The 134,055-nt window shown below is 42.0% G+C and overlaps 5 protein-coding genes across 10 annotated transcripts; 3 read left to right on the top strand and 2 right to left on the bottom strand.

Moving 5' to 3' along the window:
* Positions 1-6,291: 6,291 nt before the first annotated feature.
* On the bottom strand, positions 6,292-13,165 carry PDP2 (pyruvate dehydrogenase phosphatase catalytic subunit 2). 3 transcript variants are annotated; one of them, XM_090260201.1, is made up of 3 exons: positions 13,060-13,165; positions 9,020-10,689; positions 6,292-6,515 (listed from the first exon to the last, which is right to left on the bottom strand). In XM_090260201.1, the coding sequence occupies exon 2, from the start codon at positions 10,633-10,635 to the stop codon at positions 9,043-9,045; it is 1,593 nt and encodes a 530-aa protein (XP_090116327.1). In that variant the 5' UTR covers positions 10,636-10,689; positions 13,060-13,165; the 3' UTR covers positions 6,292-6,515; positions 9,020-9,042. The 3 variants fall into 3 exon arrangements, with proteins under 3 accessions (XP_090116327.1, XP_090116325.1, XP_090116326.1); XM_090260199.1 differs by lacking the exon at positions 6,292-6,515 and having other exon boundaries at positions 8,249-10,689; XM_090260200.1 differs by lacking the exons at positions 6,292-6,515; positions 13,060-13,165 and adding an exon at positions 12,570-12,846 and having other exon boundaries at positions 8,249-10,689.
* Positions 13,166-29,165: 16,000 nt separating this feature from the next.
* Positions 29,166-37,900, bottom strand: CA7 (carbonic anhydrase 7). Of its 2 annotated transcripts, none has more exons than XM_090260430.1 (7): positions 37,758-37,900; positions 34,984-35,181; positions 32,204-32,322; positions 31,318-31,413; positions 31,151-31,213; positions 30,458-30,613; positions 29,166-29,951 (listed from the first exon to the last, which is right to left on the bottom strand). In XM_090260430.1, the coding sequence occupies exons 1-7, from the start codon at positions 37,795-37,797 to the stop codon at positions 29,829-29,831; spliced, it is 795 nt and encodes a 264-aa protein (XP_090116556.1). In that variant the 5' UTR covers positions 37,798-37,900; the 3' UTR covers positions 29,166-29,828. The 2 variants fall into 2 exon arrangements, with proteins under 2 accessions (XP_090116556.1, XP_090116557.1); XM_090260431.1 differs by lacking the exon at positions 37,758-37,900 and adding an exon at positions 37,226-37,329 and having other exon boundaries at positions 34,984-35,108.
* A 6,784-nt stretch (positions 37,901-44,684) lies between these two features.
* NAE1 (NEDD8 activating enzyme E1 subunit 1) lies at positions 44,685-68,021 on the top strand. The gene is made up of 20 exons (XM_090260109.1): positions 44,685-44,808; positions 47,680-47,783; positions 47,872-47,932; positions 49,536-49,566; positions 50,282-50,353; positions 50,587-50,666; positions 51,235-51,344; positions 52,851-52,960; positions 53,814-53,876; positions 54,276-54,339; positions 54,656-54,747; positions 57,392-57,451; positions 57,548-57,681; positions 59,169-59,244; positions 59,548-59,587; positions 63,667-63,753; positions 64,236-64,328; positions 66,557-66,671; positions 66,757-66,806; positions 67,783-68,021. The coding sequence occupies exons 1-20, from the start codon at positions 44,756-44,758 to the stop codon at positions 67,890-67,892; spliced, it is 1,605 nt and encodes a 534-aa protein (XP_090116235.1). The 5' UTR covers positions 44,685-44,755; the 3' UTR covers positions 67,893-68,021.
* Positions 68,022-72,770: 4,749 nt separating this feature from the next.
* On the top strand, positions 72,771-97,713 carry TERB1 (telomere repeat binding bouquet formation protein 1). Its single transcript, XM_090260754.1, has 17 exons — positions 72,771-72,801; positions 74,495-74,605; positions 74,805-74,933; positions 76,647-76,778; positions 77,776-77,836; positions 77,935-78,050; positions 78,147-78,269; positions 80,892-81,044; positions 83,048-83,179; positions 84,150-84,275; positions 85,439-85,593; positions 87,039-87,388; positions 88,464-88,528; positions 88,826-88,921; positions 93,314-93,463; positions 93,761-93,826; positions 97,461-97,713. The coding sequence occupies exons 1-17, from the start codon at positions 72,771-72,773 to the stop codon at positions 97,685-97,687; spliced, it is 2,223 nt and encodes a 740-aa protein (XP_090116880.1). The 3' UTR covers positions 97,688-97,713.
* A 4,158-nt stretch (positions 97,714-101,871) lies between these two features.
* Positions 101,872-126,193, top strand: DYNC1LI2 (dynein cytoplasmic 1 light intermediate chain 2). Of its 3 annotated transcripts, XM_090259490.1 has the most exons (14): positions 101,872-102,025; positions 102,191-102,264; positions 104,161-104,277; positions 109,945-110,175; positions 114,570-114,739; positions 115,693-115,786; positions 116,717-116,852; positions 118,677-118,788; positions 119,590-119,649; positions 120,379-120,420; positions 120,805-120,922; positions 121,782-121,898; positions 123,269-123,336; positions 124,228-126,193. In XM_090259490.1, the coding sequence occupies exons 1-14, from the start codon at positions 101,919-101,921 to the stop codon at positions 124,252-124,254; spliced, it is 1,473 nt and encodes a 490-aa protein (XP_090115616.1). In that variant the 5' UTR covers positions 101,872-101,918; the 3' UTR covers positions 124,255-126,193. The 3 variants fall into 3 exon arrangements, with proteins under 3 accessions (XP_090115616.1, XP_090115617.1, XP_090115615.1); XM_090259491.1 differs by lacking the exon at positions 124,228-126,193 and having other exon boundaries at positions 110,059-110,175; positions 123,269-124,000; XM_090259489.1 differs by lacking the exon at positions 124,228-126,193 and having other exon boundaries at positions 101,873-102,025; positions 123,269-124,000.
* Positions 126,194-134,055: the final 7,862 nt, after the last annotated feature.

Here is a 134,055-nt window from a genome sequence, read left to right as displayed (position 1 = left end):
ATTTTCCTTCTGCCTTTCTGTTCTATTCCAGCCCTCAGTGGATTGGATGATGCCCACACACTTCTTTACTCAGTCTATTGATTCAAATGCTAATATTTTCCAGAAACATCCTCACAGCCACACCGAGAAATAATGTTTTACCAGCTCTCTAGGCATCCCTTAACCCTGGGAAATTAACGCATAAAACTAGCCATCACAACCCTCTATCAGGTTCACCAATTACCAAGGCTTTGCTACACATTAGCTTTGCCAATCCCTAGCGTCACTTGGTTATTGTATTATACTGGTTATAAGCAAATTGTTAAGCCCCCCCGCCCCCCAGATTCAAGAGGAGGGGAAATACTGATAGACAAGGCAAATACACCTTTTTAAAAAAGATTGTATTTATTTATTTTTAGGGAGAGGGGAAGGGAAGGAGAAAGAGAGGGAGAGAAACATTGATGTGAAAGAGATACACCAATTGGTTGTCTCTTGCATGACCCCAATTGAGGGCCTGGCCTGCAACCCAAGCATGTACCCTGGCTGGGAATCAAACCAGCGACACTTTGGTTCGCAGGCTCGCGCTCAATCCACTGAGCCACACCAGCCAGGGCTGGACCCCCCAACTCTTGATCAGAGGAGTATTTGTGATCCTCCTAGAAACCACAACAAGGAGCAAAAGGTGGAGGTTTCCAGGCTCCATCCTGGGGTGAACAGGGGCCCAGCCCAACTCTTAAAAGTGGTGACTCCAGTCTGTGGGGGAAGACAAGAGCTCTTTCTCTTTTGTCACTCTTTCATCCCTGTGTGACTATAGTACCCACACAGCCTGGGGAGGAGGGTTCTGAGCTTTCACCCCAGGGAGCCATGGAGGGATTCAGAGCAGAAGAGTGACATGCTCAGATCTAAGTCTGACCAAGATCACTCTGACTGCTGTGTAGTGGGTGGAACTGACTGGAGGGGCCAGTTGCTGTTTGGGGTGGAGAGGATAAAGGTGGTTTGGACCATTCTTGGGTCTGGGACAGGGGGCAGGCAGGAGGGAATGAACCCTAGAGTGGCTGGGAGGATGGCTAAGGGGACTGGCTGCAGGGAATGGAGAAGATAGGGATGGGAAAGGTTCAGAATTATGGGGCAGTTCACAGAGGGGGACACCCACACTGGGGGAGACTGGAAAAGGTGGCAGCCACTCCCCCACCACCTGCAGCACACCTTGGGACCCCAACAGTTCCTTCCTCACAAGGCAGGGCTGAGAGACCACAGGACAGGGTCCTTCCTCCCCACCACACCCCAAGGATGTCCAGGGTCTGGTGAGGCTTCCTGAGGGTGTTCCTCAGGGTTGCAGTCCCAGGGAGCCCCTGCTCCACCTAGGGGTGAGCTTCAGGGCCTCACCTTCTCAGGAACACTACTGCAGCTACCACTGTCACCAACATGGCCAGATGGCGACATCTAGAGGCACCCTCCTGCTTTGCGTTGCTTTACTACAGATTCCCACAGCAAAGGGCGGTGCCCGCCCAGGGTTCCCTGTTAGTCAGGTTATCCTTGGGTTTTGGTGACCAAGCCACCAGATAGAGCTTGGAAGAGGCCCCAACTCCTCCATCCCTTCATGCCAAAGCACAGTGCACGGTCAGCAAAACCCTGGGACTCCAAGTGAACCCATGGATACTCTCCTCTACAATAAGCCAAGGAGCATGTTGTCTTGTTGACAAAATTCCCTGTCCCCAGCCCACTGCACTGCTTTGTTTCAGAGGGACAGTCATCCCATCAGCTTAATCAACTTCTCACAGAGCCAACTCCTCGCCTCCACCTCACCATCCAGGCCTGTCCTGGGTCCTGCGTCCCAAGTAAGAATATCCAATGACCCCCACCTTTTTTACTGATCCTTTTTTTAGTTAATTGTTCATTTTCACCCATTCATGCCCATGATCTTTTCTCGTACCAGACACTCCTCACCCTCCTCCCCACTTCCACACCACCACTGACAGTTTCCCTTCCACTTCTCTGAACTCTCTTTTGATGGTTCCTTTTCATTTGTTCTCTCAATCATCTGTCCACCCATCCATCCACCCACCCATTGCTCCATCTGTGCCCCCATCCTTTCTCATTTATTCTACAATCAGGTGGACAGGGGGCTGAGCCTGATGTTACAGGGATGGAGGTAGGAGAAAAACAGGACAAATGCCCACCAGCACCTGCAAGGAAAGTGGGGGGATTAAGGTAGGACTTTCTGTGCTGACCCCACCCCACCACCACGCCAATGAAGAGCAGGACATGCCCATAATCCTTTCTGAGGTCACTGCATGGCCTTGCTCACTTCTTCATTCTTGGGGACCACCTGAGGGGCTTCTTCTTGCCCACCAGCCTTGTCTGGCTGGCTCCCGCTCAGCCTTCATCGCAACTCTCACCCCTGTGTCCACAATGTCCCCGGAGCCTGTCCCCAGACCCTCTGGTTGGGATTCACCCCTGTGCTCCTTTCCCTGGATGGGCCCCTCCGCATCCCCATTGTGTCCAGTGTCATGAACCTCTCAGCCCCAGCTGGACAGGGCCATCCCTGGCCAGCTCAGCCTGGCTGGGGCACGTAAAGTTTGTGTGGGGTGGACTGGATAGAGCAGCAGCTCCTGGCAGACATTTCTGTTCATCTGCTGCAGGGAGAATGGGGTTGGGCAAGTGAGGGCTTTCCAGAATCCTGGAAAGGGAGGGCGAGTTAAGATCTGAAACAGAGCCGTTCTGGAAAGTCCCTCTGCAAACTACGCTTCCAGGGGGTAGCGGTAAGTAACATGGCTGGACAACTTACTCCCTGGCCAGCGAGGGTCAGAACTGGAAAATCTGGCCCCTCACTCTCCACATGCTCCTCCCAGGCAGGCGATTTTCCACGCGCAACAGGTCAGGGCAGGGGCCAAAGGAGCCAAGGCTCTCTGACCCACAGAAGTCCATAAAGTTCAACCAATCCCAGTGGTAGCTGCCTGGAGTGCCAGCCACTCATGATTCAGAGGGTCACCAGCCTGGAAACTATTTAAGAGCATTTAGTAGCATCAAGTAAAATGAAAACAAAGCTCTAGAGGTGAAAAAAAAAACAGTAAGTTCCCCCTCCTCCAGTTAAAGAGCCCAAAGAGCTTAATTCTTAAAATTTAATTGTTTTCCCCTCTATTTTTATTATGTTCCAAAATGACAGGATATTGAAACATATATGTTAAGTATATCCAGCTTCTTTTTTTAAAGTATATTTTCTTGATTACGCTCTTACAGTCGTCCTAATATTTTCCCTTTTGTCCCCTTCTGTCTGGTACCTCCCTTCCCTCCAGCAACGCACCCCCACCCCCTAGTTCGTGTTCATGGGTCACGCATATAAGTTCTTTGGCTTCTCCATTTTCTTTACTATTCTTTTTAAAAAGATTTTATTTATTTATTTTTAGAGAAAGGGGAAGGGAGGGAGAAAGGAGAGAAACATCAATGTGTGGTTGCCTCTCGCACGTCCCGCAACCCAGGCAGGCATGTGCCCTGACTGGGAATTGAACTGGTAACCCTCCAGTTCGCAGGCCACTGCTCAATCCACTAAGCCACATCAGCCTCCTTTACTATTTTTAACATCCTCTTGTTTACTCTGTACCTACCCATATGTTTCTTGATCCCTGCAACTTTTCCCCCATTCTCCCTAACTTCTTTGCAGCACGTCTCTGCCCCATCTCCAACCACCCTGGACCAACATTGGGCAATAAGAGATGTTTTGTAAATTATTTCTTTCTGAGCGCCAGTACTGGGACAAGTGCAGGGCTGTAGACTTGCCTCAAGTTGGTCCTACCATGGTGTCAGGGGCAACTTTCTAAACCTCTGAGCCTGCTTTATGATGTTAAAAGAGGGAAACAGCTCCTCTAGTCATCCTGATCAGACCTCAGACACTCCCTTTTCCACAGTTCCATCCCCAAATCTGCTTCTCCTCAAGGTCCCATATATAACTACCCTAACCCACAATAGTGTTAATGATTAATGTTAATAACATTAAATTATAATGTATTTGCATTTTTATAAGCATCCATTGGAGCAGTCCTTATGAGCTGTATCCCTCTAGTGGGGGTGAGATGATGTGGGTTTTTTTGTTTGTTTTCTTAGAGAGGGGAGGGGAGAATGAGAGGAGGGAGAGAAACATCAATGTGAGATACATTGATTAGTTGCCTCTCATACATGCCCCAATTGGGAACCGAACCCTCAACCCAGGTATGTGTCCTGATTAGGAATCAAACCGGTGACCTTTCACTTTGTACAACGATGCCCAACCCACTGAGCCACACCAGTCAGGGCTGGAGTGGGGTCTTTTAACTCTTGGTAGCTGCCTAGACTTTTTCCCAAAGCTAGCTCTGCATTTAGGATTAACAAATAATTCAAGATTTAACAAGCTCATTTAAATAATATGAAATCCCAGCAGACAGGCCTCGGCATTGAGTGTACGGAAACCCTTACAACAAAAGCCTCCACTTCCTTTTTCCTCTTTTCAGGTCCCCACACACGGTTAACACTGAAGACTTCCTGTGTGGCCAGCAGCCACCAAAAATTTGCAGAGAAAACATGTCTTTTGGTATTCTTTTTTTTCCTAGTGGATTCTTGAACAGACTAAAATCTTCCACGACCAGATAAAGGTAATAAAGATAATGAAACCAAGACTGGCCTCACCTAGTGCCATAAAGACCTAAAAAAATTATTATCCAAATCAAAGAAAACCAAACTGCATTATCCCTTTTATTCACAAGTTTCATTTAAATATCTCTAATAGTTAGAAAATCAATGTCAAATACAAACACACATCTTAAAATACAAATGCCAGTAAATATGAAGAACATGGTTAAGAATCTTTCCAAGTACATGCTTGATTAAGAACTATTTTCCAGGAGGCAGGCTAGTTAGGTGCTCGAGGCATGAAGAACAGAGCTTCAGCCTGGTCGCACAGCAGTCCAAATGCTTTCTGCTCAGTGATGCACATGGCAGCTTGCAGGACAAGAGGTACTGCCAGCCTTTATACCCCAGCTCCAAAGCTACACTGGGGTCTTTTCATGGGAAAGTCACATTCTGGGAAAACTGAATCACTTTAAGATGAAATTATGATGGCTCAGTTCCAGGACATTGTGGTTTAACCTGGGAAGCTAAGGCTTCCCCAAACTATCTAATAAAAATAGGTCACCAAGGGCTGATGGACAACTCAAGCCAGACTCATTCTGAACACATTTTCTTGTTCCATACAATTAATTATTCTCTTCTTTAACCTGGTGCCAGCCAGATCAATTGTGTCTAACCTGAGCTTTATCCTGTGTGCCCAAGACCAGAGATCTTATAGGCCAATCATACTTCTGGGAGAAATGTTTTAATATTAACATACCTCAAAGTTTACATTTACTTATAATAAATTAGTTTTAGTATTACAATTAACATCTCAGAAAACTGAATCTAAGTAACTTGACCTAGCATACTAATTTGAATTTAGAACTATTATAATCTTCCTTATCCTATCCATTTTGACCAATCCCCAGAATCAGCAGACATATTTTATATACATATATAAAATACCTAAATTAGGTCAATTATTACCAAAGTTTCTTACCTAAAATAATAAATATGTAATTTAAAGCACCAATGCATACTTTTTTCTAGTACATTTTAGAAGTCTTGTTATAAAAGGAATGGCAAATGCTTTGGAAGACTTGACAAATACCACCAACACCCTCTCACCCTATGTCCTCAAGCAGTAGCACATATGCCACAGTAGAGCGCGGAAGGGAGAATGAGAAGGGGGAGGTGCGGACATCGATATGAGAGAGACATACTGATCAGCTGCATCTCATATGCGCCACAACTGGGCACCAAACCCTCAACCTAGGTATGTGCCCTGACTGGAAATCAAACCGGGGATCTTTCAGTTTGCACGACAGTTCTGCCAATGACAGCAGAACTGTGGTCAGAGAGACTCACACTGGGGTTTAACCAGGAGGTACTCCTTGGGGCATTCATGGAAGGAGCTGACGGAGCTCACAGTGGAAAAAGGCATACTAAACTGGCCTTTCTTCTCTCAATATACCAATTAGAAAGCAGGAATCTATTAGGCAGAGAAAAAACAGATACACTTAGAGTAGCTGGGAAGTCTGTATTCTCTTAGCTGTCCCACAAGTTACTGAATCAGATACATTTATGATCATGCTGGATGTAACACAGGATTCATAGTCTGCAAGTCAGGTAAGTGATCCGAGGGAGCGCCAGGGTTTAGCGGGCACAAAGAACAAAGATTGTCAGACAAGCAACCTCCCACTCTAGCAACAAACCTTCATGCAAGCAGAATGATAGTGATGCACGTTTTATTTCTGAGTTAAGATTGACAACAGAGGGAATATTAATGGCTTCAGAACCAAGGCTTGGTCCTGGCCAGGTAGCTCAGTTGGTTGGAGTATTGTCCCAATGTGCCAAGGTTGCAGGTTCTATTCCCGGTCAGGGCACATACAAAAATCAACCAATGAGTGCATAAATATGTGAAACAACAAACTGATGTTTCTCTCTCTCTCCCCCTAAAAAGAAAAAAAAAAGCAGCAAGGCTTAAGCACTTAAAAGAGAACTTCTTAGATGAAGCTGTATCACTAACTAGTTGCACTGGAAAATGTACCCAAGCTAGAAGTATCCCAACACTTAAATGACTGTCACTGGGACATGGACAAAAACGAGGTCAATCCTAGTTCTAGTTATTCACTTTTCCTTCAGCTGATGGCACGAGGGGGTGGATGAAGAGAGGGAGCAACTAATATAGTGCAGGAAGATAAAAATGTCAGTTTTTTGGGATTATATTTGTGTTCCCATTTAGAGACACATTTCCTGTTGTTTAAATGCCACCTAATTCATAACATGAAACTCATCTCCCAAAAAAGGATTCGCGTGGTTTAATTTCCCAACAGACACAAGTCTGTACAGCCCACGGAAGCCATTACAGGTTACATTTATTTTTGCTGCAACTCCTATACTATCTATGGCCCAGTTCCTGAGGATTAGCAATGTGATTTATTCCACATTCTAGAGGCAAGTGTCCCATCTGACAAATCTCTTTTCACTCTCCTTCCCAATGCCTCTCAGGATGAACACAGGGAGCCTTGGTTAGTGACTATTCTCAGGTCCTTCCTGTTTCACTACTCCAAATTCAGGCTACATCTTAAGTCTATAGTCCACTGCATAAGCCAGTCCTGCCTTGGCTTCAGAACCAAGGCTTGGTCCTGGCCAGGTAGCTCAGTTGGTTGGAGTATTGTCCCAATGTGCCAAGGTTGCAGGTTCTATTCCCGGTCAGGGCACATACAAAAATCAACCAATGAGTGCATATGACACAAAATGTGACACAAGATCACATTTTCTCCTTTCCTGCAGCTATGTGAAATGGAAGCATTTTCTTTGCAGTTAGAAGCAGTAGGATGAGAGAGTTCAGCATAGAAAAGGTGGGAATTAACAGTAATCAGAAAGGTTAAGTGCTATGACTAAACTCCCAGAGGCTTAAACCCTGGAGAAAATATTAATGCAGGAAAGACCAGGAGTTAAAGCTTAGACAGAAGTTACCTCCGCAGTTTAACAAACGGGAGAGCGGTCTTAGGGCCCTGGAGTTCGCCTTTACCCTGCCGATGAAAGTGAACCGGAGCCTGCTATAAGGAGGTTAAACTTTAACTTCTCACTTAGTGGTCTCTTTCCTTCAGCCTATGACTTCATTATGGATTAGTAGTTGTTCCCCCAACAATATGTATTTTGGGGGTAGAAGTGACATTGGTTAATACAAATAGGTTTCAAGTACAGTAGTCCCTCTCACACCTTTGTGGTTCCCACTCCCGCTCTTAAAAGCAGGTATCTCTTGAAGGTATGGAATTTGTAGGTGTTCGGTCCCAAGCCCCAAACTCAAAGATTATGCCCAAACTGATCTGTTTTTGAAAAAAAGTATTTTTCTATGTGTTTTCATTTTTCTCTCCTTTTCAGAATTTAGGGGCTGGCGGCACATCTCTGGCTGCCTCAGAGCAGTTGTGACGTCACCACTTGTTAACTTGGCCATGCTTTTTATTCTCCCATGACTTCCAGTTTTCTTGCATGGCAGAAATCTGCTCTCTGAAATGTTGAGGGGTTCTTTGCTTTCCCGTTCCTTTGATTTGTTTTACAGAATATTTCAGAATGGAAATACCATCAGTCACTAGGATTATGTACAGTAGGTTTGAAATGGGTTTTGTTTTACTTCCTGTGTTCTGTATAGCAAGTGGGCAATCCTCAAAGTGTTCTGTACTCGAACTAAACTTAAATTTTATTGAACATGCCAAAAACATTTTCCTCTATTTCTTGAACTAAAATACTAAGGGCAAATACAGAATTTGTTTCCTAAAAAAAAAAAAAAAGGACCAAAAGCTGAACAAGTAATTTCTGCTGCTCCAGAGGCCTAGCCCCTCTCACCCTTTGTTTAAAATCAAGACAGGTCATTACAAGCATGGACTCAGTTTTAAAATAAACTAAAATAGAACTAGAATGCAGCATTACAAAATATTTTCCCAAGTATAATCATAAAAACGGTTAAATTATTGCATAGAAAAGTAACCTGTATCTTTTGTAAACCTAGGTCTTAGTAATTCAAAAAACAAAACACCACCTGCTTTGATAATCTAGAAGTTTAGGATTGTGAATTGAGAATTATCAAGTTTGTAGATTTTGCAGCAAAACCTCAGAAGATCCAGAAGTTCTTCATATGCTTAGAATCATTATTAAATTTACCCTTTGGAGGCTCAGGCTGACAGTTTAATGTGTCTTTATAAAAGGACCTGGGCTACATGAGTCCAAGCCAATTCTGTGTTTCTATGTTTTGTCCTCTCTGCATAGAAGAGGTGACCAAAACACATAGGGACATGAAATCACTGCTATTGTTTTTAAACTTCGGCTGTTTTTGTTTTTCCCTCATATTAGTCTATTATTCAGCAAGCTATACCTGCCTGCCCTTTTAAGAGTAAGGTTTGACTAGCCCATTTAAGAATAAGTAAAAATGTCTTATAAGAACATTTAAGTTAACCTTGGAAATACGATGGGAGATTCTTAACCACCCTTGTAGTACGCATCAACTGAGTCTGAGTTAAAATACACCACAGTGACAGTGATATCATCCCTGTACATCCTTGCCAAGTCCTCTGGCAATGTCAGCATCGCAGTCAGCCGCTCTGGCTCCAGTTCTCCATACTCATTGCTCCCTATGGCATGTCTGATCAGACGTGTGGCTGCATTTTGGTCGGCAGCATGAAGCCCCTGGGCTTTCCTCTGCAGCAGCAGGTTTTGCATGAGTCCCAGGTTGGTGGGTCTCTGGGTCAGGTCTGGCTTGTGTCTACCTGCTTCACTTAGGTGTTCTACCACCAGTCTCACCACATCCTCATTGTCCAGTAAGTCCCATAGGCCGTCTGAGGCCAGCACAAGAAACTTATCCTGGGGCCTCAGCCTGTGGTATGTGACCTCAGGCTCAGCAGTCAGGTAGGGTGGAGTGTAATAGTGCTGGGGAGTGAACTGGTAAACGTTGAGGGCCTCAGTGTCAAAGCCCCTCTCCAGAACACTGCGCTGCAGCTCTTTACTCCACTTCAGCTGGACATCCCCAAATGACCTGCAGGGCATGAGGACGCCCAGTAGCCTGTCATCCACAATGATTGTCCTGTCTTCTGACTCAGGATGCTCTCTCTTTAGCCGTGACAGTTCTGCCTGGTTCCAGGCATTGTGGTCACAGGTAAGGGGCAGACAAGACCACATGCCATTGTTGTCCTGGACTCCAAGAATGGCCCGGCAGTCACCAGCATTTGCCACATGCAAGTGAACCCCATCAACATGGGCCATGCAAGCTGTTGCCCCAGAGAAAGCAACCTGGAGTGAAAGGTTCCTTGTCATCTCGTCTTCCAGAGGGGCCTGGATTTCCAGCGAGATGTCAGAATCCAGTCTCTGGAAGGAGTACATTAATGCTTCCTTAATGTTCAGTCCCATTTCCATGTGCAGGTCAAGCAGCTCCTGCCAGTAGACCCGGAGGTGATCAAGGTGCACTGATGTGACATCCTTATAGATACTGTCCCCTGGGTGCTTGAGCCACTGTAAAATGGGCAGCACGGGCTTCATGCTTTCCATTGCTCCCTCCATCTGCTCTAAGGTCTGCTGAGACATCAGTGACACCGCCACGTAGTAGAAGAGCCTCTCGCTTACTGCTTGAGCGCATGCATGGCCACCATGTCCATCAAAGATGCCAAACATCAGCCCATTGGTCTGAAGGCAGGAGGCAACACCTCGCCGGTCCTCCACTGGGGAATTGGCAGCCAGCTGGTTGCTCTCAAACCGCAACACTGAATTTGGGACTCCGCTGACAAGGTCAAGAATTTTGTGGGCTGACTCACCAGCTCGTAGCACTTCATTTACTTGCTCAGGGCTGAGTTGCAGGTGGAAGTCATCTTCCTCTGTTGATGTGTGTCTATAGGCTTTCGGCGGAGCAAAGCCACCACACAGGGCATTGCTTTTTAGGGTGCTTGGTGCCCAGGAAAAGGGTGTCCATTTTGATTTATTCCTACTTGGGGCACACCTTGAATATAAATGCCTGCCCCCTTGTAATGTGGCAAAGCTGTTCCTTGCAGAATTTAAGATCCAGTAGGACACAGTACTTGACATTCTGAAACTATACCAGCAAATGTGTTCCTTCAGCAAAAGGGTTTTTTCTTAAACCTGAAAATTAAAGTTTTAAAAAGTTTCAAATTTAATTTCTCGATAATGATTTCTGAAGACACTTAATTTGCTATTACCCTGAACAAAAGTGATTTAAGGTGAACTATTTAAAAGAGTTGACTAGACTCAAAATTATTAAGTACATCTCCCTACTTTCCATTAGAACACGTAAACATTCCCAGAAAATGTGAAAAACAGGGTTTGTATACACTCTCCACTCTTACAGAGCCACTGTGGGCATCCCCACAGAGCTCACTCATTCCTCATAGCTGACTCAGGGCCCCCTTTTCCTCTCCGTCTGAAATCCTTTCTGTTACTAGAGCCCAGTATCTAGCTCCCACGTCCACTCTTCCTAATGTAAGGGATAAAGAAGCCAGTGACTCTCATATCAGCAGGAGATAATTAACAGATAAATCATGGAAAAGGGGCAAGGAAATGACATTCTGGAGCTCCTCACACATATCTCTGGGATCAAAAGGAGAAAGATTGTCACCACCAAACACAGAGAAATGGGAAGATGTAGCTAGATAACTTTGAAAATAAGTTGGAGATAAACCTATAACTAGATTACCCTTAGTTAACCACACCATTAATTAAGTAGTTAATCACGTTAGATTGTGGACTTGGATTAACCAGTAATGGAGAAACGGGGGAGAAGGAGAGGGGAGGGGAAGCTAATTGCATTAGTATAAAACCAGTTTACTTTGTCTACTTTGAGCACAAGCACATGCCCCTGGCTGGCTTTACGGGCTGTGCGCCTGACTCTGCAGACTCGTGAATAAACACCTCGCTTTGCTGCTCAAGTCCTGTGTCCCGGTGTTTTATTGTGAGCATTTCTCACACTGGCAGACTGTAAGTGTTCTGCTTTCCCCCTAGTCTATAAGCTCCATAAATTCAGGAACCATAGCTGCCTTACCAGTGGCTCTCCAGGGCCCAGGCCCATACCTGGCACACAAGCCCTTAAATATTGGCTAAATGTGGATTTTTAAAGGCCCTATAGCATACTAGATATAACACTAGCTGTTTAGCATCAGACACTATGCCTGAGCTCCAGTTGTCTATCAGTGGGATGGGAATACTAGTCTTAAAATATTTTGTGAGGATTTAATAAAACACAATCCTTCTGTTAGAAAAAAAAGGTAGTTATTAGTTCTATAATTAGGTGTATTACCCTCTAGTCATTCTGTATACATTTTTATATAGTTGTAACCATAACCTTTAATCCAGCTTTCCTGTTATGAGCATTTTATTCATATTAATTTCTTGGATGTGTAATATCCCATTTTGGTATAAACAATCACAATCTACTTAACTATTCTTTATTGTTGAGGATATAAAGATCATTTCCACCGCAATTGATAAAACACCAACTGCACTGCCTTGTGCATCAACGTTTTCCCTACTTAGGTTTTATCCTCCAAAGGAGGAATTAGTAGGTCAAAGGGTGTAGATGAATTGCCAAACTAATTTCGAAAAGGTTCACATCTGCCTCAGCAAAGGCATGAAGCAGTTTCCTAGCACCTTCAACAGCCTTTGGTGGTATCTCTCCTTAGACAAAAAGAAAACAAAAACTTCTTTATTTCCTACTTCCTATTTTCTAGGGCGACCCCGGAGAAAGAGCGTTTCCCACGTGTTTTCGGATTTCGTTTATGAATCCTGCCCTCCCCAAGTTGCCTGTTGGAGTATCCGAGAGCTCCCAGAACCGACAGGACCGTCGCCCCCCACCTCACCCCGGCCCACCCCGTTAAACTTGGGGCAGGAGCAACAGGGTCAGGGTGAACAGAGAGCGCCTGCCCCCCACCCCCGCCTCGAACCCTGCAGAGAAGACGGCTCCACTCAAGGCGGTCCGCCGCAGCCGCGACCCAAACAATTTCGCATACCTAAAGGAAACAGGTCCGAAGTTCATGTCTCTGACCCACAGTCTCGTAGATAAGACGGCGGTCTCCTGAGTCCACCCAGCCGGGATCTCCCTCAAAACCGGGCGCGGCCACGTCCCTAAGCCCCAGCTTTCCAGCATTTAAAACAGGGGGATTCATTCAGTCGAAACACCGAGCTCTCCGAGCTACTCCCGGGGCTATAGTACCTAGCTTAGTGCCTCGGTACGCAGCTAGGGTCCTTGGCTAGTCGCGAGCCCACGTGGCGCATGGCGCGAGTGGGATGATCGTGGCTATGAGCCCAGCTCTTTCCAGCCGGCTGCGGACCCGCCCCCTCACCTCACCTTCACCCCACCTCACCTCATTTCACCCCACCTCCGCTCTCCACCCCATCACCTGAGCAGATGCCGCGAGTGTGGGAGGCCGAGACGCTGGCAAGGCCAGGTGGGGTTAAGAGCGTCCACTACCCGGGCACGTCCCCTTCCCCACCACGTACCTTCGCAAAGCTCTCACCAGCCTGCGCCTCTGCCGCTGGGCTCGGTCTCGGCCGTGCCACGCCTGCGTAGTGCTCCGCGCTGCCACCCCCCGACCTCACCTCTGTAAGCTTCTTGTGCAACTCAAGAAGGAAGCGCCCTCTTGCCAGCCCTTATTGGTTCATCTACGGAGGCGGGCCCTTGACGGACAATCGAATTGCCCAATGGATGGGGAGCGAGAGAGGGCGGGCAGAAGGGACGGACGCGGTGGGGCCAAATCCGGTTCCTCTCCATTACCCCTCCTCGGCCTGCCTGGCTTTGAACCAGAGTAGGTTGAGAACAGGGTTACGGGTCTTTTCAATCATATGTTCGATATGGCTGAACACCCCACTACGTGACCGCCCCAGCTCTGCACATCCGAAACCGGGTAACCTTTCCAATTCCTTACTCTTGTTTTTGATACCCTGCGGCTTCCTCTTCATTTCTGGGCGAACCAGTCCAGACCCCTCTCCCAAGCACCACACCCTTATATTCAACCACGTGGACACCTGTCGCTGGAGGCCCCCTTGTGCCTCAAACACAGCTTGCCCCAAACTCGCCAAATCAGCTCTTCCCCTCCTCCTCTAACCCAGTAATTGTCCCATTATCTACCTAAAAACCCAAACTGGAAGCCTGGGAGTCACCTCCACTTCTCCCTCTCCCTCACCCCCACCCCACTCCCCTGTCAGTTATCTGATACTGCTAGTTTTATTTCCTAGATATTTCTCCAGTCCAAACATTTGCCTGCATCTACTCTACCAACCTATTCCAAGCCTCCCATCAGGTCCGCAGCTCCTATTTCAATTTGGCTTTAGCCACCCTACCCCTACAGAGCAGGCAGTGACCCTTTTAAACCTCAAGTTCCTATTCTTTCTTTTTTAAAAATTATTTATTTATTTGTTTATTTTTAGAGAGAGGGGAAAGGAGAAAGTGAGGGAGAGAAATATCACTGTGTGGCTGCCTCTCACTCACACCAACTGGGGACCTGACATGCAACCTAGTCATGTGCCTTGACTGGGAATTGAACCAGCGACACTTGGCTCACAGGCCGATGCTCAATCCACTGAGCCACAGCAGCCAGGGCTTCAAGTTCCTATTCTAAAAGTCTTCCTTGGCTCTCCACTGATATTTGGACCTTGAACTGACAATTTACATTGCCCTAACCAGTGACAGTTCCCAGAAGTGGTTAGTGGTTGCTAGGTTGAGAAAGGCTAAGAACCATGACACCAGATACTTATTCCTTCAGTCCTTTCCATTGTGGGATTCCCATTTTTACCTTCTTCCTTATAAACTGCTTTAATAGAACTCTTTCACTAATTGTGTTTAAGTCAGGTGTAACCCTCCCCTGGAGGCAAAGGAAACTAAGAGATAACCAGAAAACGCCACTTAGAACCTTGAGAATGTGGTTTTCCAGAAGGAAGACACACTAGCTTACCTGGGAAGCCTGGCTAGCCCACCGGAACCCAAGGACATGCCAACCATAAAACTGCTCTCATTGGACTTGCCCCTGGTATAATATTTCTAGCACCCCTCATCCTTGGCCCTTTCTGGAAGTACTACCAGTAAGTCAGAATTTACAACATCTCTCTTCCTGGATCTGGAGAGGGCTGTTTCAGACTCAAACTAAAAATAACTAAGGGGTTCTAAATAAGTGGGAGTGTTAATGGAAGCATGCACAATCCTGTAGAGAATTTTAATGAATTTATCTGAGCCAATGCTGACAACATATGTCAGGGGACAAGATCTCAAATTATCCTGAAAATAACAGTTTTGCAATTTATTTTATGCATTTAAAATTAATGAAGGAATGTAAGGAAGAATGTAAGGGTGGGAGAAAGCAAGGATTAGATGATTATGTGCTTCAAGTGACCTGCCTAATTAGCAATTTATGATTTATTACAGCACCTCTTTTTGTCCACAGGTGCAAAATGTTTTTTGTATAGATAGTTCATTTGGGGTTTCAGAGGGTCGTCCTTAAGGACAGAGGCAGCACAGTTTAATTACTCAATCTGTGGGCATTTATGGGTACCTACAGTGTGTCAGGCCCAGAGCCAGCTACTAAGGACACACAGATGGCTGCCTCTCCCACACTTTCCTGAGAAAAATTACATCACTCCACTCAATCTGAAACTACAGAGTTTTCCTAAGTTACCACACACACACTACTTCCAAAGTAAAAATGCACCCTTGAGGGTTTTGTGTGTACTAGAACTTTTGTTTAAAGACTATAACCAGCTTAGTCACCCAATATATGATGGCCAACTCAAGAGCCCCCATCTGGTTTCTGGAGCCTTCTTAGAATCAAGCTCTCTCTCTTTTTTCTTTTAATTAAAGATTTTATTTTCAGAGAGAGGGGAAGGGAGAGAGAAAGAGAGACCGGGGATCAAACCAGCGACCTTTTGGTTCATAGGCCGGTGCTCAGTCCCCTGAGCCTCACCAGCCAGGGCTGAATCAAGCTCTTATAAGAAAAAAAATGAAGGAAAAGAACTTATTTCTCACTTGAGAAAGGGAAAGCAGCAGATAAGCTGCCATTTTTCTGAGAAAATATTTAAAAACGGTTAGCCTCACTCAAAACCAAGCAAATGTGAATTAAAATGGGTTGCTGATTTTTGTCGATTAACCTGACAAATATCAAGACATGCTTAATACTAAATGTTGGTGAGCGAGCATTGCCATCTTGGCAGGTGGGAGAATGAACTGAGGCTACTCAATGGACAGATCTTTTTATTTTTTTAATCCTCCCCTGAGGATATGTTTATTGATCTGAGAGAGAGAAAGAGAGAGACATGAGACATTGTAGAATAGAAACATCAATTGGTTGCTTCCATTATGAGCCCCAAATGGAGATTGAACCTGCACTTTAGGTATGTGCTCTGACTGGGAATTGAACCCTCAACCCTTTCGTTGTACAGGATGATGCTCCAATCAACTGAGCCACGCAGCCAGGGCCGGACAGATCTTTGATCCACTGATTCTACTTCTTTTAATTTAGCCTGAAGAGAAAGTCAGAAGTAAGCATTACAAATTTTCTACAGTAAACATACATGTACATTGCTCCATCTGGCATATCTTATATAATTAGAACCACTTGAAAAGGGCAGTTATGTGGGCCTTGTAGTTGTCATTTGTACCCCAAGTTGCCAATGACTCATATGTTTTCTTGAAAGTAAATCTGGAGGATATGTTACAGAAACAGGGGAGTCCAAAAACAAACCCCAGAGTTTGCGGCTGGGAGGTAGGGAAAAGGAAGCAGCTTTCAGGATGCCCTTGCATGCCTGGGACTAGTGGCTGGAAACATTGTTGCACAAAGATCCGCTTTACTTCCAAGGCTCAGGAAGATGGGAGGGATCTTGGACTGTGGGATAGTATGGAAGAAGCCTAGAGAGCCTGCGTAGGGTTCTGTGAATGGTCAGAACTGCTTGCAACACCCACTGGGTCAGAGGACGCAGTTAGGGAGAGATAAGCAGCTGCGGACATTTTAGCTCTCTCTCTTGGCCCTGGCTCTCGTGGGCTCCCTCCATGTGGCTTGGAGGAAGGGGTCTCCAGGCTGCTTTAAGAAGAGGCTCTCGCCATGCGGTTTTGAGAAGGAGAGGAGATCCATGCGGTTTACAGGAAGAAGGCAGTTTACAAGGAGGCTGGGAATCCAGGCGGCTTTGCATTAAGGGCTGGAGGGCACCACAGAAAGGATGTCCCCAATCAGAATTCAGTGATTGGCAGCTACAGGTAAAGCTGAACTGTGCCTAGGAAGTAGGGAAACGGTGTTTCTGACTTTCCTAAGACTGGCCAGGTCTGGGAGGGGGAGGCAGGACTGTGTGCAAATAAACAATTCCTTTTCTTTTCACCACACTCTGGTATTGAGAGTTATAATTCTGGCGGTGGGCAATCGGGCCCCTAACGAAACAGCCCATGGGTTCTGTTTCAATAGAAGCAGCGCAGGGGTTCTGTTACAGGTAGAACAGCTCTAGGGGTCTGGTGTAGGGAAGAGGAGGCAAGAGGAAGTTCGGAGGGAGCCCTGGAGCCCCCAGAAGTCTGGGCATATTGTAGGCTTGAGGAAAAAACAATGGCTATCATGGCACAGCCTGTGTTGCCCTGCGAATGTAGTTCTCCAGGAAATTTCAAGTGCCCAGTGGCCTCTCTGAATCCTTCCTGGGGAGGCCTCACTCCAGGTGCTTGGAGTGCCCTTTGCAGGCCCAGGAGCAACTCTGAGAGGGTACCTGCGGACACCCTGGGCTGGATTCAGGAGTTGGGGGGGTGAAGTGCCAGCACCTTGGCCTGAGTACCGGCCCCCAGCGCCTAACAGGCTGCTCAGTGTGGGGTTGAAAAGGCCCGGAAGGAGCTGCTGGCCAGGACAGAACATCAGATGGAAAAAACAGACTGAACAAAGAAGAGAAGGCCTTTTGATACTAACGACAATTATTTATTTGTGCATTTCTTCTTCTCCTTCCTTCCCTTTGTGCGTGCCTTTTTGCAAGCAAAGTTTAGTAGGACGTGTGCCAGCATTTAATAATGCTTCTCTCTGGGTCATGAAACTTTGTAGGAACTTTCCTTCTTTACCTTTCAATTTTCTTAAAAAAATTTTTTTAACATGCAGCATGTATTTAATAATCAGGAAAACTCCAGTAATGTCTGTCCTACACACTTTCACGTAGACCTGAGAAGGAAGAAGGCACGGCACTGTGGGCTGTGGACTGTTCTGGGGCAAGGGAGGCAGCTGGGAAGAGGGCAGGGCCTCCCGAGTACTATTTTATCTGGGAAATCAGGGAAGGCTCCCCTGATAAGGTAGGCTTTGGAGAGAGATCTGAAGGTAGTTAGGGTGTGACCCTGGTAATATCTGGGAGAGAGCATGTCACAAGAGAAAACACTGGGACAAAGGTTCTGACCTTGTGGACCAAGAGAAGGGCTTGGATTTTATGGCCAGGGCTGTCTGTCTGTCCCATCTCCAGTCCTTGGGCCAGAGCTGGAAAGGACAGGAGAGAGCACCTCACCCATGCTTCCCTAAAGTGTGCTCCGTGGAACATGATTCCAGAAGATGTTCTGAGAGAAAAGGGCACATCCCCACTACCCACCACTGGAAGAGGTTCACAATGAACAATGACTTAGTCAAGGCACTGAAAAATCATGCAGTGAAAGGAATTTGTCCAACTTTATTGCAGCAGTGCCAAACATTTCACCACGAACCTCCTTTTTGCTCTAAAATCTAGTCACATGTGTGAGAAACGCTCACAATAAAACACCGGGACACAGGACTTGAGCAGCAAAGCCAGGCGTTTATTCACGAGTCTGCAGGGTTGGGCGCACAGCCAGCCAGGGGCATGTGCTTGTGATGTAGACAAAGAAAACTGGTTTTCCGTGGGAGAAGGGGTGGGCTGGGTGGGGGTTAGCAATGAGAGAAAAAGTGGGACAATTGTAATAGAAAAACAATAAAAATAAAATAAAAATAAATTTAAAAAAAGGAAACTGGTTTTATGCTAATGCAAATAGCTCCCTTTCCCCTCTCCCCGGTTTCTCCAATACTGGTTAATACGGGTTCACAATCTAACGTGATTAACTACTTAACTAAGGGTGTGATTAATTAAGGGTAGTCTAGTTATAGGTCTATCTCCAACTTATTTGCAAAGTTATCTAGTTACATTTTCCCATTTCTCTGTGGTGATTACAATCTTCCCCCTTTTGATCCCAGAGATATGTGTGAGGAGCTGCCTAATGTATTTCCTCGCCCCTTTTCAATGATTCATCTGTTAATTATCTCCTGCTGGTGTGAGAGTCACTGGCTTCTTTTCCTTTCACATGTGGCAGAACCCATGCACTTTGTGAGATGCCTTTGAAGAGCAAAGTAAAATCTGGGAATCCGAATTGACTTCCCCAGGATCCCCGGGGCCCACTTTAAGCTTGTGGCTAAGAGGGGTCTGGACCCTGCTCTCTGGACTCTAAGCCAAGCCAAGGTCCAAGAAGCTTCTTATTCACATTTAATAGCCTGAAGCCTCAGCTTTGGTTTCTCCAAATCCAGAGGAAGAGCTCTGTACACTCCTCCAGGGAAGACAGGTACTTCCTCACCATACTGTGTTTTTGTTTAGCCATCTTTAAGTAAAGGCTGTAATTTAAATAGGACCTTCATCTCCATGGGGCTAACAATGTATGTATTTTTCTGAACCTAATCCCCCAGTGGGCATGCAGGGCCAGTGCATTTCAAACACACTCATGGAAAACCAAATACATTTTCATCAGCCAATAATGATACCCAGAGCCTCAACCTGAACACCTCACATCTCATAGAAACCTGTGAATCTATGGACTGAGTATTTTTTCTTTTTTGCTGAGGACCACCAGGGTGGCACTGTGGCTTTGGGGCTCATTTACAAAGTGCCAGGCCCCTGAGCATTTTTACACCTGTTTTTCCAAGACAAATGCCTCACCTGGCATAGGGCACCCATGTAATGTGGTGGTTTCAGAGGCTAGGCCTTGGGTCACACCGGCGCGAGAACCCTAACACTGCCATTTAATGAATATATTGAAACCGGAAAAGCCAGCGTTTGCGCTGCCTGTCACCTACCAGACCCAATAAGCAGAGACAGGGATTGAATATTTAGGGGCACTTTATTCAGATGTTCGGCAATCTGAGAAGACCATGGGTTTGTACCCTAACAGACCATCTTAAATTCTATTATAAACACACCCTTTTGATAAGGAGAAGAAACGTGTAGGCAAGGGTTTTGGAATTTGGGGAAAAAGTTAATCAGATAAAAGCTGCATCATTCTCTCAGCTGTGTCCTGCGGTGGTCTTCGTGCCCTGGGCAATGGTCTTTATCTGTGTCCTGGGTGCTGGTCATCTCACCCTGGAGTATAATGTCTCAGATACCATCCTGAATTGCTTACAGTCATCCTCAGGCACAAAGGTGGAACTGCTTATCGCGGCCTGGAGTCAAGGTAGGTCATACCTTCAGTTCCTGAAACAACTGCTTTTTATATACATTGATTACTAAGCTTATGGGCTATTACCTGAAACTAAAAATTTTCCAACATTTGAGTCCCTCATTGATGATTTGGGCAACGGTTCTCAGCCAAATTTAGAGCCTCTGTTTCTTCGTCTGCTGAATAGGGGCGGCCTTTCCCATGTATGTTGTCAGGACAGACGCCTCTCCCGGGCAGTGGAAAGTATGTGGGGGTTGTTAAGGCAAAGCTGTCCTCCTTTTCTTGACTCAGAAGCTATTTCTGTCTGAAGAATGGGGAGCTGTGGCTATAATCAGGGCACCGCCAATCCCCTGGCTATGGTGGAGACTGGGTCAAATTTAATTCCGTTTTTTTTTTTTTCATACTAACCTTCAGTTCCATATAACTACCTCCAAGCCTTTGCTCCTGCTGTTCCCCTGCCTGAAATGCCTTCCTCTGTCCTCTATACTTTGGCCTCGGCCCTCCATGCATGCCCTTTGCCCAGTGGTGCATGCCCTTTGCCCAGTGGTGCTCAGTGGCACTGACCAGCTGCCTGCTCTTCCCAGGGCTGGAGCCCTGAACAACAGAGGAAGCAAGAGTTTACTGTGCCAGCAAAGTAGGATCACAAACAACAACACAAATATTTAAATATTTTAACAATCAATAACTTGGGCAAATCCATTCTCAGTACAGCTGGGCTGTGCCCAAGCCGCTGGTGGACCGCTGGCTAAAATGGACCAGAGACCAAACTACAGCTTCACACATGGCCACGAGGGGGCGTAAACACACCACACTGCAAGAAGCGCCTGAGTACCTCACTTCCTAGAGTTGGTGGAGTGTGTGTGTGTGTTTCCCTCCACGGTGTTTAATAACACTAGAAACTAACACTGTCAGTGGAGGAGTGGGGAATAGGCCAAATAATACCTTTTAAGGGACTAGGAGAGTGGTGGCTTAGGCTTGGTTCTGAGGCAGGCCAGTCCTGGCCCAGGCAACTCCTGCTATGTAGCCTGGAACAAATGTTTTCATCGATCTGATCCTCCAAATCTCATCAACAGAATAGGGATAAGAATGGCACCCACTTCTAAGAAAAGGTCTTGGATCTAATAAAATGAGTCAATCAGTCCATGGATTGTGTTCGCTGGTAGGTCACCTCATAGGCACGTGGAAGGAAGCATGTTCTCGGGGGCACTAAAGGAAGGTGCTTTCAAATAATGTTATTTAATATTTTATTAAAATAAAATATAATGAAAAATTAGGACTATGTTTACCTTTTTATAGTTAGCTGTCAGTATCATTTTGTATTACTTTTATGTTTAATTACATGTGTGAGGGACCCATAATCCTTTTGATGTGTGGCTTAGGTGGGTTTTCAGTCCACAGAGGTTCCCCACAGGGGCTGTGGTTGACAGGACCCTCACTGCTATTGTTTACGCAGGAAAGTGTAGGTCCTGGTGACATCCTCTAGAGAGGAGCTGGGTGATGGGCAGCAAGGTCCAAATAAGGTCCCCAACCCTCTACCCTTAGATACCAGCCTGCTGTCCCAGGAGCTGACCACCAGGAGGCCCCACTTAGTGCTCTCACCTGGGACCCCACTTTCTTCAGGCTATGTTCAACCCTCTGCCCTGTGCGTTCCTCAAGTGCCCATCTCCTGTGGTTCTTTGAGTCCCCCAGACAGCCCCTCTTCTCATTCCCTTGACTTCTGGTACCACTGGAAGAGGATTTGGGGTATCTGGGGGTGCTTGTTGGTTGGGAAGTCCCAGGGGTGCTAGGAGTCCTACAGAGCAGTTTCACACAACAAAGGATTGTTTGAATTCTGCTCCACCTTCAGAGGTATAGAATCTGTTTATCTTCATTCAAACCTATAACCTAATCTGTTTAATTTGCAAACACAAAGTAATGCTTGCACAGTTTCAGTACATAGTAAATTATTGTACTTCTTGTTGTTTGAAATTTTACAAGTTGTTCACCATCTAGGAAAATCATACCATGAAGGCAACAATACTCACGTTCCTCTGCCTGAATGCCTTTGTGGTGGTCATGTTATGGGTGAGGCTTCCGTACAGCGTACAAACAGCAGAAAACCTCTCCCATCTTTAGTGTCCTGTGCTGCAGCACTTACAAAGTGACACATGTATTACTTTATTAAAAATTACCTATTCGTATCCATAAGTATATTTTATTATATAGTATAAATGATTGTCCTGTTATGTTATAACTAAGGCATTAAATTAATTTCTGAAAGTATGTATAGATGAGTTCTATTTTCTTTAATTTTCATTAAAGGCTCATAATGAGAGACATTGCATTGATTATAAAAAGTCAGCTCTGAGAGTCTTACAAACATAATATGAGCAAAACAACCAGACACTAAGGAGGTTTCTGAAATGAACGATTTCATTTATTTGAAGTTCAAAAGCACACAAATGTAATTTACACTATTAGAAGTCAGGATGATGGTTACTTTTGGGAGGTTGGAACCTATGAGAACATGGGGGTTTGGGAGTGGTACCAATATACTTTTGCTGATCTGGGTGCTGGTTCCACAGGTGTGTTCAGGTTGTGAAAGTTCACTGAATGTATGTACTGTTCTGTATATTTGTTATGCTTCAATTTTGAAACTCCAAAAATCATAATGGCAAAGTTAACAACACTAGCAATGGGACAAATCAATATTATGTGTCTGAAGACAATACAGGGTCATTTTTGTGATATTTCTACGAAAAGTTCATAACCTGAGTCTGTTCATGAGGAAATACCTGACAAATCCAGTTGAGAGACATTCTACTACCAACTGGCCTGTACTCTCCAACCAGGTCAATGTTGTGAAAGATAAAGATAGACTGGGGAACTGTCAGAGAAAAGGAGACTAAAGGGACGAGACAACTGAATGCAATGCCTGATATTGAAGACTATTGGGGTTACAAAAGGCATTATGGGGACAAATGGCCAAATCTTTATAAGGTATGCTGATTAGACAATAGTAATGCTACAATGTTAATTTCCTGATTTTGATTCTTGTACTGTTTATGTAAGAGAATATCCTTGTTTTCAAGAAAAGCCAACTGAAGTATTTAGAGGTAAAAAAAAAGCATCACGGCTGCAATTTATTCTCAAACAGTTAAAAAATACATGTATAGGTGAAGAGAGAAAGAGAGAGGGAATAAATGTGATAAAACAGGAAGTCCTGTGGGTATTCTTTTTTATTTTTTTTTCCAACTTTCCACATGTCTGAAACTAAGCTAAAGTAGAAAGGTTTTGGGGTGAGGGGCTCTGGGTCGGATAGTGGGACCCTAAATGTTGGCCATGCCTTCCTCTGTTTCCACAACCGTAAATGCAGTTCTCCTGAGTGTCAATGTGAACAGGGGCAGAAGAAGAAGGAGCCAAAGCCTGACATTTCCTGACATGGGTAGGTCTTGTGTGCCACGAGCGCTGAGGGTTCATCTCTAGGGGTCTTAGCTCATAGCAAGGGCTGTGAATTGGCTGCGGTGAGTGAGCTCCTGACTGCTGCCAAACACCTGAGTTTCTTTTTTCAGCATGACCTCTGACCTCAGAGGGCACTGGCATGGAGGCAGGCACCCCAATGACTATAAAGCTGGTTGCTGCTGCCCTGACCTCAGCCCCTAACTAAGTTGCAGGAGCCACCACTGGTGTCAGCTAAAGCAACCATCAGCCATCCACCCCAACCCGAGGTCAAAAGGACCCATATGAGCAGCTCTGTACCTAGCCAGCTGCTCAGGGTGAAGAGCCCCCCTCCAAGGCCCCTCTACTGTCCCCCGAAATCACAGGCTTCTAGATTTAGCCCTGGGGCCAGAGTTTCAAAGACTTGGCTGTCCCCAGAATATCTTTTCGGCTCACCCGATATTCTGGAAATATACCACTTGAGCTCGCTCTCCTAGGAGAGGAAGCATTTCCAGGCACTGACTTCTAAAGTACAGAGGTCATGGACTTGGTTATGCGAAACACAGGGAATGTCTTTATTTTCTGTAAGTCAGTTAAAACTAGCTCTGAGCCGCCATTATATCAGGATGGTAGAAAATTCAGCCCAGTTATTTTGTCACATTGAAGGGCAAAGGTTTGGGGGTCAGCAGGTTATTCTAGTCATCAGTAGGGACCAGCACCATGGCCTCTTTCAGTTTAGGAGACATCTAGGATAACCCACATCCTGAGATCCAGAGCTGTCTGTCCCCCAACTCTGTCACAGCCTGACTCTTCTTCTGGAAAACCTGCCTTCTCTCTCCCATCAAATCCTACCTTTGGCCCCCACAGACCCATTTTATAGATGGAGAGACAGAGGCCAAGAGAAGAGGTTATGTAGCAGACTGAAAAGGAGGTGACAAAATCATTCCCCCTTAAGGTGTGTGCCCCTCCCAGAAGAACTTGCATTTCATCAGGGGATCTTGTCTTAACTGAGCACTGAAGTTCAAAGGACAGGATTTCAGGTTTCATGATGGAATCATTCGGCATAGGGGTCTTTTTGATGATGTAAGTCCCTCCTGATGAGTGAAGAGCACTGAACCAGGAGTCATAAATTCTAGGTCTCCCACTAACTCACTTTGGCAGACTTTTTCCTCTTTGAGCCTCAGCTGGCCTATCTGTGGATTGGGGTCAGACCTAGAACTCTTTCAGCTTGGATGCTCCAGGATTCCTTGGAGAGCTGATTGATTGATCCCTGCTGCGGCTTCCTCTGGCTGAAATAGTTGTACCCCCCAAACCCTATTCCTGAACACTCAGGAGCAGCAGCACAAGCAAGGACCCACTCCCCAGCTTCCCAGGAGGCCTGGATAACTGGAGAGATGGGGCAGTACCCTCTGGAGGCATCCAGGCCAAAGTAACCAAGGGTTGTCATTCAGAGCAGGTGCTGAGAGAGGAGGAGAAAGAGCCCCTCTTGAAAACCTAAGGGACCCCTAGGAACCCAGCTGACCCTGGGGCCACTGTGCCTCCATGCCTGCCCCACAATGCCTGTCCCAAGACAGCAGCTCAGTGGCAATGAAGAGCCACCTGCTCACCCTCCCATACCCCTGAAGACGAAAGCATTTGGGTTGCAGCTGGAGGGATTTAGATTAGACTCACAGACTGCCAAACCAGGACATGCCAGGGCCTAAGCATGTGTCCCTACCGCAGGGCCAAGGAAGGGCTGCAGGAGGAGCTAATGAATTGCACCTGCCAGAATTTGCCTGTGTTGGAAGGTGTATTTGAGCCAAGTTATGCCTAGTGCTTTCTGAGCCTCAGAGAGCGTCCTCTCCTTCCAATCCAGCAGGCCCTTAGCCCCTGCCCTAGACTTCCCATGGCTCCCCATGAATCCTGGATGGATAGGCACACTTCTGCCTGGTATCTGAGGCCCCCAGTCACACATCCCCTCTTAGTTTCTATATGCTGGGGGAGAGTCGGGCCTTCCTCCTTCTGTCTGGTAAATATTCACAGGAGCTGCTGAGGCTCTTGTGCCTCTGCTGGGATGTCAGCTACAGTTGACCCTTGAACAACACAGGGTTAGGGATGCCAACTCCCCATGCAGTCAAAAATCCGTGTATAATTTTGATTCCCCCAAAACGTAACTACTAATAGCCTACCGTTAACCAGAAGCCTTACTGATAACATAAACAGTCGATTAGCACATATATTATATGTCATATGTATTTATTGTATTCTTACAATAAAGTAAGCTGGAGGAAAGAAAATGTTATTAAGGAAATCATAAGGAAAATACACTTACAATATTTATTGAAAAATATCTGTGTGTAAGTGGACCCATGCAGTTCAAATCCATGCTGTTCAAGGGTCAACTGTACTTTCTCTGGCTCCCTCTTCCAGGAAGCCCTCCCAGACTAATCAAGTCTCTTCAACCAAGTCAGGAAGCTTCTCAGGGATAATGTCACCTACCTCCAATCTTGACAGATTCTTGTGGTCAGTTCCTCGCTGAGGGTCTTGACCTTTCTTTTGGAGGAACAGCAAAGGTCTTGTTGGGTGGTTTGGGGCAGAGCCAGCCAGGCTGGAGTGAGGTGGGGATTCGGGAGGTTTCTTGGAGGAGAAATGAGAGTCAAGTTGGCATCAAATGTTCTGAGACTGCCCTTGTAGAGGACAGGGGTTTGGAGCAGATCTGACTCATTCCTGCTACCACCTTGCCTGGCTACAGGCCTACCCAGGGGCCCTGCTTGGACACCTTGCTGGCAGATGGCCGTGTACAAGGTGACTTCATTTTAGGCTGCCCTATCCAAAATGATAGCCACTGGGCACATGTGGTCTTGGGCACTAGAAATTTGGTTAATCTGAATCAAGATGTGTTGTAAGTATAAAATACGTACTGGATTCCAAAAACTTAATGTAAAAAATGTACCTCATTAATTTTTTTATTTTGATGATGTGTTAGAATGATAATATATTTTGGGTATAATTGAATTAAATAAGATATATTATTCAAATTAAATATACTTGTTCCTTTTTACCTTTTAAAGTAAAGTTACTAGCCCTGGCCAGTGTAGCTCAGTTGGTTGGAGTGTCGTCCTGTAAACCGAAAGGTCATGGGTTTGATTCCCTGTCAGGGCACATGCCTGGGTTGTGAGGTCAGTCCCCAGTTGCGGCCCATAAGAGGCAACCGATCAATGTTTCTTTCTCACACGGATGTTTGTCTCTCACATGGATGTTTCTCTCCTCTCGCTCCCTCCCTTCCCTTCTTTCTAGGTTCATTGAGCATGTCCGCGTGTGAGGATTAAAAAAAGAAAAATAGAGCATCTAGAAAGTTTTAAATTATATGTATTGTTCACACGACATCATTTCCATGTTACAGAGGAGACAAGCTTTGGAGGGCTTGTGTGAAATGTGGTGTAAAGGCCAGGTGTGAAGGCCAGTGCATCTGCCCTAGAGATTGTGAGCAGAGAAGACACCAAAAGGGATGAATTTTTCTCCAGACCCTGCCTCTGAGTACAGGACAAACACCAGAACCTTCCATGCTCAAAGACTCACATTTTCTACTCTCCTTGGAATCTTAATAAACCAACAGCACATGCTGCTTTTCAGGGTAGGCTTCGAGTTGATGCTGTGACCCGTGGATGTGGGAGGCTCCCCAAGATGTCCAGGCTGAGTAGATGCTGTTATTTGACCTCCCTTCCCACCCCCAGACCAGCTCCTGCTGCAACGAACCATCCCTGTCAGCTTGGGCACCAGTGTGGCCCCCTTCCAGACATCAACTCTTCAGCAACTCTATTAGGTTACCTTTCAGCCTTCACCTCAGACCCATCTCTGTCCCTGTCCCCATCCCTTGCTCAGGTCACAGACCACTCTCCCCACAGATGAGGGCTTTGCAGGTGGGTGTCCCTGGCCAGCCCTACAGGGAGCCCCCAGCCCAGGCCACTGTAGCAGTAGTGGCTGTAGAGGTAACCATAGGATGGGAGCAAGTGTTCGGCAGGCAAAAGCTCCGGGGGGCTGGGTCTTCACAGTCACCCCTTCTGAGGCCCACCCCAGAGAAGGAAGGCTCTTGCTCTGGGTCCAGGGCCTGGCTCCTCCAGGGGCAAATCCTGTGTCTCTAGCCTGGATACATACTGGGCATGCTGTAAACACTGACCAGTGCCCCCAACCCAGGTCCCTTTGAGAGCTACCCTGGCTTCCCAGAGATGGCCTCTCTGGAATCTTGGGAGCAAGCAGAGCCCATCTTGTCTTGGGTGCCCCAAAGCATCACTACCTGGAAGTAATCTTGCCTCGAATGAAGATTCAGTATCCAGTCCTGGGTCCCTTGAGGCCAGGCTTGCTGGAGACATTTGGGATCCAGCTGGGGCATCCCATTTGGATATAATAGGGTCAAATCTGGGGCTGTGATTATAACATAAAGAGGCCACTTTTGGTTTTAAAATAAATTTTAAAATGAATTACAGGAAAGGATTGAGGGAGTGAAGATTCTTGGCAGGCTTGAGATAATTATTATAAAACTGGCTCCCATTTCTCAAGTCCTTTGTGGTGCCAGGACTGTGGTGCCACCATCCCAGGTAGAGGCTGGCCAAAGTCTCTGGAAGGACCAGCAGCATCAGGCCTGTTATACCACCACCATGCCCATCCACCCATCTCTCCTTTGGACCCAGTTGCTCTGTCATAGAGCAGGAGAGTTATTGGACAGATCCAGGTTCGAGTCCTGTTCTACCACTTGCCTACCTAACCTCCCCCAGCCTTGTCATCCTCATCTGTTACAATTCCTGGATCATAGAGACAGTGAGACATCTGCCCCAGTCCCTTTGTCTGCCTTCAGAGGCAGCATTACTAGCATTACTTCTCCACTGCTGCCTGCCCTAAGCTGAGCGAACACCATCTTCCAGACACCACATTTCTCCTCAAACATGTAGAGAGAAAATGGCCCCTGTATCATACCAGGAGTGCCTGCATAGGCAAAGCAGTCCTCCAGCCATCCTGGGCCCCTCTCTTACCCACCACCTTGAATTAAGATGCTCTAAAGGAGCCCCCACCTTCCACCTCCCTCCTCAGCTCAGATTTCCACATGCCACTGCCTCCTTATTCTCCCCTCCAGGGGCCTGCAGATGCTGTGTGTCCACCCTGGTCCGCTCCTCCCCAGGGTTCCCAGTCCATGCGGAGGCCCCACTTTCTATATCCAGAGATGCAACCCAGAGTCCCGTCTCCCTCACAAATAGCCAAATGCTGCTTTGTAAGCTCTGCCTCCTAAATCTCTCTCATTCAGCCCCGTGCTTCCCACCCCCATCACCCCATCTCCTCTTTCTTGGCCCCTGGCCACCACCTGTGTCCTGACGCCATCCATTCCTGCCCCCCTATCCACAGTTCACAGGGATCTCCCCTCTTTGTACATCTGGCTCTGCCCCTCCTCTACTCCAGACCCTTTATGACCCACCAGTAGCCCTTGGATAGAGTCCCAGGCCCTCGCCCCAGGGCTCCAGCCTCCCAAACACTCTGGGCTTTCTTACCTCTGAGCTTGCACATCTGCTCTTCCCTTGGCTTCAAACACATTATTCTCTCTGCCTTGGAATTTAATTACTTCATCAGACGAGGTTAAGCTCCCCCTTCTCTCTGCCCCCGCAGTCTCTGCCCTGCCGTCTCTATAACCCTCACCTGCTCAGTACACACGTTCCCTCCCAACACACTGTGCTTGATTCACCACCATCGCCTCTCCAATGCCTAGAACAGAATTTGAAATAACACAGGTACTCAGGGGTACTTGTTGCGAGGATGAATGAATTTATTAATCATTACATGGATGGATTATCATGTAGGTGGCTTTGGTGGCTGGGTGGGGATGAGAGGAGGTACTACATAAGCTGTAGCTAGTACCTGCCCACAGCAGCAGGTAGCAGGAGGGAGAAGGCCACGTCACTTCAGCAGGCTGGGTGCTTTTTTTCATGGCCTGGCAGTGAGGTGCGTGCATGGCGAAGGCCTGCAGAAGAGGTAATGCTGAGAGGGCAGCTCTGCCCACCTCTAATTATTGCTTGAGTCTTCCTGACAATGCCAGCTGCCTGCCCCAGAGAGCTTGGTCTCATCCATCACAGTGTGAACTCAGGGTGGGGCTGCTGCCACTGCCAGTGGGGAAGAAGACAAGAGGAGGTTCCCAGGGACCTTTGGGTCTTGGAGAGCAGAGGATGCTCCAGGCTTGGAACATGCTCAGCTCCTGTCCTTCCTGTTCCCAGGGCAGCTGATGGGTATCCCATGACTCAAGGCTCCCATCAAGAAGTCTGTAGGGTGGCCAAGGAGCAAGCCAGCTGAAGAGGGGGCGGGGGGTCATAGCAGCCCCAGGTAGGGAGCCTCAGATGGTTTGGTATATGCTGACATGGAAGCCCTTGGGGAGATGGTGCCCTGGTGGCTGGCTGGGCAGCCGGGCTGCTCAGAACCGGAAGGAGGCCTTGACCAAACGACCCATCAGTGGCTGTGGTGGCCGAAAGTTGTTCACCATGTGGATCCTCTCATCGTCCTCTGAGGTGAAAAGCAGGCTCCGAAACTTCTCCATCTTGAGAAGGCAGAAGAGAAACTCAGGGCGGAATGGAGTGCTATTGTTCCCTCCGATCCCAGACCTGTCACCTGGCACATCCCGCCCAGCCAGCTCTGCCCCTTCCTCCTCTTGCCCCTAGGGCTTATCCCCAGTCCTCCCTATTCATTCTCTACTGAGACCCCAACCTCAGTTATTTACTCATTACAGGGCCTCTGAACCTGGACCTGCTCCTCCTAGTCCCAGTTCCAATCTCATCTCGCTAAGACATCAGAAATGCAGCATTCAGATTCTCACACAGTAGGCGTGATCCCAGGACCCAGGGATCTCCCCTACCAGCCTGTGTCTGGTCCTAATGACTATCAATCAAGCTAACTCCCATCTAAGAATCTAAACATTTATTAGCAAGAGATGGGAGCCCTGATGGTGGGACTACAGGCTGTGGATTGCTGATTGAGAGTCACACTGCCCGGGGTGGACCCTGAGTGCCACATCTCTCCACCTGATGCTCCACCTGGAGGACTCACCTGCCTTTCAGAGATACTGATGGGCTGTTGGAGCACAATCCAGGTGACGTTCTCACTTAGTGGGGGAGTCGTCAGGGATCCCGGGTAGGTCCAGAATTGTCGACAGACTGGCAGCAGACACTTGGGGTTGAAGCAGCTGAACTGGGCCTTGGTGCCCTGCAGCAGGGTAGGGAAACCCAGGAATCAGCATCGACCTCCCACCAGGACCAGACCAGCAGCCTCCCCACCCATTTCTGTCAGGGGATCTAGGCTTTTTCCTTGGCTCATTGATGCAAATTGTGGGCAAAGGTCTGTGATCCCAGATGCTATTTCCCAGCTGGGGCCAGGCCCTGTCCACCCATGCACATGTATGTAAAAGCTGCAGCTCCAGACGCTCTTTGGGCATCATGTCTTCTCCCTTGCCTTCAGGGCCCTTAGTGGTGCTGCCTGCTAGAAAACCATTAACAAACGTGACAAGTATCTTATCAATCCTATAACCACCAAAGCTGCATGCTGGGCACCCCATGGGGCCGCTGACCCTGGTGAAGAGGAGTCAGGTGCAGGATATTGCAGGTGCTAACCTGCCCCCTTCGTCTCAGTAAGGGTTTGCTGCCAAAATGGAAGAGTGAATGTGTCCACTCCAACATGTAGCCTCTTCCTTCCTCCCTCCTCACCATGCTTCTCCGGGTCAGAGACAGAGACCCCTGGTCTCACCTTAAACCGAACCATGTAGAGTGCATCTGTCAGACGGTTCATGCTGGGGTTCTCATCCCCCATCTGTCAGGGAGAGAGTAGCGTGAGCCCAGTACCACTATGTTCTAGAACTAGGGGCAGTACCAAGCCTCCCACACCCCTCCTGGTCCTGGGTAAACCCTCCTCACCTCCAAGAAGACACCGACCACAGCCAGGCCATCGGGTGCTGAGACCGCCTGCGCGAAGGTTCTGTACTTCCTGGCATTCCAGTGAACCAGGTGCAGCTACAGGGTTAACAACAGGCCAGACCAGGCCAGGGCTCAGCACCTCCCAGGGGTCATGGGAGCTCAGAGTCAGGCTTCCCCTACTCCTGTCAGACTCCAGGCCCCTCTGCAGGAGGGACAGGCTGTCAACCTCCCAGGCATAGCATCCTAAGTAGCCCCAAGAAATCTCCAAATGGCTGACATAGCATCCACCCTGCTCTGGGCCCAACCCTTCCCAGAGTTCCAGGGAACCAAAGAGGAATCTGTTTCAGGCCCTGCCCTCCATGAACTATGAAATAGATAATGGCCATCCAGTGTGACACTCCCTGAGGATGGCACCTGCACTAAGTCCAAAGAATAATTAGGAGGTGACCAGATGGAACCCTGGGGGAAAAGTACTCTAGGCAGAATACCTGGAGGTATGAAGGAGCCAGGTGTGGGCAGGGGATTCACCACCTGCAGGGCAGTGTGGGGAAAGGTTGGGGGAAGATGAGGCCATGCAAGGCCAGTTCATGCAGGGCCTTGAATGCTAAGCTCAGTCCTTGAAGGCTCGTTAGCAAAGGTGTGGTGGGACTGGATTTGTCCTTCAGAAAATTCCTCCTGGACACACAGACCAGAACAGCAGTGGGCAAAGTTCAGGTGGAAGACCCTATGCTTGGGGTAGGTGGAGGATTACTCTCCCAAAGGCCCCTGGGTGCTTCTCCGCACTTACTTCAGAGCCCCACACCAGGCACCCGCCAAACCCCTGACTATTCAGTCCCTCACTCCTTCCCCCAGTGAAAAAGGGATTCCTGTTGAGGAGGGCCCTTACCTCGCAGGGGAATGACTTGCCATCCACCGTGTGCTCTGAGCCCACGTTGTGCTTTCTGCCCCAGTGGAAATGGAACTGCTTGAGCCGGTAGGGCCCATCCAGGGGGCCCCCAGTCACCACTGTGGGTAGAAGTGGGGCTTATAGCAATTGGTGTGAGAGAGCCCAGACTGCCTAGCAGGAGCTAATGCCAGGATCAGGGCAGTGCCAAGGACGGGGAGTACATTTTTCATTTGAAAACTTGGTTGGGCTAATTCGTCTTGGGTCAGTCCCCACTCAAGCCCTTAGCTGGGGCAGGGCAGAAATCCTGGCAGTCTGTAGGTGGCAGAGATACTGGTACTGACAAAACACACCTCTCCACCTTAACCACTCCTACCCAATTTTGTATGGAAGCTGGAACCTTGCCTCTAAGTGCCCCCATTATAATTAACAATAGGCCTCCCATGTCTGGAGTTCTGACCCAGGGTTGAGTCAGAAGGATTATTTTGTTTAGTCTTTATAGTAGCTCATGAGGGACAGAACCTATTATCTTTATTTTATAAAGGCGGAAACCAAAGTACAGAGAGGGCAAGGCATTTGCCCAAGGTCACACAATAAGGCACTGAGCTAGGACATAAGCCTGCATTTATTTTGTAAGTCCAGAGTCCAAGCCACTGATCACTAGGCAATGCTACCTCCCTGGGACTTGGTGTTGTCCAGAGGCCAGCTCTGAGAGCCCCCGACTCTAGTGGCTAGGTCCGGGTACCTCCGAAGTACACCCCCCTGGCTTCTTTGGTGGGCCCCACTTGTGCTGGTTTTGTGACTTTCCCACCCTGATATCTGGTGAGCTGGGGCCAAGCATAAGGCCTCCTGGGACTGATTGAATTTCTACCTGAAAGGGATCTGGCAGTGGAGGGAGCCCCAGCCAGGCCTGAATGTGAGCCCCTGGATCAGGTAACGGCCCTGGACTCAGAGTTCCACTAAACCTCTTCAGGATGGGTGACCAGGGCAGGGCCTTGCCCCCTGTGGGCCCCTGAAGGGGGGCGGGGGGAGAAGACAAGACAATCCAGAGGCCTAACCCTCCTTGCTGTCTTCTGTCCTACAGGCTGAGCTCCCTGATATAGCCCACCCCCTTGAGCATGCCCTACCTGGGACCCCAGAATGTGATCTCTCAGAGAATGAACTCCTTCCCTAAACCCTTGAACTTGGCTCCCTTGGCCTCCTCCCTGTGTCCTGACCATAGAACACACTGCCATCCACTGTGTATTTACTATGTGTTCTGCACTCCATAGGTGTCAACCCCTACAGAGACCTTGAGGGGGGTACATTGTTATCCCTATTGGACAGATGTGGGACTAAGGTTCAGAAAAGTAGATACCCTGCCCAAGGTCACACAGCTGGTGAGTGGCAGAGTTCTCACTGTCTTGCTCCCAAGCCCACCTTCTTTCCACTTGTTCTCTGTACCTTCAGGTATGGGCATTCTGGTTGGGGAGGGAATCTCAGCCGGACATGAAAGGGAGCTCTTGGGTCAGTGGTCCAGAGCATGCCTCCTTGGGCCTCCCAATCCCACACCATACAGTGGCCTTTCACTGAGCTACTGATGTGTGAAATGAACCCTCGGTGCCCTCTGAAGGTTGTTTAGAAGATACAGCCACATGAAAACTGCTTGTCAAGAGCCCCATGTCCCTCCCCAAAGCTCAGCATGAGAGACTTTTCTCAGAATTCGGTACCAGGATATGCTGTCTTTCTTCTGAGGATCTGCTGGATTTGCTCCTTTCTGCAGCAAGAACTAGAACTGATCCTCTTCCCTTTTTTTCCTAGCCTACCAGGGAACTCAGGGCTAAGCAACTAAAATCACTCCTATCTGGCTTCCCTCCTCTTCTCTGTCCTTTGATTTTTTAATTGAAACTTAAGTTTCCGTGAGTGATTTTATTATGTGTGTGGAGTAGGGGTGGGAGAGGGGTGGGGTAGGCAGAGTTACTGTCACTTCCTTACACAGGAAACTCCAGCAAGTTTCCTCCTTGCCCCACCCCACACCTCACAGGCCTGGTCATAAAGACACAATTCCTTCACTGAAAAGCATCCTGAGGCCTCTGCCTAGGACTTTATAAAAGAACCTGGACTTTAATTCCAGGGCAAAGAGATCTTGGGAAGAGTGCCACAAGTTCCTGTTGGCCTCTCTTTGGCCCAAGATAGTTGCAGTCTTGAGGTATGTGGGCTGGAAAGAAGACCTTTGGAGTCAGACCAGATTGGTTTGGGCCCTCCCCAGCTCACTGAGTCTCTACTTGCCCATTTTAGAGGTGGGTTTTGTTTTTGTTTTTGTTTTTGTTAGAGGTGGGTTCTTGAGAGGAATAAAAGAGCTGCCTGTGACCTTATAGCAAGGGGCCTGGCACAGAGAACATTTTAGCTCCTTTCTTTCTCTGCTGGGCTTGGCCAGATCACACAGAGAAGAGGGTTTGGCCTTAGGCCACACAGCAGGTCAGTGATGGGGCAGAGAGCGAAGTGAAAACAAACCCAACCTAAAGCACTAAACAGAAGGAAAGTAGCATTTCTTGAGCTTCTGAGCATCTTCTGTATGCCAGCACTACAAATATCCCTTCAGTTTTTCATTTTTCTATGATCCTAGGGAGGAAAATAAGATCTTATTGCTCCCATTTTATGCCCAAGGAGACTGAGGCTCAGGCCACGGCTTCAGAGCTGGTAAAAGATGGAGTCTCCTTTCCCCACCACAGCAGGCTGCCCCTCCTGAGCCTGCCCCAAACAGGGTTATGGCCCCAGGTGGAGGGGTGCCAGGGTCCACTTACCAGATCGATCATCACTGTCATTGAAGTCCACCTGGACAGAGTGGCCATTGTTAGCAATGCTGAGGGATGTGCAGCCGTCATAGGAAAGCTCCAGTCTCTTCAGGCTGGGTGAGAACACAGCCTGGCTGGATACAATATTGATTGGTGATTGGCGGTATCCCCGGGCAATGGGATACAGCTTGTGCCACTGTGAGGGGCCTGCAGGTGGGGAAAGGGCAAGGACTCAGGCCAGCCCAGATCTCTGGGCTGCAGGCTGAGGGTACCTATGGGGGATGATCTCCCTGGTATCCTTTCAGACCTTTGCCCCTGCTTTGGATCTGTGCAGTCTGGAGCTCCAATCCCAGCTCCTTCACTTGCCCTCTATTTCCTTGCCTTTGAAATGACCTCTCTAAAACTCACCACCCAGAGCTGATAGGAGGTCCCTTAGGCATCTGAAGTTCCTGACCTGACCATATCAGGTGTCAGGCCTTTTCCAGTATCTTGGACATGTTCATGTTGTTGTTTGTGATAATAATAATAGAAGTTTCCATCATCCTGGCTTTGTGTCTATGATATGCATTTGTTCCTCACAACTTCCCTGTGAAGTAGGAACCAGAATGATCCTCACTTCACAGATGAGGGAACTGAGAGCCATTCAGGTATCTGCACATATACACACGGGCACTTGTATAAACATAGCACATGCATGAACTGCCCCCAGCTCTCCTCCCCAGGCATGTGCCTACAAGTCCATAGAGATGTTCATGTATGCACACATGTGCACAGTGACCAGAGTTCACTGGGTCTGAGTGGCCAGGCCCAGCAACACACATGTGTACAAACACACACACACACTGCCAGCTATATCTGACACATGCATATGCACCCTCACACAGGGGCCCCCTGTTGCAAACTAGATCTGCACTAAGAAACTACAGCAAAACACATGCAGGTACACACACACACATACACACACACCTGCATGCACACCCACGGGCACCCACCACCTGCCTCCCAGAGGATCCATCTGCAGCTAAGAGGCTCAGCATCTCCCTGGGAAACATCCTGAGATGCAGCCTATTTTTAGAGCTATTGCCGGCTGGTGCTTCTTCCTGTTTTTTGGTTTCTTAAGTTTTCCTGAGAAAATAGCAGCAGGTGCCAACAGAGCTGTGCCCCCAGTGGATGACTCAGAATCATGTCCCAGACTCATTGGGTTATTTTTGAAGTCTTGTGAGTATGCCGCCTGCTGGCACCTCTATCTTCTGTCCTTCTCTCCCTCAGCTCCCCCCCAGACTGGACCACTCAGGTCCGGCTGGGTGAGGGGCAGCAAGAAGTCTGAGGGTAGCTGACATCTCTATCCTCTGTCCTCTCCCTTAGCGCCTCTACACTGGACCACCCAGGTCTGGCTGGGTGAGGGGCAGCGAGCAGTCAGGGTGGCTGACCACAGGGCAGGTTTATAGGATAGTGGATGCTCAGAGCTGGTGAGCAGGACTAGAAAGAAGACTGCAGTTAGGGGACTCTGACTCTGGGAAGTACCCAGAGGCTGGCTTGGAGCAGGTGCTGGGGGGAAGATAATCTTCTACGGGTTGTCAACCTGCCCTTTTTCTGACTCTCTCCATCTCTGCTGGTCTCTGTTGCCTTTTTCTGAATGTCTCTTTCTAGCCTTTGCATGCCCAGATCTGGAGTTCGCCCCTCCAAAAGATGCTCCTGTGCCTTTGGGATACCAGATGGGGGCAGATATACCACAACATCTCTCTAACTCCCTCTGGCCCATTGCAACCTCCTGACCCCCAGACTGTAGCCCAGCAACCCGCACCCCCCAGAGGATCCATCTGCCTCTCTCCAGAGAAGTGAGAATGGGAAGTGTTCCTCCCACTAGCACTTCTTCTCCCTCCTCTCCCTCACCTGCCCTGCCGCAGGTCTCCTGGTAGCCTGGATCTTGGATCCTCATTGTTCACCTCAGGAAAAGGGGGAAACCCTCCCTTGCCCGCCCCGACAATCACCCCAGCTTGGTAAGAAACAGCCCAAAAGGGAACTGATCTGCCTCAGACCCACACTCAAGAACTCTGGCTTTCACCTTCTGCCTCTTCTCCCTTCCTCTGCATCCTAAGGAAACTGAGGCAGAACTGAGGAGCTATTTTCCAAGTCAGACCAGGAGGATGGTGTGGGCCACGTCTCACACCAGGACGTGTCCTGACACCCTGCTCCATGTAGACACCCAGACACATGCGTGCTCACGCAAATGCCCCATTCCCTCACGTACCTGCCAATAGGTAAGCGTAAACGCCCCTCAGGGAAACTCTGTCCTGGGGACACTGCGCCCTTGCCCATGTGGAGCTCGGCCCCGGGATGTTCCTGCACACACGACGTGCGCGCTCCGCATCCCGAATTCCGTATCCCGCACCCACGCACAGCGCTCTTCCCCGACTGCCCCCGCTGCTCTAGGCCACCTCTACCTCCAGGGCCCGCGAGAGGTGGGTGAGTGTCTGTCGGGGAGGGGGGGGGTCGGGAGCCCGGGTTCGCGTGAGTCCGGGTTCGCGTGAGTCCGGCGGTCCGGGGCTGCATGCAGGAGACGGCACAGCGCAGCTGGCGGCTGGGCCGGTTGGGGCACAGCGCAGACTTTGCGCCAGGCGCAGGGGAGCCAGGGCTCGGGCCGGGCAGGTGGGCCGGGTTCTGGGAGCTGAATGGGAGGCGGGGTCCCGATCTGGCCTGGACGGTGGGGGACTTGTGGGTCCGGGAAACCCGGCCGGGCTCGAGTTCGCAGAGGATCCCCGCCGGCCAAGGTCTGTGCCTACCGTTGTTCTGGCCGTAGCCCCAGCCGTGGTGGCCAGTCATGCCGCTGCCGTCCCCGCGGCCGTTTATCTGCCGACTAGGCTTAGTTCTGCTGGCTCAGGCTGCAGCTCGGGCCCGGTTCGCTACTGCGGAGCAGCCTCTTAAAGCTGTGACGGGAGGAGCAGCTCCCGGGAGACCCGCCCCGCCCCCCCCTCCGAGAGGCCGGCCAGGCACCGCCCCCGCCCGCAGGCCAGTTGGGCCCCAAGTGGAGATGTGGGGCTAGGGGGATCTGAACCTCCCCTCCCCTGCCATTCCACTCTTGTCCCGGCTTGATGACTCTCCCTCCTTTTCTCCAGCACGTGTACAGACTCTGGGACACGAGAAACCGCTCATGTTGAGGGCAGCCTCCATTTCTCCACATTCCCTCCCCTTCCCAGGCTTGTCCCTGAGCAGTAAATTCTACCACCAAGGACCTGGGCTCTGAGCCCTGAGTCCTCTGGGATTGGAGAGTCCCCTTTAAGTTCAAATTACACTGACCATTGTGTCGGGAACTGGAGCTTCTCCTGTTTGCCCGACACTGTGGCAGGTTCTGGGCCAAGCTTTGGGTCCTTCTTGTCCTCTAAACCTCTCAGTTTCCCTATAACATTGGGTGGTACTTCCATTAGCACCTTTTCGGAGTTGGAGACTGAGGGCTAGAGAGGAGAAGGGACTTGCCCTAGGTCATCCAGCCAGCTAGTGCGGAATTCACTTCCAGTTTGTGTCATTCTAGACTCTGCTCTTGACCACTTCCCCTGGGGTTGGGTGCAAGGGGGTCCTGTGGGTGTGGGGGCCTAGGAGCCCCGGTGGAGGGCAAGGGCAGGGCTAGGAGTCCAAATCCCTGGCCCAGGAAGACCCAGAGCCTTAAAGAGGGAGAGGGGAGTTTTGACACGAACCAGTGGCATGAGGACAGACCCATAGACACCAGCTGGCTAACCCCTGGAACCAAGTCTGGGGCCTGGCCTCCCACCCATCGCATCCTCTTCATTGCTTCCACCTTCTGTCCAAGACTCTTTGCCTGTCCCTGTGCAGCCCACTGTTTCTCCCTCCTTTCCTTGCTTCCCGTGACTTTTGGCACCCTTGCTGGGAGCTCACCCTGCACTCAACTTCATTGCTGGCCTCGGCCCAACATCTCCCCCCCTCTAGCCCTGATCCTTGCTGTGCCCTCTACCTGGTAATCTTTTGTCTTCCAACTACTAGTTCCAGTCGGCTCAATCTGATTCATCTTAGGATGTGGCTTTGTGCCAAGGCAAGGGCTAGTCTCTGGCTAGGCCTCAGCAGGCAGTCTTGGCAAGACAAACAGATGGGTGGATGGAAGGACAGGAAATGATCCCACAAAGGAGATTGTACCCAACAGGAGTTAAAGGGGCATTTGTGAAATGTGTGCTGGTCTGACCTTCACCAGAGGAGACTGTTTCAGACCCTGCTCTTGGCTGACCTTGTGAAGGATTCTGCCATTCTGTCTTCCTAACTCCCCTACATCTGTGTGGCTGTCTTAGTCAGATTCCCTCCTCTAGGCCCTGAACCTCAGTTCCCCAGGCAGAGTGGTAGAGATTAATTGGTAATTTTCAAGGCCAATCAAGTGATTTCTAAGCCCTGTTTAGATGCCCCTTTCTGACCCAGAGGCCCTCTGAAAGGGGCCTTTAATATAAACTTGACCCTAGAGCATGGACAGGGTTACCCCAAGACAAGTGAGTAACAGAGGATGCAACGTTGTCAAGGCCCCAGGTCTTCAAGCCAGAAACCCATCTTCAGACCAAGAAGACGAAGGCTTGTTTCCATGAGGCCTGTGGCCTCTATGTATCTTGAAGAGGAGCCTGCCACCCTTCTCCTGGGGTAGTTGCAACACCCTCAGGGCCTGGGGATGGGCCCAAATGTGTCTACTTCATTGACCCACTTCTGCCTCGCAGTGACCCAGGCTTTTTCCATATTTACTTATAGTATTAAAAAATAAAATGGGAATTATTTATATAGTTTTGTATCCAGTTTCATCTGCACAGCAGCCCTGGGGGGATTTTTACCCCATTTTACAGATGAGGAAAGCAAGTCTCAGAAAAGTTTAGTTGCAGTGCACAGTGACAAAGCAAGGATGAAAATCCAGGGCTGCTGAGTCCCTTATTCAACGTGTTTAAAATCACGGGGAGTGGGAGGAAGTGGATTTTAAATTTGATTGTCATTTGTGTATATATGCTTTGCATATATATGCAAGACTCTGGAAGGAATTAAGAGAAGCCAGGGAGAATATTTGCCTCCAAGGAGGAGACTGGAGACTAGAAGGGTGGGGAACGGTGAGAAATGGGGACGGGGCAGGCAGGGGCACTCTATACTGCTTACTCCTTTCAAAAGAATAAAAGTAGGTATAGTTGAATCTTGAACAACATGGGTTTGAACTGCACAGGTCCACTTACACAAGGATTTTTTTCAATAAATACTTAAAGTACTATAAATGTATTTTCTCTTTCTAAGTAACATTTTATTTTCTCTAATTTATTTTGTTGTAAGAATACAGTATGTAATACATATAACATACAAAATATGTGTTAATAGAGTAGATTATCAGTAAAGCTCTCTCTGGTCAACAGTAGGCTACTAGTAGTTAAGTTTTGGGGGAGTCAAAAGTTATATGTGCTGCCCTGGCCAGTGTGGCTCATTTGGTCGGAGTGTTGTCCTGTAGCCAAAAGGTTGTAGGTTTGACTCCTGGTCAGGGCTCATACCTAGTTTGCAGGTTCTATCCTTGGTCTAGGCATGTACAGGAGGCAACCAATCGATGCTTCTCTCTCACTTCAGTGTTTCTCTCTCTCCCCTCTTCTCTCCTTTCCTCTCTTTTTGAAAGCAATGAAAAAAAAAAGTGTCCTCGGGTGAGGATTAAAAAAAAAAGTTATATGTGTAATTTTGATTGCATGGGGGGCGGTTGGCATCCCTAACTTGGGCATTGTTCAAGAGTCAACTGTATTATCTCTCGTACAACCAAATAACAGTTGATCCAATTGTTTTCCTCCTGCAGCCTGTCTTCAGCAATTTCCTCCCAGTGCTGGGAACTCAAGAAGATGAGAGGAGCCAATGGAGTCTGACCGTCTCAGGTGAAGCCCCAGTTGCACCGGCAGCCCATTCAGGTCAACTTGGAAGAGCTTGTGCCCTCAGTCAGGCGCCTCCTGTCTCAATTACGTGCTGTCTTTAAAGCTGAATTGATTTCAGTGCTCTGGAGTTTACTCTTTGGTCTCACTGGCATCAGCGGCTCCTGGATTTCACTGTTTCTGGAGGAGGCAGAGCACAGGGATGTGAGGGCTACGGGGAAGGGCTTGGGAGGAGGGATGGAGCAGCTTGCATAGCCACATCTCATTCATCAAGCGTCTTTGACCTGATCTCACTTTCCCTGTTGAAGGTACAGTGTCTTTGCTCTGTGAGGTGATGACAAGCTCATCCCTCTACCACCCGCTTTACGGGCATCCCTGTGAGCATTGATTAAAAAAACAGATGTCCAATGCTGCACCAACAGACAGAATCATGCCTGCTCTTTATCGTATATTATACACAGGACAAACGGGCCAGGCTAGAAGCTCTATGGCCTAGAAATTCTAGGATCAGATTTATAGCTCCTTGTATTTTTAAAAAACATTTTCACTCCAAGTATGTGTGGGGATGCGTGCATGCAGTAGGATGGAATGAACCTGAGCTGTGGACTCAGACAGACCTGGGCTTGGCTTCCAGCATCACTGGCTGTGTGACCTGGGGAAAGTTGCTTCACCTCTCTGAGTCTGTTTTCTCATCTGTAAGGTGGGAATAGAGTCTAGAGGGCTCAACAGAGTCTAGGATGGCCAGATAAAGTGATGTCTTGAGATCCCTGTCACCAATGATGCACTCGCAGACCCTAAAACCTCTGCTCTTTCCCCTTTCCTTACTTTGTTGGGCACATGTAAAATGCCAAACATTCCTTTTCCAATTATAGTAGTGGCAACTATTCATTGAAGAAAATTGGGAAGAATCAGAAAAGCGTATAGAAGAAAATTTAAACTACTGGTCATGTGACTCAAGAATCAGCACTGTTAATATTTTAGTGATGATCCTACCCAGCTTTTTTGATAAGTATTTGTATTACTTAAAAAACAATCAGCCCTGGCTGCTGTGGCTCAGTGGATTGAGCGTCAGCCTGCGAGCCAAGTGTCGCTCCTTTGATTCCCAGTTAGGGCACATGACTAGGTTGCATTTCAGGTCCCCAGTTGGGGGCGCAAGTGAGAGGCAACCACACAGTGATGTTTCTCTCCCTCTCTTTCTCCTTTCCACTCTCTTTAAAAATAAACAAACAAACAAATAAATAAATTATAAAAAAAAATCAGAATCACATGTATGACTTTGTGACCATCCCCTCCCCCTCCCACCCCATCATTAGGTTAGCATTTTCCTGTTTGGTCAGCCTTGGAGAACTTGACACAATGCTTTAGTATATGGGTTATTTCCCATTTTCACCATTATACATAGCACTGCAGTGAACATCTATAGCTATGATTTCCTTGGGATAAACTGCTAGAAGTGGAATTACTATATCAGATGATACACACATTGCCAGTAAGGCATTTGAAAATGTGGAAAGCATGATGGAAGTAGTTTCAGAAATGTATTCTATCATTCAACAAGCATTTTTTGAAGACTTATTAGGTACCAAATGCTGGGCTTGGCATGGGTGATACATCTGTGATTATTACAGACCCACAGCTATCTCAAGGGAGGAGTGGGGAAGAGATGCAAATGACTGGCCAATGAGCACCAGGGTGAGGAGGGCTAGGATGGGCAAGGGCAGGCAGGGAGGGCTAGTTGCTGAGGCCTAGGAGAGTGTCCTGGGTTGTGACTGTTTCTTCCTGGTTGTTTTCCCATAGATTATAAGCTCTTCCAGGGCAGAGCTAGCCCCAAACTTCTGGGAGCTCAGTCTCCACTAGCTGGGACCAACAATGATGGGTAATAAAATAGACCTGAGCTAGGTCTGGCCAGATCTGTTGGAGTGTTTATTTCTAATCCCTACACCACTTCTTAATAGCTGTGAGACTTTGGAATTTTAGTCACCTCTCCAAGCCTCTGTTCTCTTGTCTGTGCACTGGGGTGAACGGCCGTGTCTGTTCATTGGGTAAGCACAAATGAGCACAAAATGAGGTGATGCACATCAAAGGCCTGCCTGGCATGTAAGTACTCAGTCATGTGGTTATGGGGTTCAGTTTTCCCATCTGTTCAGTGTGAGATTGGCCTAGATCAGAGGTTCTCAAACTTGAGCGTGCATCAGAATTTCTGATTCGGTAGGTCTGAGATGGGGCCTGAGAATTTGTATTTCTAATAAGTTCCCAGGTGATGTGGATGCTGCTGGTCCAGGACCCCACTTTGAAAACCAGTGATACCTGATTCTTTGTCTTCCACGACAGGAGAAACTCATTCATGGGCCTGAGTTCCCAGATGGCAGGGTTTGTGTCAGAGCAATCCCCACAGCCCCAGCACAGACACCTTTACACACTATTATGGGTTGAGTTGTATCCTTCAAAAGTTGTTGAAGTCCTAACCCCCGTATTTGTGAATGTGATCTTATTTAGAAATAGGGTTTTTGGAGATGTAATTAAGTTAAGAAGAGGTCATTAGGGTGAGCCCTGATCCAATGTGACTGGTGTTCTTATAAGAAGAAAAGGGCAGGCCTGGCTGTTGGCTCAGTTAGTTGGAGTGTTGTCCCATACACCAAAAGTTGTGGGTTTGATTCCTGATCAGGGCACATACCTAGGTTACAGGTTTGATCCTTAGTTGGGGAGTGTACGGGAGGCAACTGATTGATGTTTCTCCCTCGTATCGATGTTTCTCTCTCTCTCTCTCTTCCTCTTTCTCTAAAATCAATGAACAAAAACAAAAACAGTCCTGACTGGTGTGGCTCAGTGGTGTGGGCATCACCCCACAAACCAAAAATTTGGTGCATGCCTGGGTTGTGGGTTTGGTGCCCAGTTGGGGGCATGTGAGAGGCAGCCCACTAGTGTTTCTCTCACACTTTGTTTCTCTGCCTCTCTCCCCTTCTCTCTAAAGATAAATAAAATCTTTAAAAAATAACATACCCTCGGATGAGGATTAAAAAAAAAAGAAGAGAAGAGCACATAGGAACATGAGGGGGGAATGCCATGTGCCATTGGAGGCAGCAGTTGAAGTGCTGGATGCAGCTGTAAGCCAGGGATTACCAGCAAACCACCAGAAGCTAGAAGGCAAGGAAGGATTTGTCCCAGAAATGACATCTGCTGTTCCTTCTGCTTAAAATATTCTTCCTGGCTGATAGATGCCACATGAAACATTCCTGGAGAGGGGGAGTGAGTGGGGTTCCTCTGTATACTTCAGCTCCCCCCACTTCCCTCTAGCTAAAGGAAGGCTACATTGTCCTGTAAGTGCTTGTTTACTGTCCCTCTCCCCTCCAGGATGTGACTTCCCCAAGAACAGGGCCAAGAACAGGGCCGGGGTCTTTGAAACAGGGTCCCAGACCGGGCTTGTTGGCATGAAATGATGGGTAAAATCGGTAAATAATAATCATCATAATAATGAAAGTTATTATTTAGACAGGATTTTTTTGTGAGTCTGGCTCTGTATATTCAAAATCTCGTTTAATGCTAATAGAACACTGTGACGGAGACCCATTTATCCCCATTGCACAAATGCAAAAACGGAGGATTTGAGAGGTAAAGAGCGGATCTCACCACTAGTAAAGTGGTTAAGACCCAAATCGGCCTGATTCCAAAGCCGGGGTCCCCCCCAAATACTGCAGGGCTGACGGAAGGAGGGAAGACTTGATCCCCAAGTCCTGGCTGCCGTGGCTCAGGCCCGGGCGAACCGGCGACGCGTGCGCAGTGTAGTGGCGGCGCCCCCTGCGGGCGGCGCGCAGGAGGTCGCGGCTGCGGCGGGCACCAACTGCGCCTGCGCACTCGTGGAGGTTGTGGCGGTACTCCGCAGGGGATCGGCTCTCTGCGCCGCTGCCGCGGCCATGGCGCACCCGGGGAAGCTGCTCAAGGAGCAGAAGTATGACCGGCAGCTGAGGTGAGGCGAGGCGGGGCTCACCGAGTTGGGCGGGCGGGCCGGTGAACGCCTCTGCGTCCGTGCCGGGCCTAAGCGAGCAAGCGGCGCGGCCCGGCCTCTCTCAGGCCTCCCGCCGGGCGGGGCCGTGCGGGGCTCGGAAGCCGGCATGGGGACTTCGGCCGGAGGCCGGGGGTGTGCCTCCGGGGCCGACCTCCCCTTCCCGGCTCGGCGCGCTCACCTTCCAAGCAGTGTGCTGTTTGAGGTGCGGGGTCCCAGCGACATTGGTTGTCACCAGGCAGGCTGCCGGCCCCGCCTCGTTGTTCTCAGGCTCCTAGTTTTGCAGAATGGGGGAATCGCGACTGCCCCATCCCCGCGGCCCCTTAGGTATTGTTCCAAGCCAGCACGGCCCAATACAAGTATAATGCTGTCTCGTGAGCCACATCTGTCATTATACGTTTTCTAGTAGTCACCTTAAAAAAAAAAAGAAATAGGCAAAATTCTCATAATATAGTTTATTTAACCCAGTATATCCAAAATATTACCATTTCAATAGGTAATCAATATAGAGTTATTAGAGATATTTTACATTTTTTGCATATTGTCCTCCAAATCCGGCATTTTACACTGCATAGCACATCTCCATTCGGACAAGCCTCATGTCTGTGTTCAGGAGCCACATGAAGGTAATGGCTATCTTAATGGGCACTGCAGGTCTAGGCCGTCAGGCAAGTCCTTGGTTATTTCCTCTCCCTTGCTTTTTCTCTTTACCTTCCCCATTCCTTATTTATTCGCATCTTCCGTGTGTTAAGGCAGTGGGAGTAACACAAACGGTTGGCTCCCTTTCTTTCTGTAGCCTGGAAGCCAGAAGTTATAGTTTGTCCCTAGGGACTGGTACTCCCATTTGCACCTGCAACTGAATACTTACTGTCTTAGGGGCTTTCAGCACTCAATTCTGAGAGCAGCCTCGAAGGCAGACATTCTCTGTATTATAGATGGGGAAACCGAGTCTTGGAGAAGTTAGATAACTTGCTCAGTCTTGTGTGTTTGAGCCAGGGTGTAAGGTCAGGAGGCCCTGATGGTCTTTTCAGAGCTGGCCCTCAGTGGCATCACTCTGATCCCAAGCTTCTGGGGAAAGCAGCAAGGTGGCAGAGCCCTTGTAACCAACTCATGTTCTCATAAATTCTTGGAGTTCCTTGTGTTTTGTATGCAGATATAACCATACATTACATTTTTGGTTACTAAATAATTGAAACAAAAGAGTTTTTGCTGAGTTCGGTCCATTTAAGAACCAGAGTTTACCTTTTATAATAAGAAGTGGTTATTGATTTTGAAGTGTCATAGGGAAGCAGTTAAAAGCAAAGATGTACAGCCAGCCAGCAGTCAATAAGGCCCTGCTTTCCGTAGGCCAGTAAGAGTAGAGAGGATTGATTTCTTGTTTGGGCCCTTTCTTGAAACATGTTATCTAGAGATGCACCAGTGATCTCAGGCTCATTCTCAATTACCCAAACATCTGTCAACCAAAAATAGGTGTCTTCTGTGTGCTTACTTTCATAGGAAAACTTGATATTTTCAGGTCTCCTGTTTCTTCTAGGTTTTACCTCCATTCATCTGATAACCCTTCAGTGATCACTTACCCTGGACAAGGCATTGTACCAGGCATTGGGACTACAGTGGTGGATACAGATAGTGATCTGGGCCCTTATGGAGCTTACATGGAATGCAAAGATGGATGTTCAGCAAATAAAAAAACCAAACGAGGGAATTATAGTTCTCACATGTGCTGGAGGACATATTGGCTATATGATAAGGGAATCTGCTTTAGATCAGGTGACAGAGAAGGCACATTAAAGTCTGTCCGTCTTCCAGGCTATGGCATTTTTCTGATGGTTTGGGCTTTCCCTACACTACTTTTCCTTTTTTAAAAAGATTTTATTTATTCATTTTTAGAGAGGGAAGGGAGGGAGAAAGAAAGGGAGAGAAACATCAATGTGTGAGAGAAACATTAATTGGCTGCCTCTTGCACGCCCCCAATGGAGGTGGGGGACTTGGCCCATAACCCAGACATGTTCCGTGACCAGGAATCAAACTTGTGACCTTTCGGTGTGGGATGACATCCAACCTACTGAGCCAGACCAGTCAGAGCTCTCCCTATACTTATAGTGACAATAAAAGATATTGATAAATTAGTTAATAGGCTTTCTGGATAAAAACCCAGTTGACTCATATGCCAGTGATACATGTGTGGTTATGTACCTTGCCGTGTTAATGATATGCCTGTGTGAATCAGGCTATCACATGTATTTCTAATCCTTATTGCATCTTTGTGTTGATGCATTTATTAATCATACTATTAGAATGTTCATTAGGAATTATATTTTAAAGCCCTCCTATAGAAATCAAATGAGGCTTTTCAGGTGATAATTCAGTTTTCTTGGTAAAGCTTTTCTCTTACAGATATCACAGTGGTAAGTCCTATGTCAAGGTCTTAAATACACTAGATTCATGTAACTTAAGGAGAAATGAAATAGAGAGCAGAGTTGGTTTTAAATCTAAGGCACTTGTTTAATTTTAATGAATATTTTTAAAGATTTTCCGTTCTGTAGGTTATCTGGCTTCAAGAGAGTAATGGACAGGAAGCTGGAAGACCAAGATTCTAGTTCTGATTTGACCCTTCATCTAACCATGCAAGGCATCACCCTTAGTCTTAGTCTTATGTTACACAGATATATAATCCCCATAACATCTCCTGCTCTTCCTGTCTCACATATTTACCATGGTTATCACATCAGTTATTCTATGCAGGAACACTTTAAAGACCAAAGAGCTCCATTCAAATAAGAAAGTTGTATTGTGAAATTTTAAAAAATGTTGACTGTGTATCTTGTTTTGTAGGTTGTGGGGTGATCATGGGCAAGAGGCTTTAGAATCTGCTCATGTTTGCCTAATAAATGCAACGGCCACAGGAACTGAAATTCTTAAAAACTTGATACTACCAGGTAATATAGTTTTGTGGTTGTAAATTTACTTTTTTAAGGTTTTGAATTAGAAACATATATTCTTGACTGATTTTGTTTTGTCTCCCAGGTATTGGTTCATTTACAATTATTGATGGAAATCAGGTCAGCGGAGAAGATGCTGGAAATAAGTATGTTTTATTATTTTATTTTTAAGTGATTTTATTTATATTTAGAGATAGGGGAAGGGAGGGAGAAAGAGAGGGAGAGTAACATCAATGTGTGAGAGATGCATTGATTGGTTGCCTCTCGCATGCTCCCAGCTGGAGACCTGGCCTGCAACCTAGGCATGTGCCCTGCCTGGGAATTGGTCTGGAGACCTTTTGGTTTGCAGCCTGGCACTCAATCCACTGAGCCACACCAGCCAGGGTAGTATGTTCTGTTCTTTTCAAATATATGCATGTTAGAGAAGTCAGTGTACTGTCAAGGAGAGTGAGGCCTAGATCCCAGCTTCACCTCCTCAATCAAGTTGACTTGACTTTCAGTTGGATAGGAATCCTATATATAGTATTATGGCGAGGATGAAAGGAGTTAATATAGGTCAAGGGCTAGCACAGTGTCTGGCAAATAGCCATGCATAAAAGATATCCATTATTACTATCTTTATCGTTGTTATTAATGCAAAGGAGTAGTCATGACACCTTTATTTGTGAAATCTGAACACTTGCTAAGTTCTTGCATTGATTCCTAGATGTTAGTATATAATTAACAATAATTATATTTTTATATTATAAGAATAATAAAACCTACCTTTCATTTGTGGTGTCTCCTAAACTTAATCCAGGTATATCTCTCTATAAACTATACTGTCTCCATAAAAATGCTTTTTAAAGATGGCCTGTATATCACTCTTTAAAGATGATCATGTTTAGAAGTTCAGAGTATTTCAAGCTTGCCTTTTCAGGAACCTGGAGTCTAGGATTTCTCATCATATTGATATTAGTCAGTATACAGCAGCAATGAAAAAATACAAGGAAAATCAGAATTTGGTTCATATTGAGCTTTGATAGCTTTTCTTGGGATAATGGTATATCCATCCACAACACAGCCCGTTGGTGTCTGCAAAGAAAAAGTCCTATTACCTTTGTTTGCTTGTTTAGTTAGAGCAGAATGTGATAAGAATAAGGTTTCTTTTTGTTATGGAACCGCTGAGCTTGTGCTACAATATAGCACCCTGACTGATCAGCAGTCTCAGATCTGAGCCCTGGGATATGACAAGGGTATGTATGGGAAGAAACCTGAATAGATCTGTTATATTATAGTTACCTGCAAAAGCAAACAGTTTAATATAGCATTTTCCAAGTGTGATCTGTGGAGCATTAATTCTGGGGAATGTTAATATCTGCTAAATGGGCAAAGGGATTCTATGGTCACATGAAGTTGCACATTTCTTTAATATAAGACTTTAATATCATGTGTTTTAGAGAGAGAAATATAACACATGGTGTTTCCTAAACTTTTTAAAGCCAAGGGGCCCTTTTCTCTCAGAGCATCTTGTGAAATTCATATTTTGTGGTACACAGTTTGGGAAATATTGATTTATTAGCTTGCCTAACTATAAGTTTTATCCAGTTTTCTTCCTCCAGGAAGGCTATTACAACCTGTAATGAAAATATAGTTTGTTTTATAGTATAAATATAGTATAAATGAAGTATGTCTTGTATTTCCAATAACTTTTCCTTTCTATAGTCAAAGAAGCCCTTAATTTATTTTATTTTTTTTGGTCTATTTTAGTTTTTTCCTTCAAAGAAGCAGTATTGGCAAGGTAAACAATCAATTTGTTATGGGGCATACTTGAATTTAAGCATCTAATGATGCTACTGTATTTTGATTTCTTGAAAAGCTTTGACTTTAAAAGAGCTTATTATTTCTCTGAGAAAAAAGTTAAATTAGCTCATTTTTTTCCTGATCTTGTAGATCTTGATATGCTTGGTAGTTTTAAGAACATAGAAGTAATGTATCCTTTTTACACTGTATACTGTATTAAAGCTAAATTTTGAGTGATGTTAGTGTTCAGAGGGAAGAGTATTTTGGTTAACAAGATTTTTAACTAAAAGTCAGGATATCTTTTATTTTTGTATTTCATATTAAAAAAATCTTACAAAGCCATATACGAGTAAATCAACTTAGTACACTATTCTGAGTGGAAATGACTATTTCTTTAATGATTGACCTCTCATACAGTATTATACATTGATCTAGAATATCCCTGCATGATGCCCAGGGTTTTCTGGTCATTTGCTTAATCAGAAAAGTAGGGTGCAAATAATGTTAATTTAAGAACTCTGAATAATGATAGTTTAGCTCTTTTCTAAATAATATTCTGGTTTAGTCAGTTTAAACACTATGAAAAGCAGGGTTGTCATATCTATGCATGGAATTTAGGTAATTTTATAGTGTATTTGCTTGATCTGTTCATTGAAGAGTACATTTTAACCAAATCTTTTCTAATTCAAGTCAAATTCTTTGTTTTCAAAAAGAACCGAGCTCAAGCTGCCATGGAATTCTTACAAGAATTAAATAGCGATGTCTCTGGGAGTTTTGTGGAAGAGGTATATATGTATATACATATTATTTCTGTGCAGAAATTTTATTTTTTAATAGCTCAAAGCCCTAGGAATTTTTAATTTTTAATCTTTGTATAACTATGTTTAGTTGAGAGTTGAATTACTTTAATATTGGAGTCTAGCATGTTGCCTCATGGGTTCTAAGTAGCTTAACTGTTTTCTGCTGTGTTTAATATGATTGTGAACTTCTTGGATTTTTTTCCCCCTGTCCTATTTAGAGTCCAGAAAACCTTCTAGACAATGATCCTTCATTTTTCTGTAGGTTTACCATTGTGATTGCAACTCAGCTTCCTGAAAGGTAAATTTTTATGTTAATTTGTTTTTAATCGAATCTCTTATTAGATTTGCATAGTTTTGTTTTCTCTGCAGTCTATGGTTTTTAAAATCCCTAAACTCTATAGAAACCTTTAATTGGAAGTATTTATGAGTATCATTAAAAAGATAGAAAAGAGGAAATATTGGATGTGAAACTTTAAAATACATATACTCAGAGCATTTAAATTGAACATTGATTATTTTTAGTGAAAATAAAAAACTAGTTAGAATTAATTATAGGGAGTACTCTGGGATGTATGCAAGGATATATACCTTTTATAAATGTTTTCTTCTTTTTTATAGAAATGTTTAGGAAGAATCTTTCAATTAACATTCTCCCTAATAAAAAGTCGAGGCTTTCATATCCCTCATGTAAAAGATAATCTTCCTTTGAAACTGCAGACTTGTGGAATTGCTTGATCTGCTTATAATGCAATAGATATATTTTTGCATTTATAATTTAGTAAGAAAGTTGCTTTGATTTAAGGAGTTTTCATGTTTGGCATATGTCAATTTGTTTATATTTCTATTTATTGTGCCTTCCTTTACAGTACATTACTACGTTTAGCAGATGTCCTCTGGAATTCCCAAATCCCTCTTCTGATCTGTAGGACATATGGACTAATTGGTTATATGAGGATCATTATAGAAGAACATCCAGGTAGAATTGTTGTATATAAGGCTTGCTTTTGGTTGCTTTAGCTATGATTTTAGAAACTTGACAATTTAGAAAGTCAGTTTTCAATTTCAAAGTAAATTTGTAGCAGCACAACTGGGTTATAGGTTCAAAGTGTTAACCAGAATCAGTAGGCTTTAATCTAATATTTCTTTTACTTAACATTATAGGAGGATACAAAGCAGGAGACATAGTAGGTACAGCTTCTTCATCATATTAGGAAGCACAGCTGCTGTACAAGTACTTAGCTTTTTTTTTTTTCCTCTTAACCCACATAGGGTATGTGTGGCTGCTTACAGGCAAGAGCCAAGGTATATGGGTCACATTGACACCTAGAGATCACACCACCTTTTCCTCACAAATCTTTTATTCCATTCTTATACAGGTCTTAGACTCCCCTAGTTCAGGTACAATTTCACAGAGCAAGCAAGGTATTTAACTAGCTACTGTTCCAAGGAAAAAGTGTTATAGGGACCAAAGTCATTCATAGGCAGGCTTGCAACAGTTCAAGGCTGATGCTAGTCCTTTACTTAACAAAGTTTTAATCTTAAATCATTGTAACATTTTCATTGGTTACTTATACATTTTTCTGAGCTAGGTAGTGTGCTAGTGCAATGATAGCCACTGGCATTGATAGCAGCCCTGAGTAGTGGTATCTGCTTAGGCGGTTACATAGTAGTTTGTGAGGAAAAGCTTTTGGCAGGTGGTATTGGGCCATTTAAGAATTTTAAGTGGAAGAGTGACAGGGTAAAAATTTTAAGAGAGAGAGCGTGCCCCTGACTAAGAGTACATGTTATGAGGACAGGGAAGAGGGGGTAGATATTAATAAAGGTTAACATTACTAGCTTTGTCATATAATTTTTTTCTAAAATTCTTATAAGGTACATATTCTCTTATCTGCTTTTTACAAATGAGGATGCTGAAGCACAGAGAGATAAGTTACTTGCCTAAGGCCACACAGCTAGCAAGTAACAGAACTGAGCCTAGCTTTAAAGACTCTCTGGAATTACACACTTTTTTTATACTCCTCTGTATGGAGAGCAATATTTGAGGTGAGTTCAGGATGTGGGGAGTGACTGATGTTGGGCCAAGGAAGCGAGAAGTCAAGGATGACCATAAGGTTTCTAGGGAAGAGGCTTAGGTAGATGGTAATGCTGTCTGTTGCAGATGACAGGAGGAGTAAGGGTAGGTTGTTAGGTAGTATCTGAATGCACATTTTAACCAATTTTCATCTTTTCCAATTATAACAAGCCTCTGCTCTAAAAGAATCTTGGTTTTACTTTTATTAAAACTAGTCCACATGGGCTTTGTGCTTTTAGTAAAATGTATATGTAAGTATAAATTCATCTCAATAATGAACAAAACTATTGAAAAAAATCTATAGACCCTATGCCCATTTGAAAACTATAGATTTCCTGAATTCTTGTAATGTAGTGTATTGCCAGCAGTATTACTAAAGAAGTTTATCTTTTGGGGTTATTTATTTCACAGTAATAGAATCTCATCCAGACAATGCATTAGAGGATCTACGACTAGATAAGCCCTTTCCTGAACTGAGAGAACATTTTCAGTCTTACGATTTGGATCATATGGACAAAAAGGTTGGTAGTATGTGTGGCCTTCCATTTATAGATAGATTTAAAACATTTTTTTTAACCTAAGGTTTTTGAATTACATCCAAGTGAGAAAAGACTATAAACCTCCATAGTCCTGTCATCCAGATTGCATAGTAACAACATTGCATCTAATTTGTTTTAAATAAACCTTTTTCCTCCAAAATTTAAAAATCTTTTATTGAAGAAAAGTATATTAACTGAATATATCGGTGTAATCAACATTTAGGTCAAGAAATTGCATATTAACATATTCCTCTTCATGGCCCTTTCTTAAACAAATAGATGTGCTTTTTAAAATAGTTTGAATTTGGGAGGTTATTTATTGAAATTGATTCCTCTTGAAGCTTATCTTTAGTGTTTGAGAATTATCAAGGCAACTGCATATTTTGGCATGGAAGTAATGATATTTATAACATACTGTATAATATTAGGGATATATGTGTTTTTTTCCTACCTACATATTAATTAAAATGCAGGTATTTGGTTTATCAGAAAACATAGGGAAGATCTTTCATAGTCTAGGCTTAGTATCTGGAATCAAGAGATTTGAGCTTTATTTTTGGATGGCAGATCTCTGACACTGTTTTCTTGATGTAAAATAGGGACAATCATAGTATATACCTGCCATATTAGGGTCAAATTGGACACTAAAAAAAATTCGTAAAGCAACTTTTTAAATCCAGTTCATTTTCCTCCATTCATTATTTCATATATACTGGGGGATGATCATAAATATTTTTGAATTTGTTGAAAATGATACAGGGTAGTGAGGAATAAATATTAACTAATTAATATTAACTGATACTGATATTTTCTTTTATTTTTCTCTCATTTTTAGGACCATAGCCACACTCCATGGATTGTGATCATAGCTAAATATTTAGCACAGTGGTATAGTGAAGTATGTCCTTTTTAAAAAAAGAAATTCCATGAGTGACTATAGTTTCAATTTATTATAAAGGATTTCATTGGAGGTGGTGGGAGATTAATATTTTTCCTTGCATGGTTTAGCGTAGGTGGGTGCCTTTCCATTTAAATCTAGCAGTTTCTCTTTTGATAATGGTATTTTTATTAATAAATGAAATTTGAGTAAATATCATTTTGAAACTGGCAGTGGGGAATGAATGTAGAAAAATGACCCACAATTTCTGTTTTGTATCAAATCAGCCTCTGATTTTACTTGTGTGTATATTTACTGATGAAATCTCATGTGGATGGGAGAATGGGGGAAACTATGGACTCTCAGTTACCGTATTTTGAGTTTTTATAACTAAGTTTTTAAATTCTTTAACCAATTTAGACAAATGGACGAATACCTAAAACGTATAAAGAAAAAGAAGAGTTCAGAGATTTGATTAGACAAGGTAATATTATGGGATATGACTAAATGTTATATAAGGTTTGAAAAGCAAGTTGCCTGAAGCTAATGTTTGGATTTCTGTCAACATCTTTGTCAAATGATGCCATCATTAGCCCATATTTTCTTTTGCTTCGGGAGATTAAGGAACCATTCCTTATACAGTTTTAGGACTGACTAGTGATAAGCCATATTTCTTCTTAAGTTTCAATATATCTTATCCTCCCTTCAGAATTTGACAACATTATTTCCATAATGTTGGGGGGAGAGAAAGAGAGAGAAGAAAAGGGCTGTTGTTTGCTAACTCATTTCTATTTTAATAGGAATTCTAAAGAATGAAAATGGGGCTCCAGAAGATGAAGAGAATTTTGAAGAAGCCATTAAAAATGTGAACACAGCACTAAATACAACTCAGGTATTAAAAGAGTTGCTGGCCCCTCACCATGTAGCTCAGTTGGATGGGTTAGAGTGTCATCCCGATATGTCAAGGTTGTGGTTTCGATCCTGGGTCAGGGCATATTCAAAAATCAACCAGTGAATGCATAAAAACGTGGAACAACAAATTGATGTTTCTCTCCCCACCTCCCGCGTGCCCCTCTCTCTAAAATCAATAAATTAAAAATAAATAAATAAATAAATAAAAGAGTTGCTGAAGGATTCATTTAAGAAAGGTGTTTTCTGAAGTCCTTATGGTGAGATAGTTGATTTTAGATTTAAGTTAATATTTCCTAAATTGACTCTTGTTTTAATAATATTCTAGTGTCTTTAAAAAATGGCCATCAGTGTTTCAGTTGGTTGGATGTTGTCATGAAAAGTAAAAGGTTTGATTCCCGGTCAGGGCACATGCCTGGGTTGCAGGGGTCAGTCCTTGGTCGTGGCACATACAAGAGGCAAACAATTGATGTTTCTCACCCCCTCTTTCTCCCTCCCTTCCCCTACCTCTAGAATAAATAAATAAATTTAAAAATAAATTAATCGTTTGAAATACATGAATTGTGAATAGTAATAGTTTGGTGTAGGAATTACATACTGAAGGTGATATTTTGCTAGTCCAAAATAGTGTTGCCTAAAAAGTTAAATTTTACTCTTCATTTGCTTTTTTTTTTTTTAATTTTTATTTTCTGATTTTAGAGAGAAAGAGGAAGGGATAGACAGTGAGAGAGAGAGAGAAACATGGATTAACGTGGATTTGCTGTTCCACTTATTTATGCATTCATCAGTTTTTCCTGAATGTGCCCTAACCTGGGATCGAACCTGCAACCTTGGGGCATCAGGAAGGTACTCTAAAAAAACTGAGCTACCCAGCCAGGGCCTGCATTTGCTTTTGACAGTAATTATTTGGATATAAGCGATATGTTCTTAAATGACATTGATACCTTAAAAATTAGTTGGAGGATAACTCATTTTAGATGCGCTTTTGTTTTGTTGTTAAAGCCTGGCAAGTAAGATTTAGGGGGATCCTTGGAACCAACACAACTGGTAGTTTAAGTTAGAATTTTCTTATAATTTAAAACAGCAGAAAATGCTGCCTTTAAGTTAGAAAAGCACATGAGCTGTGTGATAAACTTTTTGGAGACAGAGATAGAGTTTCCACTAATTAAAAGTGTGTGCTTTGTGAATTAGTTTTTAGGGATGATGAAAATTTTCTATGTCTTAATTGGGGTGATGGTTAAAAAGTACATGTATAGTTATCAAAATGCATGGGATTGTACATTTAAGATTTGTTCATTTCACTGAATGTAAAATTTATACCAATTAAAAAAAAATACCAAGGTTCTCATGACTGGGAAACAGTGAACTAAGCAAAGAGATAAATGCAGCAGGTTCGGTGAACAATATTAGAGCAGAACAGAGAGCTAGCGTATGATGGGAAAGAGGGGATCTGGGATCCAGAGGGGGCCAAGGAGACTCAAAGAGATGTGTTTAAGCAGAGGCCTGAGTAAAGTGACATGTAGAGGTCTGGTGGAAGAGCTCTTCAGGCAGAGGAAGCACATGTGCAAAGAAAGGCCCAAAAGTGGGATGAAGCTTGGCATTTGTTCAAGGATCAGTAAGACTGCCAGGCTGATTGGAGTGAAGTGAACAAGGGGGAAAGTCATGGGAGGGATTTGAGTTTGGAGAAGCAGAAAGGGCCAGATCATAATAGCCTTGCAGGCCCATGAAGCATTTCGAGCAGGGGAGTGGAATGACCTGATTTATATCTAAAAACTTGTCTGGCTCTTGTGAGAAGAGACCGTAGTGGACTAGAAGTGAAAGCAGAGACCACTTAGGTTACCAGTAAGAAACTTCTTTTTTCCACACGACTGTAGAATCAAAGCCTATAATTTCTAAAGTTTTTATTAATGTATGATGATCTTGGTAGCATTAAAAGTTCTTAATTTAGCCCTGTCTGGTGTGTCTCGGTTGGGTGTTGTCTGGCAAAGCAAAAGGTTGCCAGTTTGATTCCTGGTCAGGGCACATGCCTGGGTTGCTGGTTCAGTCCCCAGTTGGTCAGGGTGAGTGCAAGAGACAAATGATCGATGTTTCTCCATCACATCAATGGTTCTCGCCTTCTCTTTCTGCCTCCCTTTTCCTCTCTCAGAAATCAATAAAAGGAAAAAAAAATTTTAAGTCCTTAATTTAACTACATAGTTTTTGTCAGCGTGGTGGTCTCTTTGAGCAGTTACTAATTAGGGTGTAAGGGTTTCAAATTTTTGACAAGATGGAAAAACATGAAGGACTACAACTCTAGCTTGACATTAATGTCTGTAATCTTTGTTATATTTTCAAATGTAAATATATAAAAAGATTTACTTCGGCTTCTTCTTTATTCCGTTTATGATGGAAGAGAACAGGTTAGTTTTTAATATTAACAACAGTGGGTAAGATGGGACATTCTTCCATTCTCTTTTTTCCTCATCAAATTTCCATCTGGTACCAATGCTAAATAAAAATATAAGCAAATCAGAAATTTGTATTTGGTTACAATTTGAAAATACAAATAACTTGTTTAGAGAAATAGCGGTGAAAATAAAGGTGGGCAAATTCTTAGTATAAGTAAATGTTTCATATTCCTTTGGTAGATCCCAAGCAACATTGAAGATATATTTAATGATGATCACTGCATAAATATCACCAAACAGGTAACAACAACAAAAAGTAAAAATAGTGCCACCTTAAGCTTTAGGTCAAATTCAAATACCACTTAATAATAATTTTTTTTTTGTTTTAACTCTTAGACTCCATCATTTTGGATTTTAGCTCGTGCCTTAAAGGAGTTTGTAGCCAAAGAAGGTCAAGGAAATTTACCTGTCCGAGGCACAATTCCTGACATGATTGCAGATTCTGCCAAATATATAAAGCTGCAAAATGTGTAAGTCACTGTTTTTAAATTGTGTAACAGAAGAATTAATTTGTTTATATTAGAGATGAACATATTTTACTAGTCTATCAGAAATCAAATGAAAGCCTGTTATAATCTAATTTCTTTATAAATAAGCTAAAGAAATTAGGGGGCAGATTTTTTTTTTTAACAGATTTTATTTTTATTTATTTATTTATTTTCCTGTGTGGTTGCCTCTCACTTGCACCCCCAACTGGGGACCTGACGTGCAACCTAGTAATGTGCCCTGACTGGGAATTGAACCAGCGACAGTTGGCTCGGAGGCTGACGCTCAATCCACTGAGCCACAGCAGCCAGGGCTTAGATTTTATTTTTAGAGTAGATTTAGGTTCATGGCAAAATTAAGTGGAAAGTACAGTGTTCTCCTATAGCCCCCTAGGAGCCAGATTTTTTTCTTCTTTTATGATAAAACCTAATATTTGAGCACTTAACTCTGTGCTTTGAACTGTTGTATGTATTAACTAATTTAATATTTACCACAACCCTATGCGAGAGATACTATTATTGTCCCAGTTTTATAGATGAGGAAACGGAGGCCTAGAAAAGGTAATTTATTCAGGTTCAGACAGCTGGTAAATAGCAGAACCAGGATATGAATCCATGAAACCCATCTCCATACTCTTAACCAGGGCCCTATACTGTCCTTTATTTGTAACTTAAAACTTTGAAGTCTTCAGTTTGGATGAATTTTTTATTAGTAATGTTTCATAATTTAAAGAGTTCATGGCTACAGGAAGACACTTACTATCTAGGTATCACTAGCCTGAACCCAGATAGATTATCATAAGGATGGTTCTCAACGGATATTACACAATGTAGTTTGGGCATGATGCTGATGAACGCAGGACCACTGGCTTGGTTTTCTCAAGGGCCAAATAATGTCACACAAAGATCTCTGTTCCCTAAACAGATTGTGCTCTTCATCGCCTTCATTTTTAAACAAATCTTTGTTGTCTTAGCCTAGAAGTTCAAGTACTTAAAATTTGGGAAAAGTCAGTTGAGGATAGAAGGAAGCATGACCTCACATTGGAAGTATTTAGCTTAACACTGATCATCTTCAGAGGACGAAAATATGAAGACTTAAAAGTCTTACATGAATTTGTAGATGGACAGTTTTAAAGTATTTAACTTTCCTTGGACTTGACTTCAGGGTGAAAACTCATGTTCTTCAGTAACATTTTTTGTTAGGTCCTCTATCAGAGAAACATGGAGGGCAGTTTTTAAGTTGGGTGCTGTTAATTACAGAGGAAACCTAGGTATTAATGGTACCAAGGGTCCTTCACCAACACTGGGAAGATCTTCAACACTTAACAGGTGCTGCTGGTAGCATTTCCGTGGCATTTTCACAGTTCGTATGCTTTAAACCAGTATTTTTTCATGAAAAGGAAAACAGGTTTTTGTTTGCTTCCTGGTAGTATTAAAAATTTGTTATTAGTAGCTTTTTGTTTGTTTTTCAGTTACCGTGAAAAAGCAAAGGAAGATGCTGCTGCTGTAGGTAATCATGCTGCCAAATTGCTGCAGTCTATAGGTCAGGTAAGCAGCTGGGCACACCGTGTCTTTGATGGACAGCACCGCTCCCTGTGCGCCTGATCACATAACTCCAGCCGCGAAAGGGTTTAGAGATGGAGGGCGTGGCACTGGTTCTGTGCTTCCTTAAAGGGGTCTCTCACTTGCCTGCCCAATGAGAACGACTGTTTTAAGGAAACAAGGTGTTTTTCCAGTGCTCTCCCAGCACTTGGAGAAAGCCTCCCAATCTCACAGTGGTTGGCTTTGTGCTGTACCCTCTGTTAACCTTTCCTTTAAACTGGAGCAAACTTTGCATTTATCTCTTTACAGGCGCCAGAGTCCATTTCAGAGAAAGAATTAAAATTACTCTGTAAGTCCCCTTGAATTAATTTCCTTATTTATTTTGCTTCATAAAAATGTGCCACAGGGAATATTCCTAGGAATTATTATTTTTAAATTAATTTATTTATTTTTAGAGAGAGAGGAAAGGAGAAAGAGGGAGAGAAACATCACTGTGTGGTTGCCTCTCACGCACCCCCAACTGGGGACCTGACGTGCAACCTAGTCATGTGCCCTGACTGGGAATCAAACCAGTGACACTTTATTCCCAGGAGTTTTAAATGGTTAAAATTAAAAATTTTTTATGGTCTCATGGTATAGATAAATATAATTATTGGGTAAAGTTTTTTATTCTTATAATGTAATAAATGGAGAGTATTTTAAGACTGGGTCAGAGGCAGAGCATATACTCATGTCTATGGCAATGCTAAAAAGACATGAAGGTCAATTAATTGAAAATTGTCATTAATATAAAATTATTTTCATCATATTAAGGTTAAACAATTTGGAAAAGTTTTATCTCAAGGCTTTGGGTGTGAAGTCTTGAGTCACATGTACATTGACAGTATTGGTTTAACTACTCATTTTGATCCGTGTTAAATGACTAATGGAATTAAGAATTTTGCCATCTAGTTTCAGAGTGGCTAAGTTCGTGGCATCTTTTTGATAACTCCTCAGTAGACCTGAAACATTTCTTAAATTTAAGACTTACTTTAAGAATAATAAAACCTGTTTTACATGCTGTCTGAAGATTTTCCCTATAGCTACTGCTTGTCGTTTCTGCAAAAGTCTATATTTTGCATGCTCCTCAACCTTAAAATATATTTATGCAAGTTCTTTATTATATGACTTTTTCATAGTGTTTCTTTAGGCTTAGTTTTATTTTTATTTTTAAAAAACTTTTTTTTTTTTTTTTTTTTTTTTTGGAGAGAGGGGTAGGGAGGGAGAGAAACACTGATTGGTTGCTTCTTGTACATGTGCCCTGACCAGGAATCAAACGAGTGACCTTGTGCTTTGCAGAATGACACTCAACCAACTGAGCAACACTGGTTAAGTTAAGACTTAGACTTAGTTTTAATGTCTTGTTCCATTATTAATCTTGAACCTTGTTCCTTTTTTTAAAATTATATTTTATTGATTATGCTGTTACGATGGTCCCAATTTCTTTTCCCTTTGCTCCCCTCCACTCAGTACCCCTCTTCCCTCCAGCAGTCCCACCCCCACTAGTTCATGTCCATGGGTCATGCCTGTATGTTCTTTGGTTTCTCCCTTTCCTATCCTATTCTTAACTTCCCTGTTTATTTTGTACCAACCAATTATGCTTCTTAATCCCTGCACCATTTCCCCATTTCTCCCCCTTCCCCCTCCCAGCTAATAAACCCTCCAAATGATCCCCATAACTATGATTCTATTCCTGTTCTTGTTGTTTGCTTAGTTTGTTTTTATTTTTTAGATTCAGTTGTTGATAGTTGTGAGTTTGTTGTCATTTTAATGTTCATAGTTTTGATTCCCTTTTTTCTTAAATAAATCCTTTTAACATTTCATATAATAAGGGCTTGATGATGAAGAACTCCTTTAGCTTTACCTTGTCTGGGAAGCACTTTATCTGCCCTTCCATTCTAAATGGTATCTTTGCTAGATAGAGTAATCTTGGTTGTAGGTCCTTGCTTTTCATCATTTTGAATACTTCTTGCCAGTCCCTTCTTACCTGCAAAGTTTCTTTTGAGAAATCAGCTGATAGTCTTATAGGGACCTTTTTGTAGTAACTCTTCTTTTCTCTTGCTGCTTTTTAAGATTCTCTCTTTATCTTTCACTTTTGGCATTTTAAATACGATGTGTCTTGGTGTTGTCCTCTTTGGGTCTAGCTTGATTTGGGACTCTCTGTTCTTCCTGGACTTGTATGTCTATTTCCTTTGCCAAATTAGGAGAGTTTTCCTTCATTATTTTTTCACATAAGTTTTCAGTTTCTTGCTCTTCTTGCACCCCTATGATTCAGATGTTTGTATGTTTAAAGTTGTTCCAGAGTTTCGTAAGCCTCTCCCTGTATTTTTTCAATTCTTGTCTCTTCATTCTGTACTGTTTGACTGTTTATTTCTTCCTTATGTTCCAAATTGTTGATTTGAACCCTGATTTCCTTCCCTTCACCGTTGGTTTCATGTGGATTTTCCTTTATTTCACTTAGCTTAGCCTTCATTTCTCACCTTACATGTTTATTGTACTCAAGCATGTCTGTCAAGTCTATGAGCATCATTATCATCGGTGTTTTGAACTCTGCATCTGTTAGGTTGGCTGTTTCCTTGTTGCTTAGTTCTTCCACTAGACCCTTGATCTGCTCCCACTTTTGGGCCATACTTCTCCGTCTCCTCAACTCCTCAACTTGACAGCTTTCTGTGTTTGCCTCTGTGTATTAAGTAGAACTGTCACCCCTGTTACATTGTAAGGGGCAGAGCCTTTGGTGTTTGTCAGTGTGGGGTGACCTGTTTCACCACGTTGTGGCGCTGTATGTGGGTGAGGGGTGCCCCTTTTCCAGGCACTTCTAAAACTTCTCCCACTTCCCTTATGGGTCTGGTGTCCCTCTAGCTGTTGCCCTTGTTGTGGTTTCCAGAGTGGGTGGGTTTGTGGACATTCTAGGACCATGGGGGCCCTCTAAACAAATGGACTCTGCTGAGAGATGGGCAGTTTCTTCTGCTGCCCCAACCCCCACTGGTTTTCATAGTCAGAAGCAATGATGCTTTGTATTCCCCAGCACTGGAACCGTGAGCTGCGCGGTTTGGTCTAGGGCTGGGATTGCTCCCCAGCTGTCTCTCCCAACTTTTATAATGTATGGCTGTGCTTTCCGCTGGCCGGTTACAGCCGCTGCCTTGTTGCCATGACTGTTGGCCACACCGTGTCCTCTCTGCCCCTTCTCCGCCTCTCCTACCTATCTGGATGAGTATTGCTGCTTTATATCTTTGTTTGTTGGACTTCAATGCAGTTCAATTTTCTGGTAGTTCTGGTTGTTTTTAGTTTTGAGGTACAGTAATCCCTCTCTATGTCGCGGTTCACTTATCACAACCTCACTGTATCGCAGAATTTTAAAAAATATTAAATGTAATTATTTATTGCAGATTTTTTGCTGTATTGCGGGATTTTGCGGGAGTGTATACATATGTTGTTAAAGTTACGTCGGTTTAAGAGTGAAGAATAAATGTAAGGTTCCTACTTCGCGGGGGAAGGTGGCGTCTAGAACGTAATACCCGCAATAAGTGAGGGAATACTGTAGTTATATTTCTTCTCATTGTTGTGGAGGGTGGCGAAGCATGTCTACCTATGCATCCATCTTGGCCAGAAGTCTGAACCTTGTTTCTCATGTTGTGTTTGTTCTACTAATCATGTGATACCAGATTAAAAGCTGGATGTTGGGTATTTGAGGGTTTATTCTGTTCTTTCTACTTTGGGGTATGTTTGAAAATTTTCATAATACAGATATTTTTTTGTTTGTTTTTCTTTTTGTTTTTTAAAGAAGTCTTACAGTCCTGACCTGGTAGCTCAGTTGTTTAGAGTGTCATCTCAATAAGCCAAGGTTGCAGGTTCAATCCCAGTCAGGGCATCTCTAAGAAGCAACCAATGAGTGCATAAATAAGTGGAACAACAAAGTGATATTTCTCTCTCTCTCTCTTCCTTCATCTCTCTCTAAAATCAATTTTTTAAGAACGTTTTACATACATAGTACCAAGAGCACAATATATATAACACTTTCTTTTAGGACTGTTTATCCATAATAATGATAAAAACTACTGTTCATTGAGCCCTATCAGGCATTGCACTAGGTACTTTTGATTGACAGAAAGCTGTCAAAGGTAAACAATATTATCCCCATTTTGAGGCTCAGAGAGATACCATCACCTACTTACTCAGTGCTGAACTGGTTTGAGTGCTAAGGACATGAATTTAAGATGACTTAAGTTCTAGTGCCTTCTGTGCTAACCATTGGAGCCAAAGAGAAGACATTTCTTCACATTTCCATGTCTGTGAAGAGTATACACACAATTTCTTCTTAAAGTGATCTGTGATTTGGAATATTCATGTGTCTCAACCATTTACCTCTAAAATGTCTTTTCCTGTATTCAGGCAGCAATTCTGCATTTCTTCGAGTGATAAGATGTCGATCCTTAGCTGAAGAATATGGCTTGAATACAGTTAACAGGGATGAAATTAGTAAGTATAATCTTTTGGTGCTAGTTATTAATTTTAATGATATCAATATTTTGTGTGTAATAGTATTGAGTATATGGTGATAATATAAAGGATAATGGAAATATTTATATTCTAAATTTTATTCTATAAACCTATCCAAGTAGTCAATTTCAACATGTAAAATTTAAAATATACATAAAATCACATTTAGGTAGGTTACTAAGTTGTGTGATATGTAGAAGAGCTAACTAAAGTCAGCATGTTACTACTATAGTAGAGATTATGGTGACTATAGTTCATAGTTCATAAAACATCTGGGTTTTAACTAACGTATCTCCCTTTATTTTACTATTATTTATCATTTTCTATTTCATTGTCACAAAATATTAAAATTTTGTGATAAAATTGCCATGTGTCCTGAAATTTGAGTAAATAGTATATTCAGTCCTACATTGTTTTTACGTCCTGAATTACCCATGTTATATTGAGTTTTTTCCTTTCAGTTTCCAGCATGGACAATCCAGATAATGAGATGGTATTCTACTTAATGTTACGGGCTGTGGATAGATTTCATAAACAACATGGTAGATATCCAGGTAAGAATAGCAATTGAATTGTCAACTATAATAAAGTCTTAAATAAACACTTGAATTAAATCTTCAAGTGTCCTTGATTTTTACTTTGTAAACAGTTTACACCTAGTTCATCTCAGTGAGGAACTACCATTTGCTTTGTAAGTCTAACTATTTGCAAGTAGTGTTTGATTCTAAACTATTACAGGGGAATAGTAAGTGGCACAATGTATATAGAAGAAAACATTTTTCCTCTGTCAGTTCCCAGAGTTTACTTCTAAGACGCTGAATTTAATTTAGTGGAAATGGAAAGCCACAAGAAGTATGCCAGTGACTTCTGAACTCAGAACTCTGAAGATGTAGAGATTTCTTTGTTTAGTATCTAACTTTTGTTATCGTTAAATGTAGTGATTGGGGAATTGGCATAATATCAAAGATTTTTAATCACCCAGAAATTTTTTATTATAATTTTAATTATGCAGGATTATTGCATAGCACTACATTCTAGGTGTATATAAAATCTGTTGCCCTAACTGATATCACATGCTCACTGAATTATAGTCTTAATGAGCTAGCTTACCAGAAGAAAGAAAATGAATAAACACTAACTATGCATTGCTTTATTTGTATTATTTGGTTAGAACATATTTTTGGTTATCTATTGCATAACAAACCATCCCAAAATTTAGTAGTTTAAAACAAGGAATTATTATCTGATGACTTTGTGAATTGGCGGGGCTCAGTTAGGCAGATCTCATTGGGGAAAGAGGATCTTGCATGATGCCTGGTGACTGGAGTCACTCTGAAGGCTTGACTGAGGTAGACATCCAGGAAGACTTTCACTCAGATGTCTGCCACTTTAGTTGGGATAACTGGAACTGCTGGGGCTTGTCAGGCATCTGTTGCCACTTGGTTAGCTGGGCTTCCTTTTAGCATGGCAGCCCTAGGGTAGACTTCTTACATGGTGTCTGGCTTCCTCAGAATTAACATTCCAAAAGACCCAGGTGTAACGTACAAGACATTTTATGACTTAGTCATAGAAATTACACAGCATCACCTATGTTGTGTTCTATTGGTTTCACAGGGGCAGCTTAGATTAAAGAGTAGAAGGGAATTACATGAGGACATAAAGGGGTGTATATTGGGAGCCATCTTGGGAGAGTAGCTACCACATAGAGTGTAGGCTTTGAACCTAAGTTCAGAACCAAGCTCTGTCACTTACTGTCGCTTGACCTTGAGTGAGTCACTATTTCCTTCCAAACCTCAGGTCTCTCAGTTATGGAATGGTAATAATATCTACTCTACTAGACTGTTAGGGTTAAATATGTAATGCATGAAAATCACCACTGCATAGCACCTTGTAAGTATATTACTATTATGAGGGAGAGTATTGGTAATTGTCTTTAAACCGGAGTGGTTAAAAAAATAATTGATTTTTAATAATATTTGAATGTTTTGGAATTATATTTATCCTCCCAGTAGTAATAATAATAATAGCTTACCTTTGGAGACATTATAGTTTAATCATTAAGAACTGCCTGGGCTTGTATCCTAGTTTTGCTATTTATTAGCTAAGTAATTCAGGCTAATAATTTAATCTGTGCCTCAGTTTTTTCTTCTGAAAAATGGAAATAATAGTACCTGCTTCATAAGGTGGTTGTGAGGATTAACTATATAAATATACGTATGGTGCTTAAGACAGTATCCAGCATCTGTTAATGCTCAATAAATGTTACTTGTTATTATAGCTGTACGTATACAGTGTCATTTAATCTGGAAATGGATAATAAACACCATAGTTTTTATAAAGGGTATAAATAGGACATCACTTTCTCATTCATTCTATTCTTCTACCAAAGAAGTATTGAGCACCAACTGTGTGCCACACTTCCAGATGCAGGCTTATCAAACTTGAATTTTAATAGGTTTTTTAAAAAAAATCATTTTTTATTTTCAATTATAGTTGACATGTTAGTTTCAGGTGTACACTCCAGTGATTAGACATTACATAATTTAATAAGTGATCATTCTGGTAAATCTCGCACCCATCTGACACCATACATGTAATAGATTTTTGATGATTTCTTTTATTGTTACAGGTTCATGATATTTGCATATATTGGTCTCAGACTTTGTTATTTTTGTTCTTCAGTTTCACACCTTGCTGTTTTGACTAGAACACCTGAAACTGGATTAAATATTTGAATTACATGTTTATTTTAATGAAAATTAATTTACATGTATATTTTTAGGGGTATATAACTATCAAGTTGAAGAAGATATAGGAAAATTGAAGTCTTGTCTCACCAGCTTCCTTCAGGAATATGGACTGTCTGTAATGGTGAAAGATGATTATGTCCATGAATTGTGAGTATTTTTTAAGCCATATGAGAGAGAACACCTGTACCTATCATAAGTTAGTCTAAGTTCATGTCTCCGTCCTTTCCTATAGTTGCCGATATGGAGCTGCTGAGCCACACACCATTGCTGCATTCTTAGGGGGTGAGTTCCAAAGATGAGAAGGCTGGCCTCTATTGTTATATAGTACGATTATGAAGTTTTGTTTTCTTAGCTATTTTAACAAAGGAGGTCAGTGAAGCAGGACGTTGACTATTAAGTGGCACAATGCCATTATATTCTTTCACTTCTCAGGTCTTTGTTTAAATGTTATTTTCCCTGTGAGGTCGTCCCCTGCTCCTTGATTTAAAACTGAGGACCTCCTCTTGCACTCATGTCCTTCTTCCTTGCGGTTTTTCCATAGCACTTAGTCATTTGACATGCTATACATTTTACTTAATTGTGAATGATCTGTCCCTCACTACTAAAAAGTAAAATCTTATAGGGGCACTGGTTTTTGTTGTTCCCTCCCATATCCCTCCTACCTGGAACATATCTGGTACATAGTAGAGTCTCATACTGTATTGAATCAATGAATGTTTGTGAAAGACCAAGCTTTCTTTAAAAACTAAAGAAATTTTTTCTTAGTAATTTTTTTTCTGTTGCTTTGAGTAGCATTTAATAGAGATTCTTTGCAAATTTCAAATGTATTTAGAACAAATATACTTTTATTCCCTTTTTGTTATAAAAACAAAGCAGAAGGGTGTCTTTTGAGAATCTTTTCTGTGTATATGTATCCTTTAAAATGTATTCACCATACTACTATTTTGACTTCTTCTACTTAATATATCTTACTAATTAATGTTTCTTAACCATAATAATTAAAAACACTTCATTCTTTAAAACTGTGGCATAATATCCCATGGTATGAAGGTGTAAAACAAAACTTTTAATAACTATGTTACTAAAAGTTGTAGTCCTTTATTTTGGTATGATGCAGTATATATGTCTGTTTTGGATTACTTTTAAACACTATTGCTTTTGAAAAAAGGGAAGGTTTTCTTTACAGTATTGAATATTTTTCTGTAACTCTCGAAATTTACTTCTTTCAAAGATTTGCTTTTCTCCTTTTTCCTTGCAGGAGCTGCAGCTCAAGAGGTTATCAAAATAATCACCAAACAATTTGTAATTTTTAATAATACTTACATTTATAGTGGCATGTCACAAACTTCAGCAACTTTTCAATTGTAGAATCAGCACCCTATGTAGTGTGTAACTGAAAGTTTAATTACCTTCAGGTTGTGCTCAAATATGTAAAAATCTGCTAGCGGAGAACTGTTAAATTGTTTGCTTAATAAACATTTTTCTCATTTGTAATAATGTAGTCTTGTTTGGGGGTGAGGTGGGGTGTGTGCGTGCGTGCGTGTGTGTGTGTGTGTGTGTGTGTGTGACGCAGCTATTTTCCCAGAGAATAAAAGCTATCTGTTTCTAATTGAATTCGTTATTTTTGGCTTGCTGTTTCAACGTTTCTTATAGAAATACCGTGTTTCATTAGAAATAGCTTTAAATACTTTTTCTAACAGTCTAAAATAATGAATTTAATCCACGTGCAGATTTTAGCTATGGACATTTTAGGACCTTCACTATTCGTTAAAACAGAATTTTAAAAGCAAATATTTAGGATATGTTAGTGTATCAGAAAACAAGGAGAAGATGCAACGCGGAGGGAAGACTGAAGACGACTGGGGACCGTACTTCCCCCACCTAGCCTGCGCACTTTCGCCTACGCCCCCAAGACCCTCGAGGCCATGGCCCCAGAGAGGCCCTCTTCTATCACTGAGCCCACCCAACTAACTCCCGGGGGTGAACGTCCCTCCGAGCAAAGGAAGCCCCCACCGGGGACGGTGAGATTAAAGTATTTACCCTCCGAGTTGTGATTTTCAGTCCATTCGCTTGCCAATCACTGCCCTTGAGGAGAGCCTCCCCGTCGGGGCAGAGCTGCCGGAAGTCCCGCCCCACGGAAGTGAGCCTCGCGCTCTGGGTGGGGAAAGGGCTCCCGTGTCGTGTTAGGCAGGCGGCAAAGGACGAAGGGCGAGAACTCATAGTGCGGCGACTTGAGGGTAAAGGCTGTAGGTCCCTGCGTGTTCGTGTTCTGGTCCTCCCCCAGCCCCGGTCTGTCGCCTCTTGTAGAAGACGTACTGTGGCCCGTAGGCCTAGGTGGCCCTCACAACTGCAAGGATGCAGAACGCCCCGCTGTGCCCTTCTTAACCGGCCCACGTGAGGGATGGGTGAGCGTGCGGGCAGGGACCCTACTGAGGAGGCAGCAGACCCCGGCTGCAGTCCCCACGGCAGCTGGTGGGACAAAGCATTGGTTTCTACCATTTAGTCAGGTTCCGAGAGCCGGGCAGTTTTCGACCCTCTGGTAGTTAAGAGTCCGCGGCGGCCTCCGCAGGTGATTCTGAAGCAGGGAAAGTGCGGGAACCACTGGTGAGGGCCACGTGATCCTAAGCTTGGGGCGGGGACGGTTATTGGGCCGATTTTCCTTCTTACCCACTGCTGGTGAAACGCCCGTGGTGGGGCCTTTAGCCAGCGCCCGGTCCCTCGTAGGAGCTGGAGAACCCGGTCTGAGAAGAGCCTGAGGGGACCGCCTGTGCTCGTCACGGGGAGTTCTGCCAGCTCTTTAGGTGAGCCAGGCCTCGGAGTTCATGAGCCGAAATTCAGGAAACTGGGTGGGCTTAGCCTTGCCTCCTTGGGAAGATCCTTCTTTTTTTTTTTTTTTTTTTAAACCTTCACTTGAGCCAACTGGGATGAGATGCGGAGGATTTATGCCAAAGTGCTGCTCTGATCTACTCAGTTTGGGAGTGTTAACGCTGAAGAGTGAACTGCCTCCTCAGTTTGTTTTCTGGGATCGATTGACAGTTCTCAACCTACTTAAGTCTTGTAACACAATTTATTATATATTACATGTATTCGCATGTGGCTGGGCTTTTTCTCTCTTGTCTACTTTAGAGGGAATTTTCCGCTTTGTTCATGAGTCCAGGCTTGGTATCCACTGTCAACAACTTAGTGATGGCATCTAGTGGTGGGATTTTCAGCCCTGCCAGCCTTACACAGAGGTATCATTTATCGCCTTGGCAGGGTGGCGAAGTTGGTTGAGCGTCGTCCTGTAAGCGAGAAGGTTGCAGATTTGACCCCTGGTCAGGGCATGTGCTAGGTTGTGGGTTCAACCCCCGGTCAAGGCAGCAGATCGATGTCTCTCTACCCCCCCGCACCCCCCTTCCTCTTTTCCTCTCTATCTAAAAATCAGTGAGCTATCCTCAGGCCAAGATTTTAAAAAAATAAAGATGTCCTTTATGTTTCTGGTATTTGGGGGTGATATTTAGATTTCAAAAAGCTTTCCGCGTCAGCATTTTCTAGTCCAGCTAAAAGAATGATGTTCAGCTCATTTTCTTGCCTAAATTTGAATTTGAGTTAGTACTATTTTGGTAGTAGATTGAGTGAAACCTGTAAATGAGATAGTTTCTTCCTGTTATCTAGGACCCCCCCCCTTTTTTTTTCTGTGAGAATACAGTAGGTAATTTTGAAATCTTGTTGTTCATTACAATTTGCATCTATTCACTAATACTTTATTGGGCAGATGTTTTTGTTCTTGCGAATACTATATTTTATAATTTTAAATATTATTTTATAATGATCAATCCCTTAAAAGTTGCAACTTGTCTTTTACTGTGAATGTTTGAGCACTTAGCTAGTAAATAGAAGACTTGTATTAATGCAGGTAGTTTGTACTTAGTAAGCTTTATCTAATTTTAGTGTGCAAAGTAACCATTTATTAGAAAATAGTGTAAGAAAGACAAAGGAATACAAGGCAGTTTCAGTTTCAAGACATTTAGAGTAAAAAATTGTATCCCTTTTAAAAAATAAAATTATAGCCCTAGCTGGTGTGGCTCAGTGGATTGAGGGCCCGTCTATGAACTGAAAGGTCATAGATTTGCTTCCCAGTCAGGTCACATGCCTGGGTTGTGGACCAGGTCGATGGTCTCTCACACATTGAGGTTTCTCTCCCTCTCTTCCTCCCTCCCTCCCTCTCTCTAAAAATAAATAAAAATTTTTAAAAAATTTTAAATTATATTAGAAATAGATTAGATTAAAACTAAGGAAATATTCTTTAAACTCCCTCACAACTCCACAAATGATATAGTAGTCAATTTTTTAAGTCCTTTTTTAAGTTTAGTCTTTTTCCCTCCAAATCTTAACTCCTTTACTCAAAGGTAATGCATATTTACATATAGGAGACAGTATAATACTGTAGAGAATAAGAGTTTCAGGCTTGGCTTCAGGTTTTCTTGGTTTCCATTCCAGAAGCTCTGGCGCTTACTAGCTGTTTGAACTGGGCAAATTACTTACCCTCTCCTCGTGTATCTTCATCCTTATAGTTCCCTTGTAGTGACGTTATAATGAATAAAAAGGTATATGGTTTATAGCACAGCACTTAGCCTACAATAGGACTTATGGAACATTACAAACTTATTATAAAAATTGTGAAAAATAGAAAACTGAAGTAAAACACCATAGAACCACCAGCTAAAGACAAATGTTCTGTTGGCTGCTTTGTAACAGAAGCATTCTTTCTTGCTTTTAAACATTTTAAGTAAACAGTATCTGTGGATGTTCTATAATATACCTAACCATTCCTTTTTAAATGGGATATTTAGGTTAAAAAAATGGCAAAACTAGTATATATTTGTATGTTACTTTGTAAAAGATTCTCGTATGTATTTAAACTTTTTTTGTTTGGGAATTTTGCCATTTATTTCCCCTCACCCAAGGACATGCTTATTGATTTTAGAGAGAGGGGAAGGGACAGAGGGAGAGAAACATCAATTGTGCCTTGATGGGGAATTGAATCCATGACCTTTTGGTTTATGGGATGACACTCCAACCAACTGAGCCATATTGGCTAGAGCAGGGATTTTACTATCATTTTGAGAGTGAAAATGAAAAATTAGAAAGGGTAATTTGGTATCTCCCTTTAACAATGTAGTGTTTAAGTACATAAGAATTTTAGAGTTCTGTGAATCCTGATTTATTGCTCTTAAGACGTTAATTGGACTCTGATATATTTTTTTCTAAAAAATCAGTTTAACACTTTAAAATAAAGCATAGCCCTGTCTGGTATGGCTCAGTGGATTGAGCGCTGGTTTGCAAACCAAAGAGTCACTTGTCCAATTCCCAGTCAGGGCACTTGCCTGGGTTGCCAGCCAGGTCCCCAGCTGTGGGCATGAAGAGGCAACCACACATTGATGTTTCTCTCCCTCTATCTCCCTCCCTTCCCCTCTCTCTATAAATAAATAAAATATTTTTTAAAAATAAAAAATAAAATAAAGCATATAAGAGGCCATATCAGGGTTGCTAGTTATTTAAATTTTTTTCTAACAAATAATACATAAACAAAAATTTAAATTTAATAGTGGAATACTGTGTTGAAAAAACCAGAGGTTAGAAAAACTTTTAGTATCAAGCTTAGCTTGTAAAGAGAAATGCAGTTTTAAAGACTGTGTGTGTGTGCTTTAAACTTCTGATTCATGGAGGGATGCCCAATCTGAAAGGATGGAATGAAAATTCATAGAAAAGAAAGTATGAAGGACCAGAAGAGGATCTTGTAGTACTTCAGAAAACCAGGTGCATTTTTGTATGTTTTCAAATTTAATTCTTGTAACAACTCTATGAAGTAGGAGCTTCCTATTTTACAGATGAGGAAACAGCCTCAGAGAACTAAAGCACACCCTGTATCACATATCTAATAAGATGTGGATTCAGCCACTTCTCTTCTGGCCTCAGGAAACTATTCTTTCCCCACCCCTTTGCATTTATAATTCTGGAATTCTTGAACTTTATTTATGTATGTATTCATGTATGTATGTATTTATATATTTATGTGATGGAAATGTTTTGTATTTTTAAACTTTTTTATTATTAAATGTATTGGGTTGACATTGGTTAATAAAATTATGTAGATTTCAAGAGTACAATTCCTAATCATCATCTATATATTTCAAACATTGATTTAAATTGAGAAAATACCTTTATCTTTTAGGTGAGATATAAGGAAAAAGAAAAGAGACAAGCATGGAAAGTGAGGACACAAAGAAAATACAGGGTGAGAAATTCATGGATCATATGTCTGGAATTAGTTTTATATGTTTGTGGGCAATACTGCAGATTATCTGACAATCTAGAAAATGAAAGAATAATTCAGCAATTTACATAAATATTTATCATGCACCTGCTCTGTGCCTGTCACATTCACTTCAGGAAACTGACATTCTAATGGGAAAAGGCATGCTCATCATTAGAACACTATATGATAGCTGATTTAATTAAGGTAGATATAAGAAGAGTTGGGAACCTGAGAACACCATCAAAGTATGCCTGGATGTTTCCGAGTTATTTTCAGAGTGATGGAAATTAAGTTCATGGGCATGGACGTGATTAACCAGAGAGGAAATATTGAAAGAAGAATGAGGAACAGTGTTCCCCTCAATGAACACCATCACATAAGGGTTTGGCTGTGGAAGAGAGCCCTCAAAAAAAATGAGAAACAGCCCTCGCTGGTGTGGCTCAGTGGATTGAACGCCGGCCTGCAAACCAAAGCGTAATTGGTTTGATTCCCAGGGCACATGACTGGGTTGCAGGTCAGGTTCCCAGTTGGGGGGGCGCGTGAGACACAACCACACGTTGATATTTCTCTCTCTCTTTCTCCCTCTCCTCTCCTCCCCTCTGTCTAAAAATAAATAAATAAAACCTTTAAAAAAATGAGAAAAACATTTCAGAGGTGAATGGAGAGTCATGAATGTAATATGGTAATTTAGAAATCAGCCTTAGTGTTACCGACCCTTCAGGTAGGAACCCAAATCAGGGTCCTTCTTCCAGTAATGTTCATGCCAATAGAACAAGACTGAGTTCTATAAAGCAGAGCAGAAACTTTATTCTTTGATAAAGGAATGGAGAGGGTGAGCTCATGCTGTAACAACACCTTCTCCGCAACTGTGAAGGTGTTTTCTGTATTTTATAGGCTGTAGTGCGGAGTGATTAAATTCTTTTTTAGGCATGGGTAGTTATTTTTCTGTTGTACTCGGCCCTTTGGGGCTTGCTCTTTTTTGCACATGCTACCTTGGTTTCTGCGCTCAGCACCTTAGTTTTTGTGCTCAGCACTCTTCATTTTGTGGTCAGGAATCCTTTTTAGTTCCTGTAGGCAAGCATAACCTGTGATATAGTTTAGGTATTGAGAAATATTAGGGTCTTTAGATGATAGCCAGGTGACATTGACATTAGAAGAATGTTTAATGAGCAAGATTGCTTGAAAACATCAGTGTTAAGTGTTTACAGTTTGTGTAGAATCAATATTATTTCTTCCTTAAATATTTTAAAGAATTTACAAATGAAGCCATCTGAATTGAACCTCGAGTTTTCTTTATAGAAAGGTTTTTAACTCTGGTTTTACTTTCCTTCATAGATATGACTATTTAGGTAATCTCTCTCTTCTTGGGTGAGTTTTAGTAACTTATGTCTTTCACAGAATTTGTCCATTTCACCAAAGTCATTGAATTTATAGGTATGATTTTCTATTCCTATATTTCATAAAAGGGGAAGATCAAATAATTTTAAGAAGTTCAAGTTTTCTTATTTAAGAAACATTTCTTTTATATGTCTTTATTGTTTGCTAGACTATGAAAGTAATGCATACCTATTTTAAAAGTGAACATAAAGATATGTATTTAGAAAGTGAAATTTAAATGGTTAATTTTTGAAAAACATGTTTGTTTTAAAATAATGAAATTTTTGTTCTTTAGAAATGAAGACTGACCTGAACTTATTATTGGAGTGTCTGAAGTATCAAATGGACAACCCTTTTTCACAAAAGGAAGCTTTGGTCACTATTCATTCAATTTGTCAACAAAACAGTAAGACATGATAATGAAAATTCACCTATGATTCTAGTTCTTTAGTATCGTGACATATGAAATATGAGTAGTACTTTCTCCTCCATTCAGTTGTTCCACATGTTATGTTACTATGTTCATGTGATTTATTTTATTCTTAAAAGAATAATCAAAATAAATATCATTTCTTCCTCTTTTATTTTGTCTGCACATCTTACAGGCAATGCAGGTTTACATTTTCGGGAAATTGGTGGTTTGGTGTTTGTGAAAGATCTTGCAAAGTCAAGTGAACATAGCATGGTAAAAGAAGCAGCCTTATATACATTAGGAACTGTTGCAGAAAAAAATGGTAAAACATAGCAACTTTATTTCATTATCCTTCAAGCATTGTGACATACTTTAACTCACTACTAATTTAACTTTAAAATTAAATTTCTTTTTTATGTGTTTGGATAGTTTTATCTAGGTATTTAATTTATTTAAATTAATGTATGCCGAAGATTATATTTAACTTATTAACTAATGAATGAATCAGTAAAATGTTATAAGTGTTTTAAAGATGATGGCAAAAACCAATATAGGCATTTAGGAATGCTGAAATAGATTTATAAATAGGCACATAACTAGTCAATATAATCAGGGCAATAATTAATTGCATTCTACTGTCCAAAATGTTTTCTATTCCTATTGACAAGACTAACTTGCATTACTATCAGTTTTTGTTTTTGTTTTAAATTTACAGAGTTGTGAAATAGCTCAAAGACAATGAAAGGCACAGGTTGTGTAGAAGGGAGTGCTAGACAGGACATTCAGTAATTATTTTTGTCCATTTCAAGATCTTTCACAATGCTCCTTGGCATTAGTTGGAAACCCTTTTTTCACCTTCTTTTTTACTACCATGCGTAAGATTTTTATTTTGATGAAAATAAAATTCATCCTTCTTTCCCTTTTTTGCTTCTGTATTTTAAGCCATAGGAAAGTTTTCCATAGCCCCAGGTTATAGGGAAATCTACCTACATTTTCCACTGGTCACATTTTCTTTTGGTACTTGTATGGTTTTTTTGTTTACATTTACATTTTTAATCCTTTTTGAATTTTCCTGAGGTATGATGAATAGCTCCAGTTTATCTTTTTTTAAAGAAAATAAAATAGCAGTCCAGCTAGCCTAACAGTTCTTACTAAAAAGTAGGATTTTTTCACATTGATTTGAAATAGTACCATTATCCCTTAATGAATTTTCATAAGCAATGGGTCTATAACTGGTTTTTAAATTTTCTTCGTTGTCTGTATGTCCAAGTATTTGAATCAAAAGATGAAGATAATCTACAACCACCACCTTGTTAATGGATAAAAATACTCTGAGCATATACATTCATGTTGGCAAAAACATTTTTCTGTAGTATCCCTGAAATGAGGTTGAATCTAAACCATTGATTTGTTAAAAACTTTATATTCTTACATTTTTATCCATTAAATATTTCTTCATTACTTGTTAAGAATCAAGCTGTGTGCTAGTCATTGGGGATAAATAAGACATTGTCCTTGCCTTTGAGAGAGTCTGTCTAATAGCTGGTTTTAGACACTGGATAAAATATTGATTATATTCTTGTGTTCAAGTTTTTTTTTTTATCATATTATTATAAAAATACTTCCTTCTGTCATGTAAGTATTGTTTTTGCTTTTTGAAAAGATATTTTTAGTTCTAGAACAGTCTTAAGAAATAGCACAAGTATCGTTTTTCCCTCTGTTTTCTAAAGTAGGTTTCTGAATTTTCTTAAATTTTTCTCTTGCTATGTTTTGTTATTTACTCACCTTCTTAAATTTTTTGTCATATTTAATTTTTAGTTCAGTTAGGTTTTTACTGGAAATTCTAGGAGATCGCAATACACATTTTAGAGCCTAGATCAAGTATTTCTAATTAAGATACTGCTTCTTTGGTCTACTAATTGAAAAAGCACATATCAGTCTATCAGAAATTTTGTTATATGGCCAATAAATGTCAGTGAAATGATACCCGATTTGTGCTGTGCTTAGAAGTTAAATTTATATTTTTATATTTCAGTTTACTGCCAGGAGACTTTATGCACTTCAGAATTGTTTGAAGACTTAATTTGGTTCTTATCTAATAATGATTCAAACACAAATTTGAAAAGGATGTCTGTCTATGTTATTTTGGTTCTAGTTTCAAATAATAGTAAGTACATTCTTTTATGTGGTAGAACCATTTTTAAAAAAGAATAAATCAGAGCAATAATTATTGATCCTTTTGTTCTAGTTTTTATATCAATTTATTTTGTTCTTACTAACTTCTGAGAACTACTAGTTTTAAGAAAGAATTAATAGCATGCATTTAGTTGATAGATAGTTATTTTAACAAATAGTAAAGTGATTTGTATTATTTAGCAATGAAAAGAAACAGCTTTTAAAGCAAAAAAGAGGCATTTAATGAATTAGGTTGGTTGATTTTTCACTAAGTTGGCCATTTAGTTACAGTGTTTACTCCATCAGTCAGCAATGACCTTAAATTTCATGTAGCTCTTAGCTAAAGTTTTTTTTTTTGCAGTTTTTATTTTGTAATAATTTCAGATTTACAGAAAAGTTGCATAGATATTATAGTGTGTGCCTGCCTATATCCCTACTGCTCATGTTAAGGTTATTTTTTAACATGGCTTTATTTAAATCTTCAAATTGTTAGAAATTTTATAAGAATTTAAAATGCTTCTAGATTTTGTTTTTTCTATTTTTAATTATTTTTATCTTTTAAAAAGATTTTATTTATTTATTTTTTGAGAGGGAGGGAAGGAGGGAGAGAGAGAGGGAGAGAAACATCAATGTGCGATATGTCAAACCTGCGACCTTTCAGTTTTTGGGATGATGCCCAGCCTACTGAACCACACCAGTCAGGGCTCTATTTTGAATTCTTAAAAACTTTTGGAGCATGTTTTGTTATTGTAACACAGATCCATTCAAAATAGGTGTTTTATAATTTTTAGAAGAAATTTGAGTGCTATCCTTTTCTTAGCTTAAGTAATATATTTCTCATAATCTTGATTAGATTTTATCTACTGTAATACTTTAAAGTAATTAAAAGTTACTTATTAAAATACTACTTAAATGTATTTCATTTCTGTAAAATTATTTGTAAACTGAAGGCCATAGTTACTCATACAATATGTGGCTATTCTTTTAAGGGACTGGACAAACGCTTGTGAGAGAAACAGGTTGTATTCAAGTTCTGTCAAAGTTGTTCAGGTAAGCAAATATAAATTTTGTGTTACTAATTATTTATTGCTTAAGACCTTAATACATTTGTATTAATTTACTTCCTTTTTTTTTTTTTAACCTAATAGGGCAGTTCTTTCAAAATATGAGTTGAATTTGTCGGATAAAAATGTTTTCCAGAGTTATCAGTTGTGGTCATCAGTGTGCAGTACCCTATGTGTCTGTGTCAACAATCCTCAAAACGGTTATTATCTCAAATATTTAAATATAAAAATAAAGATAAGTAAAAATTGATATTTTTCAAATATATTAAAATGTGATTAACTTTGTCTTCTTTCAGATGAAAATCAAATGCTTTGCTGTTCACTTTTCCCACATGCTAATGACTGGCTAATAAATTGCATGATACCTGAGATAATTCGTCCTATTTGTTCATTTATTGGACTCACTCTTGCAAATAACAGTACGTATTAATTATTCTCTAAGTTATACTTGAAGAAACTATTTCAAAGCATAATAGAAACCTATTGAATTAATTGAATTAATAGATTAATTTTATTCCAATAAGTTGGGTCATTTTGGATGCATTTAGACTATCACAGATAGGAAAATCATAAAAGTATATCTGTTAGGAAGATATTGTGAAGATCACTGTGGCAGCATAATTTTGAATCTCCCCATATACCTTCACAAAAAAAAAGAAAAGAAAACTAGACAGCAAAACTAAAAACCTTAAGAATGTTTTTTCTCTCACCACACAGAATTAAATTAGAAATAAATAAAAAATAAAACATCTAGAAAAGTCCCAAATATCTAGAAATTAAACAATTCAGCACTAAAATTATCAAACCAAAACAAAAACACACACTCTTGAGTCTAATAAATCACAAAGGAAATTAGAAATGTTTTTAACTGAATGACACAACTGAAAAACTACATTGAAAAATTGTGGGACGTGGCAAAAGCAATATTTAAAGGGAAATTTATAGCATTAAGGCTTGCATAAGGAAAGAAGAAAAGTCTCAAATTAATTTTTTTCGTTTCTGCCTGAGGAACTAGGGAAGAAACCAAGTTAAACTGAAAGTAAACACAAGGAAAATATAAAAAGATCAGAAATCAATGAAATAGAAAAAAACAGGAGAGAAAAAAATCAATGAAACCAAAAGCTAGTTCTTTCAGAGAAGATCAATAAAATGGATACTTTAGTCAGACTAACCATGAATTAAAGAAAGAAGGCCCAAATTACCAATAGCAGGAAAGAAAGGTGACATTACTAGAGATTTTAACATATTAAAAGGAAAATAAAGGAATAGTAGAAACAAGTTTATGCCCTTAAATTTGACAACTTACATAAGTTAGACAAATTCTTTGAAACACATAAGAAGAAATAGATAACTTGAATATTCCTACATCTTTTAAAGAAGTCAAATTTTTAGTTTAAAACCTTAGCACAGAAAATTCCAGGTCCTGATGACTTCATGGTGAATTCTATCAAACATTTAAGGAAAAAAAAAATTCTACATAAATTATTCCAGGAAGTAGAAGTGGAAGAAACACTTTCCAACACATTTTAAGACCAACATTACTCCCATATAAAACTTGAAGAAGGCATTTTAAGAAAACTATAGGCTAATATTCTTTATGAACATAAATGCAGACATTCTTAAAATATAAGCAAATCAAATGTAGCAATACATAGAAAGATAAATATATCATGACCAAGTGGCATTTATCCTAGGATAAATTCAACATGCGTTTGTGACAAAAGCTTTTGGTAAGCTAGGAGCAGCAGGGAACTTCCTCTGTGATAAAGGGCCTCTACAAAATACTACAGCTAATATTCTTAATGGTGAAAGACTTAAAGCTTTTCCCTTAAGATTGGAAAAAAGAGAAGAATGGCCCCTCTCACCACTTTAACATTTTACTGTTTGTCCAAGCCAGTCCCACATGGCAACAAAATGAAATAAAAGTCATAGAGACTGAAAAAAAGAAAATGCAGTATTTGTTCATAGGTGACATGATTGTCTAAAGAATCTACAATAAAGCTACTAGAACTGATAAGTAATTTTTTCAAGGTTGCAGGATACAAGATCATATACAGAAATCAATTGTACAGTATTTCTATATACTAGCAACTAACAATTAGGAAGGAACTTAAACTCATTTACAATAATATAAAAATAAATACTTAGAGGTAGATTTAATGAAAGATATGCCATGTCTATATGCTGAAAACCATAAAACGTTCCTGAAATGAATTAAAGAAAATCTAAATTAATGGGAGATATATCATTCTCATGGATTGTAAGACTTAATTTGTTGGAATGTCACTTCTCAAATTCATTAGTCCATCTTTAGCTTCATGGCATTCCCCATCTAAATCCCAGAAGGCTTTTTTGTAATGTAGAAATTGACAAACTGATTCTAAACTACATGGGAATGCAAAATAGCTAGGATAATTAAACCTGCTTTGAAAAAGGACAGAATTGTAGGATTTATATTATCTGATTTTAATAGTTAATATAAAGTAAGCAAGAGAATATGGCATTGTCGAAAGCAATATAGTATAATAACTATTTATATAGTGTCTACTTTGTATTAGGTACTATAACTAAGCTAGAGATGATTTAAAGTATATGGGAGAGGGGACTCCTACGGGCCCACGAGGACTGGGAGTCCCCAGTCCCCAATCCCCAGTCCCCGTTCCCTTGCTCCCCATTCCCCTTGCTCCTATGGGCCCTCGAGTTGGTCCGAGAGCTGCCTCTCTCCTCCCCCGTCCCCTCTTAGCTTCAATAAACCCACTGCCTGATCCCCCCCCACTCCAAGAATAAAGTATATGGGAGAATGTGCATGAATTATATGCAAATACTAATCCATTTTATATAAGAGACTTCAGTACCTGAGAATTTGGCATCTGCGGGTGGGATGGAGTCAGTGGGGAGGGTCCTATAACTAAGCACCTGTGGATATTGAGGAATGACAATTTGAAAAAGTCAAGTTACTGTTATATTTACTGCAGATTTATTAAATGAAACCATGCAGTTGTTTTGTTTGGGGTTTTAATAGTTTTATTTTATTTCTTAAGCATTTGTTCAGAAATACTTTATATCTTTGGGTGGACTGGATGTATTGTCTCAAGTTCTTGTGCAACTGGAATCTGATTCACACAAGACTCTTTCCAGTGCTAAGCTTGCAGTGGTGGTCACAAAGACAGTGGATGCATGCATTGCTGATAATCGTGAGTAAAAATGCATAGTAATTTTTCTACAGTTGCATTTTGTTTGAGTTCAACATGGTGAGTGTTGAAATGGTAGCTGGAACACTAACATGTAGTCTAGTCTAGTCCCTTATTTTCCCATGGAGGTTATACTTCCCTAAGATTCCAGTCTAGGTCTTCTGATTTCAAGTCTAGTGATACATTCTATCATTTCTAAACCTTTGTTTCATTTAAAAAGTGGCATTAAATTCAGGATTTTAGATGAGAAATCAAGGAACATTTTGGAGACAGAAGGAATGGAAAACCCTATCTATAGATTTTTAAAAAATTATATAAAGAAGTAAGGTATGTGTCTTTCTGGTAAAAATGAGGTCTGACTTACCCAGTTGTAACTAGTGAGTTATGGAGCCAGAATTGAACCCATTCCTGCTTCTCACTTGTACAAACACTGAGGAATAAGAATCTATACATTTTGTAGTAAACAACTCAAGAACTGAAAAATAAGTAGATTTAAAATTTTTATTATTTTATTTTATTTTATTTTATTTTTTTTTAGTCCAGTCAAATTTAGTAGTGGGGGGGGTTGTTTTTACCAACTTTAGTGACACTAGCTTTAGTTTAGTTTTTCTGGTAACCCACTTCCATATTATTTTATTTTTAACTTTTATTAGTATTTTTTTTTTTTTTTTATGTTGAATTTACTCCTGGGCCGTAAGTTTTTGTTTTTTCAGTTTTTTCTGGACTTTCTTTTTCTTCTGCGCAACTTCCTCTTTTGGTTTAGGAACAAGCTGCTCTTTTTCAGTAAGGATCATCTCAGTGTAGCAGGGAGAGCTCATGTGTGGGTTAATCAGCCCATGAGCTCTGGAAATTCTATGCTGTACCTTGGGAACTTTGTTCACCTGGATGTGCTCAATGACCAGAGAATCTACATCTAAACCCTTAAGGTCAATGTGGCTCTGCATTTTTAAGCACATGCAGCAACAACTCAGTACTCCTTTTGGGTCACCAACCCTGTGTCCAGCCCCACTGTTTGGCCTGGACACACCTACCAACTCCACCATTGTATCACGGAATGGGACATATTGCTTCTTTAAACTGACATCTTTCAGATACTTGGTGGCTTTTCGAATATGCATACCCTTGATGGCCTCGGCAGTTTCACAAGTGTTCTTAACGTGAACACGAAGATTCGCACCTCTTGATTTGCATGATTTTGTGGGGTTTTCTGGGTCAAGTGATTAGGAACCATTTTCAGTGGTGACCTCTGGTCACTTTGGGAAGAGGAAGATGAAAAATAAGTAGATTAAAAAAAAAAAAAAGTTATTGTAGGCCTGCTATTAGTTGGGCTCTATGTGAGCTCTAGAGATACAACAATGATTAGGATATAGTCCCTCAAGAAATTCACAACCTTATTATTGATATAAATATTGTTAAGACTCTTGGTGAACTCTGTTAAAAATGCTATGAGAAGTATAGTTTAAAATGGCAGACTTCTTGAATTTTGTCACTTCTCAGCTTCAGATATGCTTCACTGCATTAACATCAGTAGATTCATGGCCAATTAGTGTACATACTTCATTGACAGGCAAGAATTGTTTACATAGGAATGTCTTTACTGTCCATTCTAGGTAAGAAGAGGTGTATAAGGGGAGAATAAGCATATACAGCACACAGCTTTTAGGAATGCTTCATATTGCCAACATTATGCAGGATAATTAAGAAAAAAAATTCTTTAAACATTTTGCTTTAGTGAAATATATTTAATATGAGAAGAGGGATTAACGAAGGCTATATATAAGCCACCCTTTTATGAAAATGCATTTATGTATATTTACTCATATATGCATACATATATATTAGATGTCATATAGATATATAAGATCATTCTCCTAGGATAAGATCTGAAAAATAGTATATGTAAGATATGTGTGTATATATATACACACACACACACATATATACATATGGTTCTAAATTCTAAGTTTGTACTTACTCTTTTTTTTTTTTCCTCTTTATACTAATAGCTACTTTTGGGGAAGTACTATCGAAGTACCACATTGTTTCAAAACTTCTGGCATTACTGCTTCACGAAAGTCTGGATTCAGGAGAAAAATTTAGCATCGTTCTTACTCTTGGTCATTGCACAGAGGCTTGTGGTAATACTGGATTTACTTAGTATGTTTATTAAAACAGTGAAGCAGAAATATACTTTTGCTTTTTTCCCCATCTAGTCATGTGAAAGGCTTAAAAATATTGCCTTTCTCCCAGTAATTCAGGCCTCTAATCACTAATTCTGTTCTTCATCTTTCTTAATCCATGGTATGTAGTCAGTTCCTAAGACCTGTGGTTACTTCTGTTTACCCCTCCATGTGTACCCTTCTACCCAATTTCAGTGCTGCCCTCCCTGCGCCTTCACATCTTTCACCGATGTTATTGCAATAGATTGCTCCCGGCATTCCCTCCCGTCTCCATCTTTCAGTCCACTCAACAGTGCTGCCCAGGTCTGATTGTGTTCTCTTTTGCTGAAAACCTTTAAAAGTTATCTTTTCTTTTCCTACCTATCATCTCACCTCTCTTTTCCTCCTTGCTTCCAATTTCCTCCCTCTCTCCACTCTCCTGCCTTTCTAACCCCTGTCCACTCTCCTCCTCCTTTCCAACTCTCTTCACTTTCCTCCCTCTCTCTCTCCTTCCTCTTTTCCGCTCTCTTCTGTTTGCTCTCTCGCTCCTTCTTCTCTCTTCTTTCCTCATTTTCCATTCACTCCATTAGTTTATTTCTTTATTCTTTTTCTTCTGTATAGTTTAGGATTCAGTATACTTTAAAAATTTTTATTTTACTTTTTATTGAGGTTTTATTGAGAACTGTGTCTTTTTAAAAACCAAATGATGGCATTTGTTTACACTTATGGGGTCTGATAGTACTCTGTGGCTGCATTTCAGAGATCATTACTTATGAGACTTAGGTATTTCATATGAATCAATTATTTCCTAAATTGAATGTACTTTTGAAACTATTTGTTTTCTCCCTCTTTAACTATGTTCATAATTATCACAAAGGAGAATTATGACCTCATGTAGATAGTTTATGATAAAATAACTATCTTCTTTAACTTTTGGTATCTTTTCCAGAGGAAAATCAGTATGATTTTTTTAAAAACAATGGGCTTCCACTCATGATACAAGCCTTAACTGAATCGCAGAATGAGGAACTAAACAAAGCTGCCACTTTTGTGCTTTACAATTGCAAAAAAATTAGTAAGTTCACTGTTACTTTAAAAAATACCAACCAAAGTTTATGAAAGGGAATTTATATCTGCTTTGTGAGCCAAGCCCCTTTAGCTCCCAGACTCCTCTTACATCTGAGGAGTAGAGTATATAATTTGGACATGACAATTAGAGTGTTCCAGCATATAAAAAAGCCCATATGGAAGAGAGCAACAGTATAGATAATTCACATAATTTATACAGCGTAGACAGATTTAGTTGTAAGACTGAAAGTTGAGGGCTATGAATAATATGATTAAATCATAATACAAAGTATTTACTTAATTATTTAAAAATGTTTGTGTGCCGAGCTATTCCCTGGGGGGAAAAAAAAAAGTTTGTGTGCCAATTATTTAATAGGCACTGTGCTTGGCATTAAGAATATAGTGATGAACAGTCTGTGCACTCATAGAACTTAGTTTAATTAGAGAAATAGATTGTAATTGAGTAGTGTCAAAAATGAATATATTATTAAAAATTAACCTAAGAGTTTAGAAGGGATGGAGCACAGATTTTAGAGTTCTGTAACAGAGGACTATGACCTAGACAAAGCAGAAAAGGCTTCAAGGGGAAATGATTCGTGAGCTGAGATCTGAATGTATAGAGTTAATTAGGTGAAAAGAAGGGAATTTGTGATGGGCAAGTATCTCAGGGATAAGCAATGAGGCACAGAAGCCCTGTGTTAGGAAGAAGTCTGGTGCATTGAAGGAATTGACAGCCAATTTGGCTGGAGCACTAAGGGCAGTGGTCATGAATAGGATTTTGGTTTTTGTGGAAGAAAAATTGCTGCCACAACATGTGAAAAGAAAATTTGAAAGATTATAGGAAGGAACTACTTTATGAAAACTTTTTAAAAAACTACTTTCAAACCAGTATTCATACAACTGAGGGTGTTTATTTGCCTGGCATAACATATTTTCATGCTATTCTCTTTCCTATCTCTGAAGAATAGTCTAATTTATGACTCTTCTAGGTTTGGGTCTCTGCCTAGCACTTGCTTCACACTTATTTTCAGCACCACTTGGGCAGTTGAGATAGTCTAGAATGGCAAAATTTAGAAAAGGAGGTGTGGAAAATGAAGTTGTTCTTATTTAAAGTGTAAAATAACATTTCTAGTAATGGATAAACTCACTATTTATTCCCATATTACAAAGCTGAGAAATTATCTTTAAGAGAAAAACCTTTTGATGAAAATGAAGCAGAACAGTTAAAAGACATAAATATGAAAGAGAAGAATATTGAAGAATACTGGAAGAAAGCAAAGGAAATTCTTCACAGAATAGAACAGCTTGAAAAAGAAGAAAATGAGGTTGGTTTCTTTGTTTCAAAGACTATAGAACTTTTTTCAAGGATTTTTCAATAATATAGGTTGGAGGGTAAAAGATTTTTGTTTTTGTTTTTTAAAAGATTTTATTTATTTATTTTTAGAAAGTGGGGAAGTCGGGGAGAAAGAGAGGGAGAGAAACATCAATGTGTCGTTGCCTCTTGCATCCCCCAAATGAGGACCTGGCCCACAACTCAGGCATGTGCACAACTGGGAATGTTTTTTATTTTTTATTTTTTATTTTATTTTAATTGTTTTAAATTTAAAGTTCAGGCCTGGCTGGTGTGGCTCAGTGGATTGAGTGCCGGCCTGTGAACCAAAGGGTCACCAGTTTGATTGCCAGTCCTTTTTTCATTTCTCCTGTCTTTTTTTTTTTTTTTTGCCTTTTTGAAAAACTGTTCTAATTGTTTTTTTGAAAGGACCAAAAATAAGTGTCAAATTCATCATCTTTACCTGGAAGTTCTCTTTATTCTTTTTAACTTTTTTTTTTTTTTTTTTTACAATTTCACAGTATTCCATTGATGGATAGGCTAGCTTCAACTTTTAGCTATTACAATACTGCAGGTAATAATATTAATAGTTTGTACATGTAAAAGTGTTTCTTCATAGAGGTTGTACCAATTTATATTCCCATCTGTCATGTACAAGTGTGTTTGTCTACACGCTTTTGATCTTGGCCAATGGTATAGATGAAAGCTATCTCAGTGCAGCTTTAATGTTTGTTTATAAGTGGAATGGAGCACTTGTTCATGTTTAAGAGCCATTTGTATTTCCTTTTCTGTGAACTAACTGTTCATTTCTTTTGCCTATTTTTCTACAGTAATGTTGACCTTTTTCATATTTCATTGTAGTAGATTTTTGTAAACATTAGTAGAAAAATTACACTGTAGCCCAAGACATGACTTATGTATATTCTTTCTAGGTGTTTTGATTATTATTTGGTTTTGCTACTGGCTTTTTTTCCCTCTGAGTTTCCTCCCCACCCCACACTTTATATTATTCTTGGTCTCTAGCAGAACTTTAAGAAAATTTTTATGTGGTAAAGTATCATGGTTTTTTTTAAATGACACTGACTTTGTGTAATCGTTAGAAAGGTCTTCCCTTAAGAATATTAAAATGTCATGCTTTCTTTTAAAACCTACATAATTTCATTTTACTGTTGTATCAATATTTAGTTCATTTAGATTTTATTTTCGTGTAAATTGTGGGATATGGCTCCAATTTATTTTTTCCCTAGATGGCCACCCAGTTGTTTCCAAATAATTTATTGAATAAATTTCCTTTCCTTTCTAATGTAAACTGCCCCTTTTATCATGTTTATTCTATTGACAATCATAAACTTTTCCTTCATTATTTAAAGGGAGTATAAATTGGATTACACAGCAAATGTATTATCTTGACATTATTTATTTATTATGTTTATATTATAGAAAAAAATACAAAGAGAAAAATATAAGGATAATGTTTCATTTATGAACACAAATATTCAAAATACATTGAAAAACCTCCATACAGATGGTATTGGTGGAGGTCCCAAAGCAGAAGATAAGGATAAAAGCCAGCCTAGAAAACTTCAGAGCTATAAATCCCATGGATTCATGTCTAAAGCATGTACAAATGATGACCAAATGAAGACTCCGTTAAAGAGTGCAAATTCAGTTAATGCTCGTTACAGGGAGAGTGGGCAAAATAAGACTTCATTATGTAAAGCCAATTCAAGCTGCAATCAAGACTTACATGAAAAAACTTTTGAAAAAAAAGATTTTGGTTCTCAGTCAAGGTATAGTTTAATAATTGTTTCTACTTTATTTTTCATTTATTCAGCAAATATTTTTTGTGCAGTATTATGTGTCACACTATTAAGCACTGGAATATAGAAATGATAAAACATGGTCTTGGGAGGAGCCGAAAATAGGAAATGTTGGTAAAGGAGTTTGGATGGAAAAGTATGGGCTAGTACATCTAGGGCATTGCATGTTAATTTAGGATTTTCGGTTTTAACTCATAGGGTGTAGAGAGAAACTAACAATTTTAAACTGAGTGACATGAACAGATTTGAATTTTAGAAAGGATACTCAGAAAACAAAGTGAAACTGCATCTATACCTTAAGTAACAACGCATGTACTGATACTCTGTCAGCAATATAGCCAAAACCAATGTGTAAGTATCATTTGATAGAAGGGAGTAGGGTGTCATGCAAATCTGCTTCAGACTTGCCTTTTCATTTGTTCACTGTGCCTCACCTCCAGTACATGTCCTTTTCTCCCTCCCAAGTAATTTGTGGGGCTGGACCTGGGATTTGTCGCTTTTCTTCCTAAACCCTTTCTTGTATTCTGCTCTTCTGATGGTTACTGTGCTAGGAGGGAAACCTAAGAGGATGCTGCTATGTTTTGGGAAGGTTGCAGGGTAAAGTATTAGAAAGATGCATTGTATCATTACCACCCCTTTCTTCCTTTTTAAAATTATTCTTGAAGTTAATTTTAATTGATTTCTCAGGGATGTGGAATTGGGAAGCTGTGCAATATGTTCTTGGGCCAGGTTTTTGATGCCCTCTGACCCGCTCAGTTCTCTTTTGGGAGGAGGGGGCGCCTTCGTTTCTTCCTTTTATCACTTCTTCCGTGTTTCTATTCGCATCAGTATTATTACCCTCTGGAATCTTGTTCAGCTCCACTTTTAGAAGCAAGATTATACTCATTTCAGATTTTACTTTGGCAGAATTTGGTAGATTTTGGAAGATCCTGGCTCCAGCTCCTTCTGCCTGCCAAACACTCAGAATCACACCATTGCATAGAAACATTAGTACATATGCCAAGCAGTATGTTTACTTTCAGTAATCTGGTCTGTTTTCTTTTAGTGACCATGTTTTTAAACATCCAAATCCTATTGTTAAAGATAGAAAGCAGCAGTTACCAGTAACAGGTATGATTAAAGATGTTTCTTCTTTGATTTTTCAAGAAAACATATATTTAGGTGACTAACATAGCTAAAAATGTATATTGGTATATCTGTCCTTTAACATATGAGCCACACCTCTGACTCTTCTTTCTGGTATAAATGTTCAGTCACCTTTTATTGATAATTCAAAATGTTTATTTATCCATTGTGATGTGTAATTGTGGGCTAAAATGTATGAAAAATCTTGATAATTAATAAATCTTATAAATGTCAGGTCCTTGCATTAGTCAAAAAAATCTTATATTTTACTATTTTTTCCAGATCCATTTACATTATGTTTAGATATAATAAATAAAGAAGTTATCAATTCTCTATCAGCTGACAATAGTTCCAAAATATCCAAGTATAGGTGCTCAGGTAAATATTTTTTAATTACAGTTATTTCAAAATTAAAGCATTATCTGATATTAATTAAGTAGAATTTGTAATAGTTCTGCCTGTGTTGCTCTTAGAAAAATAACTATTTGGAATATCACAAAACATTCGAAATATCGTCTTCTATCTGCATCACCCTATGTTCCCAGTAATTGTTTTTATGAATCAACATAGCTAATACTTTTAAAATTATTTTATTGTTCTCTTTTTGTCACAAGTAGTATCTCTATAACTATACTAAGGTAAACATTTTTTATATTTTTAGAGAGCCAATAAATAGAAATGTATTTTGGATTATGCTCTATACATCATAGGCATTAAGTATTAAATAATATCTACCTTATATTTATAATAAATATATAAATGTTTCTAGTGTTCCATGCCCCATTATTTATTTTCTCTGCAGGAGTTTTTTTAAAAAAAATTTTCAATTACAGTTTACATTCAATATTATTTTGTATTAGTTTCAGGTGTAGAGCATATTGGTTAGAGAATCGTATACAAAGTGATTCCCTAATATTTCAAGTACCCATTTGACACCATGCATAGTTATTTCTGCAAGGCATTTATAAACGCTCCATAATGCTTATTCCATCCCTTCTCCTCCTCCTGTTTCTTCTCCTTCTTCTTCATACCCTGCTATTTTCTCTTCACTCTTACTCTTTCACTGTTTGCTCTATGGAGAAAATTGAGGCTATTGCACATTAGGCTCAAAATATTATTCTAACCTTGGCTGGTTGCTCAGGTAGTTGGAGCATCATTTCATACACCAAAAAGTTGCAGGTTTGATCCCAGATCAGGGCATATACTTACGTTGCAGGTTTGATCCTAGGTTGGTGTGGTGGTGGTGGTGGCGGGTGTACAGGAAGCAAATGATCAGTGTTTCTCTCTCACATGGATGTTTCTCTCTCTCTCTCTCAAAATAAATAAATATATCTTCAGGTGAGGATGTAACAAATGCATATGTATTACTGTTCTTCAGTCTTGGATGTAGAATTTAATTTTATTACTCTATAACTGACATCTAGCTATAATCTGAATCCCATCTCTTTTTCTTCTTCTCATTTTAGTACTTGTAATGTCTTTCTGTTCATTCACTTTCTACCCATTAACTCTTTTGGTCCCACCTTAAACTATGTTAATTTCTTCTCATCTTAAAATCCTATAGTGTGATTTGCTATTGCTTTAAGTATTCATTTACTCTTTTTTCCACCGTTTATTAGCAGATTCCTGCTCCTGTACCCTTCTCTTTCAATGTGTTAATTCCCATTTTAACTCCCTGAAATCTGGCTTCTTTTATTGCTCTTCTACTAAGCATTAAGGTTAAAGGTTACCTGAAGCCTCATTTGCACCACCCCCAAACCAATGACTTTTTAAACTGTTCTTATCCTCTAGTACCTCTGCATTGTTGACTTCCATTCCTTGATATCCTCTTCTGTCAATAGTTTAATGCTACAGTTCTCAAACTGCTCACCCAAACTTCCTGGGGCTCTGCAGTGAAGTTTCAAGGACACTACACAATATTTTAAGCTTTATAAGTGAACCACAAAATGTATCTTTTGGGCACTACATGAATTACTAGCTCAAAGTAGTTCACAGTTTCAACATTAGATTGCACTACATTCTTTTTGATGATATCAAGTCTTTATGGAGCTGGGTTTTCAGTAGTAGTTGTGATAAAAATCAAGCACCATACGAAAATCAAGGTGGGACAGGAAATGAAAGTGGCAGTGTCTAGTCTGCTTCCAGAGTTCGAGAAGTTATGCTATATCCAAAATAGGTGCACACATCCCATTAGGAAGGAATTGTAATTAATCAGAATGAAATACAAATATTATTTTTTCTTTCAATTTAGCTATCTTATTATTTCAAGTGGCTATTAAGTTGTTAGAACATAAGTACTTAAGTTGTTCTGGACCTAACAGGATGGTTGGTGTTTCTTTTAGCCTAGGGGTGCCGTAAAAAAATCATCAAGATCTTAAGGGTGCCATGAAATGGAAAGTTTGAGAATCTGTGGTCAAAAGTATTTCAGTTGGCAGAGTGGATGCTTTCTGTACCTGTTAACTTCCTTTCATCCCTTAGTTTGTGGTGCTTCTTTCCTAGTTCCTTTCTTCCCTCGGTGAGCATTCATTCATTCATTTCAGACACTCAGGGAGTGCTTATTCTATGGCACCAGCCCTCAACTATACTGTACATATTGTTGTGAACTTCTCTTCCTAATATGTACTTTTTATCATGTCACTGTGCTAAAGAACCCTTGGTGCTTCTCTGGAACTCACTGAAGCAGACTCTGCCTGGCTTTTAAAATTTTGTGGAATTTTGTCCTGCTTCCACTTGTTAAATTTTACTTGTTAAAACCCAGCTCCACAAAGACATGGTGTCATCAAAAGGAATGCAGTGCAATCTGATGTTGAAACTGTGAACTGCTTTGAGCTAGTAGTTCATGTGTTCTCTTCGAGTCTGCCAGAAATGTGCCATGTTTATTCTAAACTTTGTTATTCAGCCAACTACCAAATGATTTGAGGTGTCCTAAACTTCTCCCTTACTCCAACCACTCACTATTCACCAATTTTACCTCAGAAATCTTTGTGTTCTCATCGCAAATACTCTGTTTTAGAATCTTTTCGTTTATTTTCTGGTCTGTTGAAGTAACCCCTCAACTGATGCTCTTACTGTCAGCTGATATTTCTATAAGACAAATGAAATAATGTCATTTCCCTTCTTAAGAAATATCCTTTGGTTCCTCCCCATTGAGTTTAAGATAGTTAAAAATCCTCAGTATGGCTTTTAAAACCCTTCTTGACCTTACCCTTTCAACCCTCACCAGTCTCAATTTTTCTCCCATACTTCTCTCATACCTTATATTACAGCCGCACCAAAGTACCTCTGATGTTCTGAACATACTGTGCTTTTGCTCATGTTCATTGTAACAGAAATTTCCTCATCCCACTTAACTTTCTGCCTGGCTAAATTCTCCTAATCCTTGGGAATAGGCTGCTACTACCATTAGGTGACAGACAGATGGAGAATTTTGTAATCTATGGAGATGGCTAACATGATCTGAACCTACTGATCAACCTTAACATTAAAAAAAGATAAAATTTATGTTCTTAATATGTTGCAGTAAGAAGTATAAATACTACCTGTAAACAATTCTAAAAACAATTGAATCTGAATTGATCAATCATCTAGATCTAATTACTAATTTATTGGGCACAGAGGAACATTTTAAAGGATGCAACTAGGATGTAATCAGCAAAACCAGCTTTTGGGGAACTCCATAGCACGAATGACCCAGTGTCCATAACAAGTAAATGATAAGGAGAAAGAGAGGAGACTTGATAGATGAAAAGAGATGCAAACGACATACCAACTGAATGTGGTAGTGGACCTTGTCTGGATCACGATTCAAAGAAGTCAACTGAACAAAGAAAGTTTTGAGATGATGGGGAAATTTGAACACTAAATATTAGATTATATTAAGCATAACTTTTCTAGGTGTGATGATAGTTTTATGTGTTTAAAAAAAAGTTCATATCTGTTAGGGATGCATATGAAGTATTTACAGATGAACTAATTTTTTTTTTAACAGGAAACTTCTAATACTTTCATTTTTAATTTTATTTATTTTATGCTCACTCAAGGACATATTCACTAATTTTAGAGAGAAGGGGAGGGAGGGTGAGAGAGAGGGAGGGAAACATGGATCAGCTGGCTCTCATACATGCCCAACCGCGGACCTCTTGTGCCCTAATCAGGGACCAAACCTGCAACCCAGCCATGTGCCCTGACCTGGGACCAAACCCGCAGCCTTTCCGTTTACAGAATGACGCTCCAACCAAATGAACCACACTGGCCAGGGCTAAACGAACTAATATTTAATGCAAATTTCAGGCTTCATAATCTAGTGTGTACACGGGGGCAGGGCAGATACATGAGGTGTAGGTAATATATATATTGACTATGATTAATAATTATTGAAGCTGGGTGATGGATACATAGAGGTTCATTATACTTTTTTCTTTACTCTTGTGTATTTGAAATTTTCTATAATAAGACATTAAAAGAACACGATTGGGAATGAAAGTTATTTCTTTTGGCGATCTTGCCTAACTGTGACTCCTGCTTAGAACCAGGCCAAAGGAGATGCTCCTTTTCTACATCACCATAGCTCTGTTCACACCTCCATTGTAACCCTTATTTCACTATATTGTATTTGTTGTTCTTACATAGCTCACAAGACTTTGAGCTCCTTGATGTAATTATAATTAATTTCCTGATTTCAGTTTACCATCATAAATATATTTGCTTTCATAGATTTGTTATTAGATATTTTGTAACATCTATGCATCACTTTAATTTGTTTTCTTTTAGGTTGCATAACAGTAGGAAAATCCCTGAATAGCCGAAATTTTAGCAAGCTCTTGCACTCTTGCCCATACCAATGTGATCGTCATAAAGTCATTGTGGAAGCTGAAGACAGATATAAAAGTGAACTAAGGAAATCACTTATCTGTAACAAAAGTAATTAACTCAGTAGCTTTAATTATGACTATACCTTCTGAACTATGATCTAGAACATAACATTAAAAGCTAGAAGTAAACTAATATTGAAAAGAAAAAATCTGTCTCTGAGCAACCAGTGATTTAAGATGTATCCAGGGAGCAGATTTAGTCTCTGGTGGTTTAAAAATTGTTCCCAATCCAACTAATTATTCCTATTAGAAGGGGAAAATAAGAAAAATATCATACTGATGGAATTGATGTGCTGTTACTCAGACTGACATACTAAGTATGCTAAATGTTTTCCATATTTTTCAGAAATTCTGTTGACCCCACGTAGAAGACAACTGCTCAGTAATGAACCTACTGCCTCTGGAGGAATAAGTGAATAATTTAATTTTTAAATAAGCCAAAATTTCAGGAAGAAGAGAATAAGTAAATATATTTAATGTTAAATAAGCCAAAATTTCAGAAAGAAGAGAACAGCTGTATGATTGTTCTGTTTCATCATTAATGGCTCTTAAATGGTAACCGTTGTTTCTGATGAGAGCCATACTTCCTAAGAAAAGCTGTGTTCCTCTTCCCTTCCTCATATTGCTTGCTCACCCATTGATTGCCAGCTGGGGAAGGAGCAGGAGAAAACTAGTATTGATTAGTCACCTACTATGTGTTAAGTGTTTTATAGCTATTATTTGCTTTAACTCTTATAACAACATTGTAAGGCAGGTATTGTTTTATTCCCACTTCAAGGCACATTGAATTGGCAAATGGCAGAGCTTAGGTTCAAATGCAAATCTGTCCTTCTTTAGAAGCCTCTGTTCTGTCCTTGAGATCACGTTTCTATTTTAAGAACAAAATTATTTTATGCACAAGTGCTTCAGAGAAATTTTGTTTCATAGCTATAAGACTTCAAACAACGAAAATGGAATAGACAGATAGTATAAACCTTAAAGCCCTGCTTAAATTTCAAAATACTTCTTAAACAATGAATTAAGTTATAGGAACTTTCATTTAACTTAAGAGTTAACATTTCAGGTTTTTCACAGAAACCATAAGAACATTACCATTATCTTCTATTCATATGGAATTAGTACCTGCAGAGTAAGAATAAGCAGTTGAGTGCCTTACTTATCAAGTAAGCTGGAAATTAGTAACATCTATAGAGCCATTCTGTTACTTATTGCAAAGACATTCATACTTGTTACATCCAGGAAACTTTTTTTTTTTAAATTGTTTCCACTTTATTGCTCAAGTGCAGAACTTGAGATGAGCCTGGATCTTCAGCAACGTGCAGAGAAGAGGCTGAGGAGGTGAGGGGGGTGGGGACAGGACCTGGTTAAGGACAGGAAACATTTTGCCACATACTTTCATTTGGCCATTTTCACTGCTAAAACCTTGAAAGAAATTTCAAATTTACTTTTCATGCTGGATCTCTTTCTAGGTTAAATTTTCTGCATGTAAATTAAAATTAAGTACAGTATCACTGTAGGGCAGCCCACTTTTTAACATAATAATTTCTGTATAAACTGTTAGAAAATGTGTATTTTTAGCCCTGGTCGAGTAGCTCAGTTTGTTGGAGTATTGTCCTGATCCACCACAGTTGTATGTTTGATCCCTGGTTAAGGCACATACAGGAATCAACCAATGAATGCGCAAATGGGTGGAAGAACAAATTCAAATCCATGTTTCTCTTTCTCTCTCTCTCTCTTCCTCTCTCTCAAATCAATAAAAATTAAAATAAAATAAAAAACGGGTATTTTTCTATAGAAACATGTTGCACTTGGAAATCTTGTTTTTGACGAGTTTGCATCAAATTAATATAGATTTTTTTCAGCAACATGTCTTAAAAGCAAATGTATAAAAAGTAAAAATATTTTATAATCATTTTGTATAGTAAGATCATTTGCAGAGCCTCGTGAAATGTACATAATTATGGCTATACATTGATTATACAGAGGAATTCTAAATGATGTTTTGTGACATTCAGCTCATAAATACATATGTATTTTTTGTGGGTTAGAATTGCTTTAGCTAAAACCAAATAGTTAATAATTTGACCTGCTCTTTTAGAATGTAGAATGGCATCTTGAGGAGGTAGTGATTAGATTGGTCTCATAGCTCTTTCAAAAGCAGTCTAGGAAAATTTGTTATATTGCCACTCTCCTTGCCCTTAATAAATTTCTCTTTTGTATTAAAGACAGCCATCACCACTCATTTGGTTACAGGTTACACCCATATTTCAGACTATTCTTTTGAGAAGGGACAATTACAGCATCTGAGGATTTAAAGAGCCTCAGGGACGTGACTCCGTTTTTGAGACGGATTGGTATCTTAAGGGGGTTTGAACAATAAGAGTCTCTAGAGCGGAAACTTCTTGCCTATTTTCCGTGCTCCTTCCTGATGCCCTATCAATATCAAAAGGAGCACTGAAGAAGCCAGACGGGAGCCTTGTGGTGTAGAAAGCTGGTGCTTCCTTCTCGGCTGCCCACTACTCACTCGGCTTCAGTAACCTTTGAGGAACTGGGCACAGGCGTTAAGTGCAGGAGTCAATGAGATGGCAGCTGCAATGGAAAAGTGGAGACTGGCTTTACATGAACGACTCTGTACCCTCATAACCTGAATGTTGTTGTAACCCATCCAATACTGATTACAATGAGTTCAAATAATTTAGAAAGTGAAACAGAAATCATCTATTTCTTAGATAACCACAGTTTTCTAGTAGACTCAAAAGCAAGTAATTTCATTGATAAGTGTTAAACCAGTTTTTACCAGTAACTTTTTTTCTTTCAACAAATATTTGTTAATCATCTATTATGTGTGAGACACAGGCCTTGGGGATACAGTGGTGAGCAAAACACAAAAATTCCGTCTTCATGGAACTTGCATTCTAAGTTAGACCATTAAGTCTTAATAAACATTATTTTCATTTATCAGCCTTCTGCTGGTAAGATTTTCTCTTCTCTTTTAAAAGATCTGAACTGTAGCTCCTATCCTAGGAGAGGTGGACAAATAGTTAACAGCTGACATGCCAAGGGCAAATTTTTCTAAGGGTTTTCCAGGTCCTACTAAAGTAAGTAGCCTTAAGTGAATAAATAAACACAAATCCTCCTCATCAACACCTACATTGGATTAGCATCTATTATGGATTAGCAATGAACGGAAAAGCTTTAAAGAACTATCTCCTAGTAATCATCATTAGAAGATAATTGTGTTTACAGATACCAATGGTACATTCTTTCCATTGTAGAAAGTATCGCTAAAAATGAGATAGTTAGCTCAGACCAATGTGACTCCGATGGGTGTTGTCCTGTAAAAGGGTCAATTCCAAGTCAGGGTACATGACTGGGTTGCAGGTTTGGTACCCACTTGGGGCAAAAGGCAGCCAATTGATGTTTCTCTCTCTTTCCTTCTTCCCTTACCCTCTCTAAAAAAAAAAAAAAAAAAAATCAAATAGTTAAAAACTTCCTTTCCCCTTTTGCATCCCCTCCACCCCCTTTTTTTTAGTTTTACCTAGCTGAGCATCCATATAGGTAGTGAACTTGTTTTTTAGAGTGGATTTCAAAAGACCCTTATTCTTTAAAAGTATTTAACCAAGATTGATAATTAAAGTAACAAGTGTTGATATTCTTTTCTATTCTACAAAGTTATGGAGCTCTTTGGGAAGACTGTATCTGTAAGATAGGTAAGCTGTTTGTTAACTGTTCTCACAAGAATTTTGAGAGAATTAACAATCAAATGTTTGTAAACTTGTTTTTCTTGATTGAAAGATGTTGCAAGTATTATTACAATATAATAAAGTTACAATTATTGAAGAAGTCAGAGTGATAACATCTAACTTAGTAGAAGGTACTCGGTTTTTTAATATGGAAATAGCTTTCTATGTGATGAGTAGCCCAGGCATGAAGTTTTCTTACTATATAATTCTTTTCTTTAGAGTAAGTTAAGCACTTATTTGAGTCTCAAGAAGTTTTTTTTTCCAGCAGGTACTAATATATTCTACAATTCTCATTAATTACAGAAAAAAGAAAAATTCGTAAAAACTTTACTGAAGAAGAAGTAAGTTTTCTTTTCAGTGGAGTTAAGAAAATGGGAAATCACTGGAATTTAATTCTGTGGTCTTTCCCCTTTCAACAAGGACGGAAATCTGTTGACCTTGCTCAGAAGTACCACAAGCTGACCAGACACCCCAAGTGTGTGCCTCCTTTATCGGAAGAAGACTTGTCAGTTTTCAGTGTGAACTCTTGAAATACAGTGCCCTGAAGCTACAAAGTTTGAAATAGTCTTCTAAACTCTCATGATACAGGAATGTGGATATAGGGATATTGTTTTCGTTAAACTTTTTTTGTGATGTGATGAGCTATAGCTCATCAGATTATTAAAATAGTTGATAAAACAAATGCATTTTCAAGATGTAGATTAGTAAGACAAATTCCTTCATAAGGTCAAACATTTGTTTAGGACTATGCTTTTATTTTTCCTTAAGCTCAGAGAACATAGGTCAGGGAAAAAAAAAAAGATCAGCTAGCCTTAAACGTTATTTGACACTATATTGCAATTAACACTGCGTGAGACATTTGGATTTTAGTATTCTCATCCAGTGAAAGTTCCTCCCCAGGAAGACAGAATAGTTTCCCAAGCTGTTCAAGTAAGGTTCCCACACACTAAATCAGTGTTTGACATTTTGTTAATTAAAATGTTTTCTTTCTAAAGGCTAATTGTGAAGTTGCTTTGAACACTTCCGAATTATATGGTCAGATTCAGTTCTCTTTTGTGTACGTTTGTTTTTGCTTTTAAAAAATTTAAAACAATTTGCTTATTGCTTTTTGTTTTTGTTTTTTGGATTAGGCAATGTGTTTATTGAGAGAAAAAGAGGGGAGAGGGGTGGAGGGGAGAGGCAGCTCCTGGACCAACTCAAGGGCCTGTAGAAGCAAAGGGAATGGAGAGCAAGGGAACGGGGACTGGGGAATGGGGACTCCTGGTCCCCCTTGTGGGCCTGTAGGAGTCCCCTTATTGTTTGTTTTTAAGTTAGTTTTCTTTTCATGGAAAACCAGTTAAATCTCAATTTTCTATTCTTACTTTTTTTGTATTCCATCATGATCCCCAAAGGATGCTGTTGCGGCTTCCATTATATTTAAAATGTTGCTGTGGCAAAGGGATCAAGTTTCAGAGCCTGAAGCTCCCTGTGCTTAGGTACCCGTTAGCACACTGCCTCATGGCATTGTAGGAGGTTCCTCAGTCCCAAACTTATTTCCCTACAAGCATGATTTCTTTGACCTTTTCAGATCATGACTATTTCTACTTAGATGAAGCACAATTTTTATTAAGTTTCTTATTTTCTGATCCACATTGAAAATTCCAGAGGGTCAACAAAATTTTCTGTTTAAATCCAAAATTTCCTTTAGGCAAAAGAATAATTTACAATTAGTAAAATCTCTTGCAGCATTTAAAGTGTGAATTAATCTACTCCAGTATCTGTCTGTTTCCTAAGCACTATGGGGATAATTTAAATAGTCTTGCTGGGTTATTTTGATTTGTACTTCTCAAGATTTATGGAAGTTGTTTTAGATCAAAGAGTAAAACATTTTGTTGCCTCAGTCTCATTGGCTTAGATAGTAAGACGTTGTCTCTCACCATTATTCAGATATCATTTAAGCTTATTTTTCCATTTTAACTGAGTCATAGGTACCAGTTCTTGAAAAATTATGCATGTATGGGGAGGAAGAGGGGGGAAAAAGGGGAAGGGTCTAGTCAAGGAACTAATATAAATGACGCATGAACATGGACAACAGGGTGAGGACTGACTGTGGGAGAGGGGGGAGGTGGGCGAGGCAGGGGAGAGCAATGGGGGAAAAAATGGGACAACTGTAATAGAACAACAATAAAAAAAATGGAAAAAAATTATGCATGTAGCAGAATCATCTAACACTGCTTACAGATGCTTCCTCAAGAGTATGACATACTGTATCTTAGACACTGTTTTGTGTTTGTCACTGGTACTACATTTAAAATAACCTCCTGCCTTCTGAGAACTTCTTGAATTTTATCCTAACCCTTGGCTAACTTTTGGTTAGCACAAGCTGCTCCCCCCTTCCTCAAATAGAGATGTTTGGTAATAAAATAATTGAGGAAAAACAAAGGAAAGCCAAAAATGATGACATATTAGAAGACTGTATAGCTGTCGGAATTTAGACCTGGCCAAATCAACAGGGAATAGAAAATTATTTTAATAATGACAGATCCTTGGAGTAGGAACTGACCTTAATTATAGTTCCCTGCCAGAGGCATGAATTTCTCTATGACAATCTGAACATTGATGGCTGTCTTTGACTTTGCCTACATCCTCAGAAATCACAGAGTAATTGATGGTTGGTTCTTCCTTAGACCAAAATAAGATGTGCCTCCCTGCAGTACCTTCTGAAGAACCACAAAAGTTGAATCTCTTTTCCACATGCTGGCCATTAGGAGAGTTAAAGATAGGTGTCTATCACTTTCCCCTCTTTTCCCCTCTTTTCCTTCTACACCCTTTCTCCTGCACGTTGATGAGCCCCAGCTACTTCATGCTTCAGTAGAACAGTGTCATGTCTCTATGAGCTTAACTGACCATTGGACACCTCTTTGTGTATAATCTGTGTCTAGAAAGAAATGTGACCTGACTGGCAGACTAAGGCATCAGCCTCCTTGCTAGGCCCAGAGGTTTTATGGACCTTACCTAAGATGCTTCCTGGCATTCTGTGTGACCAACTCAAATTATAGTTAATATGACATAATGAAGATTTACAGATTATAATTTTTATTCCTATCTTGTTCTTATGCATCTATTTTTAACTTCACTACAGGACTTTAGTAGTCCCTATTAAATTCCATCCTGTTAGGTTTAGTCTGTAATCAGTTTATCATCCATAATATTAGGCATCCCTTCCTGATTTACGTAATCCACAACTTCTGTGGTGTTCTGCTGCATTCTCCAAGTCACTGATGGCACCATGAATTAGCTGCGCCAGGGTCCGAGGTTGGAGCAGGTCCCTAGTGACATCCTCTGGGCCTGGTCTTGAACAAGCCTCAATCCTGTCTACATTTCACTTTCTGGTCTGTAATGTGAAATGCCCTGTTGAAATCTGCATTTGTTATGTCTGCAGTATCCAATATCCTCCTGTTATTCCTGCAAAAAATAAGCTAAGTGTGCTGCTATCTTTTCCTTTTCCAACCGGTCATATTAGAGAATTTCATCTAGGGCTGATGAAGTTCACTGGCTTGTAGTTTTCAACTCCATCTTCTGTTCTGTGAAAATTCAGACACTGCTTCCCCTTTCATGACTTACAACACTGCCTGCTCTTCTCAGACTTCCAGAGGTGTTACTTTTAATGCGTTTTCACTCACATTATCTCCTTTGAACCTTATATTCAGGTTGGCAAGTGATAACGTCCATTTGTTGGATCCTGTCATCAATTTGGCAGAGCTAGGATCAGAGCCCTACTCATCTGAAATCCATGTAGCAGGCTGCTTTTCTGCCATTTCTCACTTTCTTGTGATATTTAGAAATGCCTTGTAAAGTGAGTCTGTTTCCACAAACTTTATAGCAAGAGCCCTCAGGTAGTGGTCACACCTAAATTTAAGCTTGATCGGCAAAACGCATTGTTTCATTTCCTTCCATTAGCTGCCTCCTTCCTCTTTCCACCATCCTTTCCTCTTTCACTCTTCTTCCTTTCTCTCCCCCACTCCTCCCGGAAGGAAATGAAATTTAAGCTCACAATCTTAATAGGGTCAATGAAACAGATGAAATAAAAAGGATATTTGTGAGAATTTGGGGGTCTAGTTTAAGGATGATCTTTTAATGCGGGGCTTGATTAGGATTATGCAGAACTCGTGATATAACAGGTTAAGATCAGTAAGTAAGATTTTAAGTACCAGCACCCTATCTTCTAGCATTGGGTCCTTGGGCTGGTTTCTTAAGCTTTATGAGCGCCAGGTTCCTCATCCGTAAGCGGGTTGGATACGATTCAGGGAGCTAACATGACCGTGGCACACGGTAAGAGCTAGATGAATAGCTCTAAGTTATTAGTCTCATTCCAAAGCATGAGCTTTTCACTTCTGTCCACCGGGCTTCCGCGGCCCCCGACGGCGCAGCCGGAGCCGCTAGCTCCGGGAGGACCTGGGGCGGGGTGCCGCTGCGCCCCTCGGCCGGCAGAGGCCGCCAGCGCGCCCGTCCCGGCCACTCCCGTCAACGCCTCCCCGCGCTTGGCTGCCTCGGCTGCCGCCTGACCGCCGCCCGCCTCCTACCAGCGAGGCGGCCTCACGACCTTGTGAGAGCCTGCGGACATCGCGTTCCAGGAGGAGCGCGGCCGGCGACGCGGACCCTGCAGGGTGCGCGACGTGAGGCGCGGCGCGGGGGCGGCGGGCGTCGGGCGTCCCGGCCAGGGTCCTCGCGGGTCCTCGGCGGGCCCGGGGGAGGGTCCTCTTTGTAGCTGCAGTTGGCAAGATGGCGCCGGTGGGGGTGGAGAAGAAGGTGCTGCTGGGCCCCAACGGGCCCGCGGTAGCAGCCGCCGGCGACCTGACCAGTGAGGAAGAGGAAGGCCAGAGCCTATGGTGAGACCGTGAGGCGGCCAGGCTGTGTCGGCCGGGCCGGGGAGGTCACGGCCGGGCGGGGAGCCGACCGGGCTGGGCCGAACCGTCGGACTGACCCACGGGCTGTCCCGGGCGGGTCAGGTTCAGGCTGTCCCGGGGCTGACCATTTTGCCGTTGTCCCCCCAGGTCCTCGATCCTGAGTGAGGTGTCCACCCGCGCCAGGTCCAAGCTGCCGTCCGGCAAGAACGTTTTGGTGTTCGGTGAGCGCCGGCGGCGGGGCGTTGCCCGGGGACCCGGGGCGGGCGAGGCGGGCGTCCCTCTCACAGGTCCCAGCCTTCGCACTCCCCTGCCGCCTGTCCGCGGCCTGCCTCTCCGGGTGGCCAGAAGACCCAGGCTGGACACCGGACTGTGGCCGGGTCCACCACGTCTGAGGTTGGGCTGTTGCCCCTTTCGGAGAGCCCAGTGATGCTGGCGTGAGGTTGTCGGTACATTTCTTAGTCATTTAGCCCATTAGCCTTGCTTTAGATGTCCCTGACTCCCTGCGCTCACGACCTCGAAGGTTCCCAAATGTGGGCGTGGAGTGGGGAGTGAGTGCAGGAGGTGGTTGGGTGGAGGAGGCGGGGGAACTAGGTGACTTGGGGTCGGGGCCGGGAGATGGCACAGCAGCCACTGCTCCATCTTCAGGAGCAATTGAAGGGGCTCTGCAAAGGACCGTCGGCCTTGGAGTCTTTACCAAGGGACTTGACTGCCTTATTCGAGCCCGCATTGCTGGGTTACCTGGGTCAGGTTCCTGAACGTCTCTGGTTTCACGAGTCTTGACTGGGTTCCTTCATACAGCAAACCCATTTGTTGAGTGGGGCCTGTAGGCTGGGCACCTGGACAGCACAGACACCCACCCGACACTACACGAGAGGCTCAGTTTATAGAGGGACAGATATGTTGGTGATTGTACCGTACCAGCCAGGCATAGGCAGATTGTCGTGGGAGCATCACACTACTTGGGGCTGCTTTGAAGGGTAAGTGTCAACATGCAGGGGCCCACAGGGTTAGTGCTTGCAGAAACACACAGGTCACAGGGAGGTGCAGAGGGTTGGAAGCTGCCAGAAGTTGCTTGGGGACAGGCAGTTTGTGGAAGGCTGAAGAGTTGATGAGTTTTTCCTCCAGGTCCCTGACTCTCAAGGGCCATTTTTTTCACCTCCATCCCCTAATCCTCATGGGAATCACTGCGAGGAGGGGAGCAGACGGTCTTTAGGTAACGACCAGTACACTAGGTAACAGGACCCGTAGAGATCTTGAAGAAGTGGGGGAATCGAGGTACGAGATCCGTGCTGTAGAAAGGGAATTTTGGCAGCTGAGTGGCAGGTGGCTCAGAATGAGAACGGACTGAAGCCCTGCAGTACGACAGGATCCAGGTGGGATGTGGGGGCCTGAGTAAGGTAGTGGATGAGGAAGGAGACCTTTGATCTGTGGAATACCTTTCATTTCTCCTGTTATGTGAGTCCATGTTACTAAATCCCAGGGATGCCTGTGATGTTTCTTGGTGGTGGTTCTTGATGTTTAAGGTTTCTTTTTTGGAGGAGGGTGGTGGTTAGTTGGTTGGGGATGAGGAAGTGGTTGATAATTAGTGAGATTGTGCTTAAGAGTTTTGCTTAGGCCTGTAATTATTTTCATTAGTTTCCCAGTTTTTGAGATGCTTGTGAAAGAAAGAGCTGTACCAAGATCAAGTCAGAAATAGCTTCCATTCTTCATGATTGTGAGGCAGGATCAGACTTTTTTTTATTTCAGAGTTCTTGGGTATTAAAGTTCATTATATTTTGAAAATTTGCTTTTCTCGTGAGAAACTAGCTCCACCTTTTACTTCTCCAAATGCATGTCTTGTAAGTTGTAGGCAGGGCCTGTGGACCTGCTTTAGCCCTTGCCTTGTAAAGTAAGGACAGCTGCAGTAGAAGGTCATTTTAGGTCTTGGAAGTTGCTGCCTTTGTCACCCCTCCCCACACCAACCGCTCATCTAGCAAAGCCTGCTTGGTGTATGAATATAGGTGAGAGACTGCAACAGGCTTTGCAGGAAGTTCTTAGTTGTTCTTTGACTGTCAAGACTCACCATCATTGCCTACAGTGAACAGTACACTTTGTCTCTTTACATCCATTGTTTGTAGGTGAAGATGGTTCTGGTAAAACAACTCTCATGACTAAGCTACAAGGAACTGAGCATGGCAAAAAAGGAAGAGGCCTGGAGTATCTCTACCTCAGCGTTCACGACGAGGACCGAGATGGTGAGTGAAGTGTTGGTCCAGCTGAGGGTCGATTGCAGGTCTCTGACTCCTTGGTTGCAGCTCCTGCAATATGGCCAGGTGTTCTCAGTTTTCTGTTTAGTTCTGTCAACCAATGGTTGCTGGTGCCAATTCAGTGCCAACAGGAATTCCCAATTTGGGGTGTGGTGAAGAAGGAAACTAGTGCAGAACAGCTCAGCTGTGATACAGCATGGCTGTGGGACAGCTTAATAGTGTACAGCTCAGTTTTGAAGCAGTGTGACTGTGCCTGGTTGTAAGGAGGCCCCGGGGTGAGGCCTCTCTCCTGCTAGGCAGCTCAGCCCTGCCCTAGTGAGACCTCTGCCGCTGGGGAAACACAGTCTCCCGTCTTCGGGGAAGAGGAAAAGTGCATGGCCCAAGCCAGAGAGGAGCTGACTTATATAGACAGAAGTCCCCTTTTCTGTCCCTGATGGGTCAGTGAAGATGATGATGGGGTTATAGCGGCATAACTCCTGTTGGACTGGAAATGTCTCAGTGTCCTGTTGGTTGAGATAGGATTCCAAGAACTCCTCTGTAAGGGCTGGCTCAGATGACAGAGACACAGTGCAGGCAGGCAGCTTAGTGCAGGCTGCGCCTTGAAATGTGGTTTGCATGGGAGGCCCGTGTACAGAAACGGCTGCTGCGCTCTGTTTTGTTCTGTTCTGTTTTGTTTTTTTTTTTTTTTTCATTTGAGTGCAGTTAGCCAACAGGAACCCTTCCATGTAGTATCGTCTTTCTCGGGGTCCACAGTTCTAAGAGAATAAGTCACAAGGGACTAGATGAAGTGCATGTCTTTGTGCTTGACTCATTTTCCGCTTTAGAGTATGTGAGCGAAACTGGGGAATGGAGCTGTCGGCTGCTGCTCTGGGTAGCCCCCACTTAGGAGGAGATACTGAAGGTAAAGCTTCAGATGCACGTAAAGGTAATAAGAAAGATGTTTTTAAAAGCTCTGGACTTTTCTGTGAGAGAAACATTTGGCAGGCAGATCTGGGCACCATTGTTACTCTGCCTGGTTCTAGTGGAGAATCTGAAATTTGTGTGGTTTAGAGTGTAAACAACTCAACAGATATTCACAGGAGACTTTCCTGAGTCTCTTTGTGACAATGTAAAAATGCCGATTTCCTGTGTCACTTTCAGTGGAGGGAATAGAGGCTCAGAGGTGATGATGTTCTCTTTTAATTCTTCATCTTGACACTGTATAGAGTAGTTTTACCTACAGGGTATTTGGGATGATTCATAGTGCATGGTAAGCACTCTTACAAGGATTAGATATCAGTTTACAGTTCTTTCTTGTAAGTATAAGTTTTTTTTAACAGGAGAAAATCATAGTTTAATACATGCATGTGGGGAATTCACATAGACATGATAAATACATGAAAATTTCAAAGACTATCAGTGTTGGGTATGTAAGACATTTTGGACAAAGGAGAAGGGGGAGCAGAGAATGGGGTATTAGATTTCAGAAGGGAGAATGGGCAATTTACAGGTACTTGAGGAAGAGGGACATGCATGGCAGAAAAATCCTTGCTAGGTGACTTGGAAACAGTGGGCTGCGGGGCATCTAGCTAACAGGCACCTGCCTGAAGCCCTCTTGTTTACCACAGGTAATTCAAATTAGGCTAAGGGGACATCCTGAGGTCTCCCTCCTAAAGCAGGTTTCTCTGTCTGACTCCTGATTAAGAAAAGGGAGAAGGTCAGAAATTCTTCCTGAGTCTTTTGTGTCCTAATAAACAGCTTAATCAGTCCAAAAAAGCAGCTTCAGGGTGGCAGAATTTTGGGCCTTTGAATACCTTCCAGGTCCATCCTATTTAGACTTGTGTTGCCCACCTCAGGTCTGTACTTTTCTTTGTTATTTTCCTTAATGCTCGTCACTGTGTTACCTGTTTTACATTTTCCTGATTTATCTTGTTTATTTCTGTCTTCACTGTGGTGAGGATTAAAGACCATGTAACCTAGCAAACTGGGGCCTGTTCATGTAGTGCCTTGGTGGATGACCCAGCAGTTAGTGTTGAGGCAAACATGTATTTATTTGCAATATTCCAGCCTTGGGGTGGGGGGCTGGGAGCACTTCAGCTCAGAGCCCCATTCTCCCATGAGACCCAGTACTTCTCTTGCTACCCAAAAGGCTATAAGCCAAAACCAAGCCCAATAGTTCCCCTTCTCCTTTTCTGTGCTTAAGCTCGCTGCACAAACAGATCTCTATCCTCTCTGGAAGGTACACTTGTGGGTTTTAAAGTCACCACCCTCTCACAGCAGCTCTCTCCTTCGGGATCTAGGGTACGTTGTCATCGGCCTCTGTGTTATGGTTCAGGAATACATGCGCCATGTTGCACTGGGTTATGGTGAGTCCTAGAAAGGCACAAGTCCTAAGACAGTGTCCTCTCCGTATATCTTGAGTTCCAAAAGTCCAGATAGAGTGTGGGTCTCCAAGGCAGAGTCCTTGGTGGCTTCGGAGTCAGCTGGAGCGGGCACCTCCAAAGTAGCAGCGGGCCTGCTTTCTTACTAGCCCAGGCCGCAGGGCCAAATCATCCCTACTAACTGCATAACTGCTTGCTGCTTCCCTCATGGCTGCTACCTCATGGTCCCTTACTCTTACAAGTATAATTATGAGCTGGATTGGAGTAATGGTTTTTGGCTACCATTACTTGGTTGCCTCCTTTATAAACTTTTAGGTTTTATGTTTGATCTTGAATGACTCTAAAATAAATAAATATTGATGTCTAGGTCTTTTTATTTATGGGAAAGTTAGGTAGTATAAGGATGAAATATATTTGTTAAATTACTTTATATTTTCCTTACCCATTTAAACAGTAAGGATCATGATATAAGGGTGATTATATAAGGGGGCAGATCCCTCCACCTCTGGTCCTATCTCTCCTAGTTGCTAAATTAGGAGAGGGGAAAGGAGGGAGAAAGAGAGGGAGAAAAACATCTATCATTGCCCTTCCCACGCCCCCATTCAGGGACCCAGCTTGCATCCTCTTGGTCGGCAGGCTGGCGCTCAGTCCACTGCACTGAACCAGCCAGGGCTCCAAGAGTCATTATTAAGAGGGCATGGGTAAAAGGGTCACTTGGTAAAGCTTGAAGACCTGCATTGTATTAATGGTAACGTAGTGGTCATCTTAGAACTCCGGGGACTTTATTCTTGTTCCTCCTCCCCTGGCTTCGTTTGCATTGCTGAAAATTCCCTCAAGAATGTGAAGGAAAGATAAGAGGTAGACCTGGTGCTGAGGGTTCTCCCTGTGTAAAAAGGACAGAGCCATTCAGGTGTCTGTCTAGGCCAACTGGAGTCTGTGTGGGTAGGGCTGGGACTTGGGCCACTGAGTCAGGCCTGGAGGGGTTGTGTCTGAGTCTTTTGCTTCCTGTCTTTGTGGAGTAGCATGGTTATTGTGAAAAGAATTTGGGCTTTGGAGCCATGCAGAACTGGCTCAGAATCCCACTCCTGCAGTCTCTAGTTGTGACTGACAACCACTGTGCACCTCAGTTTCCTCGTTTTTAGAACTGGATAATGATGCATATTTTGTAGGTTGGCAGAATGAGAGGTAGCACCTGTCACATGTAGCTAAGTGCTTAAGACAGAGTGGTAGCTGTAGTACCCTTTTGAAAAATGTGGTGTAGGTACCCTACGACTATAGCCTCTTGTTTGAAGATGGCATAAGCATATTTCCTGCCAAAACATATTAACAATATTCTTTTGCCTTTGAGTTGAAATACATGTTCACTTTTATTCCATATTCTCTAAAGTTTCCTTAAAAACTTCACAGTCTGCATTTATGGGATTTTTCTAGGCCACCTATTTACAGGTTCCTCTTTGAACCTGTGGTTAACTATTCATCTTTCAGCTGCAGCTTTTTGAAATTTTTTTATTATGTGGTGTGACTGGGTTATAAATATACATTCTGCAGGCAGTCACCCAGATAGAGAAAATAGTCTCTAGCTTGTTCCTGGTTTATGGTGGGGCATGGGATGTCAAAAGATCACTGCCTTCAGGGTTGGGGGCATTCATATAGTGAGTGCCATGTGTTGTGATCTTCTTGCACATAGGTGAGTTACATTGATGGGCAGTGGGAAAAGAAACTGAAAAAGGAACTGTGCCTCGTAAGGGGCAGACATTAAACTCTGTGGGCTTTAGGTACAGAGCAGTATTTTTGAAGGAACTCTCAGAACCAAAACCAAAACCAAACCAAAACCACTATCTAAAATGTATTAGTTTTGATACACCTGAAACTAACACAAAATAATGTTGAATGTAAACTGTAATCGAAAAATAAAATATAAAAAATAAAATGTATTAGAGCTTTGAAAGTGTAGCTAGATGTAGATACCTTATTAAGCTGTTGAAATAAAGTCATGAAAATAAATTTTTAAGTATATGTTGGAATTTATTGGGAAATAAGTTTAGTGATATGGTTTTGATGGTACAAGTTCTTCCTCAAAGCACTTCCATAAATTTTTTTTTTTCAAAAACTGACTAAAATATTTTAAAAATATTTTAACTTGGAGAATAATCTTCTATAGTTTGGTCATTTAGTTATGATTTTGGAACCATGTTTCGTTAACTGTCCACACTTGCAAATTTGTGTGAATGTTTTTAACTTTTTATTAATTGAAAACAAAAACTACATACAACATAGACTAGTATGAACCCCCATATATCTGTCATCTGTCTTCAGTAGTTACTAGTTCCTTATGAATTTTATTTAGCTATTACTCATTCTCTTTTCCCTTCACTCTACATTGGATTATTATGAAGCAAATTTCAGGTATATCATTTCATTACATCTGCAAATACTTTCATATGTATGTCTAAAAAGTAAGGATTTAAAAAAATATTGTTATGTAAAAAATAGTTGTAATTCACATCTAGGTTTATATTAAGTAATGATTTTATCTTAGCATTTAAATACAAAGGTGTCCTGTCTCTTTGGTACCCTTGGTAGTATGTGAACATACTGCTTAGTGTGACTGACACAAAAAGAGCTTGTTTAACCACAGCCTCTTTGGCATAGCTTGCTGCCTCGCAGATTGCTGATGTGTTAGGAGAATGAGTTATTTAGACTATGGAACAGTTAACCAGGGAACATTTGTAGCTTCTATTAGTATCTTCTGATTCTCGTTGGAAGGTAAAGTGTCCTTCACTTTTTACTCCTCAGACATTGCTCAAATCATTTTATATATGGATACAATGTATTATGGGAGTTTAAAGGTTAGCCCTGGTTGTTGTAGCTTAGTGGATTGAGTAGCTACCTGTGGACCAAAAAAAAAAAAAAAAAAAAAAAAAGGCGGGTTTGATTCCTGGTCAGGATATATGCCTGGGTTGCAGGCCAGGTCCCCCAGTTGGGGGCACGTGAGAGGCAACCAATCAGTGTTTCTCTCCTTTTCTTTCTCCCTCCCCTTTCCTCTCTAAACAAACAAACAAACAAACAAATAAAATCTTCAAAAAAAAGTTTAAAGTTTACACAGTTCGCCAGGCACCTTGACCGAGGGTTTCTGTCCACTGAGCAGTTAGGCCCTTCTCTGGTTAAGATTTATGTTTGTGTTCTGTGTGGAATTTTGTAGCTGTCACCTTCAAATTTTTTCCGATGTGGCTCTTCTTCCAGTTGTGCTGGTGGTCATTTTCAGGTAGTAACTGAGCCTCACTTCCTTTCTCAGATCACACGCGCTGTAACGTGTGGATTCTGGATGGAGACCTATACCACAAAGGCCTGCTGAAGTTTGCAGTTTCTGCTGAATCCTTGCCGGACACCTTGGTTATTTTTGTTGCAGACATGTCTAGGCCTTGGACTGTGATGGAATCTCTACAGAAATGGGCTAGTGTTTTACGTGAGCACATTGATAAAATGAAAATTCCACCAGAAGAAATGAGGGAGCTGGAACGGAAGTGTAAGTAAAATGAGATTTTCTTAATGGGAAAATTCAGTAGTCTCTTTGGATGGTTTCAGCCACCTTATTTTCAGTGTCAAGAGCTGCAAAGCTTCCCTTGCAGAAAGCACCATTTATTTTAAAGTTGCTCCTATAAATTCAGTAGTCAAAAAGTATTCAAAGTATTCAAAGCAATATTTATATCATGTCACAGTTGAAGAATATTAATGAGTCAGTATTTTTTATTATCTTCATTGGTTATCTTTTAAAATAAGGGTTTCCCACTCCCCCCCAAAATGTGATCAGTTCTGTGTGTCGTTTTTCTTTTCTGTTACTGTGCCTGCTGAGTTAGTTAGCATCAGTGGGTATGGAGACTTTCTGTGTTCTCTGTAGCTTGAGTCCATTGCCTGGGATCCCACTGAGGCGCTGTGGACCCTCTTTTTTGGCAGATCTAAAGGAAGCCCTACAAAAGACAAAACCTTTCAGCTCCTACCTTAGTTTATTTTGGGATCCAGCAAATATGACTTTAGTTCATTTAAATAGGAAGGCTATTTTTTTGTCATTAAAATGAAAGGCTATTTTAAGACTAAGGATATTCAGGTCCTTTTGAGAACAAAGAACTTTCAAATTAAAGGAAGTTTTTTTTCCCCTTAATGTGGTTCAGAAGCTTGTTTTTCTTTTCCCGTGCTTCTGTACAGTTACATCAGCTTCTGTCCACTTGCCAGGGAAATGGGAGGGGCAGGGGCTGGAGCTGTGGTGGCGGCGGTGGCGGCGGCAAGCAGTCTTGGCCAGGACAGCCTTGGCTCAGCTTGGCTTATTTCCACAGCATGACATCATTCCCTTTAGTGAATTAATGTGGGCTTCAGGGGCACGGCACATGGGATCTTCACACTTACTGGCAGAGGGGTTCAGAAGTTTTGATGTGCTTTTCAAATGAAATTTCTTGCTGAGTCTTCTTGTCATAACTTCATAACTTGCTCCTGTCCCACATTAGCATAAATGGTGTTTTACATCTAATTTTCGGTTTGCTGTGTGTATGTGTGTTTCCCAGGTCACCCCCATGTGTACTGCAGTGATTGTTATGCAGCTCAGCTTGTCTCTTTTCAGCCACTGGTCTTTCTAGATAATGTCCCTTTTCCCCCTGAATTAGAGATCCTAACGACAACTTCTCAATAGTTCTGAGGCTGAAAACCACATTTAGCATCACACCTAGATTAGTGGGTTAATGCACTGGCGATTTCAGTTTAGAGATATGATATTGTAAAGATTTGTTAAAACAGAAAAAAAGAGATCGAGTCAAGGATATTGTTCATTCCAAATAGGGGAAGTGTAGACCTATAGGGAATAGGTCTGTGCTAGGCATTGGGGATGCATATAGCAGACAAGATGCCTGCTCCTTGGGAGCTCGTGTTTCATGACACACTGAATTTATTTTGTGGTCTTAGTCATTGATGTCTGTCACTTAGGATTAGATTCAGCCAAATGTGAAACAAGACCCAAAATAACAGTGGCTTAAACAAGCCTGAGGTTTATTTCTCTCTCCTGTAAATGAAATCCAGAGGTAACCAGTTTCGGCCCAGAAAGCAGCTCTGGGAAGACAGGTCAAGGACCCTGGCTTACTGCTTTGTCATATCTAGGGTGTGGTTCTCTTCCTCTTGGCAGCTAGTCTTCTTCATGTCGCTGTTCCAGACAGCAGGGTAGAAGAGTAAAGAAGGGCTGAAGGGCATCTGTCTACTGTCTTTCTAAAGAAGCTGGGAGATGCTTTCTGTGTGGCCATGTGTTTTATGTATCAGGGTTCGATTCAGTTATAAGGAAGAAGAGGAGGGAGAACTCTGGAAGGCAGCTAGCAATTGCTGGAACCTGGCCACGTCTCATGACTCTGGTCAGCCTTCTGAGGACCTCTCGTTTTCACCACCCCTCCTCTGAGATGTTGCATGTTGAAGGAGTGCCTTTGTAACTGCTGGTTTTAGGTTTCATTTTAATAAAGCAGTTGGCCATCCTTTCGCTCAGAAGAACGGAGCTTTCCAGATTAGTGGGACTCTAGGTATTGTAACCGAATGAGTGAAGGGCTGTCATCCAACCTAGTTTCCAATCCAACACCAGTCAGTCTCCAGTCTGCTGAGTTTGGAAAGCTCTCTTTCAGGATTAGGTTCCTGATTGGTCCTGGATCTGTGGCAGCTATTTGGCTACAGGACCCGTCTGAGTGGGGGGAGGGGGTGGTGCAGAGCAACCCCCAGAGCCACCAGGAGATGGTACTTGTGTGTAGGTTAGTCTTGTGTTTTCTGCTTTGTGCCTGGGGCTTTCCTTGCTCATCAAGTAGAGGAAAAAGATTAGGTGCTCTCTGTGGTAGGACTGTGGGACTGATGGGTGATCAGTTAAGGGAGGTAGGAGGGGAAAGGTGATGATACGGGGGCAGCAGTTAGAGTAGAGCTCACTGGGATCTCCCTTCCATATCCACTCCCCATCTGATGCTAAAGGGGAGCCCTACGTGGGTCGAGGCCCCTTCTGTCCAAGACCGGCCATCCTTCCATCTAGAAAGAAATTGTTAACACGTTGCGTATGGGTGGCGAGAATTCTCATCATTTCTAAAAGGCATTTAAATACCCTGGTACGCAACGTGTTCATACTGTGGTGTGTGAGTACCCTAAGGGAAATGCACATTTTATTATCCGACTTAACAATCCTCACTGTTTTTATCCTCCCTTTTCACCAGCCTCTGTTATGAACATTTACTCTGCCTTCCAGCTTATTTTCTAAGATGCTGTTACTAAAAACACATGCATTTCCTACTGTTTGTTGGGCAGCCGTAATTAAGTCATTCCTTTAGAGAATGCGTAGTCTAACACAGGGCTTCCCGCCCGTTTTCACATCGTGGCATATGTGTGTAGATCACAGCAGGGTTTGTGCCGCACACCGGGTGGTGGAGGTTCATGGAGCAGACCGCCAGGGCAGCCCTCCTCTGCCTCGCGTCCCACAGTTCAGGCTCTGTCATGCTCTCCGTCTGGGAAAAGCACCTTGTTGAGTGCTTCGTATGTCCATGGACACCTATAGCTGTTACCCAGACAGTTAAACCATAGTATTTTTTGTTGATTTGGAGATTTGTTAAAATGCGTTTAAAGAGAAATATGAGAACCTTTGATTTCTTCAGGATCCTTTTACAGCCTTGCTAATAAGTTCATCAGAAAAATCCTTCTGTTTTTGTCCAAAATGCAATACAGATCTGGAGTAGATTGTTTATTATATTGACAGTGAAACTATATTAATTAAGGAGAGGTTATAGAGATGCAGTGTTACTCTGTCTGCACTTAGGTCTTAATCGGTGTTTTTCGGTTTGCCCAGTATTATTATGTGAAAGACAGTGTGCTCCCAGATAATTCCAGAAGCTTATATAATGGTAATATAGAATCTTGGTAAATTAAAACTCATTGTTTTAAAATGATTGAAACCTCTGGGGGTGTGTGCAGAGAGGAGTTCTAGTTTCTCTAGGTTCTTGTTCTAGCTTTTTGCATTTTCTTAATGAACATGTGGATGAGAATAAACGGCTTTTGGCCTTTTAGTCCTGTTGGGCATAGGAGGGTAAAGTGCCTCTTCACTCCTCTGGCTCAGAGTAGCTCTAACTCTCATGTCCTTATTCTCTGGCCTGACATGTAAGCCTTGAAGCACCCATGAAAAGGTGCACGTCTGTCGGCTTCGTGTTCAGTTGGCTGAGCACTCAGCAGGAAGGTCCTCTGGTAAGGTTGCACCCCTGGCCAAAGTAGTGACTGTGTGGCAAGAGGTGGTTATTAGACCACTGACCCCTTGTGTTAGTCAAGAACAGGCCCTTGAACACTGCACACGTGACTCAGGACCTCCTAAAGATCAGACTGAGTCCACAGAGTGGGGTGACCAGGAGCCACAGATGGTGCTGGGCAAGCCCAGCCTCGCTCCCCAGCGTGGGCTCACCTCGGCTGTGGAAACAGCATGTTTTGTGGAATTCAGGTGGTTTTATTATTTCTGATGAGGACTTGGAAGAGTTTAGAAGTATAAGCTATTTCTAGTGGTCTTTGTTGGAGTAACACAGTGGAACTGTTCTGGTATTTTGAAAATGTATGATGAATAAGAAAAGTGGTTTTTCATAGTAGGAACTATTAAAGCCTTAGAAGTTTTTAAAAATCTGTTTTATATATGAAGAGTTGGATACAATTGAAGATGTCCAGGGGAATGTTTTTGCTGCTCTGAAATTATAATTCTTAGACTGAATGTGAGAATTGGTATTTTGCATCATCACCCCCAAATTGCTAATGTTGCAGTAGAATGCAGTTAGGAAGTTTGTCACAGTTCTTTATGTTTTGTACTTGTTCCTGCCTTTTTCAGTTTTCTACAGCTGGCCTGTATTTGTGTGTGTATGTAATTTTCTTTTCCTTTTTCACTGGTAGTTGTGAAAGATTTTCAAGACTATATTGAACCTGAAGAAGGTTGTCAAGGTTCCCCCCAGAGAAGAGGGCCTCTGACCTCGGGTCCTGATGAAGAAAATGTTGCCCTGCCTCTCGGTGACAACGTGCTGACCCATAATCTGGGGATCCCAGTGTTGGTGGTGTGCACAAAGGTGTGTGCCAGGGAGTTGCAAACTTGGCTGGGTCTGGCCAGTGAACAGTCACCATCTGAAAGAAACTCTGGGAACCTTTAATTAGGTGTCCTCCCAAAGGAGAGTTGGGCTAATTCGGGATTCATTAAGGTACATTGAATATACCAGGATAGAAAAGATTGTCATTTAAATATTGCTGCTTGAAATATGACATCGCTCAGTTTGCTCATAACCTCTGTTAATCTCCATGAAGCACTGTTAACTTTATTGATTCAAATTCAGAACTAAAAACAATTTTGGTAAGGCTGTATAAACCAGTTCATCTAGCCCAGACTAATGATGAAAAAATAAAATGGAAGAGTAGAATTCTTCTGGACTTTGGTCTGTAAAGTCTGTTGGACTTGAGATGATTTTTAGAAAGGAACGTAACCTTAGGGAAAAAAAGGAAGGGAACTCGAGATTTGAGATTTGTTTACTCTGTAGAATGATGAAGTGGGAATAGAAATTAAGTTCAGTCGTAGAGAAACAAAGTTGTGTCTATCACAAAATAAGAAGAAGTGGCTTTAAAAACATTTGGGTTTCAAAAGTACTGTATTCCCAATCAGAGCCACTGTGTTGCCCAACTACAGGGTGTGCATTTGCATCACGCTCTGTGAGGAGGGAGCCCTGTGGAGTGTGCAGCACACAGCGGTGTCCACAGGGCCTGTTTCCTGATGTAACCTGGTTTCACTCTTAAAACAACTGTGAGGTGATCAGGGCTATTATGTTTCCACTTTACAGATATGGAAACTGAGGCCCAGGATGAAAGAGGAAAATGTTCAGTTGCTTTTCACTCTTGTCTGTTTAATTGATGCTTGGACCTTCGCTTTCTTCTTTGGAGCTATGATACTCCGCACCTGAAGACGATGCTGTTCTCGTCTGCGGCAGGCAGAGATGCGAAAAGATAACTCCTTCTCTTTCTGTCTTCCCTGCAGTGTGATGCTGTGAGTGTCCTGGAGAAGGAGCATGATTACAGGGATGAGCATTTTGACTTCATCCAGTCACATCTACGGAGGTTCTGCCTCCAGCGTATCCTTGGGGCCCTGTTTTGCGGCCTGGGAGCCCAGGCTTCCCTCCAAATGGAGCATCTTCAGAGAGATAAAGTACCTCCTGAATCCAGAGTAGTCTTCTGCCAAGGAGATATCGCATACATCATTTTACTGTGTTGGAATTTGAGACTTCCTAATTTGTTCCTAATTGGATTACTTTTATTTTTAATGCTGTACATTTGATTGGCTTTTATATTTAAGAAGAAAGCTGATATGTGATCATTTTATTACTAAGTTACTTTCACCATATCTTAGAAATCTTTTTAAACTTTGCTTTATGGCATAAAAATTTGCATAAAAAATTACCCAACGTGATAATTGTTTTAGGTGCTACAAGTGTTTTGTGCCATGAGAAAGATGGTATGTCAGTAGTTTACTCATGTCGTTTCTGTAAAAATCTAATAATGGTTGGTGCCATAGTCCTACCCCATAGGGTGGGAGCGAGGGATCTTTTTATCACTCCCTTTGGCCCCTTTAGATTGTCCAGCTCCGTGGAGTTTACTGATACATGTAGGAACCCATCTCATAAAAGGTGTGCATAATGGTAAGCTCACTCACATGTGAGTGTCTGCCTGGGATAGAATCTGCCTTGGACATGCTCAGGGTGTCTTCCTGGGCTAGCCTCAGAGTCATTAACTTGACTGCTGGGAAGCAATCGGATTGGGTCAGAAGACAAGCTTGTATGTTAAAATATGACCTGCACAGCCTGCTAGCTTCAGTATGTTTCATGCTTTTGACCTGGTTTGTCTGCTACTATTATCCTTTTAGTTTTTAAAATTTTAACACTTTTCTATTGATCACGAATTAATCAAAAGTTGATCAACCTATGAGTAGTACTGCGAGGGTTGTGCTTGTGTCTGTCTGCTTTGTCTCCTGCAGTGAATTGGTTTTCCTTAAGCAGATTGATAAGATGGAGCTGCCTTGATTTACACATCCGTGAAGGAGGAGAAAAACCTAGACTTGTTATATAAGTACATTGTTCATAAAACGTATGGTTTCCACTTCACCACGCCTGCCTTAGTTGTGGAAAAGGATGCAGTTTTTATGTGAGTTCCTTATAGGTGATGTTTTCAAATTCTTTTTTTCATAGTACATTTGCTCTTTACATTTAATCCTTCCAAGTAAGGTGCCTTCTCTCTTATACAGCCAGGTTCCTGCTGCCTTGAGGCAAAGTGCTTGGGCTGGACCTCATAGGTGACAGGCATACCCAGATTTCCCTCTCCTCTCCTTCCTAGGTTACTTGCCATTTTGCCTCCAGTCTGAGGGAAGTGGATTCTGTGAGGTCAGGGGGCTTTCGTCATTGAGAGCAATTTGCCAAAACTTAAGCCAGCTGTTTTTGCCACTTATCTTCTACCCTGGTAAAATACTGGCTAGGGGAGGGAGTTGAAGTAGAGGGAAGTGGTCCTTTGGGGAACCTGAATGTTTTCTGTGGAAGCCTCTGGTGTCTGCCCATCAGCAGGCATCCCTATCAGCATGGGCTTTGACTATGCTGCTTGCTTATTGTGTTGCAGCATTTCACATTTTGGGAGCCCCTGGGCGGGGACCTGTTACCTGAGTTTGCATCTTTCTCTCACTGGAGAATGATGAGTGCTGTGGATTCATAAGTTAATGCTGAAGCTGTGGTCTCTGAGAGGACTTATGCCAGGAGGTCATGTTTTTAGGCTTAGGCATCCTCTTGACTTAAAAAAGAATGACAGTTCATTCAACAAATACTGAGCACCTCCTGGGTGCCCAGGTTCTATGCTGAGGACACAGGAATGAATGAGAGGCACGTAGTGCTGTAGACACACCGACATAGCCAAGGAGAGGTAGGGCGGTAGTGGGGGAATGTGGCAGGGAAAGCAGAGGGCGATGTTGGAAGGAGGAGTGGTATGGGCGCGGCAGGCCAGAGTGAAGGGAAGGGCGGGAGGGACAGTCCGTGAGAAGACTAAAGGTGGGACTGGACAGGTGGCCTCCCACGCATTCAGGGAGAGACTCACTTGGGCTGCTGCAGACAACAAATCTTGGACTGGTTTCAGAGAATCGTTTAGAGCGGTCAGGTAGGCGTCAGAGACACGGTGCAGAGAGTGGTATGTTTTGGGAGTCAGCTGGTGCCCAGATCACATGTGACCCTGGGGAGCAGGAGGAGCAGGGAGACCGGCTGGGTTTAGAGACTCTAGAGTTCAAAAGTTTGTCATGTGGGACATTTTGCAGTTGCTCCTTTAGTGAAGTCTGGTGGTCTGTAGCTTAACTTAATATAACCTGGATGCCATCTTGCCCTGTGATGTCAAGCTGGACAGCACCCATGTGTGTCCCTCTGGTTTGGGGCCAAGAATAGTGCAGGTCCTGGTAGACCCCCTTGGCTACAGGGTAGATCTTCCAAAACCAGTAAAATTAGTGAACCAGTCCATAGAAACTATTGTCAGAAAGAGGAGTTCTCAGAGAAACAGCTCACAGGAGTGGAGCGGTGCCTACACGCCAAAGAGAAATAATCTCATCCTGAGCTCTGCCCTCTTTGCTGGTCTCTGCATTCTCTCTCTGTTGGAACAGGGCCCCATTGTGTCTGTGCTCTTCTGGGTGGAGTTGTGGGACGGCGCTGAACACTTGCTGCAGCTCAGCATGTGTGTAGTCAGAAAGGTCCCATTCTGGCTCCTTAGGCCTTGGGCCTCATGAGTTCAGTATGGAGCAGGATCTGCAATGTTGATTTGATGGTTATCCTTGTGATAAATTTTGGCTTGTGTACTGAAAGTTACAAGCCAACCCCAGCAACTACAGACGAGATCTTGTGGGAAAGGAGCTCACCCAGGAGTCCTGTCTAACCCGGAATGTGCTCTGTACGCTGTAAGGCAGTCCCAGGAAAAACAAGTGAGTCCCTTTCTCTCTGCCTTTAGACCTGCTGGCTGGGACAATGAAAAGAAAATAGCTATTTTACATGAAAATTTCACAACTGTGAAGCCAGAAGATGCATATGAAGACTTTATTATGAAACCTCCCGTGAGAAAGGTACCTAAATCAGTCACTTTATGAGTTGAAAGTGTTTTTGTTGTTTTGTTTTTAAATGGGAAAGAAACCTATAAAGAATCAGGTCTTCTATATTGAACCATCTTGGGTGATTCTAGAGAGAGGGGAAAGGAGGGAGAAAGAGGGAGAGAAACATTGATTTGAGAGAAGCATTGATTGGTTCCCTCCTGCATGCATCCTGACCAGGGATTGAACCTGCAGCCCAGGAATGTGCCGTGACCGGGAATCGAATATGTGACATTTCAGTTTGCAGGGCGATGCCCAACCAACTGAGCCACACTGACCAGGGCTCCAGGGGCCTTTTAAAAAAGTCTTTGGAGTGGAACAGCAAATCAATGTTTCCTCTTTCTCTCCCTCCCCCTCCCTCCCTCCCTCTCTGTCCCCCCCTCTCCTTCCCTTCCTCTCTTCCTCCTTTCCTCTGCCCTCCCTCCCTCCCTCCTTTTCCTCTCTTTGTTTGTAAGATCAATTTTAAAAAGTCTAGGTGAATCTTGTGTTAGTTAGGCAAATGGATTTGGGTGGTGGGACTCGAGTGATGGAGTGTCCACATGGAGTGAAGCTGAAGTTTCCCATTCAGTCCTGACAGTGCCGGCGCCACCTCTGGACCGCTATTGGTTGGTCCTGTTGCTCCCGTGAGGTCCTGCAGACTGATGTGGGAGGTGTTCAGTGACTTCCCAGACCCGTGTGGAGACCCTAGGCCAAGATTCGCCTTTCAGTGTTAATTTTGACAGTAGTTTGGGTGTTTTGACCTGTGACCACAAATGAGTGTGTCTCTTCCTTTCACAGCTGGTCCATGACAAAGAGTTGTCAGCGGAGGATGAGCAAGTGTTCCTAATGAAGCAACAGGTAAGATGATTAGTGAGGCCAGAGCAGAGGCCTTCTTGTGAGCAAAATGGCCAGTTCCCTGGGGGAGGTGGCGGGTATCAGAGACCTTGCTAAAGGAGTTGCGAGCAGGTCTCCTTGTTTCCTTCCATTTCCGCAGTTGGTACAGAGTAGGGGTTAGACTCTCTGCCTCAGGGGATCCCTTGTCTGCCTTGCAGATTCTCCTGCAGTGATCGGCTTAGTTACCTTTTTAAGTACCCTTTCTCTCTGGAAACGTAGGTTTTCTGGCAGTTTACCAAGTGCCCTGACCTGACCTCTATTATTGCACATAGCTCTACACAGCCTTGTGCATGAAGGCAGGTGATACACCCATTTTGTAGGAGAGAAAAGTAACTTCCCCAGGCTGACAGTTCAGGGTGCAAACTCACTCTCACCTTTCTGTTTCACTTGGACTGTTAGACATGTCCTGAGTCTGCTTGATGGTACAGGTAGGACACCAGGGGGTGTTGACAGTTCTTTTGCCAACTGTGCCTCCCTTCTGTGCTGTCCTTCCTTACTTTCCAAACTGGTAACTTGGAATATATTTTTTCACCGTATGCCAAAACTGCTCATTTAAACTTTTTGCATGTAGAGTGTAAAACCTGACTTGGTTGTTAATGGTGCCCTCTAGTGGAATACTTGGAAGTGTTTCTCTAGACCTGCAGTGCACTCTGCAGGCCTTGGCTAATGGCCATTGTGTCCCTTTCTTTGCAGTCACTCCTTGCCAAGCAGCCAGCCACGCCCACAAGAGCCTCCGTGAGTATCTTAAACAGAGGGTCAAGACCCAGTGTCATGGGTGTCTTTCTAACTTTATACCGTTATTTGTGAAAGCTTGTGTGGGCTTTTGTATTTTCAAAGGGAGTTTGGTCCCCCAAAGGCCCAGGGCCAGGAGCATAGTAGGAACTCAGAACATATCTGAGGAAGGAATACTGCTCTGAGAATTCGAGTGAATAGGCTTTGTTATCCTGATACCTCCTCTCTCAGGAAGAACAGGTCTAGTAAAGGGACTGAACTGTGAGCAAACCCCCAGTTCTCCCACCTTTCTCCCTAGACTGAAAAATACTCATGGTTTAATTTTTGGAATATGTATCTTCTGTTATTTTTATGCCTATGTGTTACTTGGGCTGGTTTTGGACTTAGGAATCCCCTGCGAGAGGACCCTCTGGCTCTCCAAGAACTCAGGGCCGGGGAGGGCCAGCTAGTGTGTCCAGCACCTCCCCAGGCACGTCAGTAAAGAAGCCGGATGCAAACATCAAAAGTACGTATCTTGTCTCTGTGGGGCGTGGTTTAGTCCTAGGCCTGAACTCTGCAGGGGTTGCACTGCCGGGTTTGGAAGGTAGAGAGACTCAGGATGCCTGGGCTGTTTTCCTCCCCGAGAAGGGCTGCTTTCCACATGCCCTCTCTCGAGAGGAGGGGCTTGTGGTGGCAGTGGCCAAGGCCTGTGTCTTTGTTGGAATCGGTAGGCCTTGCACCTGGCTTTGTGTAAGACCTTGGTTAGGCAGTGCCGATTTCTTTGGAGAGGAATACATTGTAAGAAGTCACATTAAAAATGCATGTTTTCAGTCCTTAAGTTTTGTTTCTCATTTATATTATTACCATTTATGAATTGTGGAACTCTGCCCCCCCGCCCCCACTTTTCTTGTGAAGCTCAGTTATTAGTTGAAATATCTCTTTTCCCACTGACTTAGTAATTCCCAAAGGTGTTGGCTGCAATAAGACCCTCAAAACAAAATTTTATTTTATTCTTACATGGTTGATGGCTCTCTCTCCTATTCTGAATAAGAGCTTTCACAGCAGCTTTGGAGTGTTAGATTGTAAAACTTTGAAAAACACTATCTTGTGGAGACAAGGAGATGATGTGGAGCACAGATCCTCTCTTATGCCCCCAAATAGGTGGGAAATCTAAACAAATATTTACTTATTAATTAATCATGCTAACATGTAACTAGCCGCAGCAGTGGCAGTATATTATATAATGCATCACAGTAACTGAATGCGCTCAGTATCCTAGGGAGATTGTAGCCACCAGTGGATAATTCCAAGCTGAAAATTCACCAGGTTTCGTTTAACTGATTCATCCAGTTTGTGTGATGCTTTTTGTCTTTGTATTTCCCTAGATAATGCAGCGAGTGAAGGGGTGTTGGCCAGCTTCTTCAACAGTCTGTTGAGTAAAAAAACAGGCTCTCCTGGAAGTCCTGGTGCTGGTGGGGTGCAGAGCACAGCCAAGAAGTCAGGTACTGAAGGATCCTTGGAGACTTACAACCCTTCTGGTTGAGGAGTGCTGGAAGGTGGGGAGGCAGACAGGAGAGTCTGCTTTTACCTAAGGGGCTGCAGACCCTCGGTTTCCTCAACAGCCAAGCAAGGAAGCACTCCTGCTTTACATTGCCAGGATACTTGACAGTAGGGTTACCTTATTACTGGGCACATTTAAGATGGGGTTTGTGTACATTCATGTTCTCAGGAACTGACTGTTGGGTAGGTTGAGGTAGGTCCTAAACTACACATGTGCCCTAAAGTAGAAGCTCTGTCCACTGGAGGTCATTGTCTAGAGTGTACTATTGACATTTTATTTATTTAATTTCTTGTCCTGCTTTATAAGGATTTTTGTGCACTGCCTGCCTCCAGTCTTGCTGTGAGTTTGAGTCTGAACACTCTCATTTCTTCCTCCAGGAAGCCCCTTCCCCCCCTTGCCACACACATACCTCTCTCCATCTATCCTTCCATATGGGCCATTAAGGCTAGTCTGTGTCTTAGAACAGTATGATTACTTGGAACAGTAATCAGGTTCCTTGGGAATTACACATTTTCCCTGGAAGCTTGGGGCCATTTTAAAAGTTCTTGGCTTTTAATTTTCCATTGACTATAGGAAATGTTTAATACAGTGTTTTTCCTAATTGATGTGTTCATATCAAAGAAGGCCATCAAGAAATTATTCCATCCTCAGGTCAGCCTGGGTCTTCAGGGGCTCTCCTAAGTTCTTAGAGACTCAGAATCTAGTCTGGTGGCCCCAGCTGTGAGTTGGTATACCCTGGTAGAAAATAAGGGTCATTTCCAGGCCCCAGTTAGTATTTGACAAGAAAAAAACATGAACACCGACTTTGTGTAAGGTTGAAATGTCTAGGTTTAGTCTTACTGTCTTTTTGAAATACTGTATAGTATTTCTTCTGGGCCATCCCTATGAGTCAGTTTACAGTGTTGTAATTAGAAACAAAACCTAAACACCTGTTGTATTTGAGGCACAGAAAGCAATTTACTGCATGCCTGAAACTCAGATACCACCCCTAGGAAGATGGCAGTGGGAGTGCACTGGGGTCCTGTTGGGTGGTGAGAGGCCCTTGTATTGTCCACAACGGCATCCCCAGAACAGCAGGCACTCATGTGGTCGGGGGAGCATAGACGGACCTGTGACATTTTGAATGAAGAAGGACAAATTTAGGTCTGTCTCATGATCATTGTAATGAAATAAGGCTTTTCTCATTCTTATTGAGATTGAGGTTATTATCACCACAAATGATTACAGAAGTCTATATAGTTTTAAATGTTTCCTTTTAAAAATTCTCTTCTGGTCTCCCATCACTGCTGCCTTCTTTTTTTTTTTTTTAAGGACAAAAGACTGTGTTGACAAATGTTCAGGAAGAACTGGATAGAATGACTCGAAAACCAGACACCATGGTAAACTCTTCAACAGAAAATGAAGCCTGATCCTCCTTAAAAGTGCATATGTAAAATGACCAAATAACTATGTATATTGATCTACTAAGACCAGGATTTTTCTGATGTGGCACATGCTATCAGTTTTGGGGGGCAGGGGAGATGAACTTAAAAAAAATACTTCATTGGCTCATCCGAGTGTGAATTGCACATGTAGAAGGTTATGGGTCAGATCCCTTTGTTAAGGATAACCTGGACTCTCAAGCATGTGGTGCTCTCATGGGAAGCAAGTGCAGCTGGGCTTCATGTGAGGGGAAGGTAGGTGGAGAGAAAGAGGGCCCACTTTCTTTCAGGGTGGAGCAAATGAGAACAGGAAATCATTCATCAGATGGTGGTTAGTTAGTCTGACCAGTTGTGTGCTAGCAAATTCACTTGTTCTTGGGAAGCAGATTCAGTAGCAGAAAGTCCAGGAAACAAAAAAGGCTAAAAGAAGGAACAAGAGAAGTGATGGTGGGGAAGCTAGCTGAACGTTAAAGGAGGTGAAAGAAGGAGGAAATGAGCAGTGTTAGTAGAAGCTGAATAATCATTTTTAAGACTTAATATCAGAAGCATTTCCAAACTAAACACTAAGCAAAATGGGAATCAGACTTGTTCTGAATGCGTCTTTAACTGGTGAGAGATTGGGGGGGGGGGGTGCCTGAGTCAGGTGTAGCTGACACAGGGGTGAGAAAGATGGCAGTTGCACAGGGCTCATGTGCTTGTCGTAGGCCATGTCCTCGTGGGAGGTGCTGGGCATTGTGGGCCAGATAAGTCACTGCAGGGTGTGTTTAAAGTCAGCAGTTACGAAATCAGTTTACTTTGAATTGTTTTCTGAATAACTCCTACTTTTTTTTTTTTTTTTTACTACCACAGGTTGGCCTACAAATAGAAAATGGGTGACCAACCTCTCATTTTATAATGTGCTACAGAAAGTTTGAGAGTTGAGGGAGGTTTTTAGTGTAATCGCACACTGATTAATTGGCTTGCACCAGTCTCTGCCTTACGTACGGCCTGTGGAAACCGTCATGGAGTTCCACTGATGCAAAAGGGTCCTGTCCTAGCTCCCTGGTCTGATCAGTGCTGTCAGATGAACAAATAAGTGAATGATTTATATTGAAAATGGATATGATGCATTTCTCTTGTTCTATGTTTTTCAAAAAATGTAGCGTTTTTTTCTTACTGAAATAAGAGTTTCAGATGTCTCCATTTAGGGCAAATTCGTGCACATTGTCATGTCACAACCATTCTGGAAATTATTTCTGTGGATTTGAAATGGCACTTTTAATTTTATACATGATAAAGAACATTTAAATGCAAACACTACCATTAATATAATGTATAAAACATTTGTTGTCAAACCAAGGGAAAAACCACAATTCACTTATGTGGAGTTTACTTTTTTATATGAATGTTTATTGTACTGTGTTTGAGCATAACTTCCCTAATGCCATTACTTTTACATGCAAGATTTGACTGACCACTAACATAGTACTGGGCATAACTTAATATCCTGTGTTGTATAACAAGACTCTAAAACTGTCTTGAATTGCTTTTTTGTAAAGGTCTGAACACTGTTAAGGAGAAAACTGAGTATTTACTTGCCTTTCTGACAAACATAAAAACATGTTTCTTGTGCCAGTTTTATTGTTGAAAATATACTTCCCCCCCTTTTTAAATTCAGTTATTTATTTATTTTTTAATGTATTTTGGTTTCCAATTACCATATTGTCCAGGTAATGGCAGTAAACTCGCTATGGAGTGATAGTTGTGGTGTAGTGACCAATAGATGCCAAACAACTTGTGACCACACTAGTGGTGAGGTCACGTAATTCCTCTGTAGCAGCTGGGGGGTGGGGCACAAAATGAGTGATCTCAGAAACCAGAAAGAACTCTTGGAAAGGCACATGCCTAAGGAATATAGTGTGATTTAAATTTTCAATGCATAATTTTACTTTTTGCTTACTTTTTTTTATCATTTAAACTGATAAGCACTTTTGTGTCAATATAAAACGTACTAAAACCGATGAAATGCTAAGACATCTGTCTTGTGAAGGAAGGTTTCTTGGAGATCACTTATAGTTTCTTGTGACAAGTGGATGCTCCTAGTATCAGAAGAAACTGATGCATAGTTTCATGTGCTCAGTGGTTGCCAAAGTCTACCAACTTTGGGGAGCTGCAGGGTTCTTTTTGGGAGGTGGGAGGAAGGGAGGTTTTTTGTTGTCATTTTGGGGTTTTCAAGCATTGGAACCAAAGGCCAAATAATAAACAGCCTTTACTTTTTAAAGTAAAATTCATTTTATTTGCAGAATACACTTGTATGGTAGACTGTTAAAGACAGTTTTTATGACTATCTACATTATAGTGGTTACATCTGTTGTTTGTCTTTAAAATGGAAAAAATCTAAGAAATAAGCCCAATTTTGAAGATGTGGCTGTATTAAAAGGCCATGAATTGGACTTTCCTAAAAATTCAACGGGTATGCTGCTAGAATTATTTAATTTTGTTTGCACTTTTTTTTGATTGGCATTTTTAAATCAGTATTTAAATTGAAGACACTGTATTTCATTAGTTTAACAAAGTTGAAAGTGACTGCTCTGTACATCAAGACCTTAACAATGTTGATGCTGTAAGTGAAAGTTCACCGTTGTCTCTAGACTAAGTTTATTGGTGTTTTTAACTTAAAATTAGGGCTGCAGGTTATTCCCTGACCAGCCTTAGTCCAGGGGTGTGGCTCCATCCAGATGCAGTATGCAGTCATGTGGAACCTTGCTTTGTAGCTGAAAAAGAAGATTTCTCTTAATTACTGGCTTCAATAAACATGAATCTAGACTGCTTACAATTTTGGGTGATTTTCTTTATAATCTTCCCACTGGATATACATTGAATTATTTGCTAATCATGTGGGATATCTGTCCTGTTGCTAAAAATGTATACCTTTCTTACTTGAAATTATCAGAAATTCTGTTAAAGAAAAAACATTTGAAAGCCATATTTTGAGGTATGTGGAGTTCCGTGCTGTGGGTAAAGTACAATAGGGTTTGTGAGTTGTCCAGCCTGCTTTCTTGCCTCTTGGGTAGACTTGTGATTGTCCGAATTAGGCTGAATGATTATCACTTAACTAATTTAGAACCTTGAGGATTCATAGAGGAATTTCAGGGCAGCTGTACCATAATGGGAACAGTAAAATATGTTCAAGAAAATCAGATTATTTGTATTAGAGATGCATTGTGTTTCTGATTATTACACTTTAAACATGTTTTTTGTTTTTTTAAAGCTGACTTATTATATACAAATGTTCTCCCTGACTTTATTTTGAAAAATTGCAAACCTGCAGAAAAGTTGAAAGAGCAGTATTTTGAATACCCATGTTCTTTTACATAAATTCACTAGCTAGTAACTTTTTGCCACATTTGCTTTCTCTTTGTTTCCCTTCCTCTTTTGCCTCCCTCCATATCTCTCTACACTTATAATACATATATACACACATACTCATACACTCCCTCCCCCACTGAGTCATTTAAAATATGTTTTAAAATCAGGACATTTCACCCCTAAATATATTAAATGAGTTCAGGCCAGTTGTTTTATAGAAAAATCCCACATTCTGGATTAGTCTGATTGTTCTTCATGATTCGATTCAGGTTAAACTTTTATTTTTACTTTTTAAAAAGATTTTATTTATTTTTAGAGAGAGGGGAAGGGGAGGGAGAAAGAGAGATACAGAAACAGATGTACAAGAGAAACATCAGTTCGTTGCCCGCAACCCAGGCATGTGCCCTCACCCGGAATCAAAGCAATCTTTTACTTTGCAGAATGATGCCCAACCCATGGAGCCATGCCGGTCAGGGTAGGTTAAACTTTTCGCAAGTTTAAACTTCACTGTGAGTGAAGTTCTGTATGTTTCAGATTGTCTATCAGCTCGTCCTTGTATGGGTGATGCTGCATTTGAGTCCTTAGTTAAGGTGATGCACCCCCAGATCTGTCAGATGAACTTTGGGGTGATAAGTGTTGAATATCTTGGTCTTAAGCCACCTTTTGCACATTGCTTATAGCATTCAGTGCTGGTCCTTGCCCAAAATCAGTTATTAGTTTTTAAATGGTAATTTTCTTATGCCATCATTCCTTCTACGTTTTTATTAGCTGGCATTCATCTATAAAGAAGAATTGTCCTCTGTCCTTTTTGGGTGGTGGTTTTCACTGTGAGTTTTTCTTTTTTTTTTTTTATTCAAAGTGTTAAAATCTAATAATTTTTTTAAAGTAATTTATTTATTTGTTTGTTTATTTATTTTTAGAGAGAGGGGACAGGAAAAAGGGAGAGAAACATCACTGTGTGGTTGCCTTTCGCTTGCGCCCCCAACTGGGGACCTGACGTGCAACCTAGTCATGTGCCCTGACTGGGAATTGAACCAGTAATACTTGGTTCGCAGGCTGACACTCAATCCACTGAGCCACACCAGCCAGGGTTAAAATCTAATAATCTTTGATGCTTACCCTGCCCCTGATTTGATGAGTCGTGACCCCTTCAAATAGCTGTCTTTTTTTTTTTTTTTTTTTTTAATCCTCACCCGAGGACATTTTTTGTTGTTGCTTTTAGAGAGAGGGAGAGAAATATTGATTGGTTGCCTCTCTCACGCACCGAGACGGGATTGGACTCGCAACCTAGGTATGTGCCCTGACCAGGAATCAAACCCACAGTGCTTTGGCTATGGGATGATGCTCCAACCAACTGAGCCACGCCAGCCAGAGCATTTTTTTAATTGAGTTATAGTTCACAACATAAAATCCATTTAAAAAATGTTCAATTTCAGAGATTAATATATTTGCTGTTATACACCCATTATCACTATCAAATTCTAGAACATTTCCATCATTCCCAAAAGAACCTATACCTATTAGTCCCAATTCTCCTGTCTTCCTGTCTCCCCGGCAACCACAAATTTATGTATGGATTTGCTTACTTTGGATATTTTAAAATGTAATGGGGTGACACAATATGTGGCCTTTTTGTGTCTGGCTTTCATTTAGCATGTTTTCCAGGTTTATCCATGTTGTTGCATGTTATTGGTACTTCAGTTCTTTTTATGGCTTAATGTCCCATTGCATGAATAAACCACATTTTGTTTTTATGTACATTTGGGTTTCCAGTTGTTGGTTGGAATAATGTTGCTATGAACATATGTAAGTTTTTGTGTAAACATGTACTTTGGGGCATATACACCTAGGAGTGGAATTGCTGGGTCATATGGTAATTCTATTTTAACTTAAGAACCACCAGACTTTTTCTTAGCAGCTAAACTATTTTACATTCCCACCACAAGTGTATAAGGGGTTCTTATTTCTTCACATCTTGGTCAACACTTGTTTTCTGGGAGCTGTTCTAATTATAGCCATTCTAATAGATGTCAAGTGCTGTCTCAGTGGCTAATGACATTGAGCATTTTTTCATGCACTTTTGGCCATTTGTATAACTTCTTAGAATTGTCGATTCAAATCCTCTGCTCATTTGAAAATTTTCTTCTTATTACTGAGTTTTAAGAGCCCTTTTCGTATTCTAGATACTAGATCTTACAAGCTGTGTCCTTTTGACACAGGCCCATTGGTCTTTGAACATATCAGTACTTTCTGGTACAAAAAGATGTTTCAGGCTAACCTTGCGTTTCTTCTGCTTCTGACCTGGAATCAGCCATTTTCCCAAGGAGTCCTGGTTCCTTTTAGTGGGGATTGGTATTTAGAAACTAAAATTTGGACTGTAGGCATGCTTAATGTTACTGGGTGCTGTTGCATCTAGTCCCTTTCAGTGGGCATGAAATACGTGCTTTGAAAAAATATTTAACATTGTTGAAAGTTGATTTATATCAGTTGTCTATTTTTTATGGTTTCATAGTAACTCAGTTATGTTGATGTTCCATAGTTTATTCAACAAGACTCCCATAATTAGACATTTAGGATGTTTGCAGTCATGTCTTTACATAGTGCTGCAGTGAATAACCTCGTCATATATTGTTTTTACTTGTGGAGATGCATCTTCAGAGTAATTTCCTAGCAGTGTGACTACCAAATGGGTAGTTGTAGCTTTTGTTTGAGATTATCAAAGTCCTTTCCCATAAAGGTTACATCATTCTATACACCTATCAGCAGTTGTAGAAATTAATAACTCGTATATTTTGCTTTAAAATTGAGTTCAAGAAGTTTGGTGAATAAACACTTACTTGGGGGATTATTTAGTGACACCAGCAGTAACTTTGTAATAGCAAATACTCATATTCAAGATCGCTGTGTACCAGTGACTAGATGTTTTACATAGAGTGATTTAGTCTTCACAACAGCTCTGTGAGATAAGTGCCTCTGTCATCTCCATCTTGGTTTCCAGCTGAGGAAACTAAGGCCCGGATAGGCTAAATAGCTGCTAAGGTTAGAGCCAGAATTTGAACCCAAGAAGCCCAGCTCCTGAGTTTCAGCTAATTGTGCTGCTGTGCAGGTATTTATTGTACTCATTGAAAGCAGATGGGGAAGATACGTTAATTGAAAGTGTTTTCATCTGTGGTCCTAAGCATGCGTGCTGCAGTTTAGTCTTCTTCCCTTTGTGTTGTGGACGGAGAAGGCATTCTTGTTAGGTGGGAAAAATGGCAGAGAATATGCCCAAAGAGCAAGTGTCCAGTATACCTGTAAACGGAAGGGTCCGCAGTCACAGTTTGCTGAGGAAGGCCGGTGGAGGTGCCTGCCACTGTCCTGACTTGGAAGGACCTCTGCCTCTCAAGGTGTGAAGAGCTTCGGGGTGGGTGGGTGGGGTTGCCTGTGCTGAGGGCTCTTGGCAGGCCCTGCGATGTAGACCCTCACCAGGTCTCTCTCTGATGTTCTCTCCTGCCACCTCTGGATCGGGAGCGGCGCACGGAGGGAGGACATGGGCTCCAGGGCTTTCAGTCCTGGAACTTCCTCCCGCCTTACGGAAGTCGCAGTACTTTGGAGTCAGGCACGTGCATTTTAGATGAAAAATTGATCGAGAAGCTGAACAAGAAAACAACCAAAATTGGGGACTTTTACCCCTCTTAGGCCTTTCTTTGTAAAGTGGGCATAACATTTCTTTCCATTCGTTGTGAACATTAGAGGAGATACACATGTGCCTGGCATATGGTAGCTTTTCAGTGTGATTGTTAACTCTGAACATACCTCTAGGAAACTCCCTAATAGTCATTGTTCCAGCAACCTCCTTTGTACCCCTGTAGAATCTACCCTTTCCCTTTGTGGCATTTTACACTTTATAGTTTAAATATCATCTCTAAAGAAAATAAGAGCTTGGAAGGGATGGATATCCTATAACCACTCTCTGGTGTAGGTCCCTCGGCATGCCACACCTGAGCCCTTGATGCTGGAGGCAAGGACCGTGCTTGCTCCTTGGGACTGTATTCCTTGCCCTGCAAGGCCTGCAGATAGCCACAAGGATGCAAAGTGCCATCTTGCTGCTCTCTCGGACCTGCTTGAGGAGGCACAGACAGCGTGTTCTGATTAGGAGGAGGTGGGGATGACAGGCCCGTAGCAGTGTTGAGAGCAGGAGGAAGGACTGCGCCTTGCTGGTGCGGTGCTCCAGACCACAGTGGAGAGCCCAGAAGTTTCTCCCTGGGCTCTGATTTGGAGGAATCTTTCAGCTTGAAGGGAGGGGAGATGTTGAAATAGCAGGGGTTTAAGAGGCCAGGAGTGGGGGCTTGGCGGGTACCAGATCAGTGGGAACCAGGGTTCTTTTTGGGAGGGTTGAGACCTCAGCATTTCAGACAGAAGGTGCCTAACCTTTCAAGTAAGTGTTGTAATCTTGTTAATAAACTCCTACATGGGTCAAGTTAACATTTAAATTTTTTTTTCACTTAAGATTCTTAGAGGGGGAGGGAAACAAGGACCCATTGCTCTACCCATCTGTGTACTCCCTGATTGATTCTTGTATGTGCCCCAACAGGGATCAAACCCACAACCCTGGCACATTGGGATGACATTTCTACCAACCCAGCTACCTGGCCACGGCTCAAGTTGACATTTTTTCCAGTACTGTTAACATTTAACTTTGTGTTCTATCTTGATTATTTTTATCAAGCAACTTAAGATAAAACAAGAATGTCCAGGTATTTTCTGGAGCATTTAACTGAACATTCCTAAGTGATCATCAGGCTCCTCCATCTTCCCCGCCCTGCCTCCCTTTTCACCCTCCTAACCCAATCAGCTTCTTTAAAGAACTATTTTAAATCCTGGAAAAGGCAAATAAGATCTGAACTTCAGATTATAAGCATAATTTTTGTTTGGAGAAGAATTCAACAATTAAAAAGTATGTCTCTTTTTAAGGCAGTAATTTATTTTAGAGCGCGGGGCTGCTTTGGTACATCTGTCAGCAGCCTGTGGCATGTTACATCTGTCCTTGATATTTAAAATATTTGGCACCATTTTGGTGGGAATCCATTTTTGACCTACTCAGAATCTAAGAAATGTTAGCCTGGAATTTAACTTTGGAGTATATGGGAAACTAAACACTGTACTTGTTTAAACTTTGCATACAGATAACATGTGTGTTGAGAAGATATTTTAGCGATTCCAATTACTTTTAGGTGGTTTTGCACCCTGAAAACCCATCTAAGGATATGTTGTCTTACAGCAGGCCCGCAGGGGCTGAGCAGACAGCAAGGACTGGCTTTGCACTGTGACAACTGAACGCGCTGGCTCTGGGGCAGCCTCTGCCCCTCCCCGGCAGCCTTCCTCTTGACAGTCTCCTTCCCGTTTGTTGAAGCCTAAATCTGGGTTTTCCAAAGTGTGTTCTAGACATATAGGTGATTAAGTAGGCTGGGAAGACTCAAGGTTTAACGAAATCAAACAGATTGGGTGTTGTTTTTTTAAATTTGTTTTATGGGTGACTAGGTAGGTGTGACTCTTCAGAAGGGCTCAACTGTGGGTTTTCTCAACTGGCTGTGACTGGACATTGTCCAGGCTTCACAGAATGCCATTTGAGAGCATTCACACACAGGGCTTCTAAGGCTTGGTCAGTGTGTTGTCGTGACTCTTGGAATTTGGACCCCGGTGATCTTTCCATGTGGCCTCTCCGCTTTTTCTCCCCTCCCCCACCTTCTCTTCTCTTCCACTTTCCCAGCCCCAGGGAGCATCAGCATCAGTAAATTGGTGGGTTTGCCATAAGTAGGACACCTTTGGGAGTTTTACCCCCTGGGAAAAGGTTTCTCTTGTGATTCGCATGGGCGCTATGGTCCTGGGCACAAAGGATAGTGCAGCCAATGCCTCCCTCGTGCTGACTTTGAGTCCTCAAAGGAGGCGTCACCGACTAGCCTCAAGCCAGGTGCTCTGCCAGGTGGACTTTGTCTGCACTTGTAACCATAAGTATTTCTGGCATTGAGCTGAACTGGAACTGCTCTGACATCAAGGGCAACCCGTAGCCCTCAGCTCCAGGCCTGACATGTGGGCTGCCTCTAGCTGGGAATCTCAAGTCAGGTAGATTTGGGTTTGAGTCCTGACTCCAGAACTTAACAGTTGTGTAAAGGTATACAGGCAAGTCACTTAGCCTCTCTGAATATTAGCTCCTCTTCTGGAGAATAGTGAGGAGAATCTCATCTCCCTCACAGGGAGGCTGGGTGCCCAGAGATGAGTGCTTTGTGCCGATAGTCCTGAAACACCCAGCCCTGAACCAGTTGTGTGCGAGACAACCTTAGTTCCTGAGAAGTCATGCGTTCAGGATGTGGAACCAGGCCGGGGAGGGAGAGTACTTGTGAAGGTCACCCGGAAGGGAACAGAGTTGGGGCTGAGAGTGCAGGAGTTGTTGCTGCCTTCCTCTACCCAAACTGCATACTTTTCCTCCAGCCTGGATAGTGCTAAACATCAGGTCTTAAATCTGAAGAAAAGAACTGCTAGTTTAGACTGAGCAGGAGAGCTATTTTAGGGTGGATGAGCTTTCAGCACACCATCAACTCCATCACCTGGGCAACCGCCTGATCTCTTGGGCGAAGCAGTTCGCCATCTGCTTGTGTGGGCTTCTGCATACGTAGTTGAGTATGTGGCTCTCTGGGACCTCCTCCCTGCTGCTCCTCAGCTACCATTGCCATCTTCCAAGGAACCCATGGGCATGTGAGGGTGACCCTTGAGATGCCAGTGATAAGGAGGTTAACAAGGTGTGCCCTGTCCCTACAGGACTAGTAGTCTTCTGGGAGCAACAGTCAGGCCAGCTGTTGTCTCTACCACCACAATCAGCTTCTCTGCTCAAAATAAACCAAAGTTTTTGTGGCAGTCTTCCTCTTTCCCACTGATTTGGCCCTAAAGCTATTAAGTAGGCAGAGCATGGTAGGTGTCTGGGGCTGGGGTGGGGAGCTGTGGTGACCCAGAGCCAGTTTTTGGAACTGGAGCAGGGTGAAGAGAGTGTCTCTGAGGGGGTAGGAGTTGGGGAAATGGCCTGGCTTGAAGAGAGAGTCCAAGAAGGGTGAAAAGGGCATCTTCCTGGCGGGGATGTGGTAGGGAGGGGCACAGGGTGTCAGAGCTCAGGTCGAGTGAGGGCAGCAAACCCATGGGAATTGGCCTGACTTGGTATCAGCCTGGGCAGGGTGAGGAGAGCATCCACAGGGGTTGACAGAATCTGAGTGAGGTGAAGTGAGCTGCTCCCTGAGAGGTAGTCCAATATGGGGTCATGTGGTAGGAAGGCATTTGTACAGGGGTAGGGGTAATGATGGG

The sequence above is a fragment of the Furipterus horrens genome, unplaced genomic scaffold, assembly GCF_987537825.1.
Source record: "Furipterus horrens unplaced genomic scaffold, mFurHor1.1.pri manual_scaffold_13, whole genome shotgun sequence".
NCBI classification, from domain to species: domain Eukaryota; kingdom Metazoa; phylum Chordata; class Mammalia; order Chiroptera; family Furipteridae; genus Furipterus; species Furipterus horrens.
Note: the sequence above shows the minus strand (reverse complement) of the source record. Positions and strands in the feature narration are given on the sequence as shown.

What these genes read in the sequence shown, in the direction of transcription:
- PDP2 (XM_090260201.1), bottom strand. Translation starts at nt 10,635, where the DNA reads ATGTCAAGTACTGTGTCCTACTGGATCTTAAATTCTGCAAGGAACAGC.
- CA7 (XM_090260430.1), bottom strand. Translation starts at nt 37,797, where the DNA reads ATGACTGGCCACCACGGCTGGGGCTACGGCCAGAACAACG. An exon ending in GGGCTACGGCCAGAACAACG is followed by an intron (nt 35,182 to 37,757) that starts GTAGGCACAGAC and finishes CCCCACCTGCAG; the next exon opens with GCCCCTCACAGTGGCACAAG. An exon ending in GCAAGTCATTCCCCTGCGAG is followed by an intron (nt 31,414 to 32,203) that starts GTAAGGGCCCTC and finishes TTAACCCTGTAG; the next exon opens with CTGCACCTGGTTCACTGGAA.
- NAE1 (XM_090260109.1), top strand. Translation starts at nt 44,756, where the DNA reads ATGGCGCACCCGGGGAAGCTGCTCAAGGAGCAGAAGTATGACCGGCAG. An exon ending in CTGGGAGTTTTGTGGAAGAG is followed by an intron (nt 50,354 to 50,586) that starts GTATATATGTAT and finishes TGTCCTATTTAG; the next exon opens with AGTCCAGAAAACCTTCTAGA. An exon ending in GAAAGAATTAAAATTACTCT is followed by an intron (nt 59,588 to 63,666) that starts GTAAGTCCCCTT and finishes TCCTGTATTCAG; the next exon opens with GCAGCAATTCTGCATTTCTT.
- TERB1 (XM_090260754.1), top strand. Translation starts at nt 72,771, where the DNA reads ATGGAAAGTGAGGACACAAAGAAAATACAGG. An exon ending in ATCCAAGTATAGGTGCTCAG is followed by an intron (nt 88,922 to 93,313) that starts GTAAATATTTTT and finishes GTTTTCTTTTAG; the next exon opens with GTTGCATAACAGTAGGAAAA. An exon ending in ATCACTTATCTGTAACAAAA is followed by an intron (nt 93,464 to 93,760) that starts GTAATTAACTCA and finishes CATATTTTTCAG; the next exon opens with AAATTCTGTTGACCCCACGT.
- DYNC1LI2 (XM_090259489.1), top strand. Translation starts at nt 101,919, where the DNA reads ATGGCGCCGGTGGGGGTGGAGAAGAAGGTGCTGCTGGGCCCCAACGGG. An exon ending in GAGGAAGGCCAGAGCCTATG is followed by an intron (nt 102,026 to 102,190) that starts GTGAGACCGTGA and finishes TTGTCCCCCCAG; the next exon opens with GTCCTCGATCCTGAGTGAGG. An exon ending in GAGGGAGCTGGAACGGAAGT is followed by an intron (nt 110,176 to 114,569) that starts GTAAGTAAAATG and finishes TTTCACTGGTAG; the next exon opens with TTGTGAAAGATTTTCAAGAC.